We start from the raw sequence: 144,179 nt of genomic DNA, 5'->3' as shown, positions 1-144,179 counted from the left end.
ACACAGTCTTGCAGTGCGTGGCCTCCAGATTGCGGGCCTGACAAAGCTAGGGCAAAGCAATTGGCTAGGTACTGCTCTGTTTCAGCTGTCGTGGGCAGCCTAGCTGTTTGGAGAAGGAGGTGCTTGCTGTACCCTTGAGTGCCATGCATACAGGGACCTTTGAAATGTTTGGATCCTTTTTTTGTACATTTGATTGGTAGATTAAAATCAAGTATTTAAAATGTGTGTGTGTGTGTGTGTTTATGCTTGTGTACATTTGTGTGTATGAGTGTGTGTGTGTCTGTGTGTGTGTGTGTGAGTGAGAGCCTACCTGCTTGTTGCGTGCTAGCATGCATGCATGCATGTGTGTGTGTGTGTGTGTGTGTGTGTGTGTGTGTGTGTGTGTGTGTGTGTGTGTGTGTGTGTGTGTGTGTGTGTGTGTGTGTGTGTGTGTGTGTGTGTGTGTGTGTGTGTGTGTGTGTGTATGTGCGTGGGTGTGTGTCCCTGCGTGTGTGTGTGTTGAGGTACCAGTTCTTCATCCTCTGGGAGAGCTACCGTAACATCAAAAGGCCTGTCACTGCTCTCTCTTGTCATGATCAAATAGCCTGCCTTGTATGCATTTTACTGATAACACACTGCTCTTTTTGGGAAAATTATGAGGAATGTCATGTTCACGTCTCTGCAAGTCAGACATAACCACACGCTGCAATCCCGTTAATGGGATGATATGACAACAGCCAGTGAAAGTGCAGTGCGCCAAATTAAAAAAACAGAAATCTCATAATTAAAATTCCTCAGACATACATGTGTCTTATACCATTTGAAAGGTAATCTTGTTGTTAATCCCACCAACGTGTCCGATTTCAAATATGCTTTTCAGCAAAAGCACTACAAACGATTATGTTAGGTCACACCAAACCACAAGTCACAAAAGCACAAATAGAGATAAAATTAATCACTAACCTTTGATGATCTTCATCAGATGACACTCATAGGACTTCATGTTACACAATACATGTATGTTTTGTTTGATAAAGTTCATATTTATATAAAAAAATCAGAGTTTACATTGGCGCGTTACATTCACTAGTTCCAAAAACATCCAGTGATTTTGCATAGCCACATCGTTTCAACAGAAATACTCATTATAAATGTAGATGATAATACAAGTTATACACATGGAATTATAGATATACCTCTCCTTAACCTTTCACGAGTATCTACCCCGGGTCCGGGAGCACCCCCCACCCCCCCCACACTGAGTAGCATAGCCTAGCATAGCGTCACAATTAAATAGTAGCATCTAAATATCATTAAATCACAAGTCCAAGACACCTAATGAAAGATACAGATCTTGTGAATAAAGCCACCATTTCAGATTTTTAAAATGTTTTACAGGGAAGACAAAATATGTAAATCTATTAGCTAACCACGTTAGCAAAAGACACCACTTTTCTAACTCCATCAGTTTCTTACTCCATCAGGTGCTATCACCAATTCGGCTAAACTAAGATATTGATAGCCACTAACCAAGAAAAAACCTCATCAGATGACAGTCTGATAACATATTTATGGTATAGGATAGGTTTTGTTAGAAAAATGTGCATATTTCAGGTAGATATCATCAATTGCACCCACCGTCACAAATGGACTAGAATAAATACATAGAGCAACGTGTTTACCTAATTACTAATCATCAAACATTTCGTAAAAATACACAGCATACACTAATCGAAAGACACAGATCCTGTGAATACAGACAATATTTCAGATTTTCTAAGTGTCTTACAGCGAAAACACAATAAATTGTTATATTAGCATACCACATATGCAAACGTTACCAGAGCATTGATTCTAGCCAAAGAGAGCGATAACGTAAACATCGCCAAAATATATTAATTTTTTCACTAACCTTCTCAGAATTCTTCAGATGACACTCCTGCAACATCACATTACAACATACATATACAGTTTGTTCGAAAATGTGCATATTTAGCCACCAAAATCATGGTTAGACAATGGCAAAAGTTGCCCAGCTGGTCAGACAATGTCGTGCGCCATATTAGACAGTGATCTAGTCGTATGCATAAATACTCATAAACGTGACTAAAAAATATAGGGTGGACAGCGATTGATAGACAATTTAATTCTTAATACAATCGCTGATTTACATTTTTTAAATTATCCTTACTTTTCAATACAGTTTGCGCCAAGCGAAGCTACGTCTAACAAGATGGCGTCATAAGCGATTAACATTTTTCGACAGAAACACGATTTATCATAATAAATTGTTCCTACTTTGAGCTGTTCTTCCATCAGAATCTTGGGCAAAGAATCCTTTCTTGGGTCTAATCGTCTTTTGGTCGAAAGCTGTCCTCTTGCCATGTGGAAATGCCAACTGCGTTCGGCATGAACTGGAAACCTGCCCGGCGCTTCAAAGTGTCTCAGAAATAAATGTCCCAAAATGCGCACTAAACGGATATAAATTGCTATAAAACGGTTTAAATTAACTACCTTATGATGTTTTTAACTCCTATAACGAGTAAAAACATGACCTGAGAAATATTACTGGCTACACTAATGCTTGGAAAAAGAGCAGGTCGGTGTCCACCGCGCGCCCGACGCAGCTGGAAAAGAGTTCCTACCTACAGGTTTTTTTCATTTATAGTGGCTGTGATTGCGCAATCGATACCATTCAAATCGTCATCACGTAAAGGCATCCAGGGGAAGACGTAAGCAGTGTCCGTATCCTGATAGCGTTCACAGTGGCCTTTAAACTGACTCCAGATCAGGGGCCAAAATGTGTGAAATCTGACTCCATGTCAGGGAAATTGCTGTAGAATGAGTTCTGTTCCACTCAGAGACAAAATTCCAATGCCTATAGAAACTAGAGAGTGTTTTCTATCCAATAATAGCAATAATATGCATATTGTACGAGCAAGAATTTAGTAGGAAGCCGTTTAATCTGTAATGCAATTATGCTAATGAGAAAACAGCACCCCCTGTAGTCGCAAGAAGTTAATGCAACCGCTGTGTCAGATTTCAAAAAATAATTACGGAAAAAGCAAACCATGCAATAATCTGAGACGGAGCTCAGAACAATAGTCAAATTAGCCGCCATGTTGGAGTCAACAGAAACCAGAAATTACATGATAAATATTCCCTTACCTTTGATGATCTTCATCAGAATGCACTCCCAGGAATCCCAGTTCCACAAGAAATGTTTGTTTTGTTCGGTAATGTCCATCATTTAAGTCCAAATAGCTATTTTTGTTAGCGTGTTTGGTAAACAAATCCAAAGTCAGGAAGCACGTTCACTAAAAGCAGACGAAATGTCAAAAAGTTCCGTAACAGTCAGTAGAAACATGTCAAACGATGTATTGAATCAATCTTTAGAATGTTGTTAACATAAATCTTCAATAACGTCCCAACCGGAGAATTACATTGACTTCAGATGAGCGATAGAACAGAGCTCCCTCTCATGTGAACGCGCATGGTCAGGTCATGGCAGACCTGACTAATTCCCCTCTCATTCAGCCCCCCTTCACAATAGAGGCATCAGACAAGGTTCTACAGACTGTTGACATCTAGTGGAAGCCATAGAAAGTGCAAACTCATTCATATCTCGCTGTGAATTCAATAGGATCTTGGTTGAAAGTCGACCAGCCTCAGAATTCCCACTTCCTGTTTGGATTTTTTCTCAGGTTTTTGCCTGCCATATGAGTTATGTTATACTCACAGACATCATACAAACAGTTTTAGAAACTTCAGAGTGTTTTCTATCAAATATGAATAATACTATGCATATATTAGCAACTGGGACTGAGGAGCAGGCAGTTTACTATGGGCACCTCTGTGCACCTTTCAGCCAAGCTACTCAATACTGCCCATGCAGCCACAAGAAGTTAACAAAGGCACGACTACCCCAGACGGTGCGATGGACGGAGGACACAGAGGCAGCGTTCCAGGCCCTGAATGATGCGCTATGTTCGCACCCGGTACTTGTCACCCCGGACTTCTCAAAAAACCTCCTGGTCCAGACAAACACGTCTGACACAGATGTAGGGGCCATTTTGTCCCAAGAGTAGCACCCCATCATGTATGTCAGCAGGAAACTCCTCTCGAGGGAGAAGAAATACTCAATTGTCGAGAAGGAGTGCCTCGCCGTGAAGTGGGCACTGGACACCCTCAAGTATTCCCTCATCGGGAGGAAGTTCACCCAGATCACTGACCATGCCCCCCTTGTGTGGATGGCAAGAGGTAAGGACACGAATGACCGTGTCACCCGCTGGTTCCTGTCCTTACAGCGATTCACTGTCATCCACAGGTCAGTGGCCCAGCACAGCAATGCGAACTCCCTATCCCGGAGGAATGCAAACATAGCCCTTAGCATGCCTCCCTCCCAGTCAGGGCTGCTCATTCAGTGCACCAGTTCCGGAGTTCTACAACACCAGTTTCTAGGTGTCACTGAACTGGTCATTACCACCAACCCCGGACTGTCTTGTCTAATTACGCACACCTGGTTCCCATTTCCCCTGATTGGTAATTGTATATATGTGCCCTCTGTTCACCACTGTCTTGTCGGTTATTGTTCCCATGGCCGTTGGTCATGTGAGTACATGTGGTGTTGTTTCGGCTATCGTGCTGCGTGTTGTGTGCAATGGTTTTTACGGGTCTGGTCCCGTGCATTGCTATTCCGGGTCTCGTCCTGTGCATTGCTATTCCGGGTCTCGTCCCGTGCATTGTTATTCCGGGTCTCGTCCTATGTATTGTTATTCCGTGTCTCATCCCGTGTATTTATTAGAGGTTTGACACACACACACACACACACACACACAGAGGGAGATTTATCACGTGGCTATTCTGAGAAAGACCCTCAACCCACCTACCAATACTCTCCTAACAATCACACATAACCTAGTCACGTGTACAGATCCCACCCAAGCACTCCAACATGGGATAGCACTCAGGCAGCAGTCCAATCAATCAAGATGAACATATTGCTATCTGTTTGCTACGAACTTAATTTTACTTGGTGTGTGCATGGTGTCTAATTAAAGAGATGTCAGTCAAGAGCACTAAACACAGTGGAGCATTAGTTGATATTTCCTTTCCCACCTACTGAGGATGTGCCAGGGAAGGGCTTTAAGAGGGCACCCATTATAAGCAACTCTAACGTGGTCTCTGTGAATTGTAGCTGCTCACTACTTTATGTTGGTTTAATGCCCGCCTGATACTGGCAACAAGTGTTTATATGATTGGTTTTCATAGGTCGTTCGCAGAAACATGCATGCTTATTAGGCTAATGCTAATGCATACTAAGCAATCAGCCTTAGCCCTACCTATAGGTGCATGCACATGTGAAGTAGTGTTGACTGTCCCATGTCTGTTGTGGCCCCAGGAAGATACTGACTAACTGATGTGTCATCAGGATATGCTAAACAGGGCGCTATTTAATTTGAACGCTCCAGCAGTTTCCATTAAAGCACTGATTAATTTTATTTGAGGAGGCTCCAAGAGCTTCCAGTGCATGCCCCGTAGAGAGAGAGCGAGAGAGAGAAAGAGAAAGAGAGACTATAACTTTTCAATTTCTCTGACAGGGAGAATAATATTTGTTCAACTTCACTGTAAGCTTGGCCCTGAATATGAGATAAGTGTGTGCATGTATTTGTGTATGGCTGTTACTTCGTTTGCATGTGTCAGAGTTTTGTTAGGCTGTACAATGTTAGGGTGTACAATGCATCCTCCATAGAAATACTCTCCAAAATAGGGTTTCCCAACCCTCTCATTTTTTACCCTAAACTGGCACACATGAGTCAATTATTTGAAGACTTGATAATTAGATGACTAATTGACTCAGGTGTGCCAGTTTAGGTTTAAAACCAACATGTGAAACATCAGGGTGGGCCCGAGGAGAGGGTTGGGAAACCCTGCTCCAAAATATGAGTGGTTCCCTCGTGTCTACTTATTTGATATCACATAAAAACATCTCCCTTCCATCAATTGGTTCCCTTGTCTCTCTGACAACCACTTTAGTGCAGAAGATACCCCTGAAGGGGAGAAGCAAGTGGAGGACCACTGTTGATAAGACACTAATAGAGGGTATCGTCTCGAAAACAAAGGAGAGATGCCTCCTCACTCTAAGGATGACATTCACTTGTGTGGCAACTCGGAACCTTGAGAGCCTTGGAACCAACAATCTGTGTGTCTGTCAACAGAAAATACATGGAAATAAATAAACTGGATACTGCGACACTCACCCCACCCACCTCACACACCTGTCAATCATCTGTTGTGTTATAGTATACAGATGTTACTATACAGCCCGGTGCTGTTTAACGTCTACAGATGTTAACTATGCAAAGTGGATTCTGTAATTGACAGGTCCAGATGTTGAGCATACATGCACGCACACACAAACACACATCTATCTAGCCTGTTTTACACACATACACACATACCCATAATTAAACAAACCCATATACAGTATGCCCACCCAAACCCCTCTGGACAAACACACACACACACACACTGCTTGCTTGCTTGCTTGTTCCCTGGAGAGAAATACCTGAGGCGCTGGAACGACCTTTGCATAAGTGATGTCGTCATGGCAACAGTGAGAAGCAGTAGCTACTCATGGCATTCTTATCAATCAGAATCTAAATTACTCTCAGTGAAAACAATGTGTTGCTCCTGTTGAACGTAGAGTACAGCAGCAGCCATACACAATGAGCCCATCGTTCACCCCTTAGTCCCTCAGATCCATACACATAGAGATGTTCTCGTTGGAAATCAAATGCACATATAGATATACATCAGGGGTAGGGTTACCTGGTCCTGGAGTGCGCTCCATGTTTTTGATTTAACCGACCTGGAAGACCAAGAGTGTTGAATTTAGGCAATCACTGAACTGATCAGTTAGCTTGGTTGGTCAGGTGTGGTGCTTAGCTGGAACAAAATCCTGGAGTGCCGCAGGTTTGCCTACCCCTGATATACAGTACAAATAAACATTCTGTAGGCAACACACAGCATTATTCATATTCTCAGAGGCACAGGTCTATACACTTTCACATACACGATCAATACAGATAACGTCCGGTGCACACAGTGAAAAACACTGCTGCTTCTTTATGGGACCAAACTATTTCAAGCTTTTTTAAATGTAAACGTTTTCAAAGTTGAAAACATGGCGATCGGATCGTAAATGGAGGCAGCTGAAGTCTGAATCCCGTGCGGGTGAAAGACAGTCAATAGACAGACTTGTCAGGGATTATTTGGCGAGTAATCTGGCTAGCTTAGCTATAACATTACATTTAGCTGGCTATCTAACGTTACCTTGAACAGCAATAACAGAAGCACTTAACCGCTAAAACATATGGACTCCGGTAGATATCTACGCAGTGGTGAGAAAAGCATGGAACCGAATTTAGCAAAGTAAGAAAGTGCCAACAGCATGGCTAATCTCATGACGGAGATAAGGAGTCTAGGTACAAAAATGGAGAAAAAAGATGGACGAAGTGAAGCTAAGTATTTAAAAAGAAATGAATAGTAAAGTTGACATTTTACGTGCATCTTTGGAGAAAGCAATTCAGGATAATCATAAAGCTTTGCTGACTCAACTGAAGAATAATAACAAGCAGCTACAAGACCACATAGCTCTTGAAGTTGCACATCTGGAGTCCCGTGTAGAATTCCTAGAATCTGGGAGAATAGGCACTGCCAAAACAACAATGTTCGACCCAGACGTGTCTATCATAGTGGCAGGATTGCCAGCTGATGAAAATGAGGAACTGAACTCCAACATGAACCAGTTGATATCGGTAGGCCTAGGCTGCGAAACAGAGGTGATTGCAGTTGAGAGGATGAGGGAGTGAGGTAAAGGTCCCGAGGTTGTGAAGGTGGAGTGTCGATCTGTGGAGGAGAAAGTGGCTCTGTTACGGAAAAAAAGAAAAGCTGCGAGACCATCCTGAGTCTTCTTCCTTCGATCAGCCAAGTCCCACACGATCGCCAATATAGAACTGAACTTCAAGAAGCTGCTGAGATAAATACCAGGAGGAAAGGACTAATTTGTCACGGGAAGCGGAAGGGTCATGAAATGAGATCAACCAGAAGGACAACGCGGACAAGGGCATGGGGTGGACAGACCTACTACGTACTGAGGGGCTTCCCATCCCCTGTGAGATTTGATTTCAATAGCACATTGGAATGTTAACGGATGGACTACATTGAACAATAAATTACGAATAATAACACAAAAATCCTTAAACCCAGACATTATCTCAATAAATGAAACGCATTTGGGTCACGCACCAAGGGGCTTTGGGGGAGTGGGAATATGTGTAAAGTCTGATATAATGAAAGCATATCAAATTGAAATGATCGATAAAGCCATAGAAGGAGTTAGTGGTTTGCGCTTTGAACATAGGGTGTCAGATTTTTGATTTGTTGTGTTTTCATGCTATTTGCCAGCTGAACAATCCACATGGGGTAGAGATGCGTCCTCCTTCTATAGTCATTTGTTAACTCGCTATTTACATATATGGGGATCGAATTGGGAGGTTAGATGACTATATAAATAATATTGATGATATTCCATCGCGTGTTGCTTTGGATGACTTTGTTAACCTGTTAAAGCTGGGGGCGCTGTTGTCACTATTTATGGTAATCGTGTAATTTTTGAAACGGCTTCCTACAAAATTCTTGATCGTACAATATGCATATTATTATTATTGGATAGAAAACAGTCTATAGTTTCTATAGGAGTTGAAATTTTGTCTCTAAGTGGAACAGAACCCATTCTACAGCAATTTCCCTGACATGGAGTCAGATTTCAGAAATTTTGGCCACTGTTCTGGAGTCAGTTTTAAGGCCAATGTTATTCCTATGAGTATACGGACACTGCTTACGTCTTCCCCTGGATGCCATTACGTGATGACGATTTGAATGGGGTCGATTGCGCGTTCACAGGCACTATAAATTAAAAAACCCTGTAGCTAGGAACTCTTTTCCAGCTGCGTCATGCGCGTGGAGGACACCGACCCGCACTTGTTCCAAGCATTAGTGTTGGGAGTAATCTTTCTCCGGTCATGTTAAGACTCGTTATAGGAGTTAAAAACATCATAAGGTAGTTAATTTAAAGCGTTTTATAGCAATTTATATCCGTTTAGTGCGATTTTGGGACATTTATTTCTGAGACGCTGTGAATCTCTGGGCACGCTTCCAGTTCATCCCGAACGCAGTTGGCATTTCCACATGGCAAGAGGACAGCTTTCCACCAAAAGACGATTAGACCCAAGAAAGGATCCTTTGCCCAAGATACTGATGGAAGAACAGCTCAAAGTAGGACATTTTTATTATGATAAATCGTGTTTCTGTCGAAAAATGTTAGTGGCTTAGGACGCCATTTTTTTTGACTTAGCTTCGCTTGGCGCAAATTGTATTGAAAAGTAAGGATAATTTAAAAAATGTAATTCCGCGATTGTATTAAGAATTAAATTGTCTATCAATCGCTGTCCACCCTATATTTTTTAGTCACGTTTATGAGTATTTATGTATACGAGTAGATCACTGTCTAATATGGCGCACGGACATTTTCTCACCAGCTGGGCTACATTTCCCATTGTCTAACCATGATTTTGGTGGCTAAATATGCACATTTTCGAACAAACTGTATATGTATGTTGTAATGTGATGTTACAGGGGTGTCATCTGAAGGATTCTGAGAAGGTTAGTGAAAGAAAGAATATATTTTGGCGATGTTTACGTTATCGCTCTCTTTGGCTAGAATCAATGCTGGGGTAATGTTTGCACATGTGCTATGCTAATATAACGATTTATTGTGTTTTCGCTGTAAGACACTTAGAAAATCTGAAATATTGTCTGTATTCACAGGATCTGTGTCTTTCGATTAGTGTATGCTTTGTATTTTTACGAAATGTTTGATGATTAGTAGTTAGGTAAACACGTTGCTCATTGTAATTATTCTAGTCCATTTGTGACGGTGGGTGCAATTGTAAACTATGCCATCTACCTGAAATATGCACATTTTTCTAACAAAACCTATCCCATACCATAAATATGTTATCAGACTGTCATCTGATGAGTTTTTTTCTTGGTTAGGGGCTATAAATATCTTAGTTTAGCCGAATTGGTGATAGCTACTGGTGTTGGTGGACAAATAAAAGATGGTGGATTATGCTAATGTGTTTTTAGGTAATAGATTTACATCTTTACATATTGTGTCTTCCCTGTAAAACATTTTAAAAATTGGACATGTTGGCTGGATTCACAAGATCTGTGTCTTTCATTAGCTGTATTGGACTTTAATGTGTGAAAGTTAAATATTTAAAAAAAATATTTTTTTTGCATTTCGCGGCTCTGCCTTTTCAGTGGGGGTGGGGGGGGTGTGCCGCTAGCGGCACCCTAGTCCTAGACAGGATAATTATCATGGGGAAACCTTATTAGAATTCCTTTGTGACTCTAAAATGTGTATCATTAATGGAAGGATATTCCCCTTAAGTGATAACTTTACATCCATATCTGGCAAATGAAAAGTTGTGGTGGACTATATTGTTACCCTCCACAACTGTCTAGAAACTTGTTTGGAATTGAAGGTGTTATCTCCTACACAGATGGTTGAAGAATGCGGATGTTTTGACTTAATTGGAGAAAAAAGTATACTTCCTGATCATTCTCTTTTATTCATGATATTTTCTGTTGGCCACAAACTTTCCGAGCCAGGTATTGCTGTGCATCACACGGGGCAAAAGATGCATATCCCGCATAGGCCTAAATGTAAGAAAATAAATGTGCCACATGACTTTCTATATTCTGAATTGGCATGTAGAGCTCTGGTGGAACTCTGCAAAGATGCCAAGAAACAACATTTGTTACAGATGTGCGATATGAAAGATTTTGTGATATTATACGAATATTCTGAAATGGGAAAAAATGGGAATAAAGAAAAAAAATAAAGAATACACCCCAAAGTTTACAAGCTGAACAAGCCTTATTGGAATGATGAGCTAAGAGATCTACGGTCAGTAATGTGCAAGGCTGAGTACTTAATTATACAGTGCAAAGATAGGAATACAAGAGAACGCTGTAGGAAGGAATTTAAGAAAAAACAGGAAACAGTGTTTGATAAAAGACTGTGCCTATTTAAACTAGGATATCAGTGAGCTAGGCAGCTATTACACCTTGAGAAGATACAGACAAGAAATCCTCAACAGTTTTGTAGCCAAATAAACAAGTAAGGACCAAAACGACATAAGAAAATTCCAATGGAAGTCAAGGAAGAGCAGGTGGAGCGTAATTCTGATATTACCCAGGTACTTTTAAGGAGTGGGAGAAGGGGTTTGCTAGTTTGTTCTCGGGTAATGAAAATGTGACATATTTTGAGGAAGAATTTTATAAAGACATATGTTCCCTGAGAACTAAACTGGAAAACACAATGTTAGAACCCTCATATATGGAACCTGTATTTAAATGAGGAGCTGTCTGTGGCAGAAGTTAAGAATGTGATTGACGCTGCAAAAAATGGGAAAGCATTTGGTATTGATGAATTGCCTAATGAGGTTTTAAAATCCCCTAAATTAATTGACGTCCTATATATTTTCCTCCAAATGTGTTTTGAGTACAGTATACTGCCATCCACTTGCTATAAGTCTATAGTGAATCGCATTCCCAAATCTTCAAAAAATGACCCGAGAGCTCCACTGAACTATAGAGGCATAAGTTTATTAAGTACGTTTAATAAATTATGTTCATCCATCCTCAACAATAGGCTAATTACATTTTTGGAGGACCAAAACATTCTGCTGGAAGAACAAAATGGTTTTCTGTAAATCCAGAGCCAGTATAGATATAATTTGAAATAGATTACATGAAGAGAAGCCTACTTTTGCATGTTTCATTGATTTCCAGAAAGCTTTTGATTTTGTAAATAGGGATCTTTTAGCCTATATTTTATTAAAGACAGGGGTTGATGGGAAATTTGATCAAGCAATCCAGTCTCTTTACAAAGTACCAATTACTTGTGTGCGTGTTAATGAATATTGTACAGATTGGTTTCCCACACCCTCGGGTGTTAAACAAAGAGACGCCTTATCACCCACTTTGTTTGCTTTGTTTATAAATGTTTTGACAAAATAAATTAAACAGTTACATATTTGAGTAAGATATGACAATGAAATGTGTTGGCAGAAACTGACAAGACCTGCAGAACATGTTATTATGTGCAGTCAATTGGTGTAAAAGATGGAGACTCATGATTAACCGGACAAAAACTCATAATGGCATTTTAGAAAAGCAACTACTAAGAGAAGTGTTTTTCAGTTTTGTTATGGTGAAGACATTCTGGAGTTCGCTAGCATTTATAAATATTTGGGTCTTTTTATTGGTGAACATGTGTAACGGGCTTCTTCCATCTCTTCATCCGAAGAGGATTAGCAAGGATTGGACCAAAGTGCAGCGCGGCTAGTGTTCAACATGTTTAATAAAATAACAAGTGAAACACTACAAACAACATACAAAATAACAAAATGTGCAGAAACCGAGACAGACCTATCTGGTGCAGACAATCACAGAGACAGGTAACAAACACCCACAAAATCCCAACACAAAATAAGCCTCCTATATATGAGTCTCAATCAGAGACAACGACTACCATCTGTCTCTGATTGAGAACCCACACTAGGCTGACATAGAAACAGACAAACTAGACACACAACATAGAATTCCCACCCAGCTCACGTCCTGACCAACTAAACACATACAAAACAACAGAAAACAGGTCAGGAACCTGACAATATGACCTTTCTAAACGGAACATTTGCCTTGGCCGACTCAGGAAGTAAAGCTCTTGTGGGAGTTATAGATAAAACAAAAACACTCAAAGATATTGGTTAAACCACGTACTCCAAACTGTATCAGACATGCGTGTGCCATGTTCTGGACTATTCAGGAGGAGTGTGGGGTGCTAAGAGGTATTTTAAAAATGAACATGTTCATAAGAGAGCAGTACGTTACTTTTTAGGTGTCCACAGGTTTTCACCTATACTTACAATAACAGGGGACATGGGCTGGGAACCCTGTGAGGTGAGATGGAAGGTGTGCATGGTGAGACTTTGGAATAGACTGTTGGATATGCCAACTGCCAGAATAGCTAGTAAAGTTTTTCAATGGGATCCATCCATAGGGGGAGCCTGGGCAACTGAAATGTCTGACCTTTTTCAACAGTCTGACTGTGAACATCTGTATGAAAACCAAATTAAGGGAGACAGAGATATGATTAAAAAACAACTGTTGATGCAATTTGAAAAAAAAGGGTGGACGAGATTAATCATAAACCCAAATTGAGAACCGTTTGTTTGATTAAGGGTGAATTCGTGTGTGAGAGATATATTATGTATAACCTACCTAAAAATAAGAGATTGCTGTGTGCACAGGTAAGATCAGGGTTATTGCCTCTGCGTATTGAAACAGGTAAGATCAGGGTTATTGCCTCTGCGTATTGAAACAGGTAAGATCAAGGATATTGCCTCTGCGTATTGAAACAGGTCAGTATTGTGGTGAAATGGAAGAGGAAAGACTATGTAATTATTGTGACCTCGAAGAAATCCAGAATGAAACAAATTTTATCCTCCATTGCCCTTTCTGCCACGATATACGCTTTCTCTTATTCCAGAAAGCACACCAGATATACCGTGGCATTATGTGGCTGTGTCACGCCCTGGCCTTAGTATTCTTTGTTTTATTAATTATTTTAGTTAGGTCAGGGTGTGACATGGGGAATGTATGTGTTTTTTGTAGTGTCTAGGGTGGTTGTAAGGTTTAGGGGGTTTATTAAAGTAGTTAGGTTTATGTTTAGTATAGAAGTCTAGCTGTGTCTATGGTTGAGTGTAGGTATCTAGGACAGTCTATGGTTGCCTGAATTGGGTCTCAATTAGAGACAGCTGGTTATTGTTGTCTCTGATTGGGAGCCATATTTAAGGCAACCATAGGCTTTAGCTGTTTGTGGGGAATTGTCTATGTCTAAGTGTTTAGTGTCAGCACTTATGTTTGTATAGCTTCACGGTCGTCTGTTTTGTTGTTTTGTATAGTGTTCGTTTCGTTTTTCGTCTTCTTCCTTTAAATAAAGAAGATGTACTTTCCACACGCTGCGCCTTGGTCCTCACTCTCTCCCTTTGACGATCGTGACAGCATTCCCCACCACCAAAGGATCAAGCAGCAGTGTAAGGGGAGAGAGAGACAGCGCACGAAGGAGGAATGGACATGGGAGGATGTTTTGAACGGCAAGGGTTGCTACACATGGGAGGAGATCCTGGCTGGAAAGGATCGCCTCCCATGGGAACAGCTGGAGGCAGATCGGAGAGCGGAGGAAACCGGAGAGAGGAACAGGCGTTATGAGGGGACGAGTCTAGCACGGAAGCTTGTGAGTAAACCCCAAAAATTTCTTGGGAGGGGGCTAGAAGGGAGAGTGGCGAAGTCAGGTAGGAGACCTGTGCACACTCCCTGTACTTACCGTGGAGAGCGAGAGTACGGGCAGACACCGTGTTACGCAGTAGAGCGCATGGTGTCTCCTGTACGTGTGCATAGCCCGGTGCAGGTTATTCCACCTCCCCACACTGGCAGGGCTAGATTGAGTATTGAGCTGGATGTCATGAAGCCGGCCTTACATATCTGGCCACCAGTACGTCTCCTCGGGCCGGCTTACATGGCACCAGCCTTACGCATGGTGTTCCCGGTTCGCCTACATAGCCCGGGGCGGGTTATTCCACCTCTCCGCTGGTCGTACCACCAGTGCCTAAACCACACACCAGGCTTCCAGTGCGTTTCCAGAGCCCTGTTCCTCCTCCACGCACTCTCTCTATGGTGCGTGTCTCCAGCCCAGTGCCTCCAGTTCCGGCACCACGCACTAAGCCACCTGTGCGTCTCTTGAGCCCTGTACGCACTGTTCCTTCTCCCCGCACTCGTCCTGAGGTGCGTGCCCTTAGCCCGGTACCACCAGTGCCGGTACCACGCACCAGGCCTACAGTGCGCCTCATCCGGCCAGAGCCATCCGTCTCACCAGCGCCGTCTGAGCCATCCGTCTCCCCAGTGCCGTCTGAACCATCCGTCTCCCCAGTGCCGTCTGAGCCATCCGTCTCCCCAGTGCCGTCTGAGCCATCCGTCTCCCCAGTGCCGTCTGAGCCATCCGTCTCCCCAGTGCCGTCTGAGCCATCCGTCTCCCCAGTGCCGTCTGAGCCATCCGTCTCCCCAGTGCCGTCTGAGCCATCCGTCTCCCCAGTGCCGTCTGGGCCATCCGTCTGCCCCGAGCCGTCAGAGCCGTTAGTCAGTCAGGAGCCGCTAGAGCCATTCGTCAGTCAGGATCTGCCAGAGCCGCCAACCAGACAGGATCTGCCAGAGCCGCCAACCAGACAGGATCTGCCAGAGCCGCCAACCAGACAGGATCTGCCAGAGCCGCCAACCAGACAGGATCTGCCAGAGCCGCCAACCAGACAGGATCTGCCAGAGCCGCCAACCAGACAGGATCTGCCAGAGCCGCCAACCAGACAGGATCTGCCAGAGCCGCCAACCAGACAGGATCTGCCAGAGCCGCCAGCGAGCCATGGGCGTCCAGAGCCGCCAGCGAGCCATGAGCGTCCAGAGCCGCCAGCCAGCCATGAGCGTCCAGAGCCGCCAGCCAGCCATGAGCGTCCAGAGCCGCCAGCCAGCCATGAGCGTCCAGAGCCGCCAGCCAGCCATGAGCGTCCAGAGCCGCCAGCCAGCCATGAGCGTCCAGAGCCGTCAGCCAGCCATGAGCGTCCAGAGCCGTCAGCCAGCCATGAGCGTCCAGAGCCGTCAGCCAGCCATGAGCGTCCAGAGCCGTCAGCCAGCCATGAGCGTCCAGAGCCGTCAGCTAGCCATGAGCGTCCAGAGCCGTCAGCCAGCCATGAGCGTCCAGAGCCGTCAGCCTGCCATGAGCGTCCAGAGCCGTCAGCCTGCCATGAGCGTCCAGAGCCGTCAGCCAGCCATGAGCGTCCAGAGCCGTCAGCCAGCCATGAGCGTCCAGAGCCGTCAGCCAGCCTGGAGCTGCCAGTAATCCAGAACTGCCCCTCAGTCCAGAGCTGTCTCTCTGTCCGGAGCTGCCCTTCAGTCCGGAGTTGCCCCTCTATCCTGAGCTACCTCTCTGTCTTGACCTACCTCTCTGTCTTGATGCCCCTTATCCCGGTGCTGCCCCTTATCCCGGAGCTGCCCCTTATCCCGGAGCTGCCCCTTATCCCGGAGCTGCCCCTTATCCCGGAGCTGCCCCTTATCCCGGAGCTGCCCCTTATCCCGGAGCTGCCCCTTAGTCCGGTGCTGCCCCTTAGTCCGGTGCTGCCCCTTAGTCCGGTGCTGCCCCTTAGTCCGGTGCTGCCCCTTAGTCCGGTGGGGTTAATGTGGAGGGTGGCCATTTGGAGGAGGCTACGGAGGCGGGTAGTGACTGTGGTGGGGTGGGGACCACGACCAGTGCCGGAGCCGCCGCCATGGACGGACGCCCACCCAGACCCTCCCCTAGACTGTGTGCTGGTGCGCCCGGAGTTCGCACCTTAAGGGGGGGGTTATGTCACGCCCTGGCCTTAGTATTCTTTGTTTTATTAATTATTTTAGTTAGGTCAGGGTGTGACATGGGGAATGTATGTGTTTTTTGTAGTGTCTAGGGTGGTTGTAAGGTTTAGGGGGTTTATTAGAGTAGTTGGGTTTATGTTTAGTATAGAAGTCTAGCTGTGTCTATGGTTGAGTGTAGGTATCTAGGACAGTCTATGGTTGCCTGAATTGGGTCTCAATTAGAGACACCTGGTTATTCTTGTCTCTGATTGGGAGCCATATTTAAGGCAACCATAGGCTTTAGCTGTTTGTGGGGAATTGTCTATGTCTAAGTGTTTAGTGTCAGCACTTATGTTTGTATAGCTTCACGGTCGTCTGTTTTGTTGTTTTGTATAGTGTTCGTTTCGTTTTTCGTCTTCTTCCTTTAAATAAAGATGTACTTTCCACGCGCTGCGCCTTGGTCCTCACTCTCTCCCTTTGACGATCGTGACAGACTGTGGATGAGTCATGAGGATAAATTGAAATGTTTGCGGAATATTTACATAAAGAATGGAATAAAAGAAAAAGGGCTACCTATAATTAAATAGTACAAATATTTATCTGCAATGTGGTTAATGGTGTGTGTATATAGATTGTGTATAGGCTTGTCTACCATATGAATCTTCTCTTTACGTGTCCCACTGGGTTCAACTGGCTTTGGTTTCTTTTTTTCTGTATTCATTTGTCTGTTTACAGTATGTATGTGAATATATGCAGTGTGTATGTATGTATGTATGTATGTATGTAAACTCAGCAAAAAAAGAAACAACCTATTTCAGGACCCTGTCTTTGAAAGATAATTCGTAAAAATCCAAATAACTTCACAGATCTTCATTGTAAAGGGTGTAAACACTGTTTCCCATGCTTGTTCAATGAACCATAAACAATTAGTGTTGCCGTGTGTCACTGCTTTGCTCTATCTTGGCCAGATCGCAGTTGTAAATGAGAACTTGTTCTCAACTGGCCTACCTGGTTAAATAAAGGTGAAATAAAAAATAAATATATAAAAAGAGGGCCATAAGCTATACGTCTCCATTCTCCTCCATAACTCATCCTTATGACGCCAGACAATGCCCTGCTCACTCTGCTGCGGCAACTCTGCGAATGCACGTGCCAATTGAATCCCAACAAGGAAACAGTCAGTGGTTGTGGTCGTTTGATTAACGTTTTATTACAAAGTATGGCTTTTTTCCGCTATACTGATTGGTAGGCTACAGAGATATTTTGTGGACTGATTTCGTGTTGTGAAAATACAGAAGGGGAAAAAAAAGGAAAATGAAGACAAAGAGGGACAGATGTTACAGACAGAAGCGAGAAACATGTCCGGCAGCAAGAAGGTGATGCGGAGGGATGGAGGCAGGCACAACAAATCACCTCTCTCCGTCTCCGTAGCGACCCCCCTTGGGATTGTGTGTGTGAGCATCTGTGTATATGTTTAACTATACTGAAGTCCCCACAAGAATAGGAAACAAACAAAAATGGACCAACTGGGGACATACATGACTCTCTCTCTCTCTCTGTGTGTGCGTGTGTGTGTGTGTGCATGTGTGCTAAGGTGCAGAGACTCAGTGCAGGTGGTCAGTCTAGTTGAACTGTTCAGCAGTCTGATTGCTTGTAGATTGAAACGGTCTCTTAGCCTGTTGGTCTCAGACGTCATGCTCCAATACCGTCAGCTCGTGGCTGGGGTGTGTGGGGTCTTTGATGATGCTGCAGGCCTTCCTCAGGCACCGTTTAGAGTAGATGGCCTGGACAGGTAGGTCCCACTGATGTACTGGGCCGCCTTGCGGTCATGGATGGAGCAATTCATTCAGTCATGTGGAGGCAGGTAACCTGGTGGTTAGAGCGTTGGGCCAGGCACTTGACCCTCATTTGCTCCAGGTGTGCCGTACTACTATTGCTGACCCTTTAAAACAACAATCTGCACCTATCTGGTGTATGTGACAATAAAACATTTTTTTTTAAAGACACATCATTCCCTGATGTCGCTCTGCGATTGAAGCCTTGCTCTGAGTTCACAACGATTATTTTCCAGTGATTGGACATTATCCATCAGGATACTAGGAAGAAGAGTTTCAGCCTAGCTTTTTATCCCTTTCCTTCCTCTTCTTCGTCGCTGGCATTGCTTCCGGTCATCTTGTTCATCTGCAACAGGTAAGCCCGCTGTGAGGGTAACAAAGGACTGAATGTAATGTTCCAGGTCATGGTGACTGAGAGATATAACAGTAGCTTTCGATTCATGATCCAGAAGTGCTTGTCAGTCGTAGGAAATTATTGCACAAACGTTCTGAGAAAACAAAGTAATAAATAAAAATTGCCCTAAAAAGCATTGTCGAGCGGGAACCGGTAAGACGCATTGACCTCTAAGAGCCACCATCTTACAACTACAAGACCGTAGGAACAGATAATAACACACAGAGGAAACACGGGGGACATTCTCACTTTGATGAACGCGTTGGAACGTTTCGGTGCTTCCTCTTAAAGTGAGAGTTGGAGAGGGTGAATTGAGGTGCTGTAGAGGTAGTGTGTGTGAGAATGAGCATTATCAGCAACACTGTATGATGGTCTGACACTTCTGCTAAGTGTGAGGAAATAAATAAAAGGCAATTTATTGTTGTCACAGGGGTTCACCTTCAGGTTCTGCCATTTCTTTTCTGCCTCTCTCTCTCTCTGTATCTCACTATCAATTGCTCGCAGTGTCTCTCTCTATATATCTCTATCCTTCTCATACCTCTCCTTCTCGCCATTCCTCTCAGATTGACCTAAAGAACTACCTAACAAATGAAGGACTCCCTCCCCATCCAACCCCATGTGAAATGCACCATGGGTAAATGTGAGCTAAAGAGTCATCGGGGGAAGAGCCTTCCCGTCGTGTCCTCTTCACGGAATGTGACTTCTTCAGTCAGGTTCACCGACCGAGTGAGCTCCTTTCACCGCTCAACGCACAACACCGACTGAACACAAAGACAGCTAGCACAGCTCAAAGGAACATCATAATTGGCATAATTAGCATATTTATATTAATTAAAAGTTAGCAGTTATGTAATGGATGTGAAGTGGACATATTACAGTTTGATTGTTATCACGAGCATAGTGTGGAAGTGGAACTACAGTAAGTAATGATGGTAATGACCACTTAATACGGCATTGTAGCTGAACAATTGCAGCCATGGCAGCTAGGACTAGATTCAATCAGTCAGGCGTTAACCCGCGATAACTGACAAGCTGCATAGCTTAAAATGTAGGTTTAGACAATGACGGAGTTGTAACTGCGTTGGAGCTGTCAAATTGGTGAGTGGCTGCTCTTGTGGTCATTGACATGAAGTCACACCCATCACACTCACTTAGGACGTTCTGAACGAGAAAGTGTAGGCTATATAGAAATACTGACACTTTAAATAGAAAATCATTAAACAAAATGATATGGGTTTAAATCAGACGAATCATGGTGTAGATTACAGCATACACTCCAGTGTTTGAATTTCTAACACGGCTCGAACCCAGTCTCATCTCGGATATCGCCTAAGCAAAAACAATGATATGCTATCCAGTTGCCGGTTGTCACGGGTTAAGGCAGATCTGATTGAATCTAGGCCTAAGATTGTCAAACACTTCAGTCAGTCCAATGAGATGAGGTCCCCAAAGCATTGAATCAAGTGTTCTTCAGCTGACAGGGTGGAGACTTAAGAGCAGTGCTATTAAGCTAGCTGACCATGTTACTTCATCAAACCGGCAGAACTTGCCCTTATTTTCTAATGAATTGGCCTGTCCCTCAGCAAATTACAATGCTGTAGGGGAGAAAGTTGTGTTGTAAGTTTAACCTTAACTTCTTCATTGTGGATATTATATTCAATCTCCTCTGGAGAACTTGTGGGTCTTAACTCGCGATTTTTCAACGGATGAAGTACTTGGTGTTGTTTTAATTCTCACATCTCAAGAACACAGTCAAGTAGGAATCACGTCAACATCAAAAGCTTCTTCTCACTCACTCTGACACACGCAGGCACCTTCTGGGAATAATTAAGTGCTTCACAATTAAAGACTTCAAGGGGTACGGTCAATTCTAGAGATTCCATATGATTTCAGAATAAAAGTAATGTTACTCAAACCTAGGCTACAAAATACATTTATTTTGTGTATATTCCCTGGTATAAAAGAAGAAGAAAAAGCTTGTGTTGTATACCTGAGAAGTAATTACAGTATCTGCTTGAAAAACTCTGAAATACAGACAAGACAAAAACTTTAACAGTTCACAATAACCATGCAATACTAAGCATGAACAGTAGGCACCAAAAATACTGTTATTAGTCACTTCTTCGTGGGTCGGTGATTATGACCTTAGCCATCAGAGGCAATTTTGGGGGGTTCAGGTCGAGGGGCACCTGTGGAGTCTGGTGATTGGGGTGGCGAGTGGTACAGCAGAGTACCTGGTACTGCTGTAAGGGTGGGGCTCTATCTGACCTGACCAGTGTCCATACCACCAAGCTGTGGTGACATGGCGGGTCTGACGGGGAAGTCAGGCAGGAAGTGTCTGAGTCTCTGTGTTTCCCCGGTGTCAGTAAGGTCAGTGAGGCCTTTGGGTCCATCCCCTTCAGCACCTAGAATGTTCTGGGTGCTTGTATGTCCATGTGTGGAGCTGTGTTGTCCAGAAGAATGGGTCATCCTTGCTGAATGACGGGACACTCCGCTAGGCCAGTTACCATGTCTAGAAATGGCAGCTCAGTCTGGGTAAACTTCTGTCACGTGCTCATGTGCTCAGTGTGAACCTGCTTTCATCTTTGAAGAGCACAGGGCGCCAGTGGCGAATTTGCCAATCTTGGTGTTCTCTGGCAAATGCCAAACGTCCTGCACGGTGTTGGGCTGTAAGCACAAACCCCACCTGTGGACGTCGGGCCCTCATACCACCCTCATGGAGTCTGTTTCTGACCGTTTGAGCAGACACATGCACATTTGTGGCCTGCTGGAGGCCATTTTGCAGGGCTCTGGCAGTGCACCTCCTTGCACAAAGGCGGAGGTAGCGGTCCTGCTGCTGGGTTGTTGCCCTCCTACGGCCTCCTCCACGTCTCCTGATGTACTGGCCTGTCTCCTGGTAGCGCCTCCATGCTCTGGACACTACGCTGACAGACACAGCAAACCTTTTTGCCACAGCTCGCATTGATGTGCCATCCTGGATGAGCTGCACTACCTGAGCCACTTGTGTGGGTTGTAGACTCCGTCTCATGCTACCACTAGAGTGAAAGCATCGCCAGCATTCAAAAGTGACCAAAACATCAACCAGGAAGCATAGGAACTGAGAAGTGGTCTGTGGTCACCACCTGCAGAACCACTCTTTTATTGGGGGTGTCTTGCTAATTACCTATAATTTCCACATTTTGTCTATTCCATTTGCACACCAGCATGTGAAATTTATTGTCAGTCAGTGTTGCTTCCTAAGTGGACAGTTTGATTTCACAGAAGTGTGATTGACTTGGAGTTACATTGTGTTGTTTAAGTCTTCCCTTTATTTTTTTGAGCAGTGTCTATTTTAGATTACTCAAAGTAGCCACCCTTTGCCTTGATGACAGCTTTGCACACTCTTGGCGTTCTCTCAAACAGCTTCATGGGGAATGCTTTTGCAACACACTTGAAGGAGTTCCCACATATGCTGAGCACTTGTTGGCTAGTTTCTTTAACTCGGTGGTCCAACTCCTCTAAAACTATCTCAATAGGGTTGAGGTCGGGTGATTGTGGAGGCCAGGTCATCTGACGTAGCACTCCAACACTCTCCTTGGTCAAATAGCCCTTACACAGCCTGGAGGTGTGTTTTGGGTCATTGTCCTGTTGAAAAACAAATAATAGTCCCACTAAGCGCAAACCAGCTTTGATGGCGTATCGCTTCAGAATGCTGTGGTAGCCATCCTGGTTAAGTGTGCCTTGAATTCTAAATAAATCACAGACGGTGTCACCAGCAAAGCACCCCCACACCATCACACCTCCTCCTCCATGCTTCATGGTGGGAACAACAAATGCGGTGATCATTAGTTCACCTACTCTGCGTCTCACAAGGACACAGAGGTTGGAATCAAACATCTCATCAGGCCAAAGGACAGATTTCCACCAGTCTAATGTCCATTGCTTGTGTTTCTTTGCCCAAGCAAGTCTATTCTTATTATTGGTGTCCTTTAGTGGTGGCTTCTTTGCAGCAATTTCACCATGAAGGACTGATTCATGCAGTCTCCTCTGAACAGTTGATGTTCAGATGTGTCTGTTACTTGAACTCTGTGAAGCATTTATTGGGCTGCAATCTGAGGTGCAGTTAACTCTAATTAATTCTAGATCCTCTAGAGGAGAGGTAACTCTGGGTCTTCCTTTCCTGTGGCGGTTCTCTTGAGAGCCAGTTTCATCATAGCGCTTGATGGTTTTGTAACTGCACTTGAAGAAACGTTTAAAGAACATTTTCTGGATGGACTGACCTTCATGTCTTAAAGTAATGATGGACTGTCGTTTCTCTTTGCTTATTTGAGCTGTTCTTGCCATCATATGGACTTGGTCTTTTACCAAATAGGGCTATCTTCTGTATACCACCCCTACCTTGTCACAACACAAATGATTGGCTCAAACGCATTAAGAAGAAAACACATTCCAGAAATTAACTTTTAACAAGGCACACCTGTTAATTGAAGTGGATTGCAGGTGACCACCTCATGAAATTGGTTGAGAGAATGTCAAAAGTGTGAAAAGCTGTCATCAAGACAAAGGGTGGATACTTTGAAGAATCTCAAATATAAAATGTATTTTGATTTCTTTTAACACTTTTTTGGTTACTACATGATTCTATATGTGTGATTTCATAGTTTTGATGTCTTCACTATTATTCTACAATGTAGAAAATAGTAAAAATTAAGAAAAACCCTTGAATGAGTAGGTGCTCTAAAACTTTTGACCGGAAGTGTAGCTTGAGAGGATCTGCAGAGAGGAACTTCCCAAATAAAGGTGAGACAAGCTTGTAGCGTCATACCGAGGGTGTAATCACTGCCAAAGGTGGTTCAACAAAGTACTTAGTAAAGGGACTGAATACTTTAGAAAATGTAATATTTCAGTTTTTTATTTTAATCAATGTGCAAAACTTTATAAAAACCTGTTTATCCTTTGTCATTATGGGGTACTGTGTGGAGATTGATGAGGATTTTTTTTTTTAACTCAATTTTAGAATAAGCTGTAACGTAAAAAAAATGTGGAAAAAGTCAAGGGGTCTGAATACTTTCCGAGTGCACTGTATATGTATATGATGGTATGTATAGACAATATGGACAGTATAGTATAAATATACATTTTGTGTACAGCAGTAATTATATAGGATGAGCCTTGACTAGAAAACAGTATAAACAGTGCATTCGGAAGGTATTCAGACCCATTGACTGATTTTTTTCACATGTTGTTACATCAGAGGGATCATCGGGTTCTTGGCCACCTCCCTGACCAAGGCCCTTCTCCCCCGATTGCTCAGTATGGCAGGGCGGCCAGCTCTAGGAAGAGTCTTGGTGGTTCTAAACTTCTTCCATTTAAGAATGATGTAGGCCACTGTGTTCTTGGGGACCTTCAATGCTGCAGACATGTTTGGTACCCTACCCCAGATCTTTGCCTCGATACAATCTTGTCTCTGAGCTCTATGGGCAATTCCTTCGACCTCATGGCTTGGATTTTGCTCTGATATGCAGTGTCAACTGTGGGACCTTATATAGACATGTGTGTGCCTTTACAAATCATGTCCAATCAATTGAATTTACCACAGGTGGACTCCAATCAAGCTGTAGAAACATGTCAAGGATGTTCAATGGAAACAGGATGCAGCTAATCTCAAATTTGAGTCTCATAGCAAAGGGTCTGAATACTTATGTAAATAAGGTATTGATTTTTTTTATTTTTAAAACATTTTGCAAAAATTTCTAAAAACCTGTTTTCATTTTGTGTGTAGATTGGGGTATTGTGTGTAGATTGATGAAGAAAATGATTTATTCAGTCCATTTTAGAATAAGGCTGTAACGTAACAAAATGTGGAATAAGTCAAGGGGTTTGAATACTTTCCGAATGCACTGAACAAAATTATAAATGCAACATGTAACGTGTTGGTCCTATGTTTCATGAGCTGAAATAAAAGATCCCAGAGATGTTACATGTGTACAAAAACTTATTTCGCTCAAATGTTGTTTACATCCCTGTTAGTGAGCATTTCTCCTTTGCCAAGATAATGCATCCACCTGGCAGGTGTGGCATATCAAGAAGCTGATTAAAACCTCTCAAAGGCTCAAACCATTTTTTTCAATTAAGCCTAAAATGACATACCCAAAACAAACTGCCTGTAGCACAGGACCTGAAGCAAGGATAAGCATATTCTTGATACCATTTGAAAGGTAACACTTTGACGTTTGTGGAAATGTGAAATTAATGTTGGAGAATATAACACATTAGATCTGGTAACAGATAGTATAAAGAAAAAAAACATGCGTTCATCTTTGAAATGCAAGGAAAGGCCATTATATCACTTACGAGTGTAGGCGCAGTTTAGATTTTGGCCACTAGATGGCAGCAGTGTATGTGCAACGTTTTACACTGATCCAATGAACCATTGCATTGCTGCCCAAATGTGCCAATTTGGTCAATTGATACATTTTCAAGTAAATAGATATAAAGAAAATAAACATTATTACACACTCCCAGGAATGTCATAAATGATGGATAATTAGCATCCCTACAGAAAAGACACTAACCTTCACACATCTAGATGTCTATGTCCTGGGAAATGTTCTTGTTACTTACAACGTCATGCTAATCACATTAGCGCACGTTAGTTCAACCGTCCCGCGGGGGGACGCCGACACACCAATCCCGTAGAGGTTAAACAGCATGATCATTGCAGTTTTGTCAAACAACACAATGCCACGTCTGATGTTTTTAGGGAGGGTGCAGTTGGCATACTGACTGCATGCCAACCTCCTCCTAAGTGGGTAGACCTATTATGCCCTCCCAGGCTCACCCATGGCTGCGCCCCTGCCCAGTCATGTGAAATCCATAGATTAGGGCCTAATTTATTTATTTATATTGACTGATTTTCTTATATGAACTGTAACTCAGTAACATCTTTGAAATGTTTGCATGTTACATTTATATTTTTGTTCAGTGTACATATGAAGTGGATAAAACAGCATGAAAACATTATTAAAGTGACTATGTACATAGGGCAGCAGTCACTATGGTGAAGGGTAGAGTACCGGGTGGTAGCCGGCTAGTGGTGACTCTTTAACAGTCTGATGGCCTAGACATAGAAGCTGTTTTTCAGTCTCTTGGCCCCAGCTTTGATGCACCTGTACTGTCTCCACCTTCTAGATAGTTGTGGGGTGAACAGGCCGTTGCTCTGGTAGCTCTAGACGTCCTTGATGATCTTCTTGGCATTCCTGTGACACCGGGTGCTGTAGATGTCCTGGAGGGCAAGCAGTGTGCCGCCATGTGTGTGTGTGTGTTAGGGGGAGTTTTCACACGCACAATGACCATAATCCTCTGTCTATACTTCTACAGTGTATATTCTCTGTAGTGTATTGGTCCCTATGTTCTTTCCCAGTCAATATTGTGTACTGGATTTGTCTTTGGTGAGAAAGTACACGCAGCTGTCCAGGGATTCAGATATTGATCTGCGGCTGGGGCCCGGCTATCATAATACAGTATAGGCCTGTTGCTTGTTATTTGTTTTGCTTTTAACCTGTCTAGGATCAGCGTGGCGCTAGCGGCACCCCCCCCCCCCCCCCCACTGAAAAACCAGTGCCGCGAAATTCAAAAAAAATATTTTTTTAAAATATTTAACTTTCACACATTAAAGTCCAATACAGCTAATGAAAGACACAGATCTTGTGAATCCAGTCAACATTTCCGATTTTTAAAATGTTTTACAGGGAAGACACAATATGTAAAGATGTACATCTATTACCTAAAAACACATTAGCATAATCCACCATCTTTTATTTGTCCACCAACACCAGTAGCCATCACCAATTCGGCTAAACTAAGATATTTATAGCCCCTAACCAACAAAAAAACTCATTAGATGACAGTCTGATAACATATTTATGGTATGGGATAGGTTTTGTTAGAAAAAAGTGCATATTTCAGGTAGATGGCATAGTTTACAATTGCACCCACCATCACAAATGGACTAGAATAATTACAATGAGCAACGTGTTTACCTAACTACTAATCATCAAACATTTCGTAAAAATACACAGCATACACGAATCGAAAGACACAGATCCTGTGAATACAGACAATATTTCAGATTTTCTAAGTGTCTTACAGCGAAAACACAATAAATCGTTATATTAGCTTAGCACATAGCAATTAGCAGCCCAGCATTGATTCTAGCCAAAGTGAGCGATAAAAGTCAACATCGCCAAAAGATATTAATTTTTTCACTAACCTTCTCAGAATTCTTCCGATGACACTCCTGTAACATCACATTACAACATGCATATACAGTTTGATCGAAAATGTTTATATTTAGCCACCAAAATCATGGTTAGACAATGTGAAATGTAGCTCAGCTGGTCAGAAAATGTCCTTGCGCCACTTAGACAGTGATCTACTCTTATACATAAATACTCATAAACGTGACTAAAAAATATAGGGTGGACAGGGATTGATAGACAATTTAATTCTTAATACAATTGCGTTATTACATTTTTTAATTTATCCTTACTTTTCAATACAGTTTGCGCCAAGCGAAGCTACGTCAAAAAACATGGCGTCCTAAGCCACTAAAATGTTTCGACAGAAACACGATTTATCATAATAAAAATGTCCTACCTTGAGCTGTTCTTCCATCAGTATCTTGGGCAAAGGATCCTTTCTTGGGAGAAATCGTCTTTTGGTGGAAAGCTGTCCTCTTGCCATGTGGAAATGTCAACTGCGTTCGGGATGAACTGAAAAGCGTGCCCAACTTTTCACATCGTTGCAAAAATAAATGTCCCAAAATCGCACTAAACGGATATAAATTGCTATAAAACGCTTTAAATTAACTACTTTATGATGTTTGTAACTCCTATAACGAGTGAAAAGATGACCGGAGAAATATAACAGGCTAAACTAACGCTTGGAACAGGAGAGGGTCGGTGTCTTCCACGCGCGTTACGCAGCAAGAAAAGACTTGCTAGCTAAAGGTTTTTTTCATTTGTAGGGCCTGTGAACGCGCAATCGACCCCGTTGGAATCGTCATCACGTAAAGGCATCCAGGGGAAGACGTAAGAAGTGTCCGTATAGTCATAGCAACGACAGTGCCCTTTTAACTGACTTCAGAAAAGTGGCCAACATTTCTCAAATCTGACTCCATGTCAGGGAAATTGCTGTAGAATGGGCTCTGTTCCACTTAGAGACAAAATTTCAACTCCTATAGAAACTATAGACTGTTTTCTATCCAATAATAATAATAATATGCATATTGTACGATCAAGGATTTTGTGGGAAGCCGTTTAAAAAATTAGCCAAATTAGCATAAATAGTCTAAACAGCGCCCCCATCCCCAACAGGTTAAGTAGGAGAGTGACGGATGGGACATATGCCCTGCTTTTGTGTGTGTGTGTGTGTGTGTGTGTGTGTGTGTGTGTGTGTGTGTGTGTGTGTGTGTGTGTGTGTGTGTGTGTGTGTGTGTGTGTGTGTGTGTGTGTGTGTGTGTGTGTGTGTGCAGGAAGTTGCAGGCAGTTGTTTTTACAGTTACAACTGACACGCAATTCATCATCTACTACCAGATATGTATGTGTGTGTGTTTGTGCGTGAGTGCACGTTTGTGAGAAGTAGTACTTGTTTGTGTACAGTTGAAATCGGAAGTTTACATACACCTTAGCCAAATACATTTAAACTCAGTTTTTCACAATTCCTGACATTTCATCCTAGTAAACATTCCCTGTCTTAGGTCAGTTAGGATCACCACTTTATTTTAAGAATGTGAAATGTCAGAATAATAGTAGAGTAAATGATTTATTTCAGCTTTTATTTCTTTCATCACATTCCCAGTGGGTCAGAAGTTTACATACACTCAATTAGTAATTGGTTGCATTGCCTTTAAATTGTTTAACTTGGGTCAAACATTTCGGGTAGCCTTCTACAAGCTTCGCGCAATAAGTTGGGTGAATTTTAGGCCAATCCTCCTGGCAGAGCTGGTGTAACTGAGTCAGGTTTGTAGGCCTTCTTGCTCGCACGGTTTTTCAGTTCTGCCCACAAATGTTCTATCGGATTAAGGTCAGGGTTTTGTGATGGCCACTCCAATACCTTCACTGTGTTGTCCTTAAGCCATTTTGCCACAACTTTGGAAGTATGATTGGGGTCATTGTCCATTTGGAAGACCCATTTGCAGAGGAAATTTCTCCAAAAAGTACAATCTTTGTCACCATGTGCAGTTGCAAACCGTAGTTTGGCTTTTTTCATGGCGGTTTTGGAGCTTCTTTCTTGCTGAGCGGCCTGTCAGGTTATGTCGACATTGGACTCGTTTTACTGTGGATATAGATGCTTTTGTACCTGTTTCCTCCAGCATCTTCACAAGGTCCTTTGCTGTTGTTCTGGGATTGATTTGCACTTTTTGCACCAAAGTACGTTCATCTCTAAGAGACAGAACGTGTTTCCTTCTTGAGTGGTATGACAACTGCGTGGTCCCATGGTTTTTATACTTGCGTACTATTGTTTGTACAGATGAACGTGGTACCTTCAGGCGTTTGGAAATTGCTCCCAAGGATGAACCAGACTTATGGAGGTCTACAATTTTTTTCTGAGGTTTTGGCTGATTTCTTTTGATTTTCCCATGATGTCAAGCCAAGAGGAACTGATTTTGAAGGTAGGCCTTGAAATACATCCAGAGGTAAACCTCCAATTGACTCAAATGGTGTCAATTAGCTTCTAAAGCCATGACATCATTTTCTGGAATTTTCAAAGCTGTTTAAAGGCAAAATCAACTTAGAGTACATAAACTTCTGACCCACTGGAATTGTGATAGAGTAAGTGAAATAATCTGTCTGTAAACATCTGTTGGAAAAGTTACTTGTGTTATGCACGAAGTAGATGTCCTAACCGACATGCCAAAACTATAGTTTGTTAACAAGAAATTTGTGGAGTGGTTGAAAAACAAGTTTTAATGACTCCAACCTAAGTGTATGCAAACTTCCAATTTCAGCTGTATGTGTTGGTATTGGCATGTGTTGGCAGCACAGACACACACACACACACACACACACACACACACACACACACACACACACACACACACACACACACACACACACACACACACACACACACACACACACACACACACACACACACACACACACACCCAACCTCCCTATCTGTGCCAACTTGAGCTAGAGTGAGTCATCCGTGTTGTGACGAGATGCGATTTGTCACCTGAGAGACAAAGGACGGGGCTGGCTAGATGTTTATTTGGCAATACTGGGACACACAAACACACATAAAACCGGTGCATGTGTGATACAGGCCTAGATGTTGACTGACATGGTTGCTGGTGGTGCTCTCATAACATAACGTTTTGCATTCAGCTCAAGCCAGCATGTCGTGCTGAATTCACCCCTGATAAAATACCAAGCTATTAACCTGTCTAGGATCAGCGTGGCGCTAGCGGCACCCCCCCCCCCCCCCACTGAAAAACCAGTGCCGCGAAATTCAAAAAAAATATTTTTTTAAAATATTTAACTTTCACACATTAAAGTCCAATACAGCTAATGAAAGACACAGATCTTATGAATCCAGTCAACATTTCCGATTTTTAAAATGTTTTACAGGGAAGACACAATATGTAAAGATGTACATCTATTACCTAAAAACACATTAGCATAATCCACCATCTTTTATTTGTCCACCAACACCAGTAGCCATCACCAATTCGGCTAAACTAAGATATTTATAGCCCCTAACCAACAAAAAAACTCATTAGATGACAGTCTGATAACATATTTATGGTATGGGATAGGTTTTGTTAGAAAAAAGTGCATATTTCAGGTATATGGCATAGTTTACAATTGCACCCACCATCACAAATGGACTAGAATAATTACAATGAGCAACGTGTTTACCTAACTACTAATCATCAAACATTTCGTAAAAATACACAGCATACGCGAATCGAAAGACACAGATCCTGTGAATACAGACAATATTTCAGATTTTCTAAGTGTCTTACAGCGAAAACACAATAAATCGTTATATTAGCATAGCACATAGCACATAGCAGCCCAGCATTGATTCTAGCCAAAGTGGGCGATAACGTCAACATCGCCAAAAATATATTAATTTTTTCACTAACCTTCTCAGAATTCTTCAGATGACACTCCTGTAACATCATATTACACAATCCATATAGAGTTTGATCGAAAATGTTTATATTTAGCCACCAAAATCATGGTTAGACAATGTGAAATGTAGACAAGCTGGTAAAGAAAATGTCCTTGCGCCACTTAGACAGTGATCTACTCTTATACATAAATACTCATAAACGTGACTAAAAAATATAGGGTGGACAGGGATTGATAGACAATTTAATTCTTAATACAATTGCGTTATTACATTTTTTAATTTATCCTTACTTTTCAATACAGTTTGCGCCAAGCGAAGCTACGTCAAAAAACATGGCGTCCTAAGCCACTAAAATGTTTCGACAGAAACACGATTTATCATAATAAAAATGTCCTACCTTGAGCTGTTCTTCCATCAGTATCTTGGGCAAAGGATCCTTTCTTGGGAGAAATCGTCTTTTGGTGGAAAGCTGTCCTCTTGCCATGTGGAAAAGTCAACTGCGTTCGGGATGAACTGAAAAGCGTGCCCAACTTTTCACATCGTTGCAAAAATAAATGTCCCAAAATCGCACTAAACGGATATAAATTGCTATAAAACGCTTTAAATTAACTACCTTATGATGTTTTTAACTCCTATAACGAGTGAAAAGATGACCGGAGAAATATAACAGGCTAAACTAACGCTTGGAACAGGAGAGGGTCGGTGTCTTCCACGCGCGTTACGCAGCTCCCAAAGAATGACTAGCTTCAGAGTTTTTTCATTTGTAGGGCCTGTGAACGCGCAATCGAGCCCGTTGGAATCGTCATCACGTAAAGGCATCCAGGGGAAGACGTAAGAAGTGTCCGTATAGTCATAGCAACGACAGTGCCCTTTTAACTGACTTCAGAAAAGTGGCCAACATGTCTCAAATCTGACTCCATGTCAGGGAAATTGCTGTAGAATGGGCTCTGTTCCACTTAGAGACAAAATTTCAACTCCTATAGAAACTATAGACTGTTTTCTATCCAATAATAATAATAATATGCATATTGTACGATCAAGGATTTTGTGGGAAGCCGTTTAAAAAATTAGCCACATTAGCATAAGTAGTCTAAACAGCGCCCCCATCCCCAACAGGTTAAATTCGTGCAGGTGCATACATCATTAATACGGCAGGGGCTTACCAGCCCAACTGAAGAATTAGGTAAACAAAGGGCACACACTGTTGGATGCACAACACTTATCTGTTTCCACTAGATAGCACAGCCACAAAGTCAAAATTGTCTAAGCCTATATTGTAAAACAATTTGTTTATTTTCAAGGTTAGGGATAGGTTTAAAATCACAATTTTTAAGAAAATGAATTGTAGAAGTGGGCAGGGTTAATTACCACGTGGCCATGATAACCAGTGTGTAATATTTTTCTCCGTTGCCCAAGAGAGGAAGAGAGGGGCAAAACTTGGCGGAAAATCCATCTCCCTCCAGCAGGTGGTGTTTTTCATTGTTCCGTCTAACATACAAGACACTTTTTTATGGAGGTCAATGAGAAATTGTCGAATTTGGTCAACAGCAAAAATGTATGGCTTATTTGCTACATGGTTTATATAATTTAATAGAAGTTCCGTAATGCTTAAGTTGTTAGGAGGGTATTCATGTAAGTTGGGAGTTGATCAAATATTGAACTTGGCCTTTACTATACAGCAACGATTAACACATTCCCAAACCAGAAACAGTGGATCGATGGCAGCATTCGCGTGAAACTGAAAGCGCGAACCACTGCTTTTAACTTCTACTTCATCACAATCCCGGATCCGGGAGCACCCCCATCAGTAAAAAAGCTGACTAGCATAGCCTAGCATAGCGTCACAAGTAAATACTAGCATCTAAATATCATTAAATCACAAGTCCAAAACACCAGATGAAAGATACACATCTTGTGAATCCAGCCATCATTTCTGATTTTTAAAATGTTTTACAGGGAAGACAAAATATGTATTTCTATTAGCTAACCACGATAGCAAAAGACACAACTTTTTTCCCCACCATTTTTTTCCTGCATATGTAGCTATCACAATTTCGACCAAATAAAGATATAAATAGTCACTAAACAAGAAACAAATTCATCAGATGACAGTCTGATAACATATTTATTGTATAGCATATGTTTTGTTAGAAAAATGTGCATATTTCAGGTATAAATCATAGTTTTACATTGCAGCCACCATCACAACTCTCACCAAAGCAACTAGAATAACTACAGAGACCAACGTGAATTACCTAAATACTCATCATAAAACATTTATGAAAAATACGCAGCGTACAGCAAATGAAAGACAAAGATCTTGTGAATCCAGCCAATATTTCAGATTTTTTAAGTGTTTTACAGCGAAAACACAATATAGCATTATATTAGCTTACTACAGTAGCCAACCACACAACAGCATTGATTCAAGCCAACAATAGCGATAACGAATAAACCAGCAAAAGATATACATTTTTTCACTAACCTTCTCAAACTTCTTCAGATGACAGTCCTATAACATCATATTACACAATACATATAGAGTTTGTTCGAAAATGTGCATATTTAGCGGCACAATCGTGGTTATACAATATGAATAGTAGCCAAAATGCAAACAAAATGTCGGGAGAAATCTTGGGAGAGGCACCTAATCTAATCAATAACTAATCATAAACTTGACAAAAAAATACAGGTTGGACAGCAAATGAAAGATACATTAGTTCTTAACCTGTTTGGGCTGCAAGGGGCAGTATTGAGTAGCCAGATAAAATGTGCCCATTTCAAACGGCCTCGTACTCAATTCTTGCTCGTACAATATGCATAGTATTATTACTATTGGATAGAAAACACTCTCTAGTTTCTAAAACCGTTTGAATTATTTCTCTGAGTGAAACAGAACTCATTCTGCAGCACATTTCCTGACCCTGAAGTGGAAAGTCTGAAATCGATGCTCTGCTTTTATTCCTGCCTATTCATGGGCATGAAACGTAAGAGTCTACGTTCGCTTCATATACCCCCTGGGTGTCAAGAGGCTGTGAGAGAAGAAATTTCGTGTTTATCTTGGTCTGACGTTGAATACAGGCTCTTTGTATGACGTGTCCCTCATTTGCGGTACTCTGAGGAGCGCGCGCAGGACAGTGGGATTGCCTTCTGTTTAGCTGCCGTTATGGACGACCAATATCTCCGGCTTTGATTTTATTTGATACATGTGACCATATCATCGTAAAGTATGTTTTTTCAATATAGTTTAATCAGATTATTGAAATTTTTTCGGGAGCTTTGCCGTGTTCCGTTCTCTTTCGTTTGTTGACATGGAGAGATCCGTGCCACCCGGCTAGCGCGCGTGCTAATTCAAGAGGGAAAGTGTTCGTTCTGAATCCAAACAACGACTGTTCTGGACAAAGGACACCTTGTCCAACATTCTGATGAAAGATCAGCAAAAGTAGGACCCAATTTATGATGTTATTTCATATATCTGTCGTAGTCGCCGGCGCCCAAGTGTTTCTGGCTATTGTGCTAAGCTAATATAACGCTATATTGTGTTTTCGCTGTAAAACACTTGATGAATCGGAAATATTGTCTGGAATCACAAGATGCCTGTCTTTCAATTGCTGTACACTATGTATTTTTCAGAAATGTTTTATGATGAGTATTTAGTTATTTGGCGTTGGTGTCTGTAATTTTTCTGTCTGCTTTCGGTGCAATTTCTGACTGTAGCTGCAATGTAAATTATGATTTATACCTGAAATATGCACATTTTTCTAACAAAACATATGCTATACAACAAATATGTTATCAGACTGTCATCTGATGAAGTTCCAAAACCCTTTATATGGCCTCAGATCTGCCTAGCAACTCCATTCCAATTCTCCCTATTTGCTGACATCTAGAGGAAGGTGTATGCAGTGCATCTCGACCAATAGAAGACAAGCAAATTAATAAACTGACCTCAGAACAGCCTGCCTTATTTCAGATTTCTCACTTCCTCACAGGAAAATTGCTCCAACTCGAGTTCTGTTTTACTCACAGATATAATTCAAACGGTTTTAGAAACTAGAGAGTGTTTTCTATCCAATAGTAATAATAATATACATATTGTACGAGCAAGAATTGAGTACGAGGCAGTTTAATTTGGGAACGAAATTTTTACAAAGTAAAAACAGCGACACCTATTGAGAATAGGTTTTAACCAGGGCAAGGTGACCGGAAACATGACCGAATACAAACAGTGTAGCTTTTCTCTCCACAAGGCAATCAAACAAGCTAAGTCCCAGTATAGAGACAAAGTAGAGTCACAATTCAACAGCTCAGACACAAGAGGTATGTGGCAGGGTCTACAGTCAATCACGGATTACAAAAAGAAAACCATCCCCGTCGCGGACCAGGATGTCTTGCTCCCAGACAGGCTAAATAACTTTTTTGCTCGCTTTGAGGACAATACAGTGCCACTGACACGGCCCGCTACCAAAACCTGCGGGCTCTCCTTCACTGCAGCCGAGGTGAGTAAAATATTTAAACGTGTTAACCCTCGCAAGACTGCAGGCCCAGACGTCATTCCCAGCCGCGTCCTCAGAGCATGCGCAGACCAGCTGGCTGGTGTGTTTAAGGACATATTCAATCAATCCTTATCCCAGTCTGCTGTTCCCACATGCTTCAAGAGGGCCACCATTGTTCCTGTTCCCAAGAAAGCTAAGGTAACTGAGCTAAACGACTACCGCCCCGTAGCACTCACTTCCGCCATCATGAAGTGCTTTGAGAGACTAGTCAAGGAACATATCACCTCCACCCTACCTGACACCCTAGACCCACTACAATTTGCTTACCGACCCAATAGGTCCACAGACGATGCAATCGCAACCACACTGCACACTGCCCTAACCCATCTGGACAAGAGGAATACCTATGTGAGGATGCTGTTCATCGACTACAGCTCAGCATTTAACACCATAGTACCCTCCAAACTCGTCATCAAGCTCGAGACCCTGGGTCTCGACCCCGCCCTGTGCAACTGGGTCCTGGACTTCCTGACGGGCCGCCCCCAGGTGGTGAGGGTAGGTAACAACATCTCCACCCCGCTGATCCTCAACACCGGGGCCCCACAAGGGTGCGTTCTGAGCCCTCTCCTGTACTCCCTGTTCACCCATGACTGCGTGGCCATGCACGCCTCCAACTCAATCATCAAGTTTGCGGACGACACTACAGTGGTAGGCTTGATTACCAACAACGACGAGAAGGCCTACAGGGAGGAGGTGAGGGCCCTCGGAGTGTGGTGTCAGGAAAATAACCTCACACTCAACGTCAACAAAACAAAGGAGATGATTGTGGACTTCAGGAAACAGCAGAGGGAGCACCCCCCTATCCACATCGACGGGACAGTATGGAGAAGGTGGAAAGTTTTAAGTTCCTCGGTTTAACACATCACGGACAAACTGAATTGGTCCACCCACACAGACAGCGTTGTGAAGAAGGCGCAGCAGCGCCTCTTCAACCTCAGGAGGCTGAAGAAATTCGGCTTGTCACCAAAAGCACTCACAAACTTCTACAGATGCACAATCGAGAGCATCCTGTCGGGCTGTATCACCGCCTGGTACGGCAACTGCTCCGCCCACAACCGTAAGGCTCGCCAGAGGGTAGTGAGGTCTGCACAACGCATCACCGGGGGCAAACTACCTGCCCTCCAGGACACCTACACCACCCGATGTCACAGGAAGGCCATAAAGATCATCAAGGACAACAACCACCCAAGCCACTGCCTGTTTACCCCGCTATCATCCAGAAGGCGAGGTCAGTACAGGTGCATCAAAGCAGGGACCGAGAGACTGAAAAACAGCTTCTATCTCAAGGCCATCAGACTGATAAACAGCCACCACTAACATTTAGTGGCCGCTGCCAACATACTGACTCAACTCCAGCCACTTTAATAATGGGAATTGATGGAAATTATTTAAAAATGTACCACTAGCCACTTTAAACAATGCCACTTAATATAATGTTTACATACCCTACATTACTCATCTCATATGTATATACTATACTCTATATCATCTACTGCATCTTGCCATCTTTATGTAATACATGTATCACTAGCCACTTTAAACTATGCCACTTTATGTTTACATACCCTACATTACTCATCTCATGTATATACTGTACTCTATACCATCTACTGCATCTTGCCTATGCCGTTCTGTACCATCACTCATTCATATATCTTTATGTACATATTCTTTATCCCTTTACACTTGTGTGTATAAGGTAGTAGTTGTGGAATTGTTAGGTTAGATTACTTGTTGGTTATTACTGCATTGTCGGAACTAGAAGCACAAGCATTTCGCTACACTCGCATTAACATCTGCTAACCATGTGTATGTGACAACTAAAATGTGATTTGATTTGATTTACTACTATAGCCCTTAGAAACATATTGAATAATGACACATTCATGAATGGCTACAACAACTGCCCGAGTTACACTAGGAACGCACAATCCCTACATCAGTGCTCAGACTGTCCGCAATAGGCTGAGAGAGGCTGGACTGAGGGCTTGAAGCTCTGTTATAAGGCAGGTCCTCACCAGACATCACTGGCAACAACGTTGCTGATGGGCATAAACCAACCGTCGCCGAACCATACAGGACTGGCAGAAAGTGCTCTTCATTGACGAGTCGCGGTTTTGTCTCACCAGGGGTGGTCGGATTTGCCTTTATCGTCGAAGTAATGAGCGTTACACCACAGGTACACCTCCAATTGACTCAAATGATGTCAATTAGCCTATCAAAGGCTTCTAAAGCCATGACATCATTTTCTGGAATTTGCAAAGCTGTTTAAAGGCACAGTCAACTTTGTGTATGTAAACTTCTGACCCACTGGAATTGTGATACAGTGAATTATAAGTGAAGTTATCTGTCTGTAAAAAATTGTTGAAAAAATGACTTGTGTCATGCACAAAGTAGATGTCCTAACCGACTTGCCAAAACTATAGTTCGTTAACAAGAAATTTGTGGAGTGGTTGAAAAACGAGTTTTAATGACTCCAATACAAGTGTATGTAAACTTCTGACTTCAACTCTATATACACAGTGCATTCGGGAAAGTATTTCGACCCCTTGACTTTTTCTACATTTTGTTACGTTACAGCCTTATTCTAAAATGTATTCAATTGTTTTTTTCCCCTCATCAATCTACACACAATACCCTATAATGACAAAATCAAAAACACCAGTCTCAACGTCAACAGTGGAGAGGTGACTCCGGGATGCTGGCCTTCTAGGCAGAGTTCCTCTGTCCAGTGTCTGTGTTCTTTTGCCTAGCTTAATATTTTCTTTTTATTGGCCAGTCTGAGATATGGCTTTTTCTTTGCAACTCTGCCTAGAAGGCTAGCATCTCGGAGTAGCATCTTCACTGTTGACGTTGAGACTGGGGTTTTGCGGGTACTATTTAATGAAGCTGCCAGTTGAGGACTTGTGAGTCGTTTGTTTCTCAAACTAGACACTCTAATGTATTTTCTTCTTCCTCAATTGTGCAACGGGGCCTCCCACTCTTTCTATTCTGGTTAGAGCCAGTTTGCGCTGTTCTGTGAAGGGAGTAGTACACAGCGTTGTACTATTCCCTTCACTGTGTAATGTGTAATGCACCTGCTACTTTTCAGCGCCATTGTGTTCGTGGATGTGCCAAATTGTACTGCTTACCTTGACGATGTGGTGATTCATTCATCCACTTGGTCTGATCATCTCACCACCTTGAATGGTGTGTTTCAGCGGTTGGAGAATGCTTCTTTAACCCTCAATTTGGCCAAGTGTGAGTTTGGGAAGGCTACTGTGACTAACTTAGGGAAGCGGGTAGGACGAGGTCAAGTGTGCCCAGTAACTGCAAAGTGGAAGCAATTGTTGCTTTTCCTGCTCCCACGACTCGCCGCCAGTTGCACAGATTCCTGGGGATGGCAGGGTACTATCGTACATTCTGTAATCATTTTTTGATTCATTTTTCTCTGCTTAGTCCCAAAGTACCATTTAAGTGGTCCCAGGACTGTAACTATGCTTTTGAGTTCGCCAAAGCGCTACTTTGTCGTGCCCCAGTGCTTTCCGCCTCCAACTTTGACGAACCTTTTAAGTTAGAGGTAGACGCTAGTCTAGTGTAGGTGGGTGTGGTTCTCTTGCAGTGGATTGGCTCGTCAGTTTCTTCTCCCGTAAGATCAACTCTTGTCAGTCAAGGTACTCCACCATTGAACATTGGGCTCTGATTGTTCAAGGATACAATGTACAGATTCAATATGTGAATGGTTCGGCGAATGTGATTGCCGACGCTCTATTACGTGTTTAGTAACTGGTGATGGTTTTTGTTATTGCAAACTGGACGTTTGCATGTTTTGGGGTGGGCGTGTTACGTTCCCCAGTTTCTGTGTTGTTGTGGGTTTGTATGTGTTTATGTGTGCATTTCAGGAAATTGCTTCCTGAAGTCCTAAGCAGCCAATTGGTCGGCCCCATTGATGATTGGAGCTCTGACCCCGCCCTCTTGTCAAGAGATACAGCTGTTTTCAATTACCGACTCGTTCTGCTGCTTTAAAAGCCATAGTTCCTTTGTTAGGAAGATAGAGCTTCTAGGTATGTTTTGTGTTTCATTGTTGGTCTGTATGAATTTTTGTAAAGTGTTTTGTAGCCGGTCCTGCTGATGTTTGCGTATGCCATAGGACTGTGTTTTTGATTAGTGAAATTGTTCACTTTAAGTTTGTCTTATTCTGTTTTTGTTCCCAGGGGGGAAGGGGAAGGCACCTTGGGAGTGCTTAGGCAAGAGGCCTGCAGGCATACATATACCTGTAGTAAATACTATGCACATTAGGTAAGACCTGTGCAGACCATCCCCTGTATTTTGGTTAGTTCGCCAGTTGATGCTAGTTAGTTAAGTTGTAGGTAGGAGAGGGGGCTCTTTAACTTTTACTTTCTTTGCTTTGGTTCCGTTCAGACCCTTTTCCCCAAATTGCCTTATGAAGAAAATAAATTCCCTGTAAACGGTAATATATTCTGCCTCTGTCATCCTTACCTGCAACTGCAGTCACATACCTCTTTCATTCCACGGGGAGTTGAGTGTAGCAGGGTGTTGCGTTCCCTCCTCCAAGAGGCGTGCGTAACAGATCTTCAGTTTCTTGACAATTTCTCGCATGGAAAAGCCGTCATTTATCAGAACAAGAATAGACTGACGAGTTTCATAAGAAAGTACTTTGTTTCTGGCCATTTTGAGCCTGTAATCGAACCCACAAATGCTGATGCTCCAGAAACTCAACTAGTCCAAAGAAGGACAGTTTTATTGCATCTTTAATCAGCAAAAGTTTTCACCTGTGATAACATGATTGCAAATGTGTTTTCTAATGATCAAATAGCCTTTTTAAATTATAATAATATTGGTTTCATCAGACCAGAGAATCTTGTTTCTCATGGTCTGAGAGTCCTGTAGGTGTCTTTCGGCAAACTCCAAGCAGGCTGTCATGAGCCTTTTACTGAGGAGTGACTTCTGTCTGGCCACTCTACCTTAAATGCCTGATTGGTGGAGTGCTGCAGAGATGGTTGTCTTTCTGGAAAGCTCTCCCATCTCCACAGAGGAACTCTGGAGCTCTGTCAGAGTGACCATCAGATTCTTGGTCCTCTCCCTGACCAAGGCTCTTCTCCCCCGATTGCTCAGTTTGGCCGGGCGGCCAGCTCTAGGAAGAGTCTTTGTGGTTCTAAACTTCTTCCATTTTTGAATGATGGAGGTCACGGTGTAATTGGGGACATTTTTTGGAACCCTTCCTCAGATCTGTGTCTCGATACAATCCTGTCTCAGAGCTCTACTGACAATTCCTTCGACCTCATGGCTTGGTTTTTGCTGTGACATGCACTGTCAACTGTAGTAACTTTTATAGACAGTTGTGTGCATTTCCAAGTCATGTCCAATCAACTGAATTTACCACAGGTGGACTCCAATCAACTTGTAGAAAAGACTCAAGGATGATTAATGGAAACAGGATGCACCTGAGCTCAATTCCGAGTCTCATAGCAAAGGGTCTGAATACTTATGTTATAAGGGCACAAGGCGAGACCCAGATACAGACACAGGAGGCCGATGGTAAGAGTCTTTTAAGTTTATTAAATCCAAAAAGGGGTAGGCAAAATAATGGGCATGTACAGGCAAAAGGTCAAAACCAGTTCAGAGTCCAGGAGGTACTGAAGGGCAGACAGGCTCAAGGTCAGGGCAGGCAGAATGGTCAGGCAGGCGGGAATGGAGTCCAGAAAACAGGCAAGGGTCAAAACCGGGAGGACTATCAAAAAGAGAATAGAAAAGGAATACGGGAAAACACGCAAAGATTTCGCAAAAATGTTGTGTACAAATGTGTTTACATCCGTTTTGTGAGCATTTCTCCTTTGCAAAACGTAACGTATCAAAATGTGGAATGTAAAGTACCAGTCAAAAGTTTGGACACACCTACTCATTCCAGAGTTTCTTTATTTTTACTATTTTCTACATTGTATTTTATATTTGAGATTCTTCAAAGTAACCACTCTTTGCCTTGCTGACACCTTTGCATACTCTTGGTATAGTCAAAATAAAGAAAAACCCTTGAATGAGTAGGTGTGTCCAAACTATTGACTGGTACTGTATGTATATATATATGTATCGATTTGTATTTATTTTTACACATTTAACCTGTTATCTTTGTTGGCAGAAAACTATTTTCATTTGTTTGTATGGGTTGCCTTCAGACGAGTCCCATGACACTTGTGGAGAACACCAGTGTGTTTGTGAGAGTCTCCCCTTTCGTATTTTTCAGATGTCTCATGGTCTGACAGAAACTGCTGTAGCTCGGCCACCTTCCACCGCAGATGCGGAGGGGCGTCGTAAGCGGATGCTTTGGATTAAGACGCAGCCCATTCAAACTGATATGTCTAGATTAAACTGACAGATTTGTGTGTGGATTTTCACATTATGTGACTTAGATTGAAGCACGGCTGCGTCAATAGACTCTTAATCAGTGATACCCATCCCGGATCCGGGATCCTCCTCATCAAAAAAGCTGACTAGCATAGCCTAGCATAACGGGACAGGGATATCATATAATATAATTTTCATGAAATCACAAGTCCAATACAGCAAATGAAAGATAAACATCTTGTGAATCCAGCCATCATTTCCGATTTGTAAAATGTTTTACAGCGAAAACACAATATGTATTTCTATTAGCTAACCACAATAGCCAAAGACTCAACCGCATATTTTCACCATGTTTCTACCGCATAGGTAGCTATCACAAAACCGACCAAATAGAGATATAATTAGTCACTAACCAAGAAACAACTTAATCAGATGACAGTCTTATAACATGTTATACACTGCTCAAAAAAATAAAGGGAACACTTAAACAACACAATGTAACTCCAAGTCAATCACACTTCTGTGAAATCAAACTGTCCACTTAGGAAGCAACACTGATTGACAATAAATGTCACATGCTGTTGTGCAAATGGAATAGACAAAAGTTGGAAATTATAGGCAATTAGCAAGACACCCCCAAAAAAGGAGTGATTCTGCAGGTGGTGACCACAGACAACTTCTCAGTTCCTATGCTTCCTGGCTGATGTTTTGGTCACTTTTGAATGCTGGCGGTGCTCTCACTCTAGTGGTAGCATGAGACGGAGTCTACAACCCACACAAGTGGCTCAGGTAGTGCAGTTCATCCAGGATGGCACATCAATGCGAGCTGTGGCAAAAAGGTTTGCTGTGTCTGTCAGCGTAGTGTCCAGAGCATGGAGGCGCTACCAGGAGACAGGTCAGTACATCAGGAGACGTGGAGAAGGCCGTAGGAGGGCAACAACCCAGCAGCAGGACCGCTACCTCCGCCTTTGTGCAAGGAGGTGCACTGGCAGTGCCCTGCAAAATGACCTCCAGCAGGCCACAAATGTGCATGTGTCAGCATATGGTCTCACAAGGGGTCTGAGGATCTCATCTCGGTACCTATTGGCAGTCAGGCTAACTCTGGCGAGCACATGGAGGGCTGTGCGGCCCCACAAAGAAATGCCACCCCACACCATGACTGACCCATCGCCAAACCGGTCATGCTGGAGGATGTTGCAGGCAGCAGAACGTTCTCCACGGCGTCTCCAGACTCTGTCACGTCTGTCACATGTGTTCATGTGCTCAGTATGAACCTGCTTTCATCTGTGAAGAGCACAGGGCGCCAGTGGCGAATGTGCCAATCTTGGTGTTCTCTGGCAAATGCCAAACGTTCTGCACGGTGTTGGGCTGTAAGCACAACCCCCACCTGTGGACGTCGGGCCCTCATATCACCCTCATGGAGTCTGTTTCTGACCGTTTGAGCAGACACATGCACATTTGTGGCCTGCTGGAGGTCATTTTGCAGGGCGCTGGCAGTGCACCTCCTTGCACAAAGGCGGAGGTAGCGGTACTGCTGCTGGGTTGTTGCCCTCCTACGGCCTCCTCCATGTCTCCTGATGTACTGGCCTGTCTCCTGGTAGCGCCTCCATGCTCTGGACACTACGCTGACAGACACAGCAAACCTTTTTGCCACAGCTCGCATTGATGTGCCATCCTGGATGAACTGCACTACCTGAGCCCCTTGTGTGGGTTGTAGACTCCGTCTCATGCTACCACTAGAGTGAGAGCACCGCCAGCATTCAAAAGTGACCAAAACATCAGCCAGGAAGCATAGGAACTGAGAAGTGGTCTGTGGTCACCACCTGCAGAACCATTCCTTTTTTGGGAGTGTCTTGCAAATTGCCTATAATTTCCACCTTTTGTCTATTCCATTTGCACAACAGCATGTGAAATTTATTGTCAATCAGTGTTGCTTCCTAAGTGGACAGTTTGTTTTCACAGAAGTGTGATTGACTTGGAGTTACATTGTGTTGTTTAAGTGTTCCCTTTATTTTTTTGAGCAGTGTACAATAAATGTATGTTTTGTTTGAAAATGTGCATATTTGAGGTATAAATCATAGTTTCACATTGCAGCTACCATCAAAAATATCACCAAAGCAGCCAGAATGTAACGGTAATCCTCCTCCTCTTCAACCGAAAAGGAGGAGTAGTGATTGAACCAAGGCGCAGCGGGTTGTGAATACATAATTTAATAAAGACACGACAAAACAATGAAGACAGAAAACGACCTATACTTGAATAAACTACAAAAATAACAAAACCGAAATGTATAGACAGACCTGAACAAAACAAACTTACAAATAACGCGAAGAACGCACGAACAGGGAAAAAATAGACTTCACAAAATGACGATATACAAAACAAACCGAACAGTCCCGTATGGTGCGACAAACACTGACACAGGAGACAACCACCCACACCGAACACTGTGAAACAACCTACCTAAATATGACTCTCAATTAGAGGAACGCCAAACACCTGCCTCTAATTAAGAGCCATACCAGGCAACCCTAAACCAACATAGAAACAGACAACATAGAATGCCCACCCAAACTCACGTCCTGACCAACTAACACATACAACAAACTAACAGAAATAGGTCAGGAACGTGACACAGAATAATTACAGAGAGCAACGTGAAATACCTAAATACTCATCATAAAACATTTATGAAAAATACATGGTGTACAGCAAATGAAAGATAAACATCTTGTGAATCCAGACAATATTTCTGATTTGTTTAAGTGTTTTACAGCAAAAACACAATATAGCATTATATTAGCTTACCACAATAGCCAAACAAACATGCATTTATTCACCGCATAGATAACATTCACAAAAACCAGCGAAAGATAACAAATTGATCACTAACCTTGAACAACTTCATCAGATGACAGTCTTATAACATCAGGTTATACAATACACTTATGTTTTGTTCGAAAATGTGCATATTTAGAGCTGCAAACCGTGGTTATACATTGTGCAAATGTAGCAACATTTCCCCAAAATGTCAGGAGCTATTTTGGACAGTCACCTAATCTGACCAAAGAACTCATCATAAACTTTACTGAAAAATACATGTTGTACAGCAAATTAAAGATACACTGGTTCTTAATGCAACCGCTGTGTTAGATTTTTAAAAATAACTTTACCATAACAAACAGCTTGCGTTATTGATAGACGGCGCCCGCCAAAACGGCGGAAAATAGAAATAACATTTTCCACAGAAATACGAAATTTTATTTATTTATTTTATTTCACCTTTATTTAACCAGGTAGGCAAATTAGGAACACGTTCTCATTTACAATTGCGACCTGGCCAAGATAAAGCAAAGCAGTTTGACACATACAACAACACATAGTTACACATGGAGTAAAACAAACATACAGTCAATAATACATTGAAAAATAATTCTATATACAATATGAGCAAGTGAGGTGAGATAAGGGAGGTGAAGGCAAACAAAATATATATATAAATAAATAAAAATATAAAAAGGCCATGGTGGCGAAGTAAATACAATATAGCAAGTAAAAAAATTTAAAAAAAGTAGAGATAGTAGAGATAGAAAAAGTAGAGATAGAAATAATGGGGTGCAAAGGAGCAAAATAAATAAATAAATAAATAAATACAGTAGGTAAATAGGTAGTTGTTTGGGCTAAATTATAGATGGGCTATGTACAGGTGCAGTAATCTATGAGCTGCTCTGACAGCTGGTGCTTAATAAAGCTAGTGAGGGAGATAAGTGTTTTCAGTTTCAGAGATTTTTGTAGTTAGTTCCAATCATTGGCAGCAGAGAACTGGAAGGAGAGGCGGCCAAAGGAAGAATTGGTTTTGGGGGTGACCAGAGAGATATACCTGCTGGAGCGCGTGCTACAGGTAGGTGCTGCTATGGTGACCAGCGAGCTGAGATAAGGGGGAACTTTACCTAGCAGGGTCTTGTAGATGACCTGGAGCCAGTGGGTTTGGCGACGAGTATGAAGCGAGGGCCAGCCAACGAGAGTGTACAGGTCGCAGTGGTGGGTAGTAACATAAATAACATCATAAATTGTTCTTACTTTTGCTGAGCTTCCATCAGAATCTTGTACAAAGGAGTCCTTGGTCCAGAATAAATCGTTGTTTGGTTTTAGAATGTCCTTTTCTCCTGTTGAATTCGCGCCACAATGCTAGCCAATGTTGATGACGTTCCCATTTTCTCTCGATGCAAAGAACGGAAAACTCAAAGTCCCAATAAACGTTGAATAATCTGATAAACTCGGTTGAAAAAACCTACTTTACGATGTTATTATCACATGTATCAAATAAAATCAGAGCCGGAGATATTAGCCGTGTATACCGAACGCTTATCAGAAGACAATATGGAGGTGCTTTGCGCGTCAAGGTAGAGAAAGGAAATTCCTGACCTGCCACTCCAAAAGCTCTTGTTCGACCTCAGATCAAGCTAGACACCCCATTCCACCTTCCACTGCCTGTTGACATCTAGTGGAAGGTGTATGCAGTGCATGTATATCGATAAATATATGCCAGTTGAATAGGCAGGCCCTGAAACAGACCCCATTTTCAGAATTTTCACTTCCTATTTGGAAGTTTGCTGCCAAATTAGTTCTGTTTTACTCACAGATATAATTCAAACAGTTTTAGAAACTTGAGAGTGTTTTCTATCCAATAGTAATAATAATATGCATATTGTATGATCTAGAATAGAGTACGAGGCCGTTTAAATTGGGCACGATTTTTCCCAAAGTGAAAATAGCGCCCCCCTATTGACAATAAGTTTTAATTAGGGCTAGGCATCCCGTCAGCGAGACACCTGTCGACAATTTCCGTCGACAATTTCTGGTGAAATTGGAGGGCTCGCAATTCAAATAAATAAACGTAAAGATTATGGATATTAAACATCTAGGTACATACAAGTGCTTTATATCAGCTAAAAGCTTAAATTCTTGTTAATCTAACTGCATTGTCCGATTTACAATAGGCTTTACAGCGAAAGCATGCCATGCGATTGTTTGAGGACGATGTCCCACATCAAAATATTTTTCAACCAGATAGTGATTAAATATTCACTTTTTGAAAATCTTATTCTGATTTGCCATCCCAAGGGTCCCAGCTACAACATGCATGGTCGTTTTGTTAGATAAAATCCTTCTTTATATCCCAAAAAGTATGTTTAGTCGGCGCCGTCGATTTGAGTAATCCACTCGTTCAACCTGCAGAGAAAGGAATCCAAAAAGCTACCGCTAAACTTTGTGAAAACAAGTCAAACTACATTTTATATAATCCTCAGATACCCTACAATGTAATTAAACTATAATATTTCATACGGAAAGAAGTATGTTCAATAGAAAAGTAAAATTAGCAAGTGCACGTCCTCTTCGTTGCACGCGCACACAGACTGATTTCCAACTGAGTCCCAGTACCAAAACTCAAAATTCTTACTCGTTTGGGAAGAAACAAGCCTGAAACTTTGAACAAAGACTTTTTACATCTAGTGTAAGCCATAGGAATTGCAATCTGGGAGCTGGAATTGCATAGGACCCATAGCTTTCCATTGAAAGAGCATGGGCTCTGGATTTTCTCCTACCATATCAATTCTGTTGTAGTCTCATACATTACTTTAACATTTCCATAAACTTCAAAGTGTTTTCTATCCAATGGTAATAATTATATGCATATCCTGGCTTCTGGGCCTGAGTAACAGGCAGTTTACTTTGGGCACGTCAGTCAGACAGGAAGTGGAGAAAAATAGACCCTAGCCTGAAGAAGTTTATAAACAGGTGGCTCATGGTGCAAGACGAGGGGCCCCAGGAATAGACACACACTGGCATTAATTCAAACAAATTATCCTTGAGAGCAGTAGGCCTGTATCTGAAAACATGATGTGTGATTTTAAATGGGATTTTAATGCAATGACTGTACTCCTAAATATCATGGTTAGTCTACATAGTTTATTAATTTCATGAATATGTGTGCAAAAAGTGCACCTATCAATTACTCATGACGTTCAAATAGTGTGTGTTGTTATATTTAAAGGTGTTAAGTTTTAATGAATAGGAATTAATTCAAGGAAATGGTTGCTTTTTCATTAAACTCTGGGATTTAAGGATATATGGCAGAACAGCACTGTAATCATTTAGGCTAGGTTTAGGAGAAAGCAAATGCACTTAACTTCCAGAGCGAATAACAGGGGGCTGCAGAAGAGAGGTACATTTATCGATAAAATAATTAAATAATTAAATCCCTCCTCCCGTGAAACGTTCACATCGACTGGCTCCTCCATCACAGAGAAAAGGAGCGAAACACCCACGGTCACACACTCACTCATTGACCAAGCGGTCCATAGACATTTGTATAATTCTTTCTGGATAGTGAACGGTGAGGACCGCTGAAGGAACCGGAAAAGAGAGAGGGAAAGAGAGCGAGATAAAGAAAGAGAAAGATGAACAGAAGGTATTTGGAAAACTCTCCAGCCCAGACTGACCCCAGAATGCCCAGAAAACCAGTGCTCGCTCGCAATGAGATGCTGAGCGCAGCTCTTTGCAAACCGGCTGCTGTTTCTCCAGGGGCAGACTCTCGGTGAAGAGAACTCTAGATGGGCGTTTTTACCGTCTCTGTTGATTCTCAAGGATCCACGGTTGGATATTTTCGAAATGAAGAGAATGAAAAATGTGAGGATCGAGAAGTGTTGTAGTGTGTATCCGCAGCCTCCTCACCCGCAACAGTCAAGTCCACTGAACGCAGTGATTCAGTGATTGAGTATTTATTTTCATGATAAATACGAAAAAGGATTGACATTTTGATATTAGGACTTCCCAACTTTGCCGTGTTTTGTTGTCTGTTTTGCAGCCTCTGTCTGTGAAACACAGATCTCGGGATACATCAACTCCGTGGAAAAAAGCGACTTGAGATCTTCCCCAGACTGAACAACAATTTACTGCTGTTTCACCCCCCTCACACTTCTCTCCCTCTGCAAGCATCTCCTCTGGGTGGGATTGCGCCCGATGCTTGCCCATTGTTTGCTTTTTGTTCTGTCTTGTCATTTGTTTGTGTGTTTCACATTATGGTATGATGATTAACATGATTAGCCATAATAGCCAAGGAAATTATTTTAAATGATGCATGTTAACGTGACAGTAACGCGTTTTGTTATGCAACATTCCAATGACTGAATGAAGAAGCAAGCATGGGCTTATTATATGGGTATTTTTCGGGGTTGCCTTTTTCTACGACTTGGCAGATCCATCCCAACTTGATTTGTGTGTGCATGTGTTCTTGTCTGTGTGTGGCCACTGATAACCCCTTTAGGAGGCACTAAAGACCTGTCTGTGTGTACCTGGTTGCAGTTACGCTGGAAGTTGCCACCCATGTGGCCCTCGGGAGTGGGGAGCAGGCAGCCCTGTCCACGGGAATCGGCGCTCCGCAGGGCAGCCATCAGTGGCAATATCCTCGCACTGCCGCAGCACCATGTCCCCACTGGCAGGAGTGTCCGGGTTTTCATCTGCGCCAACCCCGACGGTAAGACGGTTCTGGCCAGGGAACAAATGTGCCAGTCCTCGAATTACTCATGGAGTAACTTTTTAATTGATGAGCCGGTGTGCAGAAAAGTGGGATGCTGCTTATCTTAGGCCTATATTCCTGGCGCATGGTGACACCTGTAGGCCTATATCCTGGTGCTTGCATTGTGACAACGGTTACGCACAAGAAATGATAGGCCTACCCAAATCAGTGCAATTACAGACACACAGATTGATGTAGATTTCACGCCGCTCATAAGGACATTTTATTCATCTAATTTCAAAGATTTGTGTCAGATCTTTCCAGTTCTAGAGAAAAAAAGGTGCATTGAACGAGGGGATATGTAGGTCTGTAATTTGTGGCCCAATCATAAGAGTCCATACAAATGACAGGACAGGAGAGTGACATATAACAATGCTCTACCAGCTCTATCCCTGACTAATGTATATAGAAAGCACAGGGTGTGATGCGGAATGGTCCCCGGTTCAACAATCACAATAGCCTTGTTCAATTCACTTAGGACGCGCACCAGTGCCGTAGACAGCCACTCGGCCAAAGAGGGTAGACCGAGGTTATGCTTGTAGTATTCTAGGTGGTCTACCGTTCAGTCAATGATGGTCATAATGGGTCAATAGCCAATTCTAATACGTCACTTTGTTTTGAAGTGCAATGTCAGAGATACTTCGAGGTAGGGATACTCCATAAGGTTTGTGAGAAAACGTCAATGATGCGCTAGGCTATGGGGTGGAGAGGTGGGTTGTGACAGCATTGTGAAGTTCCTCTCTGACATCAAATGTACAAACACAGAAGTAAGACTCTAGGCCATCAACCTGGTCTCAGAGCATTTCATATTATTCTGCATGTAAATCTGAGACACTCCATTTAGTATGATATGTTACATTTAGTATGGTATGTATTCATTTGTGGATGTCCATCACCCATTTTGTATGATATGTTTTGAATTGCTATTCGTATTATATGTTACGAATTTGCAAAATGTACAATATATTAATATTTGCACAATATGCAATATGTTATGAATTTTCTAAACATATATTATGTGATGAATTCTAGCTAGGTGGCTAACATTAGCTAGGCTAGGGGTTAGGGTTAAGTTTAGGAGTTGGGTTAAAGGGTTTTAAGTAAACATCTGTCTTATGTAACCTTACCATAGGTAACATACACTATACTGTATATACAAAATCATGTAAACACCTCTTCAGTGGATTTGGCTATTTCAGCCACGCCCTTTGCTGACTGGTTTATAAAATCGAGCACACAGCCATGCAATCTCCATAGACAAACATTGGCAGTAGAATGGCCTTAGAGCTCAGTGACTTTCAACGTGGCACCAGTGTTGGCTAGAGTGGTGGCTGGGGTGGTGTAAAGCTCGCCACCATTGGACTCTGGAGCAGTCAAAACGCTTTCTCTGGAGCGATAAATTCACCATCTGGCGGACCAATCTGGATTTGGAGGATGCTAGGAGAATGCTACCTGCCCCCAATGCTTAGTGCCAACTGCAAAGTTAGGTGGAAGAGGAATAATGGTCTGGGGCTGTCATGGTTCGTGCTAGGCCCCTTAGTTCCAGTGAAGGAAAATCTTAACGCTACAATATCCAATGACATTCTAGACATTCTAGACATTCTAGACAATTAAATTCTTCCCCAAACAGTTTGGGGGAGGCCTTTTCCTGTTTTAGCATGACAATGCCCCCATGCACAAAGCGAGTCCATACAGAAATGCTTTGTTGAGATCGGTGTGGAAGAACTTGACTGGCCTGCACAGAACCATGACCTCAACCCCATCGAACACGTTTGAGATTAATTGGAATGTAGACTGCAAGCCAGGATTAATCGCCCAACATCAGTGCCTGACATTACTAATTCTCTTGTGGCTGATTGGAAACAAGTCCCCGCAGCAATGTCCCAACATCTCGTGGAAAGCTTTCCCAGAAAAGTGGAGGTTCTTTTAGCAGCAAAGGGGAGACCAACTTCATATTAAAACTTCTTAGGGATCAAATCCCTTTAGCGGGATCGATTTGACAACATCCGGTGAAATGGCAGAGCGCCAAATTCAAATTCAAATTAAATTACTATACATATTGAACTGTCATGAAATCACACATGCAATACACCAAATTAAAGGTACACTTGTTGTTAATCCAGCCAATGTGTCAGATTTCAAAAAGGCTTTACGCGACACGAAACTCAGAAATAAAGATATAATTCATGCCTTAACCTTTAACGAGCTTCTTCTGTTGGCACTCCAATATGTCCCATAAACATTACAAATGGTCCTTTTGTTCAATTCATTCCGTCGTTATATACCCAAAATGTCCATTTATTTGGCGCGTTTGATCCAGAAAAACACTGGTTCCAACTTGCGCAACATGACTACAAAATATCTCATAAGTTACCTGTAATCCTTGTCCAAACATTTCAAACAACTTTCCTAATACAGCTTTAGGTATTTTTTTACGTAAATAATCAATACAATTTAAGACGGGCTTACATGTGTTACATATATATATACTGTATGTTACTGTGTTCAATACCGGAGGAAAACAAAGTGGAGCGAGCTTTCAGGTCACGCGCCTCTAACAAACAGTACATTTCACCCGACCCTCGTTCTGGACAGCCCTACTTCTTCATTTCACAAAGGAAAAACATCAACCAATTTCTAAAGACTGTTGACATCCAGTGGAAGTGATAGGAACTGCAAGCAACTGCCTTAGAATTCTAGATTCCCATTGAAACCCCATTGAAAAGAGAGTGACCTCCCCCAAAAATATCCTGGATGGTTTGTCCTCGGGGTTTTGCCGGTCAAATAAGTTATGTTATACTCACAGACATCATTTAAACAGTTTTAGAATCGTCAGAGTGTTTTCTATCCAAATCTACTAATAATATGCATATCCTAGCTTCTGGGCAAGAGTAGCAGGCAGTTTACTTTGGGATCGCTTTTCATCCGGACATGAAAATACCGCCCCCTAGCCTTAATGCCCTTGATTTTGGAATGAGATGTTTGATGAGCAGGTGTCCACATACTTATGGTCACGTAGTGTATCATACTAATTTCAGTGTCGCAGATTTACATTTACAACGTTTTGTCTAGTCTATGAGACCAGGCTTAGGCTACAGGGCTGCTGAAGACAGTTTAAGTTTACAGCCACCCTGCACATAATCCTCAGTCTTCTTGAATCTCCAAAATAATGACTCCAGTCAAAAGCAACGAATCTTTATGCTGGAGTCAAAGTGGTCTGCAGTGCATTGCAGTACGTCGGGAAGCTGAGGTGTGACAGCGAGATTGAAGCCATTTGGGCACAGTACAGTGCCAGCTGGCATTGACGCACCACCAGCTCCCAGCAAACAACGACATTATGGAAGTACAAATCTCCAGCAATACCTGGTGGACAGTACAGTAGGTCAGCAGGACAGAGGTGAAGAGACTGAGTGTAGATTTCGCGCAAACCTGCCACTTCTTGGTCAAAAGCACTTGGTATTTGTGGTATATATTGTGGTATAGCGTGATATGAAGCAGAATTCAATATAATTCCAACGCAAGAACCCCAACGCAAGTTGTGCCCGCTCACCGATTTCAACTAACCCCTTAGTCACTTTATCGTGGCAACGGGTTCGAGGGGTGCAGGCATTCTCTTGCAGAGTTGCTCTGTTTGAATACTGTGGGCAAAGGGGCAAAGATGGAGGGTGGGATTAAGGGAAAGCGGGAGAGAGGGAGGATGACACACCCATAGACAAAAACAGAACCAATCACGCATGATTCCCCTGAAAATACAATAAATGTCAATAGAGTGATCAAATGACCTAAAATTCCTCTTATTTTGTATCGGTTTTATCCATATCCAATGGCACGCACAGTAGGCTTAATTTGCAACGTTGCTCATAGAAACATTAGGTGTGGGCAACATGGAAATGTTACTGGGAGGAGCACGTACAGTAACTCTGAAGATGCTTAGGAATCAGAGGTCCCATATGAATGGATGGAAAAGTATGACTTTGTATGGCTGTACATTTGACACTGTTTAAGGAAGGATGTTGACACACTGTTGACAAACTGTTACCCTACAACCAAATAGTTATATCACGTTACAGCATAGAGGTCTCGACACTTTATTGTGAATTCCTGATACATGGATCTAGCCTCCACATTGAAAGAAAAGAAAAGAAAGAGCTTCAGGCCTTCTGATTCTGAATGAACTCGTTCAGTATCTGCGACCAGCACCAAATGAACAGCTCCTCTTATGGACTGGAAAGTGTTTTTCCAGAAATAATACAGTAATACCCTGCAGTGCAGATGCAGTGCTGTTCCACTATGGGCTCTAGAGGGCGCAATTCATGCACTACATTGCGTTACAGTGGTTTGTCATAACAATGGCAAAGCTGGAATAAATATATGATTGTTTTTAATATCAGGTGTCCGATCATAACTAGATGAGCTTTTGTTGTTGTCTCATACCCATTCAATTATTTGAATATTCAGACCATTAGGCTACACTTTCTCTATGATTTCGTTAACCTGACATGTTACAACTCTTGATTACATCTACTATGTCAGCCTTATGACTGATTATCTAGGTCTTATGACATACGGCTTAAGTGATGTTGCCACCTCGGACCTCAGGGAAAAGTGATCTTAAAAGATCAGGGACACCAGGGAAACAAAATCACTTCAGATATAGTGTGCACTAAGGAAGAGATGATCTTAAATATGGTGTGCCTCATACTTTCCCAGAGATAAGTACAGGATCATAACAGTTTCACTGTGTTTTTTACTGTGTCTGGGCGTCACAGGTGTATGTGCTCTCCTCCGGTTGTGGCTGTAGCCTATGATGCACAGTACGGTCACTGCCGAGACTAGTATAGTTGTAACGGCAGTCTAAGTCGTCCTCCTCCTCAGACGAGGAGAGGCGAGAAGGATCGGAGGACCAATGTGCAGCGTGGTAAGTTTCCATGATTTAATGAAAATGAAAAGTAGAAAAAATACAAACAACAAACGCACTAACCGAAACGGTCCCGTTTGGCACAAACACAGACACAGGAAACAACCACCCACAAAATCCCAACACAAAACAAGCCTCCTATATATGATTCTCAATCAGGGACAACGATTGACAGCTGCCTCTGATTGAGAACCATATTAGGCTGAACACAGAAACAGACAAACTAGACACACAACATAGAATGCCCACCCAGCTCACGTCCTGACCAACACTAAAACAAGCAACACACATAGGAATTATGGTCAGGACGTGACAATAGTCAAAAACCATAGACCATCTTCTCACTCTCTAATTGATGATTCTGCCTCTTGAAGCTAGGGGGCAGAATTTTTATGTTTGGAAAAATAACGTTCCCATTGTAAGCTGCCTATTTCTCAGGTCCAGATGCTAGAATATGCATATAATTGACAGAGTAGGATAGAAAACACTCTAAAGTTTCCAAAACTGTCAAAATATTGTCTGTGAGTATAACAGAACTGATTTTGCAGGCAAAAACCTGAGAAAATCCAACCCGGACGTGACTCTTATTTTGAAAAATTCCTGTTCCATTGCCTGCCTTTCCTCCATTTAAAGGCATATCAACCAGATTCCTTTTCATGTGGCTTCCTCAGGGTGGTAACAGTCTTTAGACATAGTTTCAAGCTTTTATTTTGAAAAATGAGCGAGATTTATCAAAACGCGTCAGTGGATACACGAATGTTCCTCCATTAGTTGATGCGTGCGACACTGGTTGCTCGACATTTTCTTTCTCTCCAGTATTGAATAGTATACAGTCCGGTTTAAATATGATCGTTTATTGAGGATTGATTATTAAAAACGTTTGACATGTTTCTACGAACTTTACGGATACTCAATTTTTGTCAATCCTTGATGACCTGTCTAAGGCTGTGGAATACTGAACAAAACGCGCCCAACAAATTGAGTTTTTTTATATAAAAATAATCTTTATCAAACAAAAGGAACATTTATTGTGTAACTGGGAGTCTTGCGAGTGCAAACATCCGAAGATCATTAAAGGTAAGCGATTAATTGTATTGCTTTTCTGGCTTTCGTGACCAATCTACACTGCTGCTAGGTGTTCTTAATGTTTTGGATAGTGATCGATAAACTGACACAAACGCTTGGATTGTTTTCGCTGTAAAGCATATTTTCAAAATCTGACACGACAGGTGGATTAACAACAAGCTAAACTGTGTTTTGCTATATTGCACTTGTGATTTCATGAATATAAATATTTGTAGCAAAATATTTTGAATTTGGCGCTCTGCAATTTAGCTGTTGTTGATGAAAATGATCCCGCTAAAGGGATCCGTGCGTCAAGAAGTTTTAAGAAGTCTCTTACCGACCACTGCAACAATGTGTCTGCCACTACTTCAAAGGGCAATCTGGGATTCAGGAGTTCTTCAAGAATCAATGGTTATATCATTAATTTCAAAGTAGAGAAATGTATGTACCTTTAAAAGGACTCATTGTATGTAGCAGTGGAGGCTGCTGAGGGGAGGACGGCTCATAATATTGATGAACACATAAAGAGCATGTTTTTGATACCATTCCATTTACTCCATTCCAGCCATTATTATTAGCCATTCTCCCCTCAGCAGCCTCCACTGATATGTAGGGTGTGTGCACATTAAAACATTGAAGCCGAGATGAGTTCACAAAATTCAAATTGTGGTGAACAGAGCTTTGTCGCAATCTTACAATCTTGCTAATGAATCATTCGGACTTCAGGCTGGGCTTTCATTTTCATTTTCAGAGCAGTGCACTGCTCAACCTGTGTGTGTGTGCGTGGCTGTGTGTGTGCCTGTGTGTGTGCACGTGTGCGTGCGCATGTGGCTGTGTGTTTGCATGATCTGCCATGGCTACTTTTCCTGATCAATTAAAAACACCCCCTTATCTCTCCGTCACGTCCCAGACAGCTGCTGTATGCCAAAGAAAAGGCTATGGCAATTAATCTACTTCCATATCTATAGCCACTTATTAGACGTTGCGTGTGTGCGCGTATAGGTGTTGCTACGTGTGCATGTGTATGTATGTGAGTGTGTACTTAATAAACCTATCTACAGTTTTTAGCTCCATAATATCTCCATAGAAAATGCCTTGGGTGTCTAAAAGCATTGGTGACGTTATTAGACAGCTATTTGTATGCAAGCTCGAGGGCGGTTCCCCTTGGGATACAATGCATAAAGTGATCTATTCCTCCACATACACAGTATCAGACACGCTATAACTCTCCTCTGAGATGTTCAATGTCTATATTCATTTACACCTGGATTTCATTTTTTTTTTGTAGTTTAAACATGCTTTTTAGTTAGACACTGATTCTATTGGAAATATTTTTCAAGATCTCGAACTTTCCTCTCTGTCTATCTATGTTCTCTTTCACTGTCACTTTCTCTGGTTTAGAATCTCTATCCTCTCCTCTATTCGTCTTTCCTCTGTCTATCTCTCTGTATTATCTAGCCTTCACTTCCCTCTCTTTCTCCCTCCATCCTTTCTCTTTCTCTTCCTCCTTCAAATCTGGCTATGATTGCCGTTCATGTCAGAGGTTTAACTGTGAAATCTATAAAGCCAGTGAGAATGTTACAGCCTGGGCCATTTCAGGATCCAATCTTATTGAATATCTCTCTATCTCTCTGGTGTGCACTAGGGCGTCCTTTTCTCCCACCTCTCCTGAAGCAAAGTGCTAAAGCCCAATACCAGTGAGACTCTTCTCAGGTGATTTTGGCACCTCGCTGCCACTTAACTGATCTACTATTACTGAGGCACAGATTTTCTGAGCGTAAATTAACCTGTAGACCTATCTACCTGTATCTTTCCAGAGGTAATTAAAGCATAGATACATTGAGGACCAAGATACCTTGTCTTGGTGTTATGATTTTATGACTAGCATTAGAGTTTAAAGTGTGCTACTTTCCCTGTTGGAAAAGGCACAGGTCTCGCTTTTCCAAAGCACGAATATTTCGGCCATGTTGACCTTTATATGACAGCAAAACAAACTGCACACAATCAATTAGAAATTAGCATCAGATGCTGTTTTGTGGCAAGTATATATTGGCAGTGTGAACTGTGCTGTTGCGTTGTATTTCATATCCAATTGTATTTGTCAAATGCGCCGAATACAACGGGTGTAAACCTTACTGTGAAATGCTTACTTACAAGCCCTTAAACAACAATGCAGTATAAGTTAATACACTTGAACTGCTGTAATAAAATATTTACTAGATAAACTAGAGTAAAAAAAATCGAATCAATTAAAAAGTAACAAGAAATGCACATAACAATAACGAGGCAATATATATTGCCAGGTCGCAGTTGCAAATGAGAACTTGTTCTCAACTAGCCTACCTGGTTAAATAAAGGTAAAATAAAAAATACAGGGGGTACCGAGTCAATGTGCAGCGGTACAGGTTAGTCAAGGTAATTTATAAAGTGACTATGCATAGATAAAACAGCGAGTAGCAGCAGTGTAAAAACAAGGGGGGGGGGGTTGTCAATGTAAGTCTGGGTGGCCATTTGATTAGTTGTTCAGCAGTCTTATGACTTGGGGGTAGAAGCTGTTAAGGAGCCTTTTGGTCCTAGACTTGGCGGTCCTGTACCGCTTGGCGGGCGGTAGCAGAGAGAACAGTCTATGACTTGAGTGACTGGAGTCTTTGACAATTTTTTGGGCCTTCCTCTGAAATGCCTAGTATATAGTTCCTGGATGTCAGGAAGCTTGGCCTCAGTGATGTACTGGGCCGGACGCACTACCCTCTGTAGCGCCTTACAGATCAGATGCCGAGCAGTTGCCATACCAGGCAGTGATGCAACCGGTCAGGATGCTCTCGATGGTGCAGCTGTAGAACTTTTTGAGGATCTGACGACCCGTGGCAAATCGTTTAAGTCTCCTGTGGGGGGAAAAAGTATTTCCCTCTTCACAACTGTCTTGGTGTGTTCGGACCATAAATAGTTTGTTGGTCATGAGGCCAAGGAACTTGAAGCTCTGTATCCTATCCGCTTTAGTCCCGTCGATGTTAATGGGAGGCTGTTTGGCCCTCCATTTCCTATAGTCCACAATCAGCTCCTTCGTCTTGCTCATATTGAGAGAGAGGTTGTTGTCCTGGCACTACACTGCTAGGTCTCTGACCTTCTCCCTATAGGCTGTCTCATTGTTGTCGGTGATAATGCCAACTACTGTTGTGTCGTCAGCAAACTTAATGATGGTGTTGGAGTCATGCTTGGCCACGCAGTCGTGGGTGTCCAGGGAGTACAGGAGGGGACTAAGCATGCACCCCCGAGGGGCCCTAGTGTTGTAGATCAGTGTGGCAGATGTGTTGTTGCCTACCTTTACCACCTGGGGCGGCCTGTCAGGAAGTCCAGGATCCAGTTGCAGAGGGAGGTATTTAGTCCCAGAGTCCTTAGCTGACTGATGAGCTTTGTGGGCATTATGTTGTTGATTGCTGAGCCGTAGTCAATTAAAAAGGGCATTGTGGAGTGATTGAGATTGCGTCATCTGTGGATCTGTTGGGTGGTATGAGAATTAGAGTGGGTCTGGGATGGTGGTGTTGGTGGGAGCCATAACCAGCCTTTCAAAGCAGTTCATAGCTCCAGATGTGGTGGACTGCTCAAACCATGTAGCTTTTACAGACTGGGTCAGAGAAAGGTTGAACATGTTAGTAAAGACACTTGCCAGCGCATGCCCTGAGTACGCATCCTAGTAATCCATCTGGCCCTGTGGCCTTGTAGAAGTTAGCCTGTTTAACCTGTTAGGCGGGCTGTCCCGACATCGGTACACTTATGACAACATCCAGCTCAATTGCAGGGCGCGAAATTCGAAATCTATTTTTTTTTATATTTAACTTTCACACATTAACAAGTCCAATACAGCATTTGAAAGATAAACATCTTGTTAATACAGCCAACGTGTCCGATTTTTAAAATGTTTTACAGCAAAAACACCACGTATATTTATGTTAGTTCACCACGAAATACAAAAGAGGACAGACATTTTTCACAGCACAGGTAGCATGCACAAAGCCAACCTAACTAACCAAGATCCAACCAAACAAACCTAGAAACAACTTCCTCAGATGACAGTCCTATAACATGTTACACAATAAATCTATATTTTGTTCGAGAAATGTGCATATTTGAGCTATAAATCAGTTTTACATTGATGCTACCATCATAACTACAGTCAGAAATAGCACGGGAGTAGCCAGAGTAAATAGACACCAACGTCAACTACCTAATTACTCATCAATAAACATTTCAGAAAAATATATGGTGTATAGCAAAATGAAAGACAAAGATCTTGTGAATACAGACAATATTTCCGATTTTTTAAGTGTTTTACAGCGAAAACACAATATATCGTTATATTAGCTTACTGCAATGGCTAACACACAACAGCATTGATTCCAAGTAATCGGTAGCGATAGCACAGCTCGACAGATATATGAAATAGCATCCCAAATTGGGTCCTTATCTTTGTTGATCTTCCATCAGAATGTTGTAAAGGGGTCCATTGTCCAGAACGGTCTTTGTTTGGATCCAGAACGAACTATTTCCCTGTTGAATTAGCAAGCACACTGGCCGTGCGGCGCTAACCTCTCCTTCTTGAAAAAATTATTCCAACGCATCACGTCTAAAGTCCCGAATAAATTTCAAGAATATAATTAAACTATATTGAAAAAACATACTTTAGGATGATATTGTGACATGTATGAAGTGAAATCGAAGCCTGAGATCATATTCACCTATAACGACGGTTTTCCAGGAGGCAATTCCAGGTCCAACTTCGCACCTTCGAAAAAATAAATAATGGCGGACCTCTCACTCCAAGAGGCTGTATTCAATCCCAGAACGAGATATTCAAGTCCTTTCTGCTCTCACTTCCGCATGACACCCAGGGGAAGGCGTATGACGTGTTTCTATAGTCCCAAGTGACATGCCCTTTTATAGACAAGCTCTTGAAAAAAGACCTCGCTTTTGGAAATCCGGATAGGAAATGGGCTGCAGAAAGAGTTCTGGTTCACTTAGAGAAATAATTCAAACGGTTTAAGAAACTAGAGAGTGTTTTCTATCCAATAGTAATGATAATATGCATATTGTACGAGCAAGAATTGAGTAGGAGGCCGTTTGAAATGGCCACCTCTTTCCAGGTTACTCAGTGCTGCCCCTTGCAGCCATAAGAAGTTAAATGTCTTGCTCACATCGTGATAACAGTTGTCCGAAACAACTGGTGCTCCCATGCATGGTTCAGTGTTGCTTGCCTCAAAGCGAGCACAGAAGGCATTTAGCTCATCCTGTAGGCTCACGTCAGAAAACTTGAGTGTGCAGAACTATTCAACCACCCCCAAAGTCAATACTTTGTAGAGACACCTTTTGCAGTGATTACAGCTGCAAGTCTCTTGGGGTATGTCTCTATAACTTCTTTGGGATAGCCCCCTTTTTTCAATTTTTGCCTAAAATGACATGGCCAAATCTAACTGCATGTAGCTCAGGCCCTGAAGCAAGGATATGCATATTATTGGTACCATTTGAAAGGAAACACTTTGAAGTTTGTGTAAATGTGAATTGAATGTAGGAGAATATAACAATAGATCTGGTAGAAGAAAACCACCATCAATCAAATGCAACAGAAAGGTCCCAAATCTAGCCATCACTCTGGTTGTAATTCCGATGGTGTCCACAAGATGGCAGCAGTGTATGTGCAAAATAATAACTTGAAGCATGAGCAAACTACATGACATTTAGTGTGAAGTCACCCAGGTAGATTTGGGCAAATCGTGAAGGGGACGTTTACATTCACATTACATTTTTCTGCAAGAATATCGTCACATCTGTATACTTGGACTTTGATTTAGTAAGTATTAGTAGGCATATTACAAGTTCAACATTTGCAAAACACCCAGTTTTCATAACTTCATAACTCTCCATAGTCATATAATTGTTGTCAAAAAGGAAAAGGCTTGCTGTCGCACAAGATTAGCAGCAACATTTTACTGTAAATTGGACAGTGCAGTTATATTAACCTGTTTGGCGTGCAAGCCCGACGTCGGTACACTTATGACAACAGCCAGCTCAAAGTGCAGGGCGCGAAATTCAAAAGATATTTTTTTTAAATATTTAACTTTCACACATTAGCAAGTCCAATACAACATATGAAAGGTACACATCTTGTGAATCCAGCCAACATGTCCGATTTTTAAAATGTTTTACAGGGAAGACAAAACATGTAAATCTATTAGCTAACCACGTTAGCAAAAGACACCACTTTTTTTACTATAACAGTTTTTTACTCCATCAGTAGCTATCACAAATTCGACCAAATAAAGATATAAATAGCCACTAACCAAGAAACAACTTCATCAGATGACAGTCTGATAACATATTTATTGTATAGCATATGTTTTGTTCGAAAAATGTGCATATTTCAGGTATAAATCATAGTTTACATTGCAGCTACAGTCAGAAATTGCACCGAAAGGAGCCATAATATTTACAGACACCAACGTCAAATACCTAATTACTCATCATAAAACATTTCTGAAAAATACATAGTGTACAGCAATTGAAAGACAGGCCTCTTGTGATTCCAGACAATATTTCCGATTTATTAAATGTTTTACAGCGAAAACAAAATGTAGCGTTATATTAGCGTAGCCACAATAGCCAGAAACACTTGGGCGCCGACGACCAGTTCACATGCACGACAGATATTAGAAATAGCATCATAAAATGTTTCTTACTTTTGGTGTTCTTCCCTCAGAATGTTGGACAAGGTGTCCTTTGTCCAGAACAGTCGTTGTTTGGAACTTGAACGGCAAATTTCCCTCTTCATTTAGCATGGGCACTAGCCAAGTGGCACGGATCTCTCCAACGTCAACAAAGTCAGAGAACGGAACACGGCAAAACTCCCGAAAAAAATTCAATAATCTGATTAATATGGCTGCAAGGCAAAGTGTTGAGTAGCCAGTGAAATCGTGCCCATTTCAAACGGCCTCCTACTCAAATCTTGCTCGTACAATATGAATATTATTATTCTTTTTGGATAGAAAACACTTTCTAGTTTCTAAAAGAGTTGGAATTATTTCTCTGAGTGAAACAGAAGTCCTTCTGCAGCACTTTTCCTGACCAGGAAGTAAAATGTCAGAATCGATGCTCTTTTCAACCTGATGCCTATACATGGTCTTAACACTTAGGAGTCTGCTGACACTCTATACGTCTTCCTATTGGTGTAAAGAGGATGTCAGAGAAGAAATTTTTCTGCTCATCTTGTTCTGTGGTGGGAAAAAAACTATTTCTTTGACGTGACCCTCCACTTCCGGTACTCTTGAGGAAGTGGGATGGACTTCTGTTTTGCCTTGGTAATGAACGGCTAACGTCTCCGGCTCGAATTTTTTTTCATACATGTGACCAAATCATCGTAATGTATGTTTTTTCAATATAGTTTAATCAGATAATTGAAACTTTATACGGGAGTTTTGCCGTGTTCCGTCCTCTGACTGTGTTTACGTTGGAGAAATTTATGCTACTCGGCTAGTGCCAATGCTAATTGAAGAGGGAAATTTGCCATTCTGAATCGAAACAACGACTCATCTGGACAGAGGACACGTTCTTCAACATTCTGATGAAAGATCAGCAAAAGTAAGACCCATTTTATGATGTTATTTCATATATCTGTCGTGCATGTGGACACGGCCCGTGGGCGCCCAATTATTTCTGTCTATTGTAGCTACGCTAATATAGCGATACATTTTGTTTGCCCTGTAAAAGATTTAATAAATCGGAAATATTGTTTGGAATCACAAGATGCCTGTCTTTCAATTGCTGCAGACTATGTATTTTTCAGAAATGTTTTATGATGAGTAATTAGTTATTTGACGTTGGTGTCTGTAAATATTATGGCTGCTTTTGGTGCAATTTCGGATTGTAGATGAAATGTAAACTATGGTTTATACATGAAATATGCTAATTTTTCGAACAAAACATATGCTATACAATACATATGTTATCAGACTGTCATCTGATGAACTTGTTTCTTGGTTAGTGGCTATTTATATCTTTATTTGGTCGAATTTGTGATAGCACCTGATCGAGTAAGAAACTGATGGAGTTGTGAAAAGTTGTGTCTTTTGCTAACGTGGTTAGCTAATAGATTTACATATTTTGTCTTCTCTGTAAAACATTTTAAAAATCGGACATGTTGGCTTGATTCACAAGATGTGTACCTTTCATCTGGTGTCTTGGACTTGTTAATGTGTGAAAGTTAAATATTAAAAAAAAATAGATTTTGAATTTCGCGCCCTGCACTTTGAGTTGGATGTTGTCATAAGTGTACCGGTGTCGGGCTGCCCCCGTAAAAGGTTAAACTATATTGAAAAAACATACTTTACGATGATATGGTCACATGTATCAAATAAAATCAGAACCGGAGATAGTAGTCGTCCATAGCGGCAGCTAAACAGAAGGCAATCCCACTGTCCAACTGGCGCTGCCAAGAGTACCGGAAATGAGGGACACGTCATACAAAGAGCTTGTATTCCAATTCAGAACAAGATGAACACAAAATTTCTTCTCTCACAGCCTCTTGACAACCAGGGGAAGGTCTATGAAGTGTACGTAGACTCTTACGTTTCATGCCCATGTATAGGCAGGAAGTTGAACAGAGCATTGATTTCAGACATTCCACTTCCTGGTCAGGAAATGTGCTGCAGAATGAGTTCTGTTTCACTCAGAGAAATAATTCAAACGGTTTTAGAAACTAGAGAGTGTTTTCTATCCAATAGTAATAATATGCATATTGTACGAGCAAGAATTGAGTACGAGGCCGTTTGAAATGGGCATCTTTTATCTGGCTACTCAATACTGCCCCTTGCAGCCATAAGAAGTTAACAAGAATTTAAGCTTTTAGCCGATATAAGACACTTATATGTACCGACATTTGTTGTTTCTCTAAAACCTGCGATCGTGACACACGGCGCTGCATGATTTACAACTGTCCCATTTACGGGACGCATATCATGTAGCCACTGGGATTTATGCCAATTCTTCAAGGCAAAAATGCTACAGATCCTTCAAATAGGATGGGTTCTGCTGGTGTACAGCAATCTTTAAGTCATACCACAGATTCTCAATTAGATTGAGGTCTGGGCTTTGAATTGGCCATTCCAAGACATTTAAATGTTTTCCCTTAAACCACTTGAGTGTTGCTTTAGCAGTATGCTTAGAGTCATTGTCCTGCTGGAAGGTGAACCTCCGTTCCAGTCTCAAATCTCTGGAAATTCCCTCAAGAATTTCCCTTTATTTAGCGCCATCCATCATTCCTTCAATTCTGAATAGTTTCCAATGGCTTTTTTCTGGCCACTCGTAAAGCCCAGCTTTGTGGAGTGAGCGGCTTAAAGTGGTCCTAAGGACAAATGTGGTCCCGTGTGGCTCAGTTGGTAGAGCATGGCGCTTGCAACGCCAGGGTTGTGGGTTCAATTCCCACGGGGGGACCAGGGTACAATTCCCACGGGGGGACCAGGATGAATATGTATGAACTTTCTAATTTGTAAGTCGCTCTGGATAAGAGCGTCTGCAAAAAAAAAAAAGACAAATACACCCATCTCCGCTTTGTAGCTCCATCAGGGTTATCTTTCATCTCTTTGTTGCCTCTCTGATTAACTTCTACTTCATCACAATCCCGGATCCGGGAGCACCCCCATCAGTAAAAAAGCTGACTAGCATAGCCTAGCATAGCGTCACAAGTAAATACTAGCATCTAAATATCATTAAATCACAAGTCCAAGACACCAGATGAAAGATACACATCTTGTGAATCCAGTCATCATTTCTGATTTTTAAATTGTTTTACAGGGACGACACAATATGTAAATCTATTAGCTAACCACGATAGCAAAAGACACAACTTCCACCATTTTTTTCCTGCATAGGTAGCTATCACAATTTCGACCAAATAAAGATATAAATAGCCACTAACCAAGAAACAATTTAATCAGATGACAGTCTGATAACATATTTATTGTATAGCATATGTTTTGTTAGAAAAATGTGCATATTTCAGGTATAAATCATAGTTTACCATTGCAGCCACCATCACAACTCTCACCAAAGCAACTAGAATAACTACAGAGACCATCGTGTATTACCTAAATACTCATCATAAAACATTTCTGAAAAATACACAGCGTACAGCAAATGAAAGACAAAGATCTTGTGAATCCAGACAATATTTCAGATTTTTTAAGTGTTTTACAGCGAAAACACAATATAGCATTATATTAGCTAACTACAATAGCCAACCACACAACAGCATTGATTCAGGCCAACAATAGCGATAACGAATAAAACAGCTAAAGATATAAATTTTTTCACTAACCTTCTCAACCTTCTTCAGATGACAGTCCTATAACATCATATTACACAATACATATAGAGTTTGTTCGAAAATGTGCAAATTTAGCGGCACAAATCGTGGCGCATATTTAGCGGCACAAATACAATGAGAAAAGTAGCCAAGCTGCCAACAATATGTCGGGAGAAATCTTGGGAGAGGCACCTAATCTAATCAGTAACTAATCCTAAACTTGACAAAAAAATACAGGTTGTACAGCAAATGAAAGATACATTAGTTCTTAATGCAATCGCTGTGTTAGATTTTTTAAATTAACGTTACTACGACATAAAGCGTGCGTTAAAGCGAGACCGCACCGAGATTAATGGCGGAATATGAGTTTAACATTTTTCAACAGAACAACGAATTAACATCTTAAATAGTTCTTACTTTTTTATGAACTCCCATCAGAATCTTGGGCAAGTTGTCCTTTTTCCAAAAGAATCGTTGCTTGGTTGTAGATTGTCGTCTTCAACGTTGGAATTAGCAGTAAACATTAGCCATGTGGCAAAGACGTGTACAACTCACTAAAACGCAGCACTAATAAATATCAGAAAATCGCAATATACTGATATAAACTGATATAACTCGGTTTAAAATAACAACATTATGATGTCTTTAACACCTATATCGAATAAAAACAGAGCCGGATATATCTAAGGGCTATAACGGGAGCTTTCTAGAACGACATCCAGAGGTCCTTTTTGCGTCATGGCGAAGAGAACAAAGGAAGGACCCCACGTTGCCAGCCCATTTATAAGCTCTCAGATCTGCCTAGCAACACCATTTCAATTCTCACTATTCGCTGACATCCAGGGGAAGGCGTATGCAGTGCATCTCAACCAATAGAAGACAGGCAAATTTATAAAGGGACCTCAGAACAACAGGCAGATTTCAGCATTCTCACATTCTCATAGGAAAATTGCTCTAACTCCAGTTTTGTTTTACTCACAGATATAATTCAAACGGTTTTAGAAACTAGAGAGTGTTTTCTATCCAATAGTAATAATAATATGCATATTGTACGAGCAAGAATTGAGTACGAGGCAGTTTAATTTGGGAACGAAATTATTACAAAGTGCCAACAGCACCCCCTATTGAGAAAAGGTTAATGCCCTCCTTGCCTGGTCCGTGAGTTTTGGTGGGCGGCCCTCTCTTGGCCGGTTTGTTGCGGTGCCATATTCTTTCAATTTTCTAATAATGGATTTAATGGTGCTCAGTGGGATGTTCAATTAAAAAAAAAAAATCTATAACCCAATCTTGATCTGTACTTATCCACAACTTTGTCCCTGACCTGTTTGGAGAGCTCCTTGGTCTTCATGGTGCCACTTGCTTGGTGGTGTTCCTTGCTTATTGGTGTTACAGACTCTCGGGGCCTTTCAGAACAGGTGTATATATACACTGAGATCATGTGATAGTTTATTTGACACTTAGATTACACGCCGGTGGACTTTATTTAACTAATTATGTGACTTCTGAAGATAATTGGTTGCAACAGATCTTATTTAGGGGCTTCATTGCAAAGGGGGTGAATACATATGCACACATCACTTTTCCGTTTGTTTTTTTAAATAATTTTTTGAAACGAGTAATTTTTTTCTTTTCGCTTCACCAATTCGGACTGTTTTATGTATGTCCATTACATGAAATCCAAATAAAAATATATTTAAATGACAGGTTGTAATATAACAAAATAGAAAAAATGACAAGGAAGATTAATACTTTTGCTAGACCCTATTAAAAGTAAATGTATCAAAAGTAAATGTTATTGGTCTATACTTAAGTACCAATAGTAAAAGTATATATAATTTCACATTCCTTATATTAAGCAAATCAGACAACACGATAATTTATTATTTACGGTTAGCCAGCGGCACACTCCAATACCTAGATATAATTTACAAACAAAGCATTTGTGTTTAGTGAGTCCACCAGATCAGAGACAGTAGGGATGACCATGTGTGTGAATTTGACCATTTTCCTGTCCTGCAAGCTTTCGAAATGTAACACGTACTTTTGGACTTTTGGGTGTCAGGGGAAATGTATGGAGTAAGAAGTACATTCATTTTCCCTAGAAATGTAGTGGAGTAAAAGTAAAAGTTGCCAAAAATATAAATAGTCATTTAATGTACAGATACCCTGGAGAAATTAAGTCGTTTTTTGGGGTATGTGGGACGGTAGCGTCCCACCTCGTCAACAGCCAGTGAAACTGCAGGGCGCCAGATTCAAACAACAGAAATCCCATAATTTAAATTCCTCAAACATACAAGTATTTTACACCATTTTAAAGATACACTTGTTGTAAATCCAGCCAAAGTGTCCGATTTCAAAAAGGTTTTACGACGAAAGCACACCAAACGATTATGTTAGTTATGGGCCAAGTCACAGAAAAAGTCAGCCATTTTTCCAGCCAAAGAGAGCAGTAACAAAAAGCAGAAATAGAGATAAAATTAATCACTAACCTTTGATGATCTTCATCAGATGACACTCATAGGACTTCATGTTACACACACATACATGTATGTTTTGTTCGGTAAAGTTCATATTTATATAAAAAAATCTGAGTTTAGACGGTACGCTACTGTCTCACTTGGCAAAAAGCCTGAGAAAATGCAGAGCGCCAAATAAAAATTAATTACTATGAAAATTACTATAAAATCAAACTTTCATTAAATCACACATGAAAGATACCAAATTAAAGCTACACTGGTTGTGAATCCAGCCAACATGTCAGAATTCAAATAGGCTTTTCGGCAAAAGCATATGATGCTATTATCTAAGCATAGCATCATAGTAAACAAGAGAGAAAACATTTCAACCCTGCAGGCGCGACACAAAACGCAGAAATAAAAAATCTAATTGAAAAGAGAGTGACCTCCAAAAAAAAATATGCTGGATGGTTTGTCCTCGGGGTTTTGCCTGCCAAATAAGTTATGTTATACTCACAGACATCATTCAAACAGTTTTAGAGTGTTTTCTATCCAAATCTACTAACAATATGCATATCTTATCTTTTGGGGATGAGTAGCTGGCAGTTGAATTTGGGTATGCTTTTCATCCAAATGTGAAAATGCTGCCCCCTACCCTAGAGAAGTTAAGTAGTACTTTAAAGTATTTATTAAAGTATAAATACTGCTCAGGACATATTGCAACACATGTTGACACGTACAGCATATTGCCCGTTAGCATGTTCCTTTCTCTCCTTTGTAGCAGTACATTTACTATTCTGTACATTCACTATATGTGATGTTACCCTATAGAATGTGCCAGTGTGATCGTCAGTGTCCCATGGCAACAAAAAAAAAATGCTGAAACATTGGGTTCATGAACTGGGCCTCTGGCTACTAATCTTTAAAATGTAAAAATAGATAAACACTCAAGGATATGCTGTATACTGAGTTCTGAATGTTTTTTCAACACTGTGTGGCATTATGTCCTCACAAACACTTCCATGCAGCAAAGATTTTTGCTTAGTTGACAATGTCCTGTATCGTTTTCAACATGTGTCTTACACAGTATTCTTGCATTTTACCTTTATTTTTGTGTGTGCTACTTTAGCCCTAGTTATCCTGAAAATAAAATGGTAAAACGCTTAATTTTGAGGCTAAATATACAGGCTGGACTTGCAGATAAATGAAAAGTCGATTTTTGCTGGGATCTCGGGACTGATAGGGTTAACTAACTGACACTAATACACTGTACATGGCTGTAGACAGACAGGCTTCTCACATACACACTGTGTGCTGTGATTGTCACGGATCCCCCCGGTATTGATGCTCATTCTGTTCACCAGTTCCGGAGGTCTACGTCACCGGCTTTCTAGGCTTCACTGAATGGGATTCATTATCATCAACCCCGGACTGTCTTGTCTGATTACACACACACACACCTGGTTCCCATTTCACCTGATTAGTATGTTACACATGTGCCCTCTGCTCCCTCTGTCTTTGTCGGTTATTGTTCCCATGTCCATATATAATATATATATATATACAGTGGGGGGGAAAGTATTTGATACACTGCCGATTTTGCAGGTTTTCCTACTTACAAAGCATGTAGAGGTCTGTAATTTTTATCATAGGTACACTTCAACTGTGAGAGACGGAATCTAAAACAATTTTTTTTTTTTTAAGCAATTCATTTGCATTTTATTGCATGACATAAGTATTTGATCACCTACCAACCAGTAAGAATTCCGGCTCTCACAGACCTGTTAGTTTTTCTTTAAGAAGCCCTCCTATTCTCCACTCATTACCTGTATTAACTGCACCTGTTTGAACTTGTTACATGTATAAAAGACACCTGTCCACACACTCAATCAAACAGACTCCAACCGCTCCACAATGGCCAAGACCAGAGAGCTGTGTAAGGACATCAGGGATACAATTGTAGACCTGCACAAGGCTGGGATGCTTTGTTCACTTTGTTAAAATCCCCAGCTACAATAAATTAGGCCTCAGGATATGTGGTTTCCAATTTGCATAAAGTCCAGTGTAGTTCTTTGAGGGCCGTCATCGGCTTGATGGGGAATATACACAGCTGTGAGTATAACCGAAGACAATTCTCTTGGGAGGTAATACGTCGGCATTTGCTTGTGAGGTATTCTAGGTTGGGTGAACAAAAGGACTTCTGTATGCTGTCACAATCATACCTTGAGTAGTTAATCAGGAAACATACACTCACTCCTTTCTTCTTGCCGGAGAGTTCATTATTCCTGGCTGCACAATGTACTGAGAACCCAGCTGGCTGAATGGATAGGGACAGTATATCCCAAAAGAGCCATGTTTCCGTGAAACAGAGTATGTTACAATCCCTGGTATCTCTCTGGAAGGAGATCCTTGCCCTGAGCTCATTATTATCCAGAGACTGAACATTAGCGACTAATATGCTTGGAAGTGGTGGAGGGTGTGCACGCCTCCTGAGTCAGACTAGAAGTCCACTCCGAATACCTCTTCTCTACCAGTGGTGTTTTGGAGTAGCCCCTGGGATAAGTTCAATTGCCCTGGGGGGTACGAACAAAGGATCCAATTCGGGAAAGTTGTATTGCTGGTCGCAATGCTGGTGAATTACGACCACTCTGATATCCAAAAGTTATTTCCGGCTGTATGTAATAACACAAAACATGTTCTATGCTAATAATGTAAGAAATAACACACAAAAAAACTAAATACTGCAAAGTTTCTTAGAAGCTAGAAGCAGAGCTACCAAATCTGTCGGAGCCATCGCTCTCTCTCTCTCTCTCTCTTTCGGAAATGATGGCAGAGTGAGAGGAGTAGCTGTCAGTGAGAGCTGTGGCATGGAATTAAAGAGAGAGAGTGTGTGTGTGTGTGTGTGTGTGTGTGTGTGTGTGTGTGTGTGTGTGTGTGTGTGTGTGTGTGTGTGTGTGTGTGTGTGTGTGTGTGTGTGTGTCTCTGTGTGTGTGTCGCGGAGATAACAGGCGCTTCCGCTCTGCCATGTCTGCCACACACACTTTACACATACATCTCTGTGCCCTGCCCACGTCAACATGCATAACCTCATCATTTCCGGTGAGAGCTCTGGTTTACCATACAGTTCAGCTGGGCCAAGCAAGGAAGAGACGAATACCAAGAAAAGAAGCCTGTGTCATCCAAATGCCAACAAAATGATCTAACCCTAAAAATTGTACCCTAGTTTTGTAACATGACACAGTCTCGAGTGGGGGACACATTTGAGTGTGACACATATATTTTGATGATGTGTTCCATCATCAAAGGGACTGTGGCTCTCCTGGGCATGTTCTGTTTTTAACTGTCTGTCCATCAGACCTATCACCCTGGAGTTGTGGGGGATGGTCCCTGTCCTCTCTAATTATTGTAACCCAAGGGAGGGCAGTGGAAAGGAGAGAAAAGAGAGAAAGGAAGGAAGGAAAAGAAAGGAAGGAGGAAAATAATTAAAGTGGGACAGAACAATGACCCATAGGCCCTCACTAGTCTGAGACACCCCACATTCCCTAACTATGCCATGACATGTAATATCCTATAACAACCCCATTAACCTAATCTGTTAGCACTGCCGTTGTTGACCCTTCCCAATTTAGGCCCTCCGTTATAACATAATATAATAATAATAATAGCCTTTTAGAAGACGCTTCTATCCAAAACAACTTACAGTCATGCATTTTCTTTATATGGATGGTCCCAGGAATATAACCCACTTCCTGGCGTTGCAAGCACCATGCTCGACCAACTAAGCGAAAGAGGCCCATGTTGCCCATATTTGGAAGTCTGTTATAATGGTATCAATGAATCTTCATACAAATCAATGTGTTCACTTTGTCATTTTGTTTCCAGACACAGAAGCAGAGAGGAATGCACTGAAGGAGCATGTATATCCCAAACTACGAGACTTCTGCAGAGAGAACTATGGGATTGAGTTCCAGGTAATACAACATTTCCAATCTTTCTCTTTTGCAGTCTTGCAGTGCAAGAAAGTTGTTTTTAACATATCCCCCAAAGGTTTCCAATATTGATCAAAAAGAGGTTTCAAATGATTTCAAATACAACTAAGAGTGAAATGCTTACTTGCGGGCCTTTCCCAACAATGCAGAGAGAAAGAAAATAGAGAAATCACAGAAAAGTAAAACACATAATAATAAAAGGAATAATAAATACACAATGAGTGACGATAACTTGGCTATATAGAGTCAATTTGAAGGGGCACGAGGTAATTGAGGTAGCTATGCACATGTAACTAGGACTAAAGTGACAGATAATGACAGTGGCAGCAGAGTAAATAACGGGTCAAAAAAAGTTAGTGCAAAAAGGGTCAATGTAGATAGTTAAATAGTTCACCAGTTAATCTGGGTCAGGTTATTAATCAACCTACCCGTGTTTACAAACACTACAGGAACAAGATCATCCACATGTATTGATAAAATATTTACTGATACTAAATTCGTCAAATATGTAATCGTCCATTTTTCAGGACCCTGTCTTTCAAAGGTAATTCGTAAAAATCCAAATAACTTCACAGATCTTCATTGTAAAGGGTTTAAACACTGTTTCCCATGCTTGTTCAATGAACCATAAACAATTAATGAACATGCACCTGTGGAACGGTCGTTAAGACAGTTACAGCTTATAGACGGTAGGCAATTAAGGTCACAGTTATGAAAACTTAGGCCTCTTTAGTGTCCTTTCTGACTCTGAAAAACACAAAAAGAAAGATGCCCAGGGTCCCTGCTCATCTGCGTGCACGTGTCTTAGGCATGCTGCAAGGAGGCATGAGGACTGCAGATGTGGCCAGGGCAAAAAATTGTAATGTCCATGCTGTGAGACGCCTAAGACAGCGCTACAGGACGGACAGCTGATCATCCTCGCAGTGGCAGACCACGTGTAACACCTGCACAGGATCGGTACATCCAAACATCACACCTGTAGGACATGTACAGGATGGGAATAACAACTGCCTGAGTTACACCAGGAACACACAATCCCTCCATCAGTTTTTAGACTGTCCGCAATAGGCTGAGAGAGGCTGGACTGAGGGCTTGTATGCCTGTAGTAAGGCAGGTCCTCACCGGCAACAACGTCACCTATGGCCACAAACCCACTGTTGCTGGACCAGACAGGACTGGCAAAAAGTGCTCTTCACTGACTAGTCGTGGGTTTTGTCTCACCAGGGGTGATGGTCAGATTTGTGTTTATCGTCGAAGGAATGAGCGTTACACCAAGGCCTGTACTCTGGAGCGGGATTGATTTGGAGGTGGAGGGTCCGTCATGGTCTGGGGCGGTGCGTCACAGCATTATCGGACTGAGCTTGTTGTTATTGCAAGCAATCTCAACGCTGTGCATTACAGGGAAGACATCCTCCTCCCTCATGTGGTACCCTTCCTGCAGGCTCATCCTGACATGACCCTCCAGCATGACAATGCCACCAGCTATACTGCTCGTTCTGTGTGTGATTTCCTGCAAGACAGAAATGTCAGTGTTCTGCCATGACCAGGGAAGAGCACGGATCTCAATCTCATTGAGTACGTCTGGGGCCTGTTGGATCGGAGGGTGAGGACTAGGGCCATTCCCCCCAGAAATGTCTGGGAACTTGCAGGTGCCTTGGTGGAATAGTGGGGTAACATCTCACAGCAAGAACTGATAGATCTGGTGCAGTCCATAAGGAGGAGATGCACTGCAGTACTTAATGCAGCTGGTGGCCCACCAGATACTGACTGTTACTTTTGATTTTGACCCCCTCCCCTTTGTTCAGGGACACATTATTACATTTATGTTAGTCACATTTCTGTGGAACTTGTTCAGTTTATGTCTCAGTTGTTGAATCTTGTTATGTTCATACAAATATTTACTCATGCTGAAATTAAACACAGTTGACAAATTGAGGACGTTAATTTTTTAGCTGAGTTTATATAACTTTCTTCTAAAGCTGTATCCGTACCCATTGGTTGTAGTGATCACAATATAGTGGCTATATCCAGGAAAGCCAAAGTTCCAATAGCTGGGCCTAAAATAGTGTATAAGAGATCATACAAAATATTTTGATGTGACTCTTATGTGGATGATGCTAAAAAATATTTGTTGGTCGGATGTGATTAATATGGAGCATCCAGATGCTGCACTTGATACATTTATGAACTTGCGGTTAGAACTGTTAAGGCCCCATGGATTGATGAGGAATTTAAAAACTGTATGGTTGAAAGAGATGGGGCTAAAGGAGTGGCTAATAAGTCTGGCTGCATATCTGACTGGCTGACTTACTGCAAATTGAGAAATTATGTGAAGCTCAACAAAAACAAGAATAAATTATATTATGCAGCCAAGATCAATGATATAATAAATCGGAAAACACTTGAGTTCATTCATAAATGGAATTATAGGCAGAAAGACTCCTTTCATCGAATCAGATGGCTTATTCATCACAACCATCAGCTTGCTGCCAGCACTTAGCAAACTTTTGGAAAAATTGTGTTTGATCAAATACAATTCTACTTCTCTGCAAACAAATTAACAGACTTTCAGCATGCTTATAGAGAAGGGCACTCAACATGTACTGTATTGACACAAATGATGGATGATTGGTTGAAAGAAATAGATAAGAAGATTGTGGGAGTTGTACTGTTAGATTTCAGTGCAGGCTTTGATATTATTGACCACTGAGAAAACCTATGTGTTATGGCTTTTCAACTTCAGCTCTGAATCGACGATACGGCAGTCTATATAATAGAACTCAGGAGGGTTTTCTTTAATGGAAGCTTGTCTAATGTCAAACAGGTAAAGTGTGGTGTACTGTAGGGCAGCTCTCTAGGCCCTCAACTCTTTTCTATTTTCACCAATGACCTGCCGCTCGCATTAAACAAAGCATGTGTCCATGTATGCTGATGATTCCACCATATTCGCCTCAGCAACCACAGATAATGAAGTCACTGAAATGCTTAACAAAGAGTTTCAGTCTGTTTTGAAATGGGTGGGCAGTAATAAACTGGTCCTGGGCATGTGTAAAACTAAGAGCATTGTATTTGGTATGAATCATTCCCTAAATTCTAGACCTCAGCTGAATCTGGTAAGGAATGGTGTGGCTGTTGAACAAGTTGAGGAGACTAAATTACTTGGTGTTACCTTAGATTGTAAACTGTCACGATCAAAACATATAGATTCAATGGTTGTAAAGATGGGGAGAGGTCTGTCTGTAATAAGGAGATACTCTGCTTTTTTGACACCACACTCCAAACAGTAAGTCCTGCACGCTCCAGTTTGATCTTATCTGGATTATTGTCCAGTCATATGGTCAAGTGCTGCAAAGAAAAACCTAAGCTGCAGCTGCTCCAGAAAGGAGTGGCACATCTTGCCCTTCATTGTAATCAGAGGGCTGTTTATAATATTATTCCTGCCAGTCTCTCTTGGCTAAGAGATGAGGAAAGACTGACTGTGTCACTTATTGTTTTTATAAGAAACATTAATGTTGGAAATTCCTAATTGTTTGCATAGTCAACTTACACACAGCACTGACAGACGTACTCATCCCAACAGACATGCCACCAGGGGTCTTTTCACAGTCCCCAGGTCCAGGACAAATTCAAAGAAACGTACAGGATTATACATGCTTCTACACCTGCATTGCTTGCTGTTTGGGGTTTTAGGCTGGGTTTCTGTACAGCACTTTGAGATATCAGCTGATGTAAGAAGGGCTTTATAAATCAATTTGCTTTGATATACAGAGCCATGTGCATGGAACTCCCTCTCCTCCACGTGACCTACATTTTGTGTGTATGTACTTACGTGTGTGTAACTGATATGCACACACAGTACATGTTCATGTTTTTAAATGTATGTACATTGTAAAGTAGTTTCTCTGCAATATATTTTTCGTTACGTCTCCAGTAAGACTAGCTGTCGCCGTTGGCGTCGGCTAATGGGAATTTTAATAAATCAAAAACCAAATAGCTTAAAGCACTGAAGCGAGAGAGAAAAAAAGAGGTGGTAGTAACTCAAGACTGGAAGTATCTCAATCCCTCCATCTGTTCCACGAATTGGTTTGTAAATTAGACTAACAAAAGCTTCACAACAATGTTGCTAATACTCCATGAGATCCATGCTTAAGGTCGCAGTCCTGTTGGAAGGTGAACCTTCGCCCCCAGCCTGAGGTCGTGAGCACTCTGGAGCAGGTTTTCATCAAGGATCTCTCTGTACTTTGCTGCGTTCATCTTTCCTTCGATCCTGAATATTCTCCCAGTCCCTGCCCGCTGAAAAACATCCCCGAAGCATGATGCTGCCACCATCATGCTTCACCATGAGGATGGTGCCATGTTTCCTCCAGACGTGACGCTTGGCATTCAGGCCAAAGAGTTCTTGGTTTCATCAGACGAGAGAATCATGGTTTCATCAGACCGTTGCTGTTGTGGACCATTTTGGAGATATTGATACTAGGATATTGATAAGATTAGAATTTGTGACTGTGTGTGTGTGTGTGTGTGTGTGCGTGCGTGCACGCATGTGTGCGTGATTCGGCTCAGTATACTGTAGATTTATGTCTGAGAAATGGCAGTCCTTTCTCACTCGTCTGGAAAGTAATTTGTCTTTCTCAGTCATCACAATTGAGTTCATGCTATATAGAGATAGTCCTTATGTGCAACACTTCATTGTGATTTGACACACTTTAGATACCGTAAAATAAATATTTAAGTAAAGAACTGTTTTGATAATGGGGTACCAGTGAGAAAGTAAATACTTTATTATGGTTGGCAAAAACATGGCTGCCATTGTCTGAGCTAATCTCAGTTGTAGACACTCCCATCATACACACACACAAACACACAGATACACACACAGGAACACACACACCCATCAAACACACACACACCCGTCACCACCAGAGATGAATTACAATAGCAGTTTTCCCACTACAGTTGACGGGATATTGTTTAATGGCTGTCAGTCAAACGTCTCTCCAGCTGCCTAACAATACCAGCTACTGAGGAGAGAGACAGACGAGAGATGAAACTCGATTTCAGTTTTTCTTTTACTATTTACGCACTCTATAATGCCATGGTTTGAAATCGATCCACACAAAGCGACAGCTTCAAAAACACTCTCTGTCACGATCATTTGTAGAATTGACGGTTCAAGTACATGTTTAATCAATGAAACTCACCAAAACAATAAAGAACAAACGAAACGTGAAGTCAAATGCAGTGCTCACAGGCAACTACACACAAACAAACAAGATCCCACAAAAACCCAGTGTGAAAAAAGGCTGCCTAAATATGATCCCCAATCCGAGACAACGATAGGCAGCTGCCTCTGTTTGGGAACCATACCAGGTCAACATAGAAATAACAAAACTAGAGTACCCACCCTAGTCACACCCCGAACTAACCCGATATGAGAATAAAAGGCTCTCTAAGGTCAAGGCGTGACACTCTCAAAGCTGTGTTTCCGTAATGATTTATGAAGAAGAAAACACGTCATCTCTGTATTTTTCTCAAACCTGCTAAGTTGTAGACTTGACATGCATACCTGGCTTGTTGTTCTGAGGAGTGCTTTTAGTATAATTATCTTATTGCTTTGAAACCGCAACACAAGCACAGTTCTAGTATCAAACGGTGTAAGACAGAAGGGAGAGTCGAGATGTTTTTCTTGTCTTCATTTGCATACCCAAGTTTACCAACTGTTTTCCAATTACATAAAATTATCTTAAACTGAAATTGAGCGTTGGCAGGACAGCAAAAATGTAGATAGTCCCGCATATTGTATGCCTTTCTCTCTCTCTGTCTCTCTTTTTCTCCCTCTCTCCTAGGTATCGGGGTTTGACATAATTCAATATTCTAATAGTTTCGTTCATTTTTGACGGATATCCGGATATTCGAAATACATGTTTGTTTTTTCTAAGTTACATTTTTTAACCTGAGCACTGCTGCAGCAGGTTGAAGCTGGCGCTCTGTTGCTGCAGCTGCTTGAAAAGTTTATAAATGGGTTGTATGTGAAGCGAGCAGACGGAGGGAAAGAGAGATGCTGTGGAAATTTGGCTACAGCCAAAACTAGATAACTTGTAGCAGCCACAATATTATTTATCATCCCATATAACAGTGCCTGTCTTGACTGGAGTGGGCTAAATAAGCTAGCTAGCTAGGCTAATTAAGGACTACATGCTGTGCTTTCTCCCCAACCCCATTAGGATAAACCAGTAGCTTGCCTGTTGGTTTCTCGTTGTAGCTTACTCGTTCTCATTTCACTAACTTTAAATTCTGTAAAATCTTGCATTACATTAGTGAACTCTCACTTCACTTACTACACATTGAGCCTCTTTGCCACTTTGATTGGCTAACATAAACAACAAGCTACACACGTGAATGCTACCGGTCAGCTACCAGTCTTTTTTATGGGGCGCACCGTGCACCTCATAACTACATTGAAAAATGTGTTGTTTTATTACATTTACAATTTGGAATGTCATGGTATATCATTTTATGTAACACTGTAGCATAGACAATTTAATTTAGAAATAGCCTTTTCAGTGTTCATATCAGGTTAGAATAGGCCTAATATTTTTATTTTTATTGTGCAAAAAATGCTCACACAAGTATTCAAATACTAACATCCGTTTGTATATTCGTATATTCAAATAACGGTGCTCATCCCTACTCCCTCACTCCCCTCCTGCCATTGGTCCAGCATCTCCATTCACTGTCCTGGTCTGCCTCCCTGGCTGCTACACAGAGGTCAGATAGGTGAGCCCTCTCCTCTCCCCTGTCCTCTACTAAAATTGATATGTAAGAGCAGTAGCGACGATTGCCCTCATACGGTAACACAATTATTCAGCCGCTCAGCACCCAGAGAAGTCAAAACCAACCCCAAGAGGAAGTTATTTTCCGCCTTTTGAGTTCAGAAACAGTGTCATTATAATACAGTCAAACCATGTCGTTCCTGCCCTCACTTCTTCATTATGGACCTTAACATGGTGAACTTCACCCGTGGGTGAACCAACATGTCAGGGGTTTATCTCTAATTGGCCCTAAGTGACATTTTGGATCTAGCGAGCCGTTCACATCTGTAGTAGCACGCCATGAGCATGAGCAGTCCCACTGTGCCCCCATCAGTGCACAGCTACCTCGCTAGCTAGAGAGCTAGCTAGTCACAAGAGCTCTCAATCCATTTCGGTGACTCATTCGGTATATTGGCAATATATCACAAACCCTTGATGTGCCTTATTGCTATTATAAAGTGGTTACCAATATAATTAAAGCTGTAAAAATAAATGTTTTGTTATACCTGTGGTATACGCTCTGACATACCACGGCTTTCAGCCAATCAGCAGTCAGGGCTCGAACCACCCATTTATAATGTGTTATAAGGACACCTACACTAAAATATTACCTTTTTGATTTTTTACATGGAAGCATGTTTGTTGTTCAGTTCCATTTAGAGACAGGAAGACATTCCACACAGAGCAGATTAGTTATACAGTAGCTCATTGTGATGCAAGGGTTATAATTTTCATCACATGCTTAATCATACACACCACACTATTGTTGTGTCTTTTGATATTAACTGTTTTTATTTTGGTGTTATTTTGCCTCAGAGGGATTCTGGTGTTTTATATTAGATTGTTTGCCCGATAGGCATGGAGGCCTAAACCTCAAGTCTAGTAGACTGACATTCAATAAAGAAAAAAGCTTATTTTGCACTGGGCAATAGAAAGTACTTTTGGGGCTTTTACATTTTGTGAAGTGTCCTTGGGATCTGAAAGGTACTATACAATTAAATGTACAGTATGTAATTATTATAATCATGGCTAATGGCAAGGAGACAGACACGGAGGAAGAGAGATAAGAAAGAGAGAGCTGGGGGCGGGAGGCACAGTGAAAAACGAAAGTGACAGAGAAATAAGAACTCCATACTGTGTTCTTTCTTTTCTTCACACCTTAGTACCAATCGCCCTATCAAAACACCTCTAACACCTCTTTGAATTCCTGGAGACCGTGTCACGGCTTTTTCCTCCTTCCTCATCCCTCCATCCCTCCCCTTCTTTGCTCAGACCAACGGGGATGTGGGTCAGGGGTGGAAATTGAATTAGCGTGACGGCTTCCCCCGCGGTGCTGGGTGAGAGAGATGACTAATGTCTTCCTTTGAGTTTTAATTACTGGGCCTCCACCAAATCCCCCACCTGCCTGCTGTACTGACAGAAGGGTAAACTCTTTACTATGACACACACGATGTTCTGTTACACCTCTCTATTCTCCATTCAACACAGGGGTGATATGAGCTTATGGCCCCCAGTGCAACTAATCGTGACATACAAGGAATCTATAGGATAGAATATTTGGGAAATAAGCTACTGTTCATAACTTTAACTTGTCTTAATGCTTTTATGATAGGTCTAGTAGGAGGATATGTTTGGTTTTCAAGGATAGGTTTGGTTGTCATGGAGGGATTTTCCAAACACGCATGGATCATATCCTTCTTAAACGAACCACGACACGGCACAGCTATTTTCAGGTCTCTCCGGAGATGTTCGATCGGGTTCAAGTCCGGTCTGTAGCTGGACTTGTCCCGAAGCCACTCCTGCGTTGTCTTGGCTGTGTGCTTAGGGTCATTGTCCTGTTGGAAGGTGAACCTTCGCCCCCAGTCGGAGGTCCTGAATGCTCTGGAGCAGGTTTTCATCAAGGATCTCTCTGTACTTTGCTCCGTTGATCTTTCCTTCTATCCTGACTAGTCTCCCAGTCCCTGAAAAACATCCCCACAGCATGATGCTGCCACCACCATGCTTCACCGTAGGGATGGTGCCAGGTTTCTTCCAGACGTGATACTTGGCATTCGGGCCAAAGAGTTCAATCTGCGTTTCATCAGACCAGAGAATCTTGTTTCTCATGGTCTGAGAGTCTTTAGGTGCCTTTTGGGGACCTTCAATACTGCAGACCTTTTTTGGTACCCTTCCCCAGATCTGTGCCTCGACACAATGCTGTCTCGGAGCTCTGCGGACAATTCCTTCGACATCATGGCATTGTTTTTGCCCTGACTTGCACTGTCAACTGGGGGACCTTATATAGACAGATGTGTACCTTTCCAAATCATGTCCAATCAATATAATTTACCACAGATGGACTCCAATTAAGTTATAGAACGATCTCAAGGATGATGAATGGAAACAGGATGCACCTGAGCTCAATTTTGAGTCTCATAACCAAGAGTCTGAATACTTATGTATATAAGATATTTATGCTTTTTATTATTATTTGCACACAAAAAAAAGTTTTCGCTCTGTCATTATGGGGTATTGTGTGTAAATGTAATGCACTGCAATTAACTCCCAACAGTACAAAACCAAAGATATTGATTTCTTTTAAGCAATCAATCTTATGTCATCATGATGACTGTAAACTTTTATACTAACATCATCAATCTGAAATTGTATTTTTCACACAACAGGTGTGAAATGCTTACTTACAAGCCCTTAACTATCTATACATTTTGAATAAAATAAGAGCTAAGAAAATATTTACTAAATAAACTAATGTAAAAAGAAGTAACACGTAACAAGGCTATATACAGGGGGTACCGGTACCGAGTCAATGTGCGGGGGAGTAGGTTAGTCAAGGTGAGTGAAGTATTATGTGCATATATGCATAGATAATAAACAGCGAGTAGCAGCAGTAGAAAAAAAGGGGGTGGGGCAGTGCAAAATACAGTCCTGGTAGCAATTTGACTAATTCTTCAGCAGTCTTCTGGCTTGGGGGTAAAGGCTGTTAAGAAGCCTTTTAGACTTAGAATTGGCGCTCCGGTGCCGCTTGCCGTGCGGTAGCAAAGAGAACAGTCTATGACTTGGGTAGCTGGAGTCTTTGACAATTTTTTGGGCCTTCCTCTGACACCACCTGGTATAGAAGTCCTGGATGCAGGAAGCTTGGCCCCAGTGATGTTCTGGTCCGTACGCATTATCCTCTGTTGTACCTTACGGTCAGATGCCGATCAGTTTTCATACCAGGTGGTAAATAACGTATTTCTGTGCTTTATTTTTAATACATTTGCAAAAGAATGTTTTTTTTCTGAGGTATTGTGTGTAGATTAATTTGGATTTTTAAATATTTAATCCATTTTAGAATACGTCTGTAGTTTAACAAAATGTGGAAAAAGTCAAGGGGTCTGAATACTTTTTTTTTTCTTTTTTTTTCTTTTTTTCTGGGGGGTGGATCAGCTTAATATTGCGGAAAGAATGTTGCTTCCAATGTAATTGTCTGCATCATTTCCAATCCCCCATATTTTTGGGGGTAAATATATATATCCACGTATGCATACATATACACATATATACATACACATACCTACATAGACATACATACTTTTTTTAAAGAGTATACCTTTATTATTATTCCCCGCAAACCCTACCACCGATCCCCCAATTGGAGTAAACTGATAAACATTTCTGTTTTTACCTTCAATTTATACATCTTATACACATTTTACAGACACAGTCTACTTTATAATAATTCTCTCTTGTTTGTCCTTAGTCCTTCCTCTATTTCTGTTGTCCATCCAGTTTGATTTCCACTTGTAACTGTGCTATTTCACAATAGCTCCGCACCTATACACATTTCACAGATCCCGTATGCCCTACATTGTTTATCTTGTTATTAATCCCACCCTTCAGCTCCACTCAACCTTTCCCATCTATCTTCCAACATCATCCATTTCGGATTTCTATTTGCCATATATTTCTCAACTGTGCTGTGATGCTTCACAAAAGATTTGAATCTTCCCATTCTCATAGCTTCCACGGATTGTAAATTAAAAATAATTTTTTTTGCCAAAATAATTATTATATTATTGATTGATTGACTATGGCTTGACTATGGCCCCCAGTATTGCTATCTGTAGCGTTAGTTCTATGCAAATATTGCAATTCTTCAACCATTCCTGGACCTGTGACCAAAAACGAGCTACATGCGGACAATACCAAAATAAATGTTCTAATGACTCTGCCTCCTCACAGCTGAATCTACAGAGCTGGGAAGATTGTATCCCCCATATATATAACATTCTATTAGTTGCAAGAATTTTGTACAATAATTTAAATTGAAAAATTCGAAGTTTTGAATCCGGCGTTGTTTTGCGTATCAATTCATAAACCATGTGCCATGGAATGGGTACATCGAAAATCTCTTCCCAACTATTTTGCAATTTATATGGCACAGCTGTAAGTTTTTTGGTCCTTAAATATATGGTATATGTTTTTATTTATCACACTTTTCTTTAACCATTTATGTTCGTTAATATAAGGCCGACATACAAGTTCCTTACTTTTATCCCCTTCTACCTGCCTCTTCCATTTTTGTGGTAATGCTGCAATTAATTGGTTGTAATTTTGGGTAGAGCAGACATTTCCATATGTCTGTGTTAGCTGCATGTGTGACATTACTCCACCAGTCCTATTTATGTTATCATTCACAAAAATTATACCTTTTTTAAACATTTCTTCGATAAATACAGTTTTTTTATCAATTACTATATTTGAATTTAACCACAAGATTTGTTGTACTATTTGTTCCGTCCTTTCAGGTGGATTAACCTCTACCGAGCACCTACCCTGGGTCCGGGAGCACCCCCCCCCCCCCCCCCCACACACACACACTGATTAGCATCGCTAGCATAGCGTCACAATTAAATAGTAGCATCTAAATATCATTAAATCACAAGTCCAAGACACCTAATGAAAGATACAGATCCTGTGAATAAAGCCACCATTTCAGATTTTTATAATGTTTTACAGGGAAGACACAATATGTAAATCTATTAGCTAAACACGTTAGCAAAAGACACAATTTTTTTACTCCAACAGTTTTTTCCTGCGTCAGTAGCTATCACTAATTTGACTAAATAAAAAAATATATAGCCACTAACCAAGAAACAACTTCATAAGATGACAGTCTGATAACATATTTATGGTATAGCATAGTTTTTCTTTGAAAAATGTGAATTTTTCAGGTATAAATCACAGTTCTACATTGCAGCTGCAATCTGAAATAGTGCCGACGCAGCCAGAACAATTACAGAGACCAACGTCATATAACTAATTACTTGTCTTAAACTGAAATTGCAACCAACTTTCTAAGGCTTGTTTAAAAAATAAAGATATTTTGGAGATTATTTCCTTTTCAAGCAACCGAAAGTGAGCAGGTGTAAACTGAATAAAGGGAAAAAGGCCCTTGAACATAGGATGAGACATTCGTACCAATCTACTAGAGAACCAGTTTGGATTTAAGCATAACTTTTGTATGACTGATGCCTTTAGTGAGAGGTCTAATGCTTTAATATTTAATAATTTCTGCCCTCCGAATTCATATTCGTTATATAAATAGGCCCTTTTAATTTTATCTGGCTTGCCGTTCCAAATAAAATTGAATATTTTTTGTTCATATAATTTAAAAAGCAGGTCACTAGATGTAGGCAAAACCATAAGCAAATAGGTAAACTGTGATATGATTAAAGAGTTAATCAGGGTGATTTTCCCACAAATAGACAGGTATTTTCCTTTCTATGGTAGCAAGATCTTATCTATTTTTGCTAACTTTCTATAAAAATGTATTGGAGTGAGATCATTTCTTTCTTTTGGGATTTGTATACCGAGTATGTCCACATCACCGTCAGACCATTTAATTGGTAAACTACATGGCAATGTAAAATGTGTATTTTTTAGTGATCCAATACGTAATATCATTTATCATAATTTGGTTTTAATCCAGAGAGGATAGCAAATGTATCTAGATCCTCTAAGAGGCCGTGGAGAGATTCTAGCTGTGGTTTTAAAAGAAAACATGAATCATCAGCGTACAATGACACCTTAGTTTTTAGGCCCTGGATTTCTAATCCCTTAATATTAATGTTTGATCTATTTTAACAGCTAACATTTCGATGGCAATAATAAATAGATATGCCGATAGTGGACAACCTTGTTTTACTCCTCTAGATAGTTTAAAACTTTCTGAGATGTAGCCATTATTTACTATTTTACACCTAGGGTTACTATACATAATTTTTACCCATTTTATAAGAGATTCCCCAAAATTGAAATATTCTAGGCATTTATATATAAACTCCAGTCGTACTTTATCAAAAGCCTTTTCAAAATCAGCTATGAGAACCAGGCCTGGTGTCCCCGATATTTCATAGTGTTCTATTGTTTCCAGTACTTGCCTTATATTATCTCCAATGTATCGTCCATGTAAAAAACCTGTCTGATTAGGATGAATAATATCTGACAAAACTTTTTTTATTCTATGCGCCAAGCATTTTGCTAGGATTTTTGCATCACAACACTGAAGTGTAAGAGGTCTCCAATTTTTTAAATGGACTGGATCTTTATATATACCACTTGGGTCCTGTTTCAGTAATAATGATATCACACCTTCTTGTTGCGTGTCTGATAATCTGTCATTTATATAGGAGTGGTTAAAACAAGCTAATAATGGTCCTTTGAGTATATCAAAAAAAAATTTGTATAGTTCCACTGGTATGCCATCCAGTCCTGGAGTTTTCCCATCCTTAAAGGCCCCAATTGCATCAAGTAGTTCCTCCTATGTAATTAGGCCTTCACATGAGTCTTTCTGTACAGATGTTAATTTTACATTATTATTAGGGAAAAAATCCATACAATTAGTTTCAGTTAGTGGAGATGGAGGAGGCTGAAACGAAAACATATTCTTAAAGTACTTTACTTCCTCTTTCAAAATATCATTTGGTGAATCATGCGTGACTCCATCATTTGTAACAAGTTTTAATACGTTTTTTTGGTAGCATTTCTATATTGAAGATTGAAAAAGAATTTGGTGCATTTTTCCCCATATTCCATCCAGTTCGCTTTATTTTTATAATATATTACACTGGATCTTTCTTGAATAAGTTCCTCCATTTCTTTTTGTTTTTCCTCTAACTTATTCTGTACTGTTAGTCCTTTAACTGTACTGTTAGTCCTTCAATTTCCTTTGTTAATATGGACTCTTTTGATCGAAATTACTTTTGTTTTATAGATGATTACTGAATTGCATGGCCTCTAAAGGCACACTTAAAAGTGTCCCATACAATATGGGGATCTGCTGTACCTATGTTATGTCTAAAAAAGTCAGTTATAAATTCTTCTGTCCTAGTTCTAAACAATTTATCATCTAGTAGGCTTTGATTAAATTTCCAATATCCTCGCCCACGTGGAAATTCTGTAAGAGTAATATATATGCCAATTATGTGATGGTCCGACCGCATTCTGTCCCCTATCAAACACTTTTTAACTTTTGGTGCCAGAGAGAATGATATAAGAAAGTAGTCAAGGCGACTAGCTTGATTAAGCCTCCGCCATGTATATCTCACTAGGTCAGGGTATTTAAGTCTCCATATATCCACTAATTCCAATATATCCATGACATTCCTGATTTCCTTGAGTGCCTGAGGGTGATAGTTTGTAGTGTGATTTCCTTTCCGGTCCATAGAGGTATTTAAGACCTTATTAAAATCTCCCACTATAATAATAGAGCCTAGTGTTGCTTGTAGAGTTGATACATTCTTATATATATTGTCAAAGAAGCTTGGATCATTATTATTCGGACCGTATAGGTTAATAAGCCATATATGTTTATTGTCCAATAACATATTTAAAATAATCCATCTACCTTGAGGATCTGTTTGGACAAGTTGCACATTTGGATCAAAGTTATTATTAATTAAAACCATCACCCCTTTTGAATTTCTTTGCCCATGGGAGAAATATATTTCGCCCCCCAGTTCTTTTTCCACAAAACTTCATCTAAAACTGTCAAATGGGTTTCCTGTAAACAGTAGATAATATAATCCTTCTCTTTTAGCCAGGTAAATACTGATCGTCTTTTCTTATTATCTGCTAAGCCATTACAATTGTAACTGGCTATACTTATTTCACCACTTACCATAATGAGACACACCTTTCAATTATTTTTATCAAAATATATGTTTGTAAACATCCTATTAAAAAGTAACATAATGATTGAGTGTCTATATAGTTGTACCATGACATTTGCATCTCCACTAAGCAAACTTCCAATTGGTCCCCACTATTCCACCCGCCAAAAGCCCCCATCTCGAGTTGGGTTGTCATCCCAATGCCCGGCAGACCACCCCCGACCCCCCGCATCGCACAGCCCCGGACCGACTGGGATCCATCCTTCGAAAAGTGCACACAGCGCCATCCACCGAACCGAAGCAGATCCATTGCCAAATGCATTTCCATTGCCCTCACCTCGATTTTTATTACATATTGCTGTGAATCATCCTCTATAGTCCCTAACATCTTTTACTTCTTCCTTCGCAACAGTTGTGGGATACACACATACACCCACACTCATTCAGCCCTTACCCCCACACAACCATAAGCTCACCCTCTCAACAATTGCACCATCCCAGAGCCCAACTCAAGATGGGTCATGATTTACAAACGTACTTGCAGTTGCAAGGGGTCTGAATACTTTCTGCATGCACTGTTTACTGGCATGGGTGTTGTTAGGTCTCCTTCGAGGACCTTCACTTTTATACAATGGGTTACCTACATATGAAAATATGTAAATCATTATTTAAATTCAAAACTTTATTTTGATTATATTAGTCATACTATTTCATTCTTCCACAAGATATAGTCCTGACACAAATCTAGTGTTGGTACCCAAGCCGGCTGGTCGTTCATTCTATCGGTTCGGTTGCAAGAGACGCGACCCAGTGGTTCGTTCTAAATGTTCCATTGGCAACGTTTTTACCAATTGCTTGCTAGCTAGCCAACTATGACTAATTTACAGCCACGTCAAAAAGTGCAGCCAGAATAACAGCAAAGTAGCTGCATTTGCAGTTGTTGAAACTGTTTTCTAGTGACACTTATTTGGAGACATACATAACAATGAGCTAATGACAAACTGCCTGGCATATAAAATGTGCTAACTCGTCAGGACACTGTTGTTCAGAGGAGCTAGCCAACAACACAGCAAACACAATCACTTCAAACTGAAGCTGGAAAGACTGCAAACTAGCTGCAGTTCATTTCGTTTGACTTTTTTCAAATGACATTTCTTTGTTTATATCCATAGAAATGATGTCAGCTGATTCATGATTTCGATTGGCTGAGAAACGCTGCCTGCTTGACCGTGTCATCTCGACTCGTTCATTACTACAGCTGGAGATCAAATTTGAATATTGAAACAATGTGCAAATGTCAGAGTGACAGACATCAAGGTTTATCAAAATCTCTGAAAACTAAATGTTAGTCTGAAAGAAACGTGAGATAATGTCTAGATGCTTTTTATAGTGGAGATCAAGTTTATAAATTGCTTGGCTGGGCTGATGAGACAGTGGATTGCGCAGTCAGATGGAACAGAGTAAATAGGCATTTTAACGTCATAGATTTAGCCGGTGGTAACTTGTGGAATAGACACTAGCTGGAATGTGGTTTTAACCAATCAGCATTCAGGATTAGGCCCACCCGTTATATAATGTACAATAATCGATAAATACATTGGAATTGGAGCCAAAATTATTTGCATTTTAGGGCGATTATAAACAATAAACAACAAATCCTTAACTGCAAACACCAAACCTAAAACACATTAAAGAAAGATCTGTTTGATTTGACAACATACAACAATGACAGCCATGAAAGACGGAAGAAATAAGGTAATGATACTAATTTAAATTCATCTGACAGGAACAGGTCAGGAGGAACGATCTCTTCTGCTGAGAGATGAGATTAAATTTGTTTGTCATACAGGTGTAGTAAAAAAAACAAAATACAACACTACAATACAATCACACAAAGGCAAGTAAAATACTATTATGGAAAAGGACAAGTAAAATAACTGGGTAGTGCTGTGTGTTGATTGCAGCCTGGTGTTGTTGAAGGCCCGGATGGTAGTGGGCAGCAAGGATTTTACTGATGTGAAGGTTTAACGAGGTGACTGGACTTGAATTCTTCACTTTGTTGACTATCGTTGGGACCAGTCGTAAAATAATCATTGATAAGGGTAATTCAGAGCATATTGGCAACTTTGCTCATAGTGATAACTATCCCGCTGAATCGAAAGCGAATAGATATGTCAGCTTCAAAGATGAGACGTTTTGATGACTGATTACAAAGAGGGAAGGAAGCGTGTGCGCGTTACTACTAGCGCACCTTCTCCCCTGCGCACTTGTTCACACCCATTCAAAGATTTCAACGCAGTGGATTGGTGTAACTGTATCGGTAGACAATTCATCTACACCTATCCAATGCTTTCACAAATTTGAGGGGGAAAGAAGACAAGTGGCCATGGGCATAGCAAGAAATGGGATGCGGCTCAAAATGACACAGTGAATGACAGCAAGATGCGTTTCGCTTCCAACAAGTTTAAGATAGTATGTTGTTTGATTGCTACTTAAAATCTAAAATCTGAACTGCTGAAATTACTGCAACACTGTAAATATAATTTGATTACTTTTCATGTCATTTTGGCCAGCTATAACCTACATTCAAGCAACCTTACGTAGCGGAAAAGTGTGAACCTCGTTATGAATGGACTAACGTTAATGTTCGCTCTGTTACTTTTTGACAAAATAATAATCCGACCACTACATTGTTGATTGTAAATGACAACTATATACTACTGCATTACTAACTAGCTAGCTAATTGAAAGCAATAGTAATGTAATCTTTCGGTAGGCAGTAACTCATGGCTCATTGGCTCATTGGCCATGGCTCATTGGCCAAAGCAAAAGTTTTCTTTATTGAAAATAAGGTCTGTAGTTAACATAGGCTTATTAGATCTTAAAAGTTTTGTTCAATAACGTCACATTCATTTTTTTGCATTTCTGTGTTCAAACAAGCACATAAAGGCTTCATAATTCATAGAGGTCATGTTAACTGACTGATATTATCTCATAGAACAAAACGAATAAGATATCCTTGGCCTGTGTTAACCTCAGAACTTATTTTTACTGTTTACCCCAAAAGCCATTTCTTTTCCCATTAATTTCCCCCAGAGGAATGGCTGAACGAACCAGAGGATTCATTTTCCATTATTCAGGACTACAAACTGGCGAGCTCTATTGGGAATGTCAAGAACCTTGGAAATTAACTATTTTCTTTTAGCAATCATACAATATTTTTGAATTTCAATAAAGTACAGGCTTTAACGTTTCCAAAACCACTCAAATCTAAATTTCCACCGAAAACTTTTTTAGTTGAATTAGGGCTTTTTACCAACAATGAGTGGGCGCTACATCCGACGGTTCTTGTAGTCCGCCACACTTTACTGCTCTGTGCCAGTGAGCCCTGGCCCAGCTCTCCAGGTGATAGCACTGACAGAAGATGAAGCAAGACACCCCACTCCCTAATTGTTTTCTGGTTACATTACAGTCAATGAACAAAGTAGACCAGACCCAGCTACTAACACACTAGGACAGGTTTCCTCATAACGATGAAACTTAGGCTTACGAGTGTTTTAATGATGCATCTTTCCTACAATGGCCGAAGATGTACCCTGTGTTTTCTAAAACACCACAGCAGAGAGAGCGGTTGCTAAATGCATCAGAGTATGGTTCGATACGGAAAAGATGGAAGGAAAGGGAGCCCTGCTCTCAGATCAGCTTTCTCCATTCAAATCTTACCTTACCATTAGAATTATTCCACAATACTGATGAGCAGAGCAGCTCCTAGAGAGATATTACCACCTACGGCTGCAAATATTGAGGTGGCTTGTTCTAATCACCGATTTAGCACATCGTTGCACACATGTTAGGCTACACATCATTAAATATATTGAGACAAATTACAGACAGTAGCGTACAAGCAGCAAAGTAAAACTAAATTAATTGAACATGAATTGTTTTTCAATATGATTTTAATTGGCCTATAGCCTACTGTTTATATTTTAAGGCAGTCATCTCGGCATGTTTTTATACGTCACTTTTGTTGTATCAATTGCAAAGACATTGGCTAGTTTGTATTTGTAGTCAACTTCATTCTGAAGTCATCAGCCGTCACAGAGAGACAGATAAATCTTGTGATTCTATGTTTAATGGAGATCTTCTGTGTATTAAGTGATGCGGTAGGGCAAAAAAAGCATCTAACAACGCACTTAGCTGTTCTAAAAGTGGTCTGAGGCAGGTGTTAGATTAGGAGCATTTTCAAGTGCAACGTTAATAACGTTGGTTTTGGAAAAGAGCTCAGAAATGTAACTATGCTCCTATGAAGGTTTTAGTGATGAACTTAGCCTTAAGATGCTTTTGGGAAACCAGGCCCTGGTGTCTATTGGAAAGCCACCCCCTTAAGCAGACCGGAACTGACAATGTTTTTCATTTGTAAACGGTCTAAGTGAACTATCTTCATTTATCCACCATCTTTGCTGATAGCACCAACCACTAGCCTGCCAGTCCACAACAACCCACCCAATGAACACGGGCTAGGCTCCAGCCCTTCCTTGCACTCCACGTGGAGGATAGCTAAACAGATGGCCCCACCCACCCTCCGTTTGCAGTGAATAGTTGCTATTTGCGGTGTACAATTATTTGGCCTGTCAGTTCTGTTATGTTCACTGCCAATGTGTCAGTCAAAGTGAGAGACTTTCCTTGGCTTTCTGACAAGCCAACTGACCATGATGGCTAGCATGGACTGCTAAATCATTCTGGCCTCTCCCCCCAGTTGCACCTCAACGAGTACTCAACACTAAGATGAAATTGAAGGTCAATTTGAAAACACCTAAGAACTCACATCCTTTTTACTCTCCGACCTATTTCCTTGCCTTGACATGCCAACCACAAGCCACCCTTTGTGGGGTTAGTAACAACATCCAGATTTCAGGGGAAATGGAAAGAGAATCTGTGATGTAACTTCCGCTTTCGGACGTTTCCCCGATAGGAATGGCTCCATCTTAACACTCCATCTTAACTCTTCCTCCATATTTACTGGATTGGTTTAACAGTAGCAGAAGAGAACTTCCCCAGATAGTTTTTTCCCTCATCAGTACCAGAAAGAAAGAAACGCTGCTCAGGCGTTTCTTTTGCGCCAGCTACATTAGACCGAGGCGGTCTTCTGGTTCGACTTAGTGTGCACACCACCCATGGCTCCTGAGTATTTTACTCGCTAATGTACAATCACTGGATAATAAAGTTGATGACCTCAAAGCGAGAGTTCCTTTTCAGAGAGACACCAGGGATTGTAACATACTCTGCTTCACGGAAAGTCAAAGGCTATTGCAATGTTCTTATTATTAAAGATGTATTACTTATAACTCTGACTGGTGTGTGAAGTTTGTAACTCTCGTCATTTGGTCAATACAGAAATAAGCCACCACAGTTCCCAGACCCAATAAGGATTATTCCAAATTCTCAGACCCAATAAAGATTATTCAAAACTCTCCATCCATCTCTCTCTCTCTCTCTCTCTCTCTCTCTCTCTCTCTCTCTCTCTCTCTCTCTCGCTCTCTCGCTCTCAACATATTGATTGTTGTACTCGCACTGCTAAAACTATCAACCATTGTTATAGTACCTTCCAGAATGCATATAAGGCCCTCCCCCGCCCTCCTATCGACAGATTGGACCACAATTCCATCTTGCTCCTACCCTCCTATAAGCAGGCACTCAAACAGGAAGCACCCGTGGTGAGGACTATTCAACACTGGTCTGACCAATAGAAATCCACGCTTCAAGATTGTTTTGAGCACAAAGACTGGGATATACTCATATCTCCCTCACTAGCTTTAAGCACCAGCTGTCAGAGCAGCTCACAGATCACTGCACCTGTACATAGCCCATCTATCTCTACCTCATCACCATACTGTATTTATTTATTTATCTTGCTCCTCTGCACCCCAGTATCTCTACTTGCACATTCATCTTCTGCACATCTACCATTCCAGTGTTTAATTGCTATATTGTAATTACTTCGCCACCATGGCCTATTTGTTGCCTTAACTCCCATATCTTACCTCATTTGCACTCACTGTATATATACTTTTTGTTTTCTTTTTTCTACTGTATTATTGACTGTATGTTTTGTTTATTCCATGTGTAACTCTGTGTTGTTGTATGTGTCGAATTGCTACGCTTTATCTTGGTTAGGTCACAGTTGCAAATGAGAACTTGTTCTCAACTAGCCTACCTGGTTAAATAAGGGTGAAATAAAATTTAAAATAAAAATATGTTCAGAGTAGCTTCAGAAAATAATATTGACACATATCCCGATACGGTGAATAAGTTTATCAGGAAGTGCATAGGAGATGGTGTACCCACTGTGACTATTTAAACCTACTCCAACCAGAAACCATGGATAGATGGGAGCATTCGTGCAAAACTGAAAGTGCGATGCACCGCATTTAACCAGGGCAAGAAGACTAGGAATATGGAAGAATACAAACAGTGTAGTTATTCCCTCTGCAAGGCAATCAAGTAGGCTAAACGTCGGTATAGGGACAAAGTTGAGTCCCAGTTCAACGGCTCAGACACGAGAGTGGCAGGGTCTACAGGGTGGCAGGGTCTACAGACAATAACGGATTATAAAAGGAAAAGCAGCCACGTCTTGCTTCCGGACAGGCTGAACACCTTCGCTCGCTTTGAGGATAATACACTGCCACTGACGCGGCCCGATATCAAGGACTGTGGGCTCTCCTTCTCCGTGGCCGACTTGAGTAAGACATTTAAGCGTGTTAACCCTCCCAAGGCTGCAGGCCCAGATGGTATAGCTAGCCGCGTCCTCAGAGCATGCGCAGACCAGCTGGCTGGTGTGTTTACAGATATATTCAATCTCTCCCTATCCCAGTCTGTTATCCCCACAGGCTTCAAGATGACCACCATTGTCCATGTACCTTAGAAAGCAAAGGTAATTGAACTAAATGACTATCGCCCCGTAGCACTCACCTCTGTCATCATGAAGCGCTTTGAGAGACTAGACAAGGACCATATCACATCCATCTTACCTGCCACCCTAGACCCACTTCAATTTGCTTACCGCCCCAATAGATCCACAGGCGATGCAATCGCCACCACACTTCACACTGCCCTGTCCCATCAGGACAAGAGGCATACATACAGTTGAAGTCAGAAGTTTACATACACCTTAGCCAAATACATTTAAACTCAGTTTTTCACAATTCCTGACATTTAATCCTAGTAAAAATTCCCTATTTTAGGTCAGTTAGGATCACCACTGTCAGAATAATAGTAGAGAACATCTTGGCCATGTTCTGTTATAATCTCCACCCGGCACAGCCAGGAGAGGACTGGCCACCCCTCAGAGCCTGGTTCCTCTCTAGGTTTTTTCCTAGGTTCTGACCTTTCTAGGGAGTTTTTCCTAGCCACCGTGCTTCTACACCTGCATTGCTTGCTGTTTAGGGTTTTAGGCTGGGTTTCTGTACAGCACTTTGTGACATCAGCTGATGTAAGAAGGGCTTTATAAATACATTTCATTGAAATTTGATTGATAGAGAGAATGATTTATTTCAGCTTGTATTTCTTTCATCACATTCCTAGTGGGTCAGAAGTTTACATACACTTAATTAGTATTTGGTAGCAATGCCTTTAAATTGTTTAACTTGGGTCAAACGTTTCAGGTAGCCTTCTACAAGCTTCCCACAATATGTTGGGGAACCTCCTGACAGAGCTGGTGTAACTGAGTCAGGTTTGTAAGCCTCCTTGCTCGCACACGCTTTTTCAGTTCTGCCCACCAATTTTCTTTCAGATTGAGGTCAGGGCTTTGTGATGGCCACTCCAATATCTTGACTTTGTTGTCCTTAAGCCATTTTGCCACAACTTTGGAAGTATGCTTGGGGTCATTGTCCATTTGGAAGACACATTTGCGACCAAGCTTTAACTTCCTGACTGATGTCTTGAGATGTTGCTTCAATATATCCACTTAATTTCCCTGCTCATGATGCCATCTATTTTGTGAAGTGCACCAGTCTCTCCTGCAGCAAAGCACCCCCACAACATGATGCTGCCACCCCCATACCTCACGGTTGGGATGGTGTTCTTCGGCTTGCAAGCCTCCCCCTTTTTTCTCAAAACATAATGATGGTCATTATGGCCAAACAGTTCTATTTTTGTTTCATCAGACCAGAGGACATTTCCCCAAAAAGTACAATATTTGTCCCTATGTGCAGATGCAAACCGTGTATGGCTTTTTTAATGGCGGTTATGGAACAGTGGCTTCTTCCTTGCTGAGCGGCCTTTCAGGTTATGTCGAAATAGGACTCATTTTACTGTGGATATAGCAACTTTTGTACCTATTTCCCTCATTCTCTACAGAACGCGTCTCCTTCCTGAATGGATTGACGGCTGCATGGTCCCATGGTGTTTATACTTGCATACTATTGTTTGTACAGATGAACATGGTACCTTCAGGTGTTTTTTCTGAGGTCTTGGCTGATTTCTTTTGATTTTCCCATGATGTCAAGCAAAGAGGCACTGAGTTTGAAGGTAGGCCTTGAAATACATCCACAGGTACACCTCCAATTGACTCAAATTATGTCAATTAGCCTATCAGAAGCTTCAAAAGACATGACATAATTTTCTGAAATTTTCCAAGCTGTTTAAAGGCACAGTCAACTTAGTGTATGTAAACTTCTGACCCATTGGAATTGTGATGCAGTGAATTATAAGTGAAATTATTTGTCTGTAAACAATTGTTGGAAAAATTACTTGTGTCATGCACAAAGTAGAGATCCTAACCGACTTGCCAAAACTATAATTTGTCAACAAGAAATTTGTGGAGTAGTTAAAAATGCGTTTTAATGACTCCAACCTAACTGTATGCAAACCTCCGACTTCAACTGTATACTGTATATGCGGTATTCTTAATCCATTCCTTACTTAGATTTATGGTATTTTGGGTATATGTTGTGAAAATGTTAGATATTACTTGTTAGATATTACTGCACTGTCGGAGCTAGAAGCACAAGCATTTCGCTACACCCGCAATAACTTCTGCTAAACACGTGTATGTGACCAATACATTTGATTTGATTTGATTCATCACGAGCGAACATCCCGCATACCTCTTACTCATTGTTAATTGCAAAGTACATGGTGTGCCCATACTGCCCTATGAATGCAGGCCAACAAAGGGAACCCTGGGAAATTAAGGCCAACAAGAAGGAACCCGGTGTCAAATGAGGAAATCATGGGAAATGTAGGCCAACAGACAGAACACAGGGTCAAAAGATGGCACCATGGGAAATTTAAACCAACAGAGGAAACCCAGGGCCAAAAGCGGTACCAGGGGAAATATAGGCCAACAGAGGGAACCCAGAAAGTCCAGCAGGCTCTCAGAGGCTGGGTTTGTCCTGCTTCTAACATGCTGACCACACATACATGTTATTCAAACATTGCACCCACACTACTCGCTCACCTCAGCGAGTGTCTGTGTATCCAGGCGCTAAAATAGAAATAGGTTCTATTTGTGATGCTCAACGCGCTGCAGAGTCCGGCCTCTCCCATCTACTCATTGGTTTTAAGAGCATTTACCCACGTGCCATCTCCTCATTGGTGTTTAGGAGCATACACCCACATGGGTGATTGAAAGATGAACTGACATCCACACTCCAGTCGGTTGTAGTAATGCACCGTAAAGTTGGTTGCAAACCACCATATAAAGTCCAAAGAAGTAAAAAAGAAGCCTGAGGAAGGAGGAGAGATGACGAGAAAGTAATTATGTTTACCGTCTAATCTGTGGATTAATTGTCAGAGTAGAGGACCTTGTGCATTTCAGGTAAAATAACAACCCAATGTTTAAATCCCAGGACAAATTAGCTAGCAACAGCAAGCTAGCTATCTTTTCGACCTGTCCCCAAATTAATATAATTTATTCAGAGTTTGTTTTGATATTTCAACCTGCATGTCCTGATCGTGTCTGTTGAGGGGGTACAAAATCTACATGCGCACGCAGGCACACGCGCGTGTCCGGTTGGGTCAGCATGTAAGTGCTGCAGCTTGGCCACAATCGTTTATGTAGTCCTCCCTCATTCTCTCCATCCAGAGGAGATTTCCCCCGTTGCGTGTTTGCACTCAGAGTTCTCCGCGCCGGCGACACTGATTTTGACAAATGTGTCTTGGAAGATTGCCCCTGGCACAGCACACACACACAGAGACGCACACACACCCTTAAGCACGCACACCCTAGTGTGTTTCAGATACCTTCTGTCAGCTTTCCATTCCGCATGTCCTCCTGGGTGACAGAGTGGAATCTCAGGCATGGGGAGAGTATTTGAGAGCCAATTGGGCGCTGTTCTATTTGTGTGTGTGCATGTGTATGTGCGTATGTATGTGTGTGTCAGAGGCCCTAATCAGTTCAGGGGTCATTTACTAATCCTCCGGTGTGATACAAATAGTGGCAAACAGATCTCTGTCAGGTTTCGAGTGGTGAACCTCCTGCCTTTTCTGTGCTCTAACTCTACTGTTCTCTATGTCTCACGTCAACATAGGAGATTGGCAACCTTTGCACTCAATGTTCACGATGGAGTGGAAACACCTCGCTATTCTTTTCACTTTTCTTCTATTGGCCTGTTCATGTGCAATATGAGTGTCTGAATCGGATTGTGAGCTGTATGTCAATGTGAACCGGATCTACACTATAACTGTGGTGAAAACACTGCAAACCCCTGGTCCAAATGATTACTGGTACTTGCCAAAGAGAACTAGCTAGGATCTAAGTCCTAGTACCTTGTGAACGGGACACTGAATTCATACTGTATATGTAATATACAGATTATTTATGTCATGTATTACAATCTCTCCTCTGCAGGTGGTAGACCTGTACTGGGGGGTGGACCCAGAGGAGTGGGACAGTCCAGACCTGCAGCGTCTGAGGATGAAGCTACTAGAGGAGTGCCTCCAGACCTCCGCAGGTCCATGTTTTGTTGTGGGTATAATAAGCATGTTAATAAGTCTTTATAAGCCTTCATATAACAGCCCTGTCCATTACACCCTGCTGAGAATTTAATTTGACTGTTGTCGTGACGTGACATTAATGTGATGACTGTTATTTATCGAATAATTACCTACTATGTTTAATTGTAACTATATTAAATTAATCATGTAACAATTAACTCATTAGGAATGTGGGACACAACGGGATAAGTTTTTTAACGAGTTACATTCTCCCGAATTAACTCAAGAATATATATAGTTGAAGTCGGAAGTTTACATAAACCTTAGCCAAATACATAAACTCGGTTTTTCACAAATCCTGACATTTTATCCTAGTAAACATTCCCTGTCTTAGGTCAGTTAGGATCACCACTTTATTTTAAGAATGTGAAATATCAGAATAATAGTAAAGAGAATGATTTATTTCAGCTTTTATTTCTTTCATCACATTCCTAGTGGGTCAGAAGTTTACATACACTCAATTAGTATTTAGTAGCATTGCCTTTAAATTGTTCAACTTGAGTCAATCGTTTCAGGTAGCCTTCCACAAGCTTTCCACAATATGTTGGGTGAAATTCTGCCCATTCCTCCTGACAGAGCTGGTGTAACTGAGTCAGGTTTGTAGGCCTCCTCGCTTATACACACTTTTTCAGTTCTGCCCACACATTTTCTATAGGATTGAGGTCAGGGCTTTGTGATGGCAACTCCAATACCTTGACTTTGTTGTCCTTAAGCCATTTTGTCACAACTTTGGAAGTATGCTTGGGGTCATTGTCCATTTGGAAGACCCATTTGCGACCAAGCTTTAACTTCCGACTGATGTCTTGGGGTGTTGCTTCAATATATCCACATCATTTTCCACATAATTCTCCTCATGATGCCATCTATTTTGTGAAGTGCACCAGTCCCTCCTGCAGCAAAGCAAACCCACAACATGATGCTGCCACCCCGTACTTCATGGTTGGAATGGTGTTCTTTGGCTTGCAAACCTCCCCCTTTTTCCTTCAAACATAACGATGGTCATTATGGCCAAACAGTTCTATTTTTGTTTCATTAGACCAGAGGACATTTCTCCAAAAAGTACGATCTTTATCCCCATGTGCAGTTGCAAACCGTAGTCTGGCTTTTTTATGGCGGTTTTGGAGCAGTGGCTTCTTCCTTGCTGAGCGGCCTTTCAGGTTATGTCGATGTAGGACTTGTTTTACTGTGGATGTGGATACTTTTGTACCTGTTTCCTCCAGCATCTTCAGAAGGTCTTTTGCTGTTGTTCTGGGATTGATTTGCTCTTTTCGCACCAAAGTACGTTCATCTCTAGGAGACAGAACGCGTCTCCTTCCTGAGCGTTATGACGGCTGTGTGGTCCCATGGTGTTTATACTTGAGCACTATTGTTTGTACAGATGAACGTGGTACCTTCAGGCATTTGGAAATTGCTCCCAAGGATGAACCAGACTTGTGGAGGTCTACAATTTTTTTTCTGAGGTCTTGTCTGATTTCTTTTGATTTCCCTATTATGTCAAGCAAAGAGGCACTGAGTTTGAAGGTAGGCTTTGAAATACATCCACAGGTACACCTCCAATTGACTCAAATGATGTCAATTTTCCTATCAGAAGCTTCTAAAGCCATGACATCCTTTTTTGGAATTTTCCAAGCTGTTTAAAGGCAGTCAACTTAGTGTATGTAAACTTCTGAACCACTGGAATTATGATACCGTGAGTTACACATGAAATAATCAGTCTGTAAACAATTGTTAGAAAATTGACTTGTGTCATGCACAAAGTAGATGTCCTAATCGACTTGCCAAAACTATAGTTTGTTAACAAGAAATTTGTGGAGTGGTTGAAAAACGAGTTTTAATGAATCCAATCTAAGTGTATGTAAACTTCAGACTTCAAAAGTAAATGTGAGTAAGTAATTTTGATGGAAGGGATGATATTGTAATTATGGTCAGAGAACAGAGAGAGGTGGTAGGATAGTGGATAGGGGCCTTGCCCCAGTGGCTCTTTCTGTCTACCTTTCTACCTTTTTATCTCTTTTAATTTACCTATCTTATATCTTCATCTCTCTGCCCCTACAACCACTCTGTCTCTGTCCTTTTCCCCTTTCCCTCATCTATCTCTCTCTCTTTCTGTTCTCTCTATTTCTCCCTCTCCCTCTCCTTGCCCCTCTCTACATCTCTCTATCACTTCATCTCTGCTTTCTTCCATCTTCCCCTCCCTCTCTCTGTTTGATATTTTTCCCTCTGCCCCCTCTCAAATTTTAATAGCCACCAAGGTAAGGGGGTTGAGATGATGCTTTTCCCAGAGATGAGTCTCTTCTTCAGAAATGAAAAGTCCTGTGTGCCTCTCTGCATGCATTAATATCAACCCAGGAGGATCTGTTTAATCACTTTATCCCTGGCTGAACCTGGCCAATAACAGACACACACACTCATGAATACACACAGTGGAGAGTATGCACAAACGGAAACACACACACGTGCATGCGCACAAGGTCAGACACACACATAGCATCCCTCGGAAGCCCAATCATAAGATAAGGAGTGTGTGGGTGGAAGGGAATATAGAGAGGCCTCTCTGTATGTGCTGGAGAGGAGGCTCTGTATGTGCTGGAGAGGAGGCCTTTAATCATAGGATAGAATAGATACACAGCGCACACACACACACACACACACTTTTGACAGCTTGCCCTGTGGATGTGCTATTGCAATCACCTGACTTTTAGTGAAAATTACAGTTATTTCTTAGCTCTGTTTTTTCTTGGGTGGCTCAATAACTGTGTTGAGAGGCCTAACTCCTTAGCTTGAAGAAGCACTGTGTACACAAGAGGCACTCACACGTGTGTACACACACACACACACACACACACACACACAAGCATGCACCTCAATGCAATCTGTCTCTCTGCAGTTGAATTTTTTAGGATGTATTAGAACCCTCTCTCAGTTAACGGTTTATCATCGCCGAGTGGGAATACCAATTTAGATCAGTGTGTCTACTCTAAGGTCCCAGCCTTGCCCAAGCTTCTACTTTCACATAGAGGGAGAGATACATTTATAGATATGAAAGCTTGACAGAGGTTGTCCCTTGGTTATTGTGATAATGTTGCCGAGAGACATATTTTCCATCCTCGTGACTGAATGATACACTTTCTTTGATCAGTGGCAGACGTGTAGTCAGAGAGGCAGTTGCCAGTTCTGGTTTGTGTTTGTCGACCGAGAATGAAGGGTTTTGGGTGGATTCTCCTTATGTTTACTTTGAGTCAGACAAGTGAAAAGCTGATGACCTAAAAACTGCTAGATGAGTGGAGTGCGAGAATAGAATATGTAGTGGTGACTGTATTTTGGGATACAGTAAGTACACATGTTATAATGCAGGAGCTCACGCTAATACAGAACTCTATACACACACGCTCTACCTGATACACAAACACACTGACACACACACACACACACACAAACACAAACACACTTTCTTTCTCACTCACACAAATTTAGGCGTCCAAATCCCGCCACAAAAGGAAAACCAGAACAGACACATCTAACCCTCCACTGTCTCCCAGCTCCATGACTCATAGATCCACACCCCACCTCCTTCCCCAGTCTTTCCCACTGCCTCCCTCCCAGGTCTCTCTCCGGGAGCATCGTTTCAACAGAAATACTCATGATAAATATAGATGATAATACAAGTTATACACATGGAATTATAGATATACCTCTCCTTAATGCAACCGCTGTGTCAGATTTAAAAAAAACTTTACGGAAAAATAAACCATGCAATAATCTGAGACGGAGCTCAGAATAATAGCCAAATTAGCCGCCATGTTGGACTCAACAGAAACCAGAAAATACATGATAAATGTTTCCTTACCTTTGATGAATTCATCAGAATGCAGTCCTAGGAATCCCAGGTCCACAATAAATGCTTGATTTGTTCGTTAATGTCCGTTATTTATGTCAAATTAGTTACTTTGGACATGTTTACCAAATGCAAAACCCAAAGCGCGTCCACTGCCGTCCACTATCACGTGACGAAATGTCCAAAAGTTCCGTTACAGTCGGTAGAAACATGTCAAACGGTGTACTGAATCAATCTTTAGAATGTTGTTAACATACATCTTCAATATCGTTCCAACCGGAGAATTTCATCGACTTCAGTTGACCGAAGGAATGGAGCTGCCTATCACGTGAACGCGCGTGATCACCTCCTGCCAGAGCTCACTAATTCCTGTCTCCTTCGGCCCCTCTTCACATTAGATTAATCAGACAAAGTTCTATTGACTGTTGGCATCTAGTGGAAGCCGTAGCAAGTGAAAACTCATCAATATCTCTCTGTGATTTCAATGAGAGCTTGGTTGAAAATTGGCACCCCCAGAAAAAATACAAACAGGAAGTGGAACTTCTCAGGTTTAGAAACTTCAGAGTGTTTTCTATCCAATATGAATAATAATATGCATATATTAGCAACTGGGAATGAGGAGCAGGCCGTTTACTCTGGGCACCTTTCATCCAAGCTACTCAATACTGCCCCTTCAGCCATAAGAAGTTAACACTCCCACTGACACTGAATGAGGCTCTTCCCCATTTCTGTCTTTTGTAAAATCCATTGTACAGTTCCAGTCCCCTCCAACCACCAGTGTCTCCTCAGGCGCTGCCTGTGAGAGTTCCTGTCTAAGACTCCCAAATAGAACCCCCCCCTCTCTCCCTGTATTAGGCGCATACACATTTATAAAGACAAAACCCATGTTGTTAATTTCTGCTTTTACAACAAGCAGCCTACCCCTACACACCTCCTTTGACGAGAAAATGTTTACAGACAGACCCGGTGCAAAATGGACTGCCACCCCTGCACTAAAATTTGTCCCATGGCTCAACACACTTACCCCTTTCCACCAGAGCCCCCAATTGACTTCATTCACCACATCACTATGTGTCTCCTGCAGAAACAACACTGTACTTTTTTTTGTTTTACATATTCACCCAACACACTCCTCTTTCCCGCATCTCTGGCACCATTTATATTAAGCGAGCCTACCCGAAGAGTCTCCATAAGAAGTGGGAGAAAAGCCAGCAAAGATAGAGACCAATAGCAAAGCTCAAAAAGCCCCAGTGTCAGAAAGAAAACATACATCTAAACAGTGTCTGAAGGTAAACCTCTACTCACTGTTGTGACCCACATCCTCAACCTAAATCGTTTCCTGGGGGAGAGGACACAATGCCCCTCATTTTTCATAGCATGTTGTACTGATCTTACAAACTTTCTCGGATCAGGAAAAAAAAGCCTCAAGATTAACTTTTTCCCCTTGGTCTCATTCAGGAACCTTTTCAGTTCTCTCAATGTGTACTTTGACCCCTCTGCTTGACTGGCTGTCTCTCCGGGACCATTGAAGAGGAGTCTGAAAAAAATAACTCCTCCTCACACTCACTTTCCTCCTCATCTCTATCTCCCATCCTGACCACCTGCCCCTCCTCTCTGGTCAGGGCATCCCCCACAGCAACAGGCAAAGTTTCCATGGTGCCTTTGACCACACCCTTTTTCCTTTTCCGCTTGACACCCCCTCCCATTCTCTTACACTTCCCCACTATACTCTCCTCATCCACTAGTATAACCTGACTAGACCCAGCCTCATCTACACCACCCTCCATAGCATGACTAGGCCCAGCATCATCTACACCACCATCCATAGCATAACTAGGCCCAGCCTCAGCTACCCCACCATCTCTAGCCTGACTAGACCCAGCCTCAGCTACCCCACCATCTCTAGCCTGACTAGACCCAGCCTCCGCTACCCCACCATCTCTAGCCTGACTAGACCCAGCCTCCGCAACCCCACCAACTCTAGCCTGACTAGACCCAGCCTCCACTACACCACCATCTCTAGCCTGACTAGACCCAGCCTCAGCTACCCCACCATCCATAGCATGACTAGACCCAGCCTCAGCTACCCCACCATCTCTAGCCTGACTAGGTCCAGCTTCATCTACACCACCATCCCGGGCATGACTAGGTCTAGCCTCTTCTACACTACCATCCCTGGCATGACTAGGCCAAGCCTCTGCTGTCTGCATCTCATTATCCCCTGCACGTTGACCTCGATTTCCCCCACTGGCGCTTGTACCCTCACCTTGTCTATGGCCTTTATGTGAGCACGCAAAGCTCTTATGCCCCAAATCCCCACACTCAAAACACCGTAAACAACGTGCTTAACGGCATCTGCCTGAAAACCTGCCGACAGTACACCAAAAACCGCCAGCAAACTTACCAAAACAACTGATTGATTTGATCATCCGTAATAAACCGAGGCAAATTTGCAACTACCACTCTTGTCGAAGGGGTAGAGAGAGGTGAAATTGGCATCAACACACATCTTTCAAATATTCCACTAGCAATAAGCCTACCAAACCAAATTTGCTCTTTTCATGAACACAACCACAGCTTTGTTCATTGTATAAATTCAGCTCCTCCCTGTTCACCGACCGCGAGCAGAACCTCCTCCACCTTAACTCCGTTCTCAGGAACACACCTGAATCCATGCCGTATCGACAGCTCCTACCTGTTCACTGACAGCGAGCAGAACCTCCTCCACCTTAACTCCGTTCTCAGGAACACACCTGAATCCATGCCTTATCGACAGCGTCTCCTCCGCGCTAGGCTGAGAAGCCATCGCGCACACCACACCATCCAAACCCCAGGAAACTTACTCTGTCCTCTTCCACCCTAACTTTGAAAAAACGGTGGATACCGCTAAAAGAAATATTACATTAACCCTCCACCATAGAAAATAAAATTGAAAGCAAAGACCAAGAAAATAATCAAGAAAGTTAGTTAGGGCAGAGCCCTCCACAACAAAAACTCCCAGCAGAGAGAGAGTGAGTGTGAGAGAGAGAGGCCTTGCCCACCCTCGTGCAGTGGCAGGTACAGGGCTGCAGCTTTAATCCAGTGTTGTCCAGACCAGAAGAAATTGACAAGGGTCCTCTGAAGCGCTTGTATCAGACCCCCGGTGTCTGTAAAATCATTAGTCTGTGCCACAGGGTAGAGGCAGCGAGATTATTAGCTACCAGTACCCTTCCCCTATAAGACAGCTGGGGTAGCACCCATTTCCAACTTGACAGTCTGGCACACACTTTCTCCACTACACCCTCCCAAAACGTGACATCATGTAACAACTTAACATTAAAATACCAGTAAGGTGATGACCTTCGTGGACAGGACAAGTGAATATCAACAGTAACAATATGGTGTTCAGAGAAACCCACAGGAGTAATATCACACCTTCCAACCCTACTACAGTAGAGCTAAGATACACATAACCTGTCTAACCTTGCTGCACTGACTCGACCTTCATTAACTTTTAGCCATGTGTACTGCCTAACTTTTGCATTCCTTACTCTCCACACATCAGAATGCTCAAACTCAGTTAATAGACCAGACAGACAAGTAGCTGACCGCAGGTGAGGTTCTTCAGCAGTGCGGACAACAGTAAAATCTACTGTAAAATTCCAGTCCCCCCCTTAAACCATACACCCCTCTTGGTCACAGTGTCTTAAGGTTTCCTTTATTTGATAAAATACAGCAATATGCTCTGTACCCTCATTAGGAGCAATAACATTTTTAAAAAACTAATAAAAAACCCATAACATCCACCTTGACCAATAAAACCCGTCCCTTGACGATCTCTGTTCTAGATACCACAGTCACCGCTAAGCCTGAGGAAAACAAAATTGCCACCCCAGCACTGAAATTGGTACCATGGCTGAGATTATGCTGCCCCTCCCACCACATACGCCAGTCAACCTCATTTTCCTCATCACTATGTGTCTCCTGTAGGAAAACTACATTAAGCCTTTTCTGTTTTATTACTTCTAATACCCAAGCCCTCTTATTCCTGCCCCTTCCTCCATTAATATTGAGAGAACCTACCCTCAGTACCTCCATATAGAAAAGAGAAAGGAAAAGCAGAAGAAACCACAGAGAAACCAACGAGAAAAAATACACCCTATGATGCATGATCATCTTCAGTATTTAAATGATCTCTTAACCTGACCACGTTTCCCGCTACCTTTTTAATGCTGTGACAGCATTAACATATTTCCTCACGCGAAAACGCTTATTCTCACTCCCCACCGTCTTCTGTAACATCGCAGGTGACCTCACTAACTTATCAACATCAAAGAAATCTGCCAATTTGACAGATTTCCCAAAAGTCTGATCCAGGAACCCATTTACCTCCTCTAGATTGTAAATTGAGTTGTCACCAGCTGCTATGATGTTAAGAGAGATATCCATATCCTTCTCCTGATCCTCCTCAACTGAGGCCACAGACCCCTGACTCCCTTCTACCACATCCCTCTCAACACTCCCCACTTGCACCCCATCACTCGTACCAGGCATCTCCTCCACTACCTGGAAGATTAGCTCCACATGAACCCCCTCCTGTACCCCAGCACTCGTACTGGGCACCACCTCACCAGTCTGAGGAAATGGCTCTTCAGATCCATCCTTACCTTCTACAACAATATTTTTTTGCTGCATAACATTTCCCTCTGGTACAAGTTGCAACTCCGTGCCCTCAACACGGACTACTTGTTGCTCAGCAACAGGTGCTTGTGGCTGCTCTACCGCTGTCGGCCACCTCTCCCTACATCAGTGAGCCCAGGCGTTACGAGGACCACCTGCGCCCCTCCCTCTGCCTTCTCCCTTTTCAGGCAATCATGTCGCTTATGGCCAACATCACCACACTCAAAAACACCGTTGACTACCCGTCCTAGCATAAGCCATATACAGTCTGTTGTCATACTTGACTTTAAACGATAACTCCAAAGTCTGCTCCGGTGAGTCCAAAAACATAAACACCTGTCGCCGAAACGACAACCTGTTTCAACGCCGGGTGTTTGCAACCCAACAGAACAATCTAATTGAACTTGTGAACTTCCCAAACCGCAATAACTCGCGCTCCAATAGCTCATTGGGAATAAACGGCGGTACATTCGAAATCGGTACCCTTGTTGACGGAGAAAAAAGCAGCGTAACTTGAATAAACATTCCTTTACGAAGTACGCCTTGCTCAACCATACGATTAACAAGGCGCTCTTCTTTAAGAAAAACCACCACCGCTTTATTAATCCGTGACTCATAAGCAACATTCTCATATCCTACCTTCTCTCCAACGGCGACCAGAAACTCCTCCACGGTGACAGTGGCTTCAGTAACACACCTAAAGCCGTGCCGAAGTGACAGGGATGGCGTCCCCATGTGGGTCGCCATCTCCGCCAAAACCAGGGTAATTTCGACACGAAAAACAATATACTTAATTCTACCACAACAAGTAAATAAAAATAATGATAACCTTAATCATGCATAGGAAGAAAAAAAAATAGCACAAAGAAAAGGAACCATAAAAGAAAAAACAAGATATCTAACTTTACACAACACTCGCGCTCATTCACACAATTCCCAGCATGCACCAAACACTCCCAGCAGAGAGAGAGAGAGAGAGAGAGAGAGAGAGAGAGAGAGAGAGAGAGAGAGAGAGAGAGAGAGAGAGAGAGAGAGAGAGAGAGAGAGAGAGAGAGAGAGAGAGAGAGAGAGAGAGAGAGAGAGAGAGAGAGAGAGAGAGAGAGAGAGAGAGAGAGAGAGAGAGAGAGAGATTGTTTTGAATAATCTTTGTTGGGTCTGAGAGTTTTGAATAATCTTTATTGGGTCTGGGAACTGTGGTGGCTTATTTCTGTATTGACCAAATGAGGAGAGTTACAAACTTCACACACCAGTCAGAGTTATATGTAATACATCTTTAATAATAAGAGCATTGCAATAGCCTTTGACTTTCCGTGAAGCAGAGTATGTTACAATCCCTGGTGTCTCTCTGAAAAGGAACTCTCGCTTTGAGGTCATCAACTTTATTATCCAGTGATTGTACATTAGCGAGTAAAATACTCGGGAGCCGTGGGTGGTGTGCACACTAAGTCGAACCAGAATGTTACTGTCTACAAACACTAGGGTTTTATTGGCACTTTACTGTTAGATAACATTCCTTTACAATGTAATATTTACTCTAGAGGGGTGTAATAGTCATAGACCATAAAATGATGTCTCTGTCAATGATCCATACTGTTTACACAGTGTATGATGGGTGCTGTGTTATCTGTTATGGTTATGACATCCTCACAGATAAGACAGGTGGCACTACACGGCCACTAAACACACACACACAAACACACACACACACCCACACAGAAGCACACCTGTCTGGGATTTTTCAAACCTGTCGAGCTGTCGGCGCAATAAAGTAGGTGTCCATGGAAATTGCAGGGGTTGGTTGGCATGGGGATGGTGTCATTGACCAGAGATTAAGCATGACATTGAGGCATGACTTGTTTTTCTAGATTTCCCATATGTAAAATGATGATTCTTTCAGAACGGCACAAGGACATACAACATATCCATTCACAAAGTACAGTTGTTGTTCCTGTTTTGCTACTTTTATACGTGAAATGCAGTAACACTGTAAACACAGCCTCCCATTCAGTCTACATGATATAGTGTTAAGTTGATATGCCTGTTTGTAGACTTGCATTCTGAGAAAGTTGTTTCCCAGGTCGAGGGCATGAGGAAGCCATTTTAACACAAAAAGACGGTAAATAGGAAAACACCATGATCAGATATGATCACAGATCCCAGTCACCATGGCGATGAGACGGCATTTTCAGAAGGGGATTTCCCAACGCCTGCTGTTGAAACCAGTGACTAGTGAAGATGGCTAATGCTAATATGAAGAACGGCATCAAAGTGGTTGTCATCAAACGCTCAACGTTATATAGATGTTGTACCACTCTCTATGAAGTAGCACTTTATTGTGATTCTTCTGATAGATTCTTCTAGTTCCATGACATCTTGATTCAGACGTCCCATGTATACATTTGATCTCCTGTATCCCAATCGCACCAATGCATTTGTTCCTTTCCCCTCACAACTTAATGTGCAGCACAATGGAAAAGTTTGATAGAGAGCGATTTTATAGCCAGATTTATTCATTGATTTGTTGATTTAATTTATGGTGTCTCCTATAACAGTCCATCTCATTCAGTCTGTATTCCACACCTTGAATGCTAGAGTACATATAGACTGGAGTGAAACCTTCCCAAGCATTTGAGGGAAGAACAGTGTAGCTAAAAATCACTTTTTTTTATCCCATTCTATGTCACTTTACACAATTAAGCTGGCTGTTAAGTGCAAGGAGACAAAGCTCTCCTTCCCAAACCTTTGGGCCGCCTTCTTGCTCCCTTCTCCCCCCCTCCCTCCCTCCCTCCTTTCCTCCATAAAAACATCAAAAGCTTCAGTCTGTCCACCTTGATGCCTTACTCTACAGTAGCTGTTGAGGTTCCAAACACGTAATGCTCTCATGATAAGGCAGGCAGGCTGGGTGATAAAGTTATCCAGAGAAACTGTGGCCAGGGACAGCAGGAGGGAGAGCTTTTATTTGTCATTTTTTATTGAACCTATATTTAAAAGTCAGTTAAGAACAAATTCTTATTTACAATGACGGCCTAGGAACAGTGGGTTAACTGCCTTGTTCAGGGGCAGAATGACAGATGTTTACCTTTTAGCTCGGGGTTCTAGCAACCTTTCAGTTACTGGCCCAACACACTAACCACTAGGCTACCTGCCACCCCTAGGAAGAAGATGGAGAAAGAGGGATGAGTGAGAAAGAGGGGAAGAGGGAAGGCTGTAGGAGAGAGTAAGGGAGAACATACAGTGCCTTCAGAAAGCATTCATACCCCTGGAATTATTTCACATTTTGTTGTGTTACACACTGAATTGTACATAGATTAAATATATATATTTTCTCATCTACACACCATACCCCATAATGATAAAGTAAAAAGCATGCTTTTAGAAATATTTGCACATTTATTGAAAATTAAATACAGAAATAGCTCATGTACATACAGTACGTATTGACACCCCTGAGTCAATACTTTGTAAAAGCACCTTTGGCAGCAATTACAGCTGTGAGTCTTTCTGGGTATGTCCAAAAATCTTCAAGCTCTGACAAAATTGTTGTAGATCATTGCTTGACAACCATCTTCAGGTCTTACCATAGATTTTCAAGTAGATTTAAGTCAAAACTGTAACTCGGCCAATCAGGAACATTTGCTGTCTTCTTGATACGCAACTCCAGTGTAGATTTGGCCTTGTGTTTAAGGTTATTGTCCTGTTGAAAGATGAATTGATCTCCCATTGTCTGGTTTTCCTCTAGGATTTTGCCTGTGATTAGCTCCATTCCATTTCTATTTTTATCCTGAAAAACTCCCCAGTCCTTAACATTTAGAAATATACCCATAACATGATGCAACCACCACTATGCTTGAAAATGTGGAGAGTGGTACTCAGTAATGTGTTGTTTTGGATTTTCCCCAAACATAACATTTAGTATTCAGGACAAAAAGTGAATTTCTTTGCCACATTTTTGCAGTATTAGTTTAGTGCCTTGTTGCAAACAAGATTAATGTTTTAGAATATGTTTTATTCTGTACAGGCTTCCTTCTTTTCACTCTGTCAATTAGGTTAGTATTGTGGAGTAACTACAATGTTGTTGATCCATCTTCAGTTTTATCCTATCACAGCCATAAAACTCTGTAACTATTTAAAGCTACCATGGCCTCATGGTGAAATCCCTGATTGGTTTCCTTCCTCTCTGGCAACTGAGTTAGGAAGGACGCCTTTATCTTTGTAGTGACTGGGAGTATTGATGCACCATCCAAAGTGTAATAAATAACTTCACCATGCTCAAATGGATATTCAATGTCTGTTATTTTTTTTACCAATAGTTGCCCTTGTGAGGCAATGGAAAAACACCTTTGGTCTTAGTCGTTGAAAAATCATGTTAAACACTAGTATTGTACTCAGAGTGAGTCCATGCAACTTACTATGTCACTTGTAAAGCACATTTTTACTCCTTAAGTTATTTAGGCTTGCCACAACAAAGGGGTTGAATACTTATTGAGTCAAGACATTTCAGCTTTTCATTTTTAAATAATGTGTTAAAAAATATATATTATACTAATTTTGACATTATGGAGTATTTTGTGAAGGCCGGTGAAAGGTTTTCTTCTTTAATTTAATGAATTTTAAATTCAGGCTGTAGCACAATAAATTGTGGAAAAAATCAAGGGTGTGAATACTTTCTGAAGCCAATGTACATATAGGTAGGTACAAGTGAGAGACAGCGAGGGAAGAGAGAGGGAGTCGGAGAAAGGGAGAGGGGATTGCATCTGGCATCTGTGCAAGTGTGTGTGACAGGACAGTACAGTACATAAAGGGCCAACCCACATGAAAAAATACTATGGTATTCACTGTAGTGTTTGTGCAGACTTAACTGTAGTATTCACTGTATTGTTTTTGAGGACTAAAGTCTGCAAAAACACTATGGAAAATACTAAAGTATATACTGTAGTGTACTGTAGTATTTACAGATAACCATAGCATAAATACTGTAGTAACATAACTGTAGTATATACTATAGTAATTAATTTAGTGTTTTTGCAGATTGCAGTATACTGTAGTTTTTATTGTCGTGTTTCTGTGTACTGTTGTCACGTTCCTGACCTGTTTTCTGGTGTTTTTTATGTGTGTGATGGTCAGGGCGTGAGTTTTGGGTGGGCAGTCTATGTTTTCCGTTTCTATGTTGGTTTTGGGTTGCCTGGTATGGCTCTTGATTAGAGGCAGGTGTTTTGCGTTTTCCTCTAATTGAGAGTCATATTAAGGTAGGGTGTTCTCACTGTTTGTTTGTGGGTGATTGTCACTGTGTCTGTGTTTGTTACACCACACGGTACTGTCTCGTTCGTTCGGGTCGTTCCTGTTTATGTGTTCCTCGTTTCATGTAAGTTCATAGTTTAGGTCTGTCTAGTTCGTTTTGTTGTTTTGTAAAATTATTCAAGTGTTCTTCGTGTGTTTAGTTTCGTCTTGTTTAATAAAGTTCATTATGTATTCACAACCCGCTGCGCCTTGGTCAACTCACTCACCAAAAGAGAGCCGTTACAGAATCACCCACCAAACCCAGATCAAGCAGCGGGTTAACGGACAGCAACGACAGCAGCAGCGCAACTTGGGAGGATGTTTTGGACGGGAAAGGTTGCTACACATGGGAGGAGATCCTGGCTGGAAGGGATCGCCTCCCATGGGAACAGCTGGAGGCACTGAGGAGAGCAGAGGCAACCGGAGAAGGGAACCGGAGTTATGAGGGGACGCGTCTAGCACGGAAGCCCGAAAAGCCCGTGAGTACCACCCAAAAATTTCTTGGGGGGAGGCTAAGAGGTAGTGGGCCGAGGGCAGGTAGGAGACCTGCGCCCACTTCCCAGGCTAACCGTGGAGAGCGGGAGTACGGGCAGACACCATGTTACGCAGTAGAGCGCACGGTGTCTCCTGTACGGGTGCATAGCCCAGTGCGGGTTATTCCACCTCCCCGCACTGGTAGGGCTAGATTGGGCATTGAGCCAAATGTCATGAGGCCGGCCCCACATATCTGGCCACCAGTACGTGTCCTTGGGCCGGCTTACATGGCACCAGCCTTACGCATGGTGTCCCCGGTTCGCCAACACAGCCCAGTGCGGGTTATTCCACCTCCCCGCACTGGACGGGCTACGGGGAGCATGCAACCAGGTAAGGTTGGGCAGGCTCAGTGCTCAAGGGAGACAGTACGCCTACACGGTCCGGTATTTCCGGCGCTACCTCCTCGCCCCATCCCAGTACCACCAGTGCCTACACCACGCACCAGGCTTCCAGTGCGTTTTAAGAGCCCTGTTCCTCCTCCACGCACTCTCCCTATGGTGCGTGTCTCCAGCCCAGTGCCTCCAGTTCCGGCACCACGCACTAAGCCATCTGTGCGTCTCCAGAGCCCTGTACGCACTGTTCCTTCTCCCCGCACTCGCCCTGAGGTGCGTGCCCTCAGCCCGGTACCTCCAGTTCCGGTACCACGCACCAGGCCTATAGTGCGCTTCGAGAGGTCAGTGTGCCCTGTCCCTGCGCCCCGCACTAGCCTTGAAGTGCGTGCCGTCATCCCGGTACCTCCAGTTCCGGCACCACGCACCAGGCCTACTGTGCGCCTCAGCAGGGCAGAGTTGGCCGTCTGCCCAACGCCTTCTGCACTGCCTGTCTGCCCAGCGCCGTCTGAGCCATCTGTCTGCCCAGCACCGTCTGAGCCATCTGTCTGCCCAGCGCCGTCTGAGCCATCTGTCTGCCCAGCGCCGTCTGAGCCATCTGTCTGCCCAGCGCCGTCTGAGCCATCTGTCTGCCCAGCGCCGTCTGAGCCATCTGTCTGCCCAGCGCCGTCTGAGCCATCTGTCTGCCCAGCGCCGTCTGAGCCATCCGTCTGCCCAGCGCCGTCTGAGCCATCCGTCTGCCACGAGCCATTAGAGCCGTCCGTCAGTCAGGAGCCGCTAGAGCCGTCCGTCAGTCAGGAGCCGCTAGAGCCGTCCGTCAGTCAGGAGCCGCCAGAGCCGCCAGCCAGTCAGGAGCCGCCAGAGCCGCCAGCCAGTCAGGAGCCGCCAGAGCCGCCAGCCAGTCAGGAGCCGCCAGAGCCGCCAGCCAGTCAGGAGCCGCCAGAGCCGCCAGCCAGTCAGGAGCCGCCAGAGCCGCCAGCCAGTCAGGAGCCGCCAGAGCCGCCAGCCAGTCAGGAGCCGCCAGAGCCGCCAGCCAGTCAGGAGCCGCCAGAGCCGCCAGCCAGTCAGGAGCCGCCAGAGACGCCAGCCAGTCATGAGCTGCCCTCCGGTCATGAGCTGCCTTACAGTCATGAGCTGCCCTACAGTCATGAGCTGCCCTACAGTCATGAGCTGCCCTACAGTCATGAGCTGCCCTACAGTCATGAGCTGCCCTACAGTCATGAGCTGCCCTACAGTCATGAGCTACCCTACAGTCATGAGCTGCCCTACAGTCATGAGCTGCCACTCAGCCCGGACCTGCCAGAGTCCCTCAGCCCGGACCTGCCAGAGTCCCTCAGCCCGGACCTGCCAGAGTCCCTCAGCCCGGACCTGCCAGAGTCCCTCAGCCCGGACCTGCCAGAGTCCCTCAGCCCGGACCTGCCAGAGTCCCTCAGCCCGGACCTGCCAGAGTCCCTCAGCCCGGACCTGCCAGAGTCCCTCAGCCCGGTGCTGACCCTTATCCCGGTGCTGCCCCTTATCCCGGTGCTGCCCCTTATCCCGGTGCTGCCCCTTCATTTAGGTGGTTTTAGTTGGAGGGTGGTCATTGGGAGGGGGATACAGAAGCGGGGAGTGACTATGGTGTTGTGGGGACAGCGTCCGGAGCCTGAGCCACCACCGTGGTCAGATGCCCACCCAGACCCTCCCCTGGACTTTGTGCTGGTGCGCCCGGCGTTCGCACCTTGAGGGGGGGGTTCTGTCACGTTCCTGACCTGTTTTCTGGTGTTTTTTATGTGTGTGATGGTCAGGGCGTGAGTTTTGGGTGGGCAGTCTATGTTTTCCGTTTCTATGTTGGTTTTGGGTTGCCTGGTATGGCTCTTGATTAGAGGCAGGTGTTTTGCGTTTTCCTCTAATTGAGAGTCATATTAAGGTAGGGTGTTCTCACTGTTTGTTTGTGGGTGATTGTCACTGTGTCTGTGTTTGTTACACCACACGGTACTGTCTCGTCTCGTTCGTTCGGTCGTTCCTGTTTATGTGTTCCTCGTTTCATGTAAGTTCATAGTTTAGGTCTGTCTAGTTCGTTTTGTAAAATTATTCAAGTGTTCTTCGTGTGTTTAGTTTCGTCTTGTTTAATAAAGTTCATTATGCATTCACAACCCGCTGCGCCTTGGTCAACTCACTCCCCAAAAGAGAGCCGTTACAACTGTAATATTTGTAATATTTGCTGTAGTGTTTTTGCTGACATTGTATGTGTAAACTTTCTCTAATCTCTCTCACACACACCAATCCACCCACCCACCAATGACACAGACACACAATTGCAGTCACTCACCCATCCTGTCCTTTCCTGCTGTCCCTGCAAGGCAGAGACTTTGTCAGCAGCTCAGAGAATGACTCTCCCTCTCTCTCTCCTTCTATCTCAATCTCTCTCTTTCCATCTCTCTCACTCTGTCTAAGCTTAGTTCAGCTCTTTCCCAGATGTCTCCATCCCCCAAATGACAAACTGATCTGCAGTTCCCACAAATAGCTCTGCCGTACTCTGGCTCCGTTAAAGAAAACAGCTGATGGAGGGTTCCGATTGGAACTGTCATTAGTTCCTAACGAGGAGAATGTATCTCATCTCACGCTGTTTTTTTTTAAACGTTCCATTCCCTTTATGTCAGGGAGCTTGTTGTGATCTCGGTCAGCGTCTATGTACGACTGTCACTTTTTTTCATGTCTTGAAACAGCTGACATACCTCAACTCTCTCCCTCAGATCTCTTGCCAGGCAATTTCAGGGGAACTGCCTCCATTTTGTTCAGCGGGCCCCGAATCGAAATTGGTTTGGGTAGAAAAAATAGCTAGCCAAACCCTATTAATTTGTCTTTCGCTGTACCTCCAACTTGTTTCCCCAAGAAAAGACAGGAAACAAACCCAAATACAAGCCACTAATTGGATCTTGGTCAGTTTTATTCATCAAAAAGACTTGATTGTACAATAAGTCACATGTACAGAAAACACATAGAAAAGACACTAATTTGATAGCGATTGTTTTTTTTCCTCAAAAGGGGCATTTGTCAGAGATAGAGCTGATCTTACACTATGCCAGGAACGCAAAGTCGCGTTCTGGAATTGATGTGCCTTTGCCGACGGCAGACTGACATCATTTTTTGCTTGAGAGAGTTCACAGTCGTTTCCATCCCTTCTCTCTACCCCGCGGGTATCAGTGTGTGGTTCCTACTCAAGGCGTAGTACTGCAGTAGGGATCAGCTGGATATTCGCTATGCTTTCCAGTGATGTTCTGCTTTTGCTCCCATTCTCCTCGCATGCGTGTGATTCTGCACAGCAAGCCTCGACTGGTAATTGTTCCTAATAATGGTGTAATGGTAATGGTAATTGGTGTAATTGTTCCTAATAATGGTCATGAATTGGTCGTCGCTCAAAAGCATATTGAGAAGTGTGGTTCTGTGTGATAAGAAAGAGAATGAGCTAGTGCAGATTCTTTCAGTGTGATAGGCAAAGAAAGTAAGATTAAATAAAACATTATTATTCTATCAAGCATGTGTGAGCAGTGTGGCTTTATATCATTTTGTATCCCTGGCCATACTATTATAGGGAGACCGTGGTGATCATCGTGATAATGGCGGTGTTGCTGTTGAAGATGATAATGATGAAGATTATGCTATTCATGACAACAGTGCACCTTTAATCTTCGGTTACTGGCCCAATGCTCTTAATCACCAAGCTGTCTTCCACTCTGTACCAACAGACATATCCATACTCCAATATTCCATTCCATACAATTAATTTACATTCAAAGCAGCTACCCACACACTGACAAAGACAACAGACAAATTAATAGCAAATACAATACATTTCTGATACACTCAGCACTTCGCCATGACCATTTACTTTGCCCAGTTGTTTGCCTTTCAGTCTAGCCGTGTACTGTGAATTCACATTCTAAAAGGAAGAAAATAAAACAGAAAACATGATGAACTCTAAGCCTCGGGTGACAGAGCAGACCGGTACACACAAGACACACTAATGAAATACTGTCACTGTCTCCCTGTTCGCCTGGATGCCTTCACACAATAAGCACTTCAAGGCAAAAGGCTGTGCAGAGAATCATAATCATAGTCTCAAAGATACTCCGAGATTGAGTGTACCTACGAACCTTGAAACCAATGATAATAGAATGTCAAGTGGTGATGATGATGACCGTTCCACCTCTCTCCATCTTTCTTCCCTCATTCCTTGTTCCTTTCCTTGCTCATAGGGGCTGGTGGGGGAGAAGTATGGCAGTTTCCGCGTTCCAGGGGAAGTGGAAGCTCCAGAGTTTGAGAGGATCCTGGATGCGGCGGTGGAGGCGGGGCTAGACACACACATCCTGGAGGAGTGGTACTGCCGAGACGAGAATGCCGTGCCACCAGCCTACTACCTCAAACCCAAAGGCCAGATGTTGAAGAACTTCCAGAACTCAGTAAGATTTGAACCATTCTACCACAAACCCTGCCACACCAAACCCTACTACTTTAAACCCAAAGCCCGAACTACAAAAACTCAGTAAGATGAATCCTGAACCCTTTGGCCTTAAATCAATAGAACGTTATGCCAAGATCCTAACCCAGTGGTTCTGGAATGGTAGTTGAGTGGGCCGTGGCCAGTTTCACTTGGATCATGGCAAAGACTAACTGAGTAGGTCTCAGTTAGACTTACCCAAGATAATGAAACATCCTTACGGACAGCCAAAACTTTCTTCAGTATCATATTCACATTGGAATAGGGAACTTTTCTGCTGTGTTTTTGTCTAAGCCAAATGTTATGCTTGAACACATGTCCTTGGGTTCACAGTCACAAATTGCTTTTTAAAGCAGCAGTAAAATTAGCTAGTAAAAGTCATTTGTCAACAACTCTCAACCCTTCTTTTATACAAAACTTTTCAACTTCAACTTTCTGCCCCCGTTAGAATTTGTGGGCCTCGTGGAAAGTTTATGAGAGCTATAAAGATGCACCCTTTATTTTCTTAAAAGAATCAAAAGCTTGGTAAAATTACTGTGAGTTGGGACTAGCAGTAAACATATCTGCAGATATCCACCTATCCATTTAACTACAGTGCTAGGCAAGTTAGTTTTAAGGTAAGCATATTACATATGCTGTAGTGGCTAGCTAAACGTTTGTGTATACCTGTGTAACAGTCACCATGTAACTACAGCTGCTTTGTCTGACTAAATGTTAGTGCCTGTGTCACTGTGTGCTAGGTTAGCATGCTGTGAAAGCTAGCTAAACATTAGCGCCTTTGTCACTCAATGCAGCTCTTCCTCTTGGATGGAGGTTGGAGGGAAATTAGAAAAACAGCAGGGTTGGCATCCTGGAATCTTCTCTCATGAATATCATTGACTTCCTCTCTCCAGGCATGTCTACTGTAGCTCTAGGGTATTAGACACAAAAACAAACACAATAGGATCAGCAGGTATAGATTGCATTTCCACTATAGTGTGTCTCTGTGGTCCATTTCAGCTTGTGGAGATAATGCACTATATTGCATCGGGTTTGCCATGGGCCAAAACAACTCCAACAGTTTCTACTATTTACCAACTCAACTTTCTTCCTTTTGCCAACTTCTATAGGTCTCTGGCTTTGTTAAGACTACCATCCAAACCAACATCAATAGCTTACCAATTGAGATAGCTATGTATTCTTTAATCTACTATATACACTACATAACAAGGAGAATGTGGACACATGCACGTCGAACGTCTCATTCCAAATGTATGGGAATTAAAATGGAGTTGGTCCCCCCTTTGCTGCTATAACAGCCTTGACTCTTCTGGGAAGGCATTCCACTAGATGTTGGAACATTGCTGCGGGGACTTGCTTCTATTCAGCCACGAGAGCTTTAGTGAGGTCAGGCACTGATGTTGGGCGATTAGGCCTAGCTCTCTTTCCAATTCATCCCAAAGGTGTTCTATGGATTTGAGGTCAGGGCTCTGTGCAGGCCAGTCAAGTTCTTCCACACCGATCTCAACAAACCATTTCTGTATGGACTTCACTTTGTGCACGGGGGCATTGTCATGCTGAAACAGGACAGGGCTTTCCCCAAACTTTTGCCACAAAGTTGGAAGCACAGAATCATCTTCAATGTCATTGTATGCTGTAGTGTTAAGATTTCCCTTCACTGGAACTAAGGGGTCTAGCCGAACCACAAAAAAACAGCCCCAGACCATGATTCCTCCTCCACCAAACTTTCAGTTGGAACTATGCATTCAGGCAAGTAGCCGTTCTCCTGGCATCTGACAAACCCAGATTTGTCCGTCGGACTGCCAGATGGTGAAGCGTGATTCATCACTCCAGAGAACGCGTTTCCACTGCTTCAGAGTCAGCTAGCTTTACACCACTCCAGCCGACACTTGGCATTGCACATGATGATATTAGGCTTGTGTGCGGCTGCTAGGCCATGGAAACCCTTTTCATGAAGGTCCCAACAAACAGTTATTGTGATGACGTTGCTTCAAGAGGCAGTTTGGAACTCGGTAGTGAATGTGGCAACCGAGGACAGAGGATGTCTACGCGCTTCAGTACACGGCAATCCTGTTCTGTGAGCTTGTCTGGCCTACCACTTCGCAGCTGAGCCGTTGTTGCTCCTAGATGTTTCCAATTCACAATAACAGCACTTACAATTGACCGGGTTCAGCTCTAACAGGGTCGAAATTTGACGAACTGTCTTGTTGGAAAGGTGGAAGCTTATTACAGTACCACGTTGAAAGTCACTGAGCTCTTCAGTAAGGCCATTCTACTGCCAATGTTTGTCTATAGAGATTGCATTTTATACACCTGTCAGTAACGAATCTGGCTGAAATAGCCGAATCCACTAATTTGAAGATGTGTCCATATGCTTCTGTATAGTGTATGTTCAAAGAAGCGTAACTGTGTGCCAATTTCAATATTAAAAACTCCCTTACTCTCCCTCTCTTCTACAGATGGAGTCGAGTAGTGCAGCCAAGATGAAGAACGACAAGGCGTGGAGGAACGTGTCTGAGGAGATCAAGAGGATCTTCCGTAGGTCTGTCCTGCAGCTCCAGGAGAAGGGCACCATGAAGCCCCCTCAAGCCAAGAAATTCCTCTGCTCTGGTATGTAGGCTGCTCCTGTCTTCTCTTCTTCTCCTTCTTTTGTGTTTATTCAATGTTCTTCTTTGTCTGTTTTCTTTTTAGCTTTTTCTACTTCTTCTACTAGGGTGTTGTATCTTGTGTTATTCAGTTCTGTGGTGTTCTCTTGTTTACATAATAATGTTAATTGAGCTATACTGTATAACCAATATACGTTTGTTGGGTCCATTAATTGGGCAGAGAACATTTAACTGGGGGAGTAGTTCTCAGGCTTTAGTTAAATCGGTTAAGTAATTATTATGATTATTTTATGGTAGCAATCAGTTTTCCTCATGAGCCAATGCGAATGTACCATCAGAGCCTCTTCGGTTTAAAGAAAAATACAGATAAGCCTTGTCATACAGCCCAGATATAACCCTAAACAGATTTATCTGAACATTCATTGCCACCCTCTGTGTTTACAATTTAAAGCATGTATGCCCTAGAGTGCTCCAAAAGTCTTCCAAATTGGGTCTAATTGGACTAAAAGTCCCTCTATTTGGGCTAATCTAATAAGCACTGATCTAATTGGGCACTATCATTTTTGGGGGCTCAGTGCTTGATGCGTCACTACAGACCCTGGTTTGATTCCAGGCTGTATCACAACCGGCCGTGACTGGGAGTCCCATAGGGCGGTGCACAGTTGGCCCAGCATCTTGGCCCAATATCATCCATTTTGAGGATGAGAGAAAAATAAGTATATTCCAGGTATCTGCAAGGTGTTTCTCTGGCGTCTCTCTGTAGCCTTTTTTGACTGATGTACTGTGAAAGGTTTCTGGAGTTTTGTGGGACATTGGCATCGTGGGTACCCGCTGGGTTTCTTTGTAGGCCAGGCATTTGTACCGAGAGAGAAAGCAGCAACACTGCTCGTGGCAGCCTACTTTGTAAATAATATATGGGGAGTTTCGAAGTTTTTTCAAACTATTTTCCCCTGCTGAGCCATATACGCTGTGGACATTACAAATTCACACAGTCATTTCACTTAATTCCCAAATCAAATCAAATCTTATTTGTCACATGAATACAACAGGTGTAGATCTTACAGTGAAATGCTTACTTACAAGCCCATAACCAACAATGCTTTAAGAAGTTAAGAAGAAAATCATGCTAAGTAAAAAATAGATAAGAAAAAATAAATAATAATTAAAATAATTAAATAGCAGCAGTAAAATAACAATAGCGAGGCTATATACGGTCGTGGCCAAAAGTTGAGAATGACACAAATATTAATTTCCACAAAGTTTGCTGCTTCACTGTCTTTAGATATTTTTGTCAGATGTTACTATGGAATACTGAAGTATAATTACAAGCATTTCATAAGTGTCAAAGGCTTTTATTGAAAATTACATGAAGTTGATGCAAAGAGTCAATATTTGCAGTGTTGACCATTCTTTTTCAAGACCTCTGCAATCTGCCCTGGCATGCTGTCAATTAACTTCTGGGCCACATCCTGACTGATGGCACCCCAGTCTTGCATAATCAATTTGTGGGTTTTTGTTTGTCCACCCGCCTCTTGAGGATTGACCACAAGTTCTCAATGGGATTAAGATCTGGGGAGTTTCTTGGCCATGAACCCAAAATATCTATGTTTTGTTCCCCGAGCTAATAAGTTATCACTTTTGCCTTATGGCAAGGTGCTCCATCAAGCTGGAAAAGGCATTGTTTGTCACCAAACTGTTCCTGGATGGTTGGGAGAAGTTGCTCTCGGAGGATGTGTTGGTACCATTCTTTATTCATGGCTATGTTCTTAGGCAAAATTGTGAGTGAGCCCACTCCCTTGGCTGAGAAGCAACCCCACACATGAATGGCATGGCACAGGACTGATGGTAGCACTCACCTTGTCTTTTTTCCGGATGCCCCAAACAATCCGAAAGGGGATTCATCAGAGAAAATGACTTTACCCCAGTCCTCAGCAGTCCAATCCCTGTACCTTTTGCAGAATATCAGTCTGTCCCTGATGTTTTTCCTGGAGAGAAGTGATTTCTTTGCTGCCCTTCTTGACACCAGGCCATTCTCCAAAAGTCTTCACCTCACTGTGCGTGCAGAAGCACTCACACCTGCCTGCTGCCATTCCTGAGCAAGCTCTGTACTGGTGGTGTCCCGATCCCGCAGCTGAATCAACTTTAGGAGACGATCCTGGCACTTGCTGGACTTTCTTGGGTGCCCTGAAGCCTTCTTCACAACAATTGAACCGCTCTCCTTGAAGTTCTTGATGATCCGATAAATGGTTGATTTAGGTGCAATCTTACTGGCAGCAATATCCTTGCCTGTGAAGCCCTTTTTGTGCAAAGCAATGATGATGGCACGTGTTTCCTTGCAGGTAACCATGGTTGACAGAGGAAGTACAATGATTCCAAGCACCACCCTCCTTTTGAAGCTTCCAGTCTGTTATTCAAACTCAATCAACATGACAGAGTGATCTCCAGCCTTGTCCTCGTCAACACTCACACCTGTGTTAACGAGGGAAGCACTGGCATGATGTCAGCTGGTCCTTTTGTTGCAGGGCTGAAATGCAGTGGACATTTATTTTGGGGATTCAGTTATTTGCATGGCAAAGAGGGACATTTCAATTGATCTGATCACTCTTCATAACATTCTGGAGTATATGCAAATTGCCATCACACAAACTGAGACAGCAGACATTGTGAAAATTAATATTTGTGTCGTTCTCAAAACTTTTGGCCATGACTGTACAGTACAGGGGGTACCAGTACAGAGTCAATGTGCCGGGGCACCGGTTAGTCGATGTAATTGAGTTAACCTGTCTAGGATCAGCGTGGCGCTAGCGGCACACCCCCCCCCCCCCACTGAAAAACCAGTGCCGCGAAATTCAAAAAAAATATTTTTTTAAAATATTTAACTTTCACACATTAAAGTCCAATACAGCTAATGAAAGACACAGATCTTGTGAATCCAGTCAACATTTCCGATTTTTAAAATGTTTTACAGGGAAGACACAATATGTAAAGATGTACATCTATTACCTAAAAAACACATTAGCATAATCCACCATCTTTTATTTGTCCACCAACACCAGTAGCCATCACCAATTCGGCTAAACTAAGATATTTATAGCCCCTAACCAACAAAAAAACTCATTAGATGACAGTCTGATAACATATTTATGGTATGGGATAGGTTTTGTTAGAAAAAAGTGCATATTTCAGGTAGATGGCATAGTTTACAATTGCACCCACCATCACAAATGGACTAGAATAATTACAATGAGCAACGTGTTTACCTAACTACTAATCATCAAACATTTCGTAAAAATACACAGCATACACGAATCGAAAGACACAGATCCTGTGAATACAGACAATATTTCAGATTTTCTAAGTGTCTTACAGCGAAAACACAATAAATCGTTATATTAGCTTAGCACATAGCAATTAGCAGCCCAGCATTGATTCTAGCCAAAGTGAGCGATAAAAGTCAACATCGCCAAAAGATATTAATTTTTTCACTAACCTTCTCAGAATTCTTCCGATGACACTCCTGTAACATCACATTACAACATGCATATACAGTTTGATCGAAAATGTTTATATTTAGCCACCAAAATCATGGTTAGACAATGTGAAATGTAGCTCAGCTGGTCAGAAAATGTCCTTGCGCCACTTAGACAGTGATCTACTCTTATACATAAATACTCATAAACGTGACTAAAAAATATAGGGTGGACAGGGATTGATAGACAATTTAATTCTTAATACAATTGCGTTATTACATTTTTTAATTTATCCTTACTTTTCAATACAGTTTGCGCCAAGCGAAGCTACGTCAAAAAACATGGCGTCCTAAGCCACTAAAATGTTTCGACAGAAACACGATTTATCATAATAAAAATGTCCTACCTTGAGCTGTTCTTCCATCAGTATCTTGGGCAAAGGATCCTTTCTTGGGAGAAATCGTCTTTTGGTGGAAAGCTGTCCTCTTGCCATGTGGAAATGTCAACTGAGTTCGGGATGAACTGAAAAGCATGCCCAACTTTTCACATCGTTGCAAAAATAAATGTCCCAAAATCGCACTAAACGGATATAAATTGCTATAAAACGCTTTAAATTAACTACCTTATGATGTTTTTAACTCCTATAACGAGTGAAAAGATGACCGGAGAAATATAACAGGCTAAACTAACGCTTGGAACAGGAGAGGGTCGGTGTCTTCCACGCGCGTTACGCAGCAAGAAAAGACTTGCTAGCTAAAGGTTTTTTTCATTTGTAGGGCCTGTGAACGAGCAATCGACCCCGTTGGAATCGTCATCACGTAAAGGCATCCAGGGGAAGACGTAAGAAGTGTCCGTATAGTCATAGCAACGACAGTGCCCTTTTAACTGACTTCAGAAAAGTGGCCAACATTTCTCAAATCTGACTCCATGTCAGGGAAATTGCTGTAGAATGGGCTCTGTTCCACTTAGAGACAAAATTTCAACTCCTATAGAAACTATAGACTGTTTTCTATCCAATAATAATAATAATATGCATATTGTACGATCAAGGATTTTGTGGGAAGCCGTTTAAAAAATTAGCCACATTAGCATAAATAGTCTAAACAGCGCCCCCATCCCCAACAGGTTAATTATGTACATGTAGGTAGAGTTAAAGTGACCACGCATAGATAATAAACCGAGAGTAGCAGCAGCATAAAAGAGGGGTCACAATCATCTAGTTTGTCTTGATCACGTTGAAGGAGAGGTTTTTGTCCTGGAACAACACAGCCAGGTCTCTGAACTCCTCCAAATAGGCTGTCTCATCGTTGTTGGTGAACAAACCTACCACTGTTGTGTCATTGGCAAACTTGACGATGGTGTTGGAGTCGTGCCTGGTCATGCAGTCATGAGTGAACAGGGAGTACAGGAGGGACTGAGCACACACCACTGAGGGGCCCCCGTGTTGAGCATCAATGTGGCAGATGTGTTGTTACCTACCCTTACCACCTGGCGGTGGCCCATCAGGAAGTCCAGGATCCATTTGCAGAGGGAGGTGTTTAGTCCCAGGGTCCTTAGCTTAGTGATGAGCGTTGAGAGCACTATGGTGTTGAACGCTGAGCTATAGTCAATGAATAGCATTCTCACATAGGTGTTCCTTTTGTCCAGGTAGGAAAGGGCAGTGTTGAGTGGAATAGAGATTGCATCATCTGTGGATCTGTTTGGGCGGTATGCAAATTGGAGTGGGTCTATGGTTTCTGGGATAATGTTGATGTGAGCCATGACCAGTCTTTCAAAGCACTTCATGGCTACCGACATGAATGCTACGAGGTGGCAGTCATTTAGGCAGGTTACCTTAGTGTTCTTGGGCATGGGGACTATGGTGGTCTGTTTGAAACATGTTGGTATTACAGACTCAGTCAGGGACAGGTTGAAAATGTCAGTGAAGATGCTTGCCAGTTGGTCAGAGCATGCTCGGAATACATGTCCTGGTAATCCGTCTGGCCATCCAGCCTTGTAAATGTTGACCTGTTTAAAGGTCTTACTCACATTGTCTACGGAGAGCGTGATCACACAGTCGTGCGGAAAAGCTGATGCTCTCATGCATGCTTCAGTGTTAATCAAAATGAGCTTTAGCTTGTCTGGTAGCCTTGTGTCACGGGGCAGCTCACGGCTGTGCTTCCCTTTGTAGACTGTAATAGTTTGCAAGCCCTGCCACATCCGACGAGCGTCAGAGCCGGTGTAGTATGATTCAATCTTAGTCCTGCATTGATGCTTTGCCTGTTTGATGGATCGTCGGATTGCATAGCAGGATTTCTTATAAGCTTCCGGGTTAGAGTCCCGCTCCTTTAAAGCGGCAGCTCTACCCTTTAGCTCAGTGCGATGTTGACTGTAATCCATGGCTTCTGGTTGGGGTATGTATGTACGGTCACTGTGGGGACAACGTCATCGATGCACTTATTGATGAAGCCAGTGACTGATGTGGTGTACTCCTCAATGCCATCGGAAGAATCGCGGAACATATTCCAGTGTGTGCTAGCAAAACAGTCCTGTAGTTTAGCATCTGCTTCATCTCACCGCTTTCTTATTGACCCAGTCACTGGTGCTTCCTGCTTAGTTTTTGTTTGTAAGCAGGAATCAGGAGGATAGAATTATGGTCAGATTTGCCAAATGGAGGGCAAGGGAGAGCTTTGTACGCGTCTCTATGTGTGGAGTAAAGGTGGCCTAGAGTTTTTTTCCCCTCTGGTTGCACATTTAACATGCTAGTAGAAATTAAGAAAAACGGATTTGAGTTTTCCTGCATTAATGTCCCCGGCCACTAGGATTGCCGCCTCTGAATGAGCATTTTCCTGTTTACTTATGGCCGTATACAGCTCATTGAGTGCGGTCTTAGTGCCAGCATCGATTTGTGGTGGTATGTAGACAGCTACGAAATATACCGATGAAAACTCTCCTGGTAAATATTGTGATCTACAGCTTATCATGAGATACTCTATCTCAGGTGAGCAAAACCTCGAGACTTCCTTAGATATCGTGCAGCAGCTGTTGTTTACAAATATACACAAACCTCCACCCCTTGTCTTACCAGAGGCCGCTGTTCTATCCTGACGAAAAAGCTTAAAACCCGCCAGCTGTATGTTATTCATGTTGTCGTTCAGTCACGACTTGGTGAAACATAAGAAATTACAGTTTTTAATGTGCCGTTGGTAGGATATATGTGATCGTAGTTGGTCTATTTTAATAGCGATTGATTGTATGTTGGCTAATATGACCGATGGTAAAGGTAGATTACCCTCTCGGTGACTGATCCTAACATGGCACCCAGATCTTTGTCCACGATACCTCCGTCTCTTTCTCCTGCGAATGACAGGGATGAGGGCCTTGCCGGAAGTCTTAAGTAAGTCCTTCCCGTCCAACTCGTTGAAAAAAAAGTATCTCCAGTATGCAGACTTCTATGTTTGATTCGTTCAAAGGCATAGCCAAGGCTTTTATATAGCCTAAGTAAAGAATACATTCAGTATGCCAGTTATTGACTATACCAAGCTTCAAACAGCGTTTCCATGCACTCGCTTCTCTTCCCCTCTAGCCGCTCTCCCCTTCTTTTCTCTCCATTGCTTCGAACACACGCTGCAGTGTGTTCGATACCACACAGACGATGCTGGCAGAGTTTCAGTACACTCTTAGAAAAAATCTAATCAAATCAAATTTATTTATATAGCCCTTCTTGCATCAACTGATATCTCAAAGTGCTGTACAGAAACCCAGCCTAAAACTCCAAACAGCAAGCAATGCAGGTGTAGAAGCACGGTGACTAGGAAAAACTCCCTAGAAAGGCCAAAACCTAGGAAGAAACCTAGAGAGGAACCAGGCTTATGAGGGTTGGCCAGTCCTCTTCTGGCTGTACCGGGTGGAGTTTATAACAGAACATGGCCAAGATGTTCAAATGTTCATAAATTACCAGCATGGTCAAATAATAATAATCACAGTAGTTGTCGAGGGTGCAGCAAGTCAGCACCTCAGGAGTAAATGTCAGTTGGCTATTCATAGCCGATCATTAAGAGTATCTCTACCGCTCCTGCAGTCTCTAGAGAGTTGAAAACAGCAGGTCTGGGACAGGTAGCACGTCCGGTGAACAGGTCAGGGTTCCATAGCCGCAGGCAGAACAGTTGAAACTGGAGCAGCAGCACAGCCAAAAAAAGGGTTGCAAAATGGTTATTCGGCTGTCCCCATAGGATAACCCTTTTTGGATAGAACCATTTTTTGGTTTTAGGTAGAACCCTTTTGGATTTCATGTAGAACTCTGTGGAAAGGGTTGTATATGGAACCCAAAAGCGTTCTATTTGGAAGCATAAGGGTTCTTCGAAGGGTTCTCGTATGGGGACAGCCAAAGAACCCTTTTTAATCTTTATTTAACTAGGCAGTCAGTTAAGAACAAATTCTTATTTTCAATGACGGCCTAGGAACAGTGGGTTAACTGCCTGTTCAGGGGCAAAACGACAGATTTGTACCTTGACACCTCGGGGTTTTGAACTTGCAACCTTTCGGTTACTAGTCCAGCTCTAACCACTAGGCTACCCTGCCGCATAGTGGAAACATATCTAATCGCAGACTAAAGACGGGCTAAAAAGGACTGCCAGAATCTGTGCAGCTTTACTAAAAGACTTGCGAACCTCAAAATGTGTCTGTTTTGAAGACAAGCGTCGGAGCACACAACAGCACCCAGTGCTCGCCTTTTCAAGCTACTTAGAAACGGGGTAGGCATGTTAGTAGCCTGGCTACTTCAGGGAGACATTTTCAAGTAACTTTGACCAATATTAGGACTCCAAATCATCCGTGGGTTTTATATAATGGAATTGGAAGCGCAAGGTTAGCCTAACTCCTCAGAAACATTATATAGCAAACGTCTTTATGGACAAAACTTTCAAACTTTGAATTGATTGATTGTATGTTTGTTTTTCTCCCATTTTTCAGCCTTGGAGGATGAACTGGACTTCGCCTTGGGCAAACAAACGCCAGCCTTCCTCAAGAAGTGTGTCTGCTACATCCGCAAGATCTCCAACTTCGACCGACATGCCAAGCTCCCGGAGATGGCCAAGTACATGGACATCGTCGTCGCTGAGGACCGCGTCATGCGTAACCAGGAAGCCTACGAACGTCTCTTAAAAGTGCGGGATGAGTTTATCCCAACAGTGGTGGCCTCATCAAACCTCCGCGTCTACTCCTCTGTGACGCACTGCGACATGAAGCTAGGCTACTCCCAGGAGGTGGAGAGCCACTACGTCGAAGGCTTGTGTAAACAGTTCTACGAGGATATGGTGGACATCATCCAGGCCACGGTCCAGCAGAACTTTGACACAGAGACGGACCCCCTGTACGATGAGATCCTCCAGCACCTGTCCCTGTGTCAGAACTTCTCTGCGTTCTACGATTATAAGAGCGAGACACTGGACCTGGTGCAGGAGTATCTGCTACCATCTAAGGAGAGTGGGATGAGCCCTCTGGTTGTTTACGGCGGGCCATGCACGGGGAAGACACTGCTGCTAGCGGAGGTGGCCAAACAGGTGAGAGTCATGCCAATGTACTGTGGGGAGTGGACTTTTGGTCTTTGGGACTTAATGGGACTTCCTGGTTTAGATAAATGTTGATTAAGAAATAAAACAATGGCTTTAGTTAGCACAACAGGCATTCTTTCTCTCTGTGTTTGTCCGTGTGAGTGTGTCCATCTGTGTGTGTGCCTCCTGTGTGCGAGAGTATGCAAGTGTCTGTGTGTGCTCGCTACGCATGCATTATCCATCTGTATGTCTTTGTTTGCTACATGTGAGTCCTATGTTTGTGTATGCATGGGTGTGTGCCTGTATGCCTGTCTGCCCACATGTGTGTGTGTGTGTCAAGTCAGTGTTCACTCACTGGCCTGTCTGTTGCTGGGCCATCTGGCTGCTCAGCCAGTTGGGCCCATTAGGGTCATGTTGCAGGGAGCCCACAGTGCAATCACCCGGGGCGGCTCTACCCTGCTTCTCTCTTCAACCTTTATAATGGATGCCATGAAATTGCCTTCTTGTAAGCTAAAGTGATTTACTTTATGAAATACGGGCACGGAGCAACGCTTGACTAAGCCACACATATTTGGGCACAAAGCCAAACTCTCCCAGTGTCATTCTGCTGCTCCATTGTGTTAAATATTTCTCTCCTAATTCACTGAAAGGCAGGCAAGATGAGTGCTGAGACGACAGGGATGAAACATGCTGTTTATAGATTGAGGCAGAACAGCGGTGGAGAGGAGAGGGATGATAGGAGTTAGAGGAGGACTGTGGTAGGCTACACTATCATAGTTGTGTACACACAGTAAGATGATTTCACCTCTAATATATCACGGTTGACACATCATTTATCGTAGGTGAAATAGATTGTTCAGATCGTTGCTTCAAATGCATAACTCCAGCAGTTGTCGCGGAGATCAGTGCTAGATATTAAAGTGGGATGCCCCTGTTTCTCTTTATTTGCTTTGTCTTGCTGCTTCTGTGGCCTTCAGGAGTTATACATTGCCAGGATGAGTGGGGAGGTGGTCTGTGTTTTTGGATAAGAGGAGTGATGGGGGAATGGAGGGAGGTATGGAATGATGGGTTTGTTGACACAGCCTATCGCCCGGAGCAGACTCACAGATTTTAGTCACTACCGCTAATTCTGTCATGATGCGCTCTGAGACCTGCCGTACACTCCTCGGAGTTGCCATGCACTCCACACACACGTGCTTACGTATTTGCTCACACACGTCACGCACACCGAGATACACAAACCAACTCACATATGCACATACATATTTGTCCCACATATAGGCACACACACACACACATTGGCTCTCTCACAAACCCACACTTCTGTAGCTTATCTCAGAGCCTCAAGAACTTCTCCGAAAGTGTCAAATTATGTTTAATGACTCTAGGAATCACAGCAGGGGGCCTTCGTTCATTTCTGGAATTAAACTATGAATATGGATGAAACAAGGGAAACAGGGAGCAACACTGATTCATAAAATCTCTTTCATTATGGGAAAGTCATTGGGTGTTTTTATCTTAGCCTGGGTGCCAGTCGGTTTCTGCTCTCTTGCCAACTCCTTATGGAAATGTCATGCAAAACATGTTTGGCTTGACAATGACAATGGAGTAGGCAAAAGCACAAACAGATCTGGGACCAGGCTGCTTCTATCTAACTCTTGAACATGTTTTCATTTTCACTTTCTGTTTAGCTCATGGCCTTGGCAAAGCTTAAAATGTTCACAGGAATGAATCTCTTGAATAATGTATAAGTTCTACAAACTGAGTTCAGCCCCATTTCTAATTTTCTCAACTTTTGCATATTTTTGATACTGAATGTTATCAGTTTTAAACAATTTATTATTTTAATTTTGTTTTACCTTTATTTAACTAGGCAAGTCAGTTAAGAACAATGTATTATATACAATGACAACCTACCAAAAGGCAAAAGGCCTCCTGCGGGGACGGGGGGCTGGAATAAAACATTTAAATGTCGGGCAAAACATACATTATGACAAGAGAGACACCACAACACTACAGAAAGAGAGACCTAAGACAAAATCACAGCATGGCATCAACACATGACAACACAGCATGGTAGCAACACAACATGGCAACAACATGGTAGCAACACAAAATGGCAGCAACACAACATGGTAGCACCACAATCATGGTACAAACATAGTTGGGTACAGACAACAGCACAAAGCGCAAAACGATAGAGACAACAATGTGTCACGTGAAGCAGCCACAAGTGTCAGTGGGAGTGTGATTGAGTCTCTGAATGTAGAGATGCAGCGTGTTTTTTTGCAGCGTGTTCCAGTGGCTAGCTGCTGCGAACTGAAAAGAGGAGCAACCCAGGGATGTGTGTGCTTTGGGGACCTTTAACAGATTGTGACTGGCAGAACGGGTGTTGTATGTGGAGGATGAGGGCTGCAATCGGTATCTCAGATAGGGGGGAGTGAGGCCTAAGAGGTTTTTATAAATAATCATCAACCAGTGGGTCTTGTGTTGGGTATACAGAGATGGACAGTTTACAGAGGAGTATAGAGTGCATTGTTGTGTCCTATAAGGAGCATTGGTGGCAAATTTGATGGACAAATGGTATTGGACATCTAGATGCTCAAGAGCACCCTTACTGTACCTGACGATCTATAAATTATATCTCCGTAATCTAGCATGGGTAGGATGGTCATCTGAATCAGGGTTAGTTTGGCAGCTGGGGTGAAAGAGGAGCGATTATGATAGAGGAAACCAAGTCTAGATTTAACTTTAGCCTGCAGATTTGATATGTGCTGAGAGAAGGACAGTGTACCGTCTAGCCATACTCCCAAGTACTTGTATGAGGTGACTACCTCAAGCTCTAAACCCTCAGAGGTAGTAAGTACACCTGTGGGGAGAGGGGCATTTTTCTTAACAAAACCACATTACCTTTGTTTCGGAAGTGTTCAGAACAGTGTTAAGGGCAGAGAAAGCTTGTTGGATACTAAAAAAGCTTTGTTGTAGAATGTTTAACTCAAAATCCAGGGAGGGGCCAGAGAGGCCAGCTAAGTATAAGACTGTGTCATCTGCATACAAATAGATGAGAGACCTTCCTACTGCCTGAGCTATGTTGTTGATGTAAATTGAGAAGAGTGTGGAGCCTAGGATCGAGTCTTGAGGTACTCCCTTGACAGGCAGTGGCTGAGAAAGCAGATGTTCTGACTTTATACATTGGCCGCAGGGGACAAAATACCCGGTATTGAAGCAAATATCTCTCCTCTGTGCACTGCTCAGTGCTGATGAGGGCGCGCATCTAGCTGGTTCCTACTCTACTTTGCTTTTTATGGCTATTTTTGCGTTAATTATTACTTTGTTTGCTCAGATGTTTGTGCAATAATTTCCTACGATCGACAAACACTTCTGGATCATGAATTGGAAGATCCTGTATTATACTTATGCTAAAAAAAAAATATTCTACTGAGCCATTTACTTTATGTTCATATTCTTATCTTTTTTATTTCTTATTGTTGTTATGTTGTCGAGAAGGAACCTGCAAGTAAGCATTTTGTTGGACGGTGTACACCGTACATACAACTAATGAAACTTGAAACTCCAACCATGGCATCATATCACGCCCTATGCCTTCCAAATAGTAATTCCAGCTCCCTCCTCTTTAGTAGAGCTTTATGTTGCCTGCTGATTGTCTATTGTCTCCTGAGTCAGACAGGGTTATATGGATTGCATACAGGATAATTATTGAAACTCATTTTAAAGTGTAACGTGTGGGAAATGATTGCAAAAAGTTCAAGCTTAAAAAAATGACAAAACTAGATGCTCCTTTCACAGAAGTCCTTTCTCAAGTTAGATAACCCTTTCCACAAAATGGAGAGCACTTTGAGATGTTTTGAGATTTTGAAAACTGTTTTTATAAATGCAATCCATTATTGAAAACATGGTCTGGTCTCTGTTCTCTCTCTGTGTTGTGTCACAGAGCTCTTTCATGAAAGATACCCAACCTTGAGAAAGTTACAAAATCTATTTTCTCTCTCTTTGTTGTTTCCAGGCCAACGCGTGGCTCCAGACGGAGATGGGCCCTGAGACAGACCCGGTTGTCATTGTCCGCTTTGTGGGCTCCTCCGAGTGCGCCACAAACCTGCGCACCCTCCTCCAGAGCATCTGTGAGCAGATCGCCATCAACTACCGTTGCCTGATCCACTTCCTGCCCAACAAGATCCAGGAGATGAGGGAGCTGCTAGTCAACCTGCTGGGGGAGCCCTCTTTCCATCGGCCCCTGGTCATCATCTTGGATGCCCTGGAGCAGCTCTCGGAGGCCGACGAGGCCCGCAAGCTGTGGTGGCTCCCCGCCCACCTGCCTCGCACTGTCCGCATCGTGGTCTCCACTTTACCCAACAAACACGGAATCCTCCAGAAGCTCCGCTGTTTGATTCATGATGAAGGGCGCTACGTAGAGCTGGTGCAGTGGGACCGTAAGGCCTGTAGTCAGATACTGAAGCAGCAGCTGCTGGGGTTGAAGAGAAAGGTGACTTCGGGACAGCAGATCTACGTCAATGAAGCGCTGGCCAAGTGCACGCTTCCCATGTTTGTCAACCTCATTTACCAGGAGGTGGTGCATTGGCGCTCGCACAAGGATGTGGACGACCGGTCACTGTGCTCCACCGTGCATGAGAGCATCGAGCAGCTCTTCTACTCTGTGGAGAACAAGCTGGGGCAGCGGTTCGTATTCAGGGCGCTGGGATACATCACCATGGCCAATGTGGGGTTAACGGAGGTAGAGCTGGAAGATATTCTGTCATTGGATAACAGTGTGTTGGGAGATATCATGGTGAGTTCAAATCTAAAAAACCCACTGAGGATCTCTTATGACCTGGTGGCGAGGCTGAAAGAGGAACTGGAGGGGTACCTGCTGGAAAGGCAGGTGCATAATGTTACCCTGATGGTGTGGGCCAACAGACACCTGCAACTCATCGCCCAGAAGCTGTATCTTAGCAACGAGGAGGATGTGCACCAGATGCACAGCCTCCTGGCCGAATACTTCCTGGGGGCATGGTCGGGAGGCAGGAAAAAGATCTTCCACTGTGACAACAACCACTTTGCCTCGCTTAACATCTCCCAACACAAGAATCCACACTCCCAGCAACCGTCCCATAAAGAAGCATCCGCCGAGAAGTACTCCTATGACAGGCAGACCCCCGAGCAGCCCTGGGTGTTCCAGTGCAACCTCCTGGAGCCTGATATCTTCTTTGTCAACCACAGGAAGATGACGGAGCTCCTCTACCATCTAACTCGGAGCGGCCGCATGGACGACCTCATGTACGGGGTTATCATGAACTTCAGCTGGCTCTACACCATGATCAAGATAGGGCAGTTTGAGAAGGCACTGACCGACATAGATGTAGCCTACAACTACTCCCAGGAGAAAGAACTCAAGTTTTTGGCCACCACGCTGCGCAGCATCAAGATCAAAGTGATGAAGAACCCGGCATCCCTGTCCGCAGAGCTGCAGCAGAGGCTCCTCCCTGTGGTCACCTCTTTACCCAAGCTCCAACACCTCCTCCTGGAATGCGACAAGGACGGCCCCAAATACTGCTCCATTGTGCCCCTCCACTCCTCCATGGATGTCACCTACAGCCCTGAAAGGCTGCCGCTGTGCTCCAGCTCCATGCAGATCGTGGAGATCCTGCCCACCCTAGCCCCCAACATCGTACTTGTGGCCCTGGAGGATGGGTCTGTGAGCACATGGGATGTGGAGAGCAGGCAGCTCCTCCGGCAGATAGACACGGCCCATTCGGTTGTCCTGGGAATCAGGCTAACCAGCGACGAGAAGTACCTGGTTGTGGCAACCACCAAGAACACGCTACTCATATATGACAACCATAAGTCTTGCTTGCTGTCTGAAGTGGACATCAAGAGCTCCAAGCACTGTGGTATCACAGGAGGGGTGGCCTTCATCAATGGGTTCACCCTGTCCAGCCATCATGCCTTGGCCTGGCTAGAGGCCAGTAAAGATGTCGATGTCATCGATCTGCTCTACGGCTGGCCCCTCTACCAGTTCCACTGCTGGTATGAGGTCACCTGCGTCCAATGCTCCCCGGATGGAATGTACGCCTTCTGTGGTCAGTACCTCAACACCACCTCCATCTTCCATCTTGGGACTGGGGACAAGCTAGCTACGGTCACGTCAGAGTTCTCCGGGGGATTTGTCAAGTCCATCTTGGTCCTGGACACCATTCACCAGATGGTGATGATCGATAATGAGGGGAGCCTGTCGGTGTGGAACACCAAAGAGATCACCAACCCCAGACTGATGGAAGATTATGACTGCCGGGGGGATGAGAACGAGGTCGTAGGCATTGAGCTGTCAGAGGACCAACGCTCCATTCTCATCTGCAAAGACAAGAGCATTGAGGTCCTGGACACCAAGTTGTGGAAGATGGCAGAGAAATTCAAGGCCAAGCATGCTGAGCGATTCGTGGCTGCAGTCCTCTCAAAAAATGGCCAAAGTATTGTGGCCTCCATGGAGAACACGTCATCCATATTTGTGTGGAGGAGGGACAGTGGGCAGTGCATGGCCAGCCTGATTGAGATCTCTGGGGCCATCGTCAAACTCATCAAGTCCATCCACCACAACCTGCTCCTGTCTGTGGCCAGCAGTGGAGTGCTATCAGTCTGGGACATTGACATCATTACAGCCATGTCCAACATTGACAAAACAGGCAAGAGGATCCAGAGCTTACAGCTTTCTGGCAGGGAGGACTTTGTGTTCACCATGGACGGCTCTGAAGCCATCCACAAGTGGAACTTCAGCACAGGCTTCATAGAGACTGTCTTCAAGCATGAGGGCTTGGTGGAAAACTGTGTCCTGACATCCACTGGGGATCTCATGGTGACGTCGGATGACAAGTGCAGCCAGTACATCTGGCGCACGGCCAATGGCGAAAACATCTTTCGCATCAACGGACAGAAGATATCTCAGCTCCTGATGACCCACAATGACCAATTTGTGGTTTCCCTCTGCGAACAGAACTGCTCCCGAGTCTGGAGGCTGGCCACTGGACACAAGGTGTGCAACATCCTGGTGACCCTACAGAATGCACTGATCACCACCGCAAACACCTTCCTAGTGGGGATCACCAAAAACAAGCTGCTTGCTGTTAGCCTCTGGTCAGGCAGTATTTCCAAGAAGTTTGTCTGTGATGATGGCATTAGCATTATCAACTTCAAACTCATTCCCGACTGCCCAGACTTTGTTGTCTTCATCACATCTACAGAGACTGTGTTTATATGGAGTGTGGCAGATGAGTCTGTCTGCAGACGGGTCCAGCTGCCTACTAACTTCTTAAACAATCTGGAGGAGTTCCAAATTTCACCAAATGGGAAACTGGGCATCATCTCCAAAGGTGACGAGAACATTAACGTGTTGGATCTTCATAGCGGGAAGCTGAGGCTTGTCCACGCCGCTGGTATCATCTGGCGGCAGAAGCTGTCGAGGGACGGGCGCTACCTGGTCTATGTCTGCTTCCGAAACAGTGATGAGGATGACGAGGTGGGCGTGGTGTCCCACCTGATCGTGATGCGTCTGGCAGACGGAAAGAGCATCGGGACATGCTCCCTCTACAAGACGCCCACCTTCCTCTGCCTGTCCCAGCGAGCACTCAACATCATCATTGGCTTCGAGGATGGCAGCATCGGCACCTATACGGTGGTGGACAGGGTGGACGCCGCGCTCAAGATCAAGATTGCCACATCCAACAGTCGGCAGATCGTCAACAATGCCTCACAAAAGATAAGGCCCAAGTGTGGCAACCACACCTTCAAGACCATTGCAGACTGCTTGTGGAGGGAGTCCACCGAGGTCTTCTCCAGGGATAGCCCCATCAACGTGTCTGACTCTGGGGAGGCTGAGACCACTACCCCCACCAAAAAGAGCGAACTGTTGCAGTGAGAGTGGAGCAATGGGCGAAGATGCTAGGTAGGTGGGATTGAGGTGGATGTATGAGGTTTCTCGGGGGGTTGCAGTTTACTCTTGTTTACAGCCACCTGAATCAGCTGCAGATGTCAGTCCTCTGGATACGAACTGACTGCTACTATAACGCTGCACTCAAGTCATGTATTGCAACCTTTATGGTATCGTTTTAGTTTTTTTCTTCGCATGATGACTGTTAGAATTCAAGTTGTTTTTTATGGTTTGAAAACTAGAAGAAATATATAGAAAATATATTCAATCTATCGTTTTGCCATTGTGTCCTTTTGCATTTGAAGAACAAAGTTGATATTTACATTTCTCTGTTTTACATATCGAAAGGCATTCCAGTGAGCTTGAATACTTTTCCTTATAAATGCTTTTCTTAAGAAATATGTATTTTTGTTTTATTTACATCTACTGGTACTGTACAAAAAAAATAAGAACTATAAATCTCTTTTGGCTGCTGCAATTTGTGCAACTCCTTAAAAAAAAAAATGTTTTGCTTAATGCAATCAAAGTGAGTGCCTGGATTTTAAAGTGTATTTCATTTTCATGCAGACTACTGAGAATTACGAAGACGCAGGGAATTTGTAAACACAGTATATGCAGAGATACATATACTAGCATACATAATCAATTTTATTGACTGAAATGATCAAATAAGAACAATTATTGAGAATTAAGGTACTTTAGTGGCAGTGTTGAATTTGAGGAGGAGATTTATAAACAGGTATAAACATCTATTAACAGCTGGTCTAAGTCTTCTGGTTCGTGAATTCTTTGTTTTTAAGCAGACACCGCTATTGAACATAATGTTGCATCTTGCTATATGCATCCATGCCTTACAAAGTCTTCTATTTTACAGCTTTTACGTTGAGAGAGAGAGACATGTGTGTGAAATTAAAGGATATCATCAGTCAAGGATGACTCATCAGCACCCTAACATTTTTTTTCTCTCCATAAAACCTTTTAAGGGCTATTCTGTCTAATTGTATGTTTACTTCTTTTCAGCAGTTCAGATGCTGGCCCAAAGGTAACTTAAGAACTTAAGTAGCAGTATTAAGCTTTAACATATTTCATTGCTCTCAAAGCAAACATTCTATTTGCCAAAGTTGCGATACTAGTTTGATGTTTTGTTCTGTTGACAATGGTCCATTTTGTAAGGCTTGTATAACTTACATCATGACCGAATTGTTTGAGTGTTTTACTGTGATAATGTTGAAGAATTATAGAGAAAATGTATTATCTTTGCTAAAGAAGATGTTTAAGTAAGTCCACTTCTAATATATTGGAATGCCAGTTTAAGATTATATTTGAATGTGTCCATATGGAAGCCAGTACATGCTATTATTGTATGTCATGTAACTTGAAATACTTTTAAAAACGTACGTGTTGGCGACACAATTGACATACTGGTAATGAATGTTTCTACGGTATTCTTTGTATGGTCAGGACTGACTTACCTGTTTAGAGATATTTATATTTTCATAAATGTTGTACTTGCATTTTGTTACAGAGTTGTTTAACTGGAATTATTCTAACAGAAAAAATAAATAAACTTATATCTGATGCAATATGAAATAGTGTGTATGCATTGTTTGTACGGAACATTTTAATGTAATAAAATTAACTTTTCGCCTGCAGACCTTCGTCATGCTTCTCATTGCAGCAGTCTGAGGTCGTTACTATATCGTCTAGACCAGTGGGCCCCAAACTGTGGTGCGCGCCTCACCCCCCCCATCAAAAACAATGTATTTTTAAGGAACTCAGTCTGGCTTTCAACTTACTCTTGAAGGTTGTAATAGTAGAATGCACAAGGTGCAACTTCGAAATTGGGTAGTGCATTATCAATTTTCCTCTTGTCATGTCAGTCATTGCATACCTTAGAGAGCTATTTATAACTTGTCAGAAACGTCTAGCTCTACGCCACTTGACGTTCACCAATGCTGGAAGGTGGGCCTGAGTGAAAAAGTTCCGGTCTAGACAACCTGAAATAGGGTGTTTTCCCCTATGGTGAAGGATCTTTTTTCTTGCTGTTCTTGGCTCCAAACAGCCACACACAGGTGCATTATGTGTACTCATTGAACATGAACTAATACCCCCCCTTTTCTCTCTCATTTGGATAAACATTACACACACACACAAACAGAGATGTAACATTAGTTGATGGGTAAAGTAATTGCCCTGCCCATTCTGCGCTCAGCTCCAGACAAGCGTGCTAAACATTTTCCAAACACTGTTGGACAGCGGCATTATCATTAGGTTATGTAGAGCACCTGGAGCTCTCTGCCACTGCCCTGCAGCTGCAGCCACACACACACACACACACAGGTAAACACATTCAGGTCATGTGATTGGACGGCTGAAGCTTTTTGCTTTGGGCTACCAATGTAATTCTCTGCGGCCGGTGTCTGATCTGCTGTGTGCCAAGTGAGCAAGTGGCCATGCCTTAATGACGGCGGGTGAGCTCATGTCTTATGGCGTCCACGATAAATCCCTCTGAAAACAGAATGAGCTGGCTGCAGCAAGCACATTACTCATACACCACAGACAGCAGCAGACACCTTCACACACCTCCACACAATAATTCGTTTTTCAAACCGGGAGGGCTCGCTAGACCACAAATCTAACGTGTGTGTGTCTTTACAGTAGACTATACACAGTATGACATTATCTGTATTTACTCAGCCCAAAATAACTGCCTTATTATGTAGTCGTATTGACACTTGAAGATAGGGGCCTTCTTTTGTCATCACCCTCTTTCATTATACAACCTGTGATCAGAAGGGTTTGACTGTGACTCACCCTCACCACCTCATCTCTATCTCTCCTTACCTCTCTCTCTGTCGAGTACTATAAGATTAAACCAACCAAGACTACATACAATATATTAATCATGAGGTGGGCCGGAATTTTAATGAAAGCTCTTCACTCCCTAGCTAGCCGCTTCGCTGTTGGGAAAAACAATCCCCTACATCCTTGTATAGATACGGCAAATCAGAGCCACCCATATAAAAATACTATATTATACTATGTATTCACAATTGTATTCTATAGTATACTACAACATTCTATATCAATCAATCAACCAATCAATCAAATGTATTCATAAAGTCCTTACTGCTCTTTAAATATGTTTGATATGTTCGTCAAAAGAAAGATCAGGGTCCAGAGTAGCAGAGGTCATTCACAGTTTTATTTGAGTCGACTGTACATCCATTGTGTTTTCCGAATGACATCATCAAAAGGTAGCATATAGTGAAAAAAATAGGGGTGCTAGATAGGAACCTTGAGAAACACCAAAACGTACCTTTGATTTGTCAGAGGACAAACCATCCAGAAACACGAACTGATATCGTGCCAACATTAAAAATGTTTTTTGTTTTTTTTAAATAAATCGGCTGATTAATCGGTATCGGCTTTTTTTTGTCCTCCAATAATCGGTATCGGCATTGAAAAATCATAATCGGTCGACCTCTAGTTAGGACTGTCACGATCGTGTACTGGAGAGACGGACCAAGATGCAGCGGAATAATGATACATCTTCTCTTTTTATTTAAAGAAGATGAACGAACACGACACACTTTAACAAACTATACAAAACAACAAACGACCGTGAAGCTAAATAACGTTGTGCACATACACATACAGGCTACAAACGTTCTACATAGACAATTACCCACATCACATGAAAGCCTATGGCTACCCTAAATATGGCTCCCAATCAGAGACAACAGAAATCAGCTGTCTCTAATTGGGAACTCATTCAGGCAACCATAGACTCTCCTAAACAACTAAACCAACATAGACAACGCTAGACACATGCACTACACACAAACCCATACAATACACCCAACACCCCCTTTACCATATAATCCCCCAAAACCGACAAAACACAAACATTCCCCATGTCACACCCTGACCTAACTAAAATAATAAAGAAAACAAAGAATACTAAGGCCAGGGCGTGACATAACCCCCCCCTTAAGGTGCGAACTCCGGGCGCACCATTACACAGTCTAGGGGAGGGTCTGGGTGGGCTTCCATCCACGGTGGCGGCTCCGGCTCTGGTTGTGGTCCCCACGTCACCATAGTCCCTATCCGCCTCCTTAGCTTCCTCCAAATGACCCCCCTCCACATTAACCCCATAGCATTAAGGGGCAGTTCCGGACTAAGGGGCAGCTCCGGACTAAGGGGCAGTACCAGGGTAAGGGGCAGTACCAGGGTAAGGGGCAGTACCAGGGTCAGGGGCAGTACCAGGGTCAGGGGCAGTACCAGGGTAAGGGGCAGTACCAGGGTAAGGGGCAGCACCAGGATAAGGGGCAGCTCCGGACTGAGGAATGGCAGCTCCGGACTGAGGAATGGCAGCTCCGGACTGAGGGACTGCAGCTCCGGACTGAGGGACTGCAGCTCCGGACTGAGGGACGGCCCATGACTGGCTGACAGATCTGGCTGCTCATGGCTGGCTGACGGATCTGGCTGCTCATGGCTGGCTGACGGATCTGGCTGCTCATGGCTGGCTGACGGATCTGGCTGCTCATGGCTGGCTGACGGATCTGGCTGCTCATGGCTGGCTGACGGATCTGGCTGCTCATGGCTGGCTGACGGATCTGGCTGCTCATGGCTGGCTGACGGATCTGGCTGCTCATGGCTGGCTGACGGATCTGGCTGCTCATGGCTGGCTGACGGATCTGGCTGCTCATGGCTGGCTGACGGATCTGGCTGCTCATGGCTGGCTGACGGATCTGGCTGCTCATGGCTGGCTGACGGATCTGGCTGCTCATGGCTAGCTGACGGATCTGGCTGCTCATGGCTAGCTGACGGATCTGGCTGCTCATGGCTAGCTGACGGATCTGGCTGCTCATGGCTAGCTGACGGATCTGGCTGCTCAAGGCTAGCTGACGGATCTGGCTGCTCATGGCTAGCTGACGGATCTGGCTGCTCATGGCTGGCTGACTGATCTGGCAGATCCTGTCTGGCTGGCGGCTCTGGCAGATCCTGTCTGGTTGGCGGCTCTGGCAGATCCTGTCTGGTTGGCGGCTCTGGCAGATCCTGTCTGGTTGGCGGCTCTGGCAGATCCTGTCTGGTTGGCGGCTCTGGCAGATCCTGTCTGGTTGGCGGCTCTAGCGGCTCCTGTCTGGCTGGCGGCTCTAGCGGCTCCTGTCTGGCTGGCGGCTCTAGCGGCTCCTGTCTGGCGGACGGCTCAGTAGGCTCATGGCAGACGGGCGGCTTTGCAGGCTCATGGCAGACGGGCGGCTTTGCAGGCTCATGGCAGACGGATGGCTCAGATGGCGCTGGGGAGACGGATGGCTCAGATGGCGCTGGGGAGACGGATGGCTCAGATGGCGCTGGGGAGACGGATGGCTCAGATGGCGCTTGGCAGACGGGCAGTTCAGGCATCGCTGTGCAGACGGCAGACTCCTGCCGGCTGAGGCGCACTGTACGCCTGGTGCGTGGTGCCGGGACTGGTGGCACCGGGCTGGGGACACGCATCTCAGGGCTAGTGCGGGGAGAAGGAACAGGGCATACTGGACCCTGGAGACGCACATTAGGCCTAGTGCGTGGTGCCGGCACTGGTGGTATCGGGCTGGGAACACGCTTCTCAGGGCTAGTGCGGGGAGAAGGAACAGGGCATACTGGACTCTCAAGGCGTACTATAGGCCTTGTGCGTGGTACCGGTACTGGTGGTACCGGGCTGAGGACCCGCACATCAGGACGAGTACGGGGAGAAGGAACAGTGCGTACAGGACTCTGGAGACACACAGAAGGCTTGGTGCGTGGTGTAGGCACTGGTGGTAATGTGCTGGAGACACGCACCACAGGGCTAGTACGTGGAGGAACAGTAACAGGACGCACAGGACTCTGGAGACACACAGGAGGCTTTGTGCGTGCTGTAGGCACCGTCTTAACCAGACGGCTAGCACGCACCTCAGGACGAGTATGGAGAGCTGTTCCCGGTGACATTAACTCACCAACACGCTCATTCGGACGGATGCCGTGCCTCATGCACCAAACCAGTACATCCCTCATAACTCTCTCCTCCAATTTCTCCATTAATTCCTTTACTGTCTCTGCGTCGCTCACTTCCAAATCCGCCCTCACCGGCTCCTTACGGTAAGCAGGAGGAGTTGGCTCACGTCTCCCGACTGACCCAACTAAACTACCCGAGAGCCCTCCCCCAAGAAATTTTTGGGTTTGACTTACGGGGTTCCAGCCTTGTTTCCGTGCTGCCTCCTCATATCGCCGCCTCTCTGCTTTCGCTGCCTCCAGCTCAGCTTTGGGACAGCAATATTCTCCCGGCTGTGCCCATGGATCTTCTCCGTCCAATATTTCCTCCCAACTCCAATAATCCTGTGTAGCAGGCCACTGCTCCAATTCACGCTGCTTGATCCTTTGGTGGGTAATTCTGTCACGATCGTGTACTGGAGAGACGGACCAAGATGCAGCGGAATAATGATACATCTTCTCTTTTTATTTAAAGAAGATGAACGAACACGACACACTTTAACAAACTATACAAAACAACAAACGACCGTGAAGCTAAATAACGTTGTGCACATACACATACAGGCTACAAACGTTCTACATAGACAATTACCCACATCACATGAAAGCCTATGGCTACCCTAAATATGGCTCCCAATCAGAGACAACAGAAATCAGCTGTCTCTAATTGGGAACTCATTCAGGCAACCATAGACTCTCCTAAACAACTAAACCAACATAGACAACGCTAGACACATGCACTACACACAAACCCATACAATACACCCAACACCCCCTTTACCATATAATCCCCCAAAACCGACAAAACACAAACATTCCCCATGTCACACCCTGACCTAACTAAAATAATAAAGAAAACAAAGAATACTAAGGCCAGGGCGTGACAAGGACATCTACTTTGTGCATGAAACAAGTAATTTTCCCAAAAATTGTTTTCAAACAGATTATATCACTATAATTCACTGCATCACAATTCCAGTGGGTCAGAAGTTTACATACACTAAATTGACTGTGCCTTTAAACACTTTGGAAAATTCCAGAAAATGATGTCATGGCTGTAGAAGCTTCTGATAGGCATCCTTGACATCATTTTAGTCAATTCGAGGTCTACCTGTGGATGTATTTCAAGGCCTACCTTCAAACTCAGTGCCTCTTTGCTTGACATCATGGGAAAATCAAAAGAAATCAGCAAAGACCTCAGAAAAAAAATGTGGACCACAAGTCTGGTTCATCCTTGGGAGCAATTGCCAAACACCTGAAGGTACCACGTCCATCTGTACAAGCAAGTATAAACACCATTGCACCACGCAGCCATCATACTGCTCAGGAAGGAGACCCATTCTGTCTCCTAGAGATGAATGTACTTTGGTGCGAAAAGTGCAAATCAATCCCAG

General features: G+C 42.7%; 1 protein-coding gene across 1 annotated transcript; it reads left to right on the top strand.

Annotated features, from left to right (window-relative positions):
• Positions 1-48,100: 48,100 nt before the first annotated feature.
• On the top strand, positions 48,101-138,422 carry LOC129835044 (NACHT and WD repeat domain-containing protein 2-like). The gene is made up of 8 exons (XM_055900385.1): positions 48,101-48,809; positions 49,167-49,338; positions 72,050-72,138; positions 97,971-98,087; positions 116,986-117,189; positions 119,687-119,837; positions 128,254-128,843; positions 132,859-138,422. Exons 2-8 carry the CDS (start codon positions 49,188-49,190, stop codon positions 136,756-136,758), a joined length of 5,202 nt encoding a protein of 1,733 aa, XP_055756360.1. The 5' UTR covers positions 48,101-48,809; positions 49,167-49,187; the 3' UTR covers positions 136,759-138,422.
• The last annotated feature ends 5,757 nt before the right edge of the window (positions 138,423-144,179 follow it).

Source organism: Salvelinus fontinalis, chromosome 36, assembly GCF_029448725.1.
Source record: "Salvelinus fontinalis isolate EN_2023a chromosome 36, ASM2944872v1, whole genome shotgun sequence".
NCBI lineage: Eukaryota > Metazoa > Chordata > Actinopteri > Salmoniformes > Salmonidae > Salvelinus > Salvelinus fontinalis.
The sequence above is the reverse complement of the archived record's forward strand: the minus strand, read 5'-3'. Positions and strand labels throughout refer to the sequence as shown.

What these genes read in the sequence shown, in the direction of transcription:
- LOC129835044 (XM_055900385.1), top strand. Translation starts at nt 49,188, where the DNA reads ATGTGGCCCTCGGGAGTGGGGAGCAGGCAGCCCTGTCCACGGGAATCG. An exon ending in CAAGAAATTCCTCTGCTCTG is followed by an intron (nt 119,838 to 128,253) that starts GTATGTAGGCTG and finishes CCCATTTTTCAG; the next exon opens with CCTTGGAGGATGAACTGGAC. An exon ending in TAGCGGAGGTGGCCAAACAG is followed by an intron (nt 128,844 to 132,858) that starts GTGAGAGTCATG and finishes TGTTGTTTCCAG; the next exon opens with GCCAACGCGTGGCTCCAGAC.